At 38.5% G+C, this 138825-nt stretch overlaps 15 protein-coding genes, 1 non-coding gene and 1 pseudogene across 22 annotated transcripts; 12 read left to right on the forward strand and 5 right to left on the reverse strand.

Annotated features, from left to right (window-relative positions):
- Positions 1 to 977: 977 nt before the first annotated feature.
- LOC137941205 (polygalacturonase 1 beta-like protein 3) lies at positions 978 to 3261 on the reverse strand. The gene is made up of 2 exons (XM_068786520.1): positions 3089 to 3261; positions 978 to 3000 (listed from the first exon to the last, which is right to left on the reverse strand). The coding sequence occupies exons 1-2, from the start codon at positions 3194 to 3196 to the stop codon at positions 1171 to 1173; spliced, it is 1938 nt and encodes a 645-aa protein (XP_068642621.1). The 5' UTR covers positions 3197 to 3261; the 3' UTR covers positions 978 to 1170.
- A 2861-nt stretch (positions 3262 to 6122) lies between these two features.
- Positions 6123 to 13367, reverse strand: LOC137940305 (uncharacterized protein At4g28440-like). Its single transcript, XM_068785286.1, has 3 exons — positions 13260 to 13367; positions 11313 to 11541; positions 6123 to 6817 (listed from the first exon to the last, which is right to left on the reverse strand). The coding sequence occupies exons 2-3, from the start codon at positions 11533 to 11535 to the stop codon at positions 6627 to 6629; spliced, it is 414 nt and encodes a 137-aa protein (XP_068641387.1). The 5' UTR covers positions 11536 to 11541; positions 13260 to 13367; the 3' UTR covers positions 6123 to 6626.
- Positions 13368 to 14573: 1206 nt separating this feature from the next.
- On the forward strand, positions 14574 to 20331 carry LOC137940306 (diphthamide biosynthesis protein 3-like). Its single transcript, XM_068785287.1, has 4 exons — positions 14574 to 14975; positions 18581 to 18633; positions 18968 to 19020; positions 19649 to 20331. The coding sequence occupies exon 4, from the start codon at positions 19663 to 19665 to the stop codon at positions 19912 to 19914; it is 252 nt and encodes an 83-aa protein (XP_068641388.1). The 5' UTR covers positions 14574 to 14975; positions 18581 to 18633; positions 18968 to 19020; positions 19649 to 19662; the 3' UTR covers positions 19915 to 20331.
- A 1025-nt stretch (positions 20332 to 21356) lies between these two features.
- LOC137942025 (uncharacterized) lies at positions 21357 to 23259 on the forward strand. Its single transcript, XM_068787696.1, has 5 exons — positions 21357 to 21778; positions 21868 to 22113; positions 22417 to 22498; positions 22713 to 22927; positions 23032 to 23259. The coding sequence occupies exons 1-5, from the start codon at positions 21528 to 21530 to the stop codon at positions 23150 to 23152; spliced, it is 915 nt and encodes a 304-aa protein (XP_068643797.1). The 5' UTR covers positions 21357 to 21527; the 3' UTR covers positions 23153 to 23259.
- Positions 23260 to 24491: 1232 nt separating this feature from the next.
- Positions 24492 to 56301, reverse strand: LOC137940531 (uncharacterized). Of its 4 annotated transcripts, none has more exons than XM_068785645.1 (21): positions 55872 to 56301; positions 54966 to 55028; positions 51593 to 51939; positions 51385 to 51484; positions 51215 to 51292; positions 51056 to 51115; positions 50867 to 50971; positions 49905 to 50015; positions 48852 to 48893; positions 35755 to 35874; positions 35447 to 35646; positions 33734 to 34005; positions 33499 to 33620; positions 33324 to 33366; positions 33144 to 33235; positions 26845 to 26893; positions 25599 to 25669; positions 25391 to 25510; positions 25127 to 25215; positions 24887 to 24932; positions 24492 to 24755 (listed from the first exon to the last, which is right to left on the reverse strand). In XM_068785645.1, the coding sequence occupies exons 1-21, from the start codon at positions 56073 to 56075 to the stop codon at positions 24705 to 24707; spliced, it is 2385 nt and encodes a 794-aa protein (XP_068641746.1). In that variant the 5' UTR covers positions 56076 to 56301; the 3' UTR covers positions 24492 to 24704. The 4 variants fall into 4 exon arrangements, with proteins under 4 accessions (XP_068641746.1, XP_068641747.1, XP_068641745.1 ...); XM_068785646.1 differs by having other exon boundaries at positions 33499 to 33614; positions 33734 to 34008; XM_068785644.1 differs by having other exon boundaries at positions 33734 to 34008.
- A 1666-nt stretch (positions 56302 to 57967) lies between these two features.
- LOC137941610 (E3 ubiquitin-protein ligase SIS3-like) lies at positions 57968 to 73426 on the forward strand. Its single transcript, XM_068787096.1, has 10 exons — positions 57968 to 58193; positions 58340 to 58378; positions 64616 to 64682; positions 64771 to 64844; positions 67864 to 68002; positions 68129 to 68221; positions 69118 to 69183; positions 71405 to 71521; positions 72174 to 72287; positions 72832 to 73426. Exons 1-10 carry the CDS (start codon positions 58165 to 58167, stop codon positions 73258 to 73260), a joined length of 1167 nt encoding a protein of 388 aa, XP_068643197.1. The 5' UTR covers positions 57968 to 58164; the 3' UTR covers positions 73261 to 73426.
- Positions 73427 to 73766: 340 nt separating this feature from the next.
- On the forward strand, positions 73767 to 80191 carry LOC137941607 (protein EXECUTER 2, chloroplastic). Its single transcript, XM_068787092.1, has 11 exons — positions 73767 to 74189; positions 75400 to 75516; positions 75602 to 75667; positions 76765 to 76871; positions 77066 to 77147; positions 77581 to 78261; positions 78454 to 78580; positions 78713 to 78882; positions 78961 to 79035; positions 79397 to 79489; positions 79686 to 80191. The coding sequence occupies exons 1-11, from the start codon at positions 73932 to 73934 to the stop codon at positions 79785 to 79787; spliced, it is 1878 nt and encodes a 625-aa protein (XP_068643193.1). The 5' UTR covers positions 73767 to 73931; the 3' UTR covers positions 79788 to 80191.
- Positions 80192 to 80827: 636 nt separating this feature from the next.
- LOC137941617 (CASP-like protein 4A3) lies at positions 80828 to 82726 on the forward strand. Its single transcript, XM_068787104.1, has 3 exons — positions 80828 to 81401; positions 81813 to 81948; positions 82447 to 82726. The coding sequence occupies exons 1-3, from the start codon at positions 81271 to 81273 to the stop codon at positions 82636 to 82638; spliced, it is 459 nt and encodes a 152-aa protein (XP_068643205.1). The 5' UTR covers positions 80828 to 81270; the 3' UTR covers positions 82639 to 82726.
- Positions 82667 to 89024, forward strand: LOC137940884 (2-methylene-furan-3-one reductase-like; annotated as a pseudogene).
- Positions 89025 to 89545: 521 nt separating this feature from the next.
- LOC137941614 (uncharacterized) lies at positions 89546 to 90745 on the forward strand. Its single transcript, XM_068787102.1, has 2 exons — positions 89546 to 90109; positions 90237 to 90745. Exons 1-2 carry the CDS (start codon positions 89569 to 89571, stop codon positions 90536 to 90538), a joined length of 843 nt encoding a protein of 280 aa, XP_068643203.1. The 5' UTR covers positions 89546 to 89568; the 3' UTR covers positions 90539 to 90745.
- A 4902-nt stretch (positions 90746 to 95647) lies between these two features.
- LOC137941611 (serine/threonine/tyrosine-protein kinase HT1-like) lies at positions 95648 to 100037 on the forward strand. Its single transcript, XM_068787097.1, has 3 exons — positions 95648 to 97442; positions 98248 to 98703; positions 99533 to 100037. Exons 1-3 carry the CDS (start codon positions 97083 to 97085, stop codon positions 99758 to 99760), a joined length of 1044 nt encoding a protein of 347 aa, XP_068643198.1. The 5' UTR covers positions 95648 to 97082; the 3' UTR covers positions 99761 to 100037.
- A 5387-nt stretch (positions 100038 to 105424) lies between these two features.
- On the forward strand, positions 105425 to 105504 carry TRNAL-UAG (transfer RNA leucine (anticodon UAG)). The gene has a single exon. It is a non-coding gene; the product is annotated as a tRNA-Leu (tRNA).
- A 350-nt stretch (positions 105505 to 105854) lies between these two features.
- LOC137941605 (coatomer subunit alpha-2-like) lies at positions 105855 to 111996 on the forward strand. Of its 2 annotated transcripts, none has more exons than XM_068787090.1 (4): positions 105855 to 106166; positions 106263 to 106510; positions 107685 to 108179; positions 108636 to 111996. In XM_068787090.1, exons 2-4 carry the CDS (start codon positions 106303 to 106305, stop codon positions 111590 to 111592), a joined length of 3660 nt encoding a protein of 1219 aa, XP_068643191.1. In that variant the 5' UTR covers positions 105855 to 106166; positions 106263 to 106302; the 3' UTR covers positions 111593 to 111996. The 2 variants fall into 2 exon arrangements, with proteins under 2 accessions (XP_068643191.1, XP_068643190.1); XM_068787089.1 differs by having other exon boundaries at positions 105856 to 106152.
- Positions 111997 to 113774: 1778 nt separating this feature from the next.
- Positions 113775 to 117768, forward strand: LOC137941606 (protein KINESIN LIGHT CHAIN-RELATED 3-like). Its single transcript, XM_068787091.1, has 3 exons — positions 113775 to 113995; positions 115016 to 117067; positions 117409 to 117768. Exons 2-3 carry the CDS (start codon positions 115074 to 115076, stop codon positions 117629 to 117631), a joined length of 2217 nt encoding a protein of 738 aa, XP_068643192.1. The 5' UTR covers positions 113775 to 113995; positions 115016 to 115073; the 3' UTR covers positions 117632 to 117768.
- Positions 117769 to 120915: 3147 nt separating this feature from the next.
- Positions 120916 to 131188, reverse strand: LOC137941613 (peroxidase P7-like). Of its 2 annotated transcripts, XM_068787101.1 has the most exons (4): positions 131155 to 131188; positions 121849 to 122015; positions 121566 to 121757; positions 120916 to 121473 (listed from the first exon to the last, which is right to left on the reverse strand). In XM_068787101.1, the coding sequence occupies exons 1-4, from the start codon at positions 131186 to 131188 to the stop codon at positions 120916 to 120918; spliced, it is 951 nt and encodes a 316-aa protein (XP_068643202.1). The 2 variants fall into 2 exon arrangements, with proteins under 2 accessions (XP_068643202.1, XP_068643201.1); XM_068787100.1 differs by lacking the exon at positions 131155 to 131188 and having other exon boundaries at positions 121849 to 122070.
- Positions 125986 to 132023, forward strand: LOC137941616 (uncharacterized). Its single transcript, XM_068787103.1, has 10 exons — positions 125986 to 126085; positions 126705 to 126842; positions 126934 to 127008; positions 127315 to 127401; positions 127714 to 127770; positions 129150 to 129242; positions 130364 to 130436; positions 130829 to 130904; positions 131025 to 131115; positions 131546 to 132023. Exons 2-10 carry the CDS (start codon positions 126798 to 126800, stop codon positions 131660 to 131662), a joined length of 714 nt encoding a protein of 237 aa, XP_068643204.1. The 5' UTR covers positions 125986 to 126085; positions 126705 to 126797; the 3' UTR covers positions 131663 to 132023.
- Positions 132024 to 132387: 364 nt separating this feature from the next.
- Positions 132388 to 137711, reverse strand: LOC137941612 (carbonic anhydrase 2-like). 2 transcript variants are annotated; one of them, XM_068787098.1, is made up of 9 exons: positions 137505 to 137711; positions 135721 to 135779; positions 135471 to 135617; positions 135089 to 135137; positions 134127 to 134243; positions 133918 to 133971; positions 133616 to 133701; positions 132966 to 133071; positions 132388 to 132783 (listed from the first exon to the last, which is right to left on the reverse strand). In XM_068787098.1, exons 1-9 carry the CDS (start codon positions 137709 to 137711, stop codon positions 132616 to 132618), a joined length of 993 nt encoding a protein of 330 aa, XP_068643199.1. In that variant the 3' UTR covers positions 132388 to 132615. The 2 variants fall into 2 exon arrangements, with proteins under 2 accessions (XP_068643199.1, XP_068643200.1); XM_068787099.1 differs by lacking the exon at positions 137505 to 137711 and adding an exon at positions 136504 to 136604.
- Between the last annotated feature and the right edge of the window lie 1114 nt (positions 137712 to 138825).

Below are 138825 nucleotides of genomic sequence, written 5' to 3' on the forward strand. Positions count from 1 at the left end.
TTATGGCACTTAATTTTTGTTTAGATTAAGTTCATATAATGGTATGATTATACTTAATTAAGATTAAGAATTTTAATTAGTATAAGTTATTGTTAATGCCTTAACCAAGTTGGAGGCTTTGGATAGTGGTCTCAAATTTTGACCTGGCCCTGCAACCAACCGGATTTAAACTTGAACCACTATAATTGGTCTAGTTTTAGGTTTTTTTCAATTGACCCAAACAATAAACGGGGAGGTTTGAGGTTGGACACAAAGACCCGCTTCTCCCCATTTAATAAACGGCTGGGTTTTGGGTCAGCTCTTTCCACATTTGGTCTAAGTTGATTCAATACGGACCCGAACCCAACCCCCCTCGCACCCTTCTCGAAAAAAATAAAAAATAAATAGGAGGATTTTTATTTGGAGGGACCGAGTCAGGCTTCCTTGCAGAGAAATAGAAGCCTCTCAAACTCCTCAGTCTAACCTGCTCCTGCTCTAAGCATTGGTTCATCGGAGCAGACTCCAGTACCCTGCACGGCTTCTTCCATTCCAACCACTCAGGAAGTCGAATCGACACGACGACCCAATCCCCTCTTTACTCTCCTCTGTATATCCGCCGACACAACGTCCTCCACTCTTTCACTCGCCGGGTCTCCCGCAAATTGAGACGGGTTAAGATCCGAATTTTCCATGTAATCTATAAATTATGAACCGGGATTGTACTCCGTTTTCATCCAGATCCTATCAATTATGGCAGAAAGAAATTTTGACTGGCCTTCCATTATCGTTATTCAGATCCCTTCCATTTATGGATTGTTAAATCCCATCTCCGAGCAGAAAAAATTAATGCTCTGAAACAGGAGCTGCACTTCATTCAAAGATGTTTGAAGTTCTGTTTCTCACTAAAATTATTGCGAGATTACTACATTAAGCAACGGCTTTTATAATGTAAAACATTAAGAATGCCAGACCCTTTTTTTTGTTGATGAGAAGAAGAGTTTCACAGAAGAGGTACGACGGAGCCTTTTATTTCTCCAATCAATCCCACTGATCGGTTTTACCGTGGAGAGAGAAATAGAGGAGTTACAAACACTTATTAACTACCACTCTATCACGCGACATGACCACTCAACGACTACTTAGATTCAAATTCTAACCCGTAAAACAAACAAAAAACTAAAGCTTTTCTGGTTAATGATCGGCGACCACCCAGGTCATGTCATTCTGGAATATCCAGTGGCAAACTTCAATCTTCCCGGGCTCACCGCCGAGAGACATGAAAGCACCATGACCAGGGCCCCAGGCCGAGGTGTCTATGTGGCAGATTGCCACGCCTTGATTTATCTTCTGCTTCTTCACCACGTCCAAGATTTCGGCTTCGTAGACGCGAACCGTGGGCACCGAGTGACAGAAATACACCAAATACGGGAACAGACTCTGGTGACATGAGACGCTCTTCGTCACTTTTCCTCCGTTCAGTCCCACCACGCGTCCGATCTCCACCGTCCCTTTTGACCCTCCTAGACTCTCCGTGCTCTTCACCGTTACATCGTTGCCCAAGACCTGAACCGCGAAATCGACCATGTCCTCCGCCGATGCCACGCACCGCTTCGTCTCGCCGCGGCTCGGCTCCCGCTCGCACTGCTTCAGCGTCTTTCCCACGATGCTCGCTAGCGTGGAATTCTCGTCCGAGTTGAAGATCTTTACAAGTTCCCTCATCCGGGCTGACGAAAACGGAAGCTTCTTAGCCAGTGATCGCGGCAGGAATGACCGCGGCGGCATCTTGTCGGCGATGTCCGGCATCTTCATCACCGTTCCCTGCTTCAATTTCGATTCCCTGAAGAATTTTCCTTCTTCCACCACCCACCTGTTCGTCGTAATGCCTCTGCCGGTTTTAGACGAAGACCTCTTCTCGTATTCGGCGAAAGAAATTGTGTTCTTCTTCTCGTAGTCTTTGAAGGTGGTGTTGTCGTTACCGTACGTCTTGAATCCGATCAACTGGTTGTTCGCTCCCTTCCCGTACTGCTTGAACGCGTCGGATCCGGGGTTCGCTGAATGCCCATAATTTGTAAAAGTAGCTTTCGCGTAGTTGGAGTTTTTGGCGTAAGACGAGAAGGAGTCGTCTCCGACGTTGGATTGATTGCGGTAGCTGTTGAAGGACTCCGAGCCGAAATTCCCCCTGTCGCCGTAGCTTTTGAAGGTGTTCGTTGGCACGTTGCCGTTCGTGCCATAAGAAGAGAACGTGTCATTAGCGGCAACCGCCGATTCACCGTACCCGGAGAAAGTGGATCCCAACACGTTAGAGTCCTTCGCGTAGCTGGTGAAACTGGTGGGTATACCGGTGCCTTTTCTTCCGTAACTGGAAAAGGACTGATCGCCGGCGTTCGTCTCGTCGGAGTAGGAGGCGAAAGTTCGAGTACCGGTCCCGTCCGTGTCATAGGCTTTGAATCCGAGATTGGGTGCGTTGCCATTCCGCCCATAGTTGGTGAACTCCCCGGAATTGCCGAGTCCAGAGACGGAATAGCTGGAGAATTGGTCGGAGAGGACGTTGACATCGGGGCCGTAATTTACAAAAGTGTCCCTGTGTCCGAGAGACTCGCGACTGTACCTCTTGAAGGAGTCAGCAACCACGTTTTCCCCGTCAGAGTAGTTCTTGAACGAGTTTCCATCCCCAAGGGCACGGGTGCCGTAGTTTGTGAAATTCTGATTAACGTAGTTGGTGAATTCAGAATAGCCGTTATGTTTGGCTAGAGAAGGAGACGACTGAGGAAAGCAAAAGAGGTTAGCCCAGGCGCAGAAGGAAGGGAGTTGGGTAGATAGCGCATTTCGGTCGGCAAGGCTCTGCAGAATAGCAGAGTTCTGGGGAGTGAGAGGGGAAAGCTTGGAAAGGAGAAATGTCGGTTTGCGGAGTCTGTTGGGGATCTTCTGTGCCCAGTAACGAAGAAACGAAGCCTTGGGAGTGAAAGGGTTGTTGGCAGTTGTGGTGTGCGCAGTGGTGGTGGCTACCGCATCGATTGACACCTGCAAAAGTGGACAAAGGAAATCAGGAAAAATTTAAACAACGGAAACAAATACTCTTTTTAGGAAAGAAAGAAAACTCAGAACTCACCGTTGAGAGGAGGAGAAGGAGGAGGAGGAAGGGACGCTCCATTTTTGTTCCGGTGAGAGGTGCAGTGGAGAGTGTAGTCAGGGAGTTTAAATAGACGAGTTGTTTCATTGCACGGTTGAGTCTTGATGGGAATGGATGTTTGGAGGAGAATCGAGGGTGAGATAAAGAGTGAGCCAAAGCGAAAATGAAGGGGGTCACTCGTTTTGAACATCAACCTGTTGTCGCCAGACGAGACGAGAAGCAACTATTCGTAACAACAAAATGTCAAACCTTCATTAACGTTACAATATGCATCATTGAATGCGAAACATTGAATACTTGGATTGGAGGATTGGACGCTAATAATGCGAAAACGGACAATTGGACTGCACGACCTTTTGAGAAATTATAGGCTAACGCATCACAATGACGAGTTCGAATTCCACTTCAAACGGCATTCTCCCTTTCTTTGTCCACTTTTTTTAATCCTCTAAAACGTCCATTCAAACATTAATATGCTCCATTGCAAAGTGTAATCCTCTGGTTTTTCGACTTGTGAAGGCGCGGAGGACTTTTCAATTCATTATCACAGTTGTTGAAGTCTAAACATCAATTTTCTAGCTTTTGATCTGTCCACAATGATGCCACTTCTCTTTCTCTCGTCCGGAAAAAGAAAAGAATCATCTAATCTATCTGTTTCCAGTTCGAATGCCGCATATAGATTTGTTTTCACTTTTCACTTGGATTAAGTAAGATATCAACTGTTTCACAAAAACCAAAATTTTTAAACGTCTCCGTTCTGGTACTGGAAAGCAAAGTGCGTCACTAGAAAAGCTGATTCTTTACCCTCTATATCCAAACACGATGCCGCTCGACTTACCGTTCCTAAACTGATTCTGGGGAAGAGGGTCCCGATCACTACAAAGACTGGACTAGTGCTAAAAAAACAAGCACTGGACGAAGATCTGGTTGCTATATCTTTCTCTTTCCAGGAAAATGGTGATTGACGACATTGAAATGTTCATCAATGCAAAATATGCTTCTAGTTTGGTCTATGAAAGGGCTACTTTTCAATTTACGTCCCCAAGTCCCCTTGGCTAGCATTTGGAAATTGCAAACTCTGAGATTCGACCAAGATGTGCCCTTCGCTGGAACTGATCCGCTGAATGCAACATATCATCCCCAACCTGGGGAGGCTCAAGTTTCCAGTTTCACCTCTTTGTTCGATTGAAAACGGGAGCTTCTTCGCGATTGTCATCCGAAGAGATAAACATCTTACGTAACCAGTTATCAAGCATGGTCTTCAAAATTAATAACTCCCCCTGCTCTGAAGTAGTAGTAGAACGACGTGACTGAATGCATTCTGTTTGTGATAGCAGATACACGAACTGATAAAAATAAATGTGATAACGTGCCTGATTCAGAAAATCCATGACGGAAGTTTGCCATTTGAAGGATCTTTTTCTAGCTAAAAGAACAGAAAGAAAAAATGAGAATTTTTTTTAAGGAGGCTATAACATGTTCTCTTTTCTCAACTTCTTCCAGTCAAGCCGAGTTTATGAAAGATTTAACATGCTTCGAGTTCCAGGACAGGATCGACCACTGCAGCTCCTTCTTTTCTTGGGAACAGTTTCCTAACAGTGTTCCGTCCACAACTGCCACCATTGTTTCGCAAACAAGGAGTCAATTGAATTAACAAAACCATAGTTGAGTCCAGGTTGGTCGAGAAGCTAGCACTACGAAAAGCAATTTTCAGTAGGGTTCAGTAATCAGTGCATGTCGGTAGCAGATGCTCTGCAATTATATAGTGGCTCATCTTCTAGTTTCACGCACTGCTTCACTGTGGGTTGCAATGAGTATCAGCGTGCTTAAAGAGAGACATGAGTTGGGCTGCTTTATTCTTGCCCAGAAGGAGAGACATGGGTGAAGACGTTCAGAGGGAATAATCTCTAATAATAACCAAGAACGACTTAGGGAGATGTCTGTGGTTTTTCTCTATGTTTATCACTTGGAACGAGACTCAGATACATAAAGAGAACAAAATGATAGGGTAGGACCCTAGAATCGTAGCGAAAACAGCTCATCCCTGACCAATTCAGATTGATCCCTTCATCAGTTGCTCTTATATAAATTTTAGATGATGTTCGCAAGATAAACAGGGCATCTTCTTAAGCAACAAATCAATCTGGAGAGGCTGATTTTGATATTCGATCCAAGTGTCCAAAGAGTTGATGGAATTGAAAAGGGACGCAGCGAGGCTCATGACTTATGAAATGATGAGTCGAGGTGGAGAAGTTTTCTCATTCCTCCTCTGTCAATATTTATGTTTCTGGAGTGTCTGAATTAATGGATTCAAATGATTCTTTTGCAGACTCCCTATTCATTCTTTAGGATTTGCATAACTTACTGTTATATTCAACTAAGATTTCTCCCATTTTGTTGGTGAGAGAGATCCTCGTGCTTGTACGGTGATCTTCAAGAATCACACGATTCATGACGCACAATAGGGTTGTTCCTAAGGCAGTAAGAGATGGCCAGAAGGGAAACAACAAGAAGCGGGAGAGATCGTTTTGATGCCCTGATTTCTGAATTGTTAGACGGTACTCATGTCTTTTCACCCTTCTCTTCTTCGTCCCTCTACTTTTCTTGGTGATGCCCCCAACGTTATCGGCAAAATCTCTAAAGCTTCATTTACGTCCGGATTTGCAGCTGCCTACGGTGATTCTGACTGACTAAATTGATTAATCAGACACTTCTAGTCTAGTCGAAGAGATCTTGAAGCTGCATTTCTATTGATATAGATTGCTTGAACATGGCTGGGCTGGCAGTTCTCGTGTTATTCGCTGTTTTCAGCTTTTTCCTGCTTTGAGAAGGACCGAGCTCGAGCAGAATGTCACGGGCTCCGTGACAAGAAGCTTATGGTTCTAGCTGAGCCATGGTTCAAACTCGGGTGGGCTAGTTTGCCACCCCCCAAGTTCTCAACGGTGGATTACGCGCCTAAAGCACCACACAAACAATAACATTCCTCGGCAATATGAATAAAGCCACTCACAAATTCCACCAACCAAATGAAAATTTGCATCCAGACAAGCAAAAAGCATGGGTAAAATGAGAACTAGATTGGAATAACATCGTACCTCATGTACCAAAGCAACCATCAGGTACATACCAATAATTAAACTTTCATAAGCATCTGATATAGCAACCAAATTACTCAAGTATGAGTTCTAACAGGTAGGACTTGCAAATTCTTTAATCCGGTGCAAGAGCAATCATCGTTACCAAGTGAACCTTTGGACCGATCAGAATTTTGTCCACACGTTGCATTGAGCTTTGCAAGGTACGATCGGACTCCTACTCAGGGTAGCTTCTCATGATTGTAACCTGTTGGTTCTTTTTTTTTTTTTTTTTTTTCTTTTTCTTAAAGAGAACTTTTCCAGGGTAACTAGGTAACACTAGCAGACCAGGAATAAAACAGAAATACTACTTACAAACCTTATAAAACCGCTTTCGCTTTCTGTGCAGAAGTAGTAATAGTGGGATGTCATTTGTTCACTGGTTATTCTTCCACGACATTCACCAACTCATATTCCACTAGTGACAAGTTATTGTCTTCCTTTACCGTGAAATCAGCAGGATCAGTAACTTCAACACGGCCCCACTTGTCCACAGCAAGCCTCATGGATCCCTTGAACATATCAATCTTTGCATTTCGCAGGGTGACAGTGGTATCGGTCTTCATCTTGTCCACTGCACACAAACACACAGAACAAGTACAACTTTATTTGGCCATCAGTTTAGAAGAGATCAATCAAATTGAATAAAACAAAACTAACAAAAAACTTAGCAGCATAAGAAACATTCCTGTTATATGCAGGAGTAAAAGGTGTAGCCCAAATTATACCTTAGCCAGTATTAACAAGATCAAGAATCACTTCCACTATCCCAAAATTATAAAGAAAATAAAAAGAAAAGAGAAACAAAAGGTGGGCCATCAAGATGAAAAATCATTTCCACAAGGCCATCTATTCCATTCATATAAGACAGCTTACAGAAGGAGAAAGGTAACTGCAAACTATCAACAAAACACAAAGCACCCTAAAGTCGTTTTAAAGAATATATGTGAATAATCAAAATAAACCAAGAGGAACGACTTCAAATCACATGCTTCACCAAAAGGTTACGCCAAGACTAGTGGACAACCTCACTTTTTGGTTCAAAGTCTAATGGGCCTATCCCAATTCTTTCACAAGGCATTCTTGCAAAGAGTCGAGCCTAAGCAGTTCAAGCCTATGTGACCAATGCTAGCATAGCCCTTTCAACCTTAGGGGATTTAGCTCTAGCAATTCCGATTGAAAAAAGAGAGACAATCTATTCATCTGATCACTGTCACAACCCAATAGCAGATATGTGGCCATTGGGACTGTTTTGCTCCTTCTCTGTGCACATTCGATACATCCACCGACACTTCTTAGACCATTCATGCCCCATAGCCAACCTATGGATGAACACCAGACATTCGGACCTAATTGGCAAGCTGTGTGCTCCAGCATAAAATAAACCCAATAGCAGATATGTGGCCATTGGGACTGTTTTGCTCCTCTGTCACATTCGATACATCCACCGTCACTTCTTCTTAGACCATTCATGCCCCATAGCCAACCTATTGATGAACACCAGACATTCGGACCTAATTGGCAAGCTGTGTGCTCCAGCATAAAATAAAGCCAACAGCATTTACTAAAATTTGAAATAACCAGGCAAACACTCTTTTCCTGCTACTGACCATCCAATGGCTGTTACCACTCTTTTGGGTTTCAGCAAATGGATAAGCACCAGCCATTTGGACCTATCCGGAGAGTTGTGGTCAGCATCAGATAAAAACCAACAACCTTTTCTAAGATCTGAAGTAACTCAGTCAAAGCCCCCTCCTTTCCTACCACTGACAATCCAATGGTTAGGCACCCTAAAATAGGAAGCCATGTCTCAGTCACTTGCTCAGCCTGACTAAGGAATACAAGTAGACCAAAATAAAATAATCACGGGCCTGTCTGGGCCAAGATTAAAGTTTGTAACTGAATGAGGCTGATCTCAATCAACATCTCTAACAGAATGATATAGCAACTCTAGAAAAAAACATAAAGCAACACGTTCAAATAAAAAAAGCATAAATCATCCAAGATCAGAACGGACATAAAGGTGAAGGAACATTTTCTTAAAATGCAAAAAGGTGTAAGAACATTTTCTTAAAATGCAAAAAGGTGTAGGAACATTTTCTTAAAATGCAAAAAAGTGTAGGTACTTCAACACCCATTTTTTTCAGAAAGAATACTTTAACAACTGTTAGATACTCCAATGACGGAGAGAAACATTAATAGGAACACTTCCCACTTCATAATTTAACTTTTCCTTCAAAATAACCAGGAGCATGATCCAGAAAATTAGGGTCAGGGACGCATTGTTACCAGAAAAGATGAGACAATTAGTACAAAAAATAAAGCAGACCAATTAACACAACCCTTCTTCATTTACTTTCATATAATTTTCTCTTTTTTTTACAACCCTTCTTCATTTACTTTCATATAATTTTCTCTTTTTTTTAGTTCTTTTTCTTTCACTTTAGGCTATTTGATGGCTCCTTTCTGGTCATTATGTCCCTTGGGAGTGTCTCCTAATAGTATCTTTCTGTCATCTTCAGTGTGCACCATGTTCAGTTTCAGCATCTTCATATTCCTTCGGATAAGGCAGGATCTGTTCGGCTGCTGCTTGCAGCTATAGGATCACTGCTGCTTGTTCTGACTCGTATTCCTTCAACTACACTCAGGAACAAGAGAAAAAAGGATTTTTTTAAGCTGCACCAGCACAACAGAGCTCTGGAGACGACAACTCTCAAGCAAATTTTGATAGATAATATCTTCTTTTTTTTAATAATAGACTATCTTTGACTTGAATAATTACATAGAAAACATTTATTCTCATCATTTTTTATGTTGACTAGAAATCTTAAGGATCTCACAGCACTCATACTATTCCATGCATGCAATGAGTAGCCCATGTAGACATTTCAGTTAAAGATATCTTTTTCAGCTTCAGTGACATCTAAAATCACAATCCAAAAGAGGCATGATGTGAAGTGCAAGACCTGAACAAAACCAGCACCAAGAATCGGTTCTAACTATTGGCTTTCAACTGATGAACAACAGAGTCCAACAATACCCTACTAGGCTCAGTTGAGAGGTCTGCAGAACACACTTTTTCTTAAAGATGTGTTTATTGCGAACAACGTTTCAAGAAGATGCAACAACCACTTTTACTTCTTAATTGAACATGACATGTTCCGAACAGAGAAGCAGTTACATGAGTACAGAAAAGATATACAAAATAAAATTACTGAACCAGTTTCACAAGTATAGATAAGTAATGATGATTCTCGGAAACTCTTAAACAGAAGCATGTCAGCTTGCCTCGCGAGTAAGAACTTAGCACATTAGAGTATTCACCTTAGTTTTAAACACCTAGTCACTGATTTAATCAAAAATAAAAATAAAAATCAACCACCCCAACTCAGGGCAGTGAACTCAGCCATAACTATGACTGAACAAGGGACTGCTACAAATATGATGCGAACCACATTGGCCACAAATACAGCAGCTAATAACATTGATGATTGCAATTAATTAAAGCTGTTCAGCGGCTTTTCATTAGAAGTCTGAATGGAATTACAGGTCACAACGGCAAAGCCTGAAAGAGATCAATGTTTAGATCACATAACTCCAATGTACAATGATCACCACTCAAATTAATTAGATGAAACCCCAACAAACAGCTAATTTAGAGATATTAACACAGATAGTGGAAAAAACTTTTTTGAATTATGTGAGTAGGAGAACCCTGACATTGAACTAAACAAAGTCAGATACAAAAAATTGCAATGGAAATAATACTAAACTCAGATTTATCTACAATTTCAAAAATCTTATTTCCCAATGAGTATTTTAAGTTTGCCTAATTAAGGCTGACAGACAGATTGAATCAGAGGCAAAGTGCTTGCTGACATTGCATGCAGTAATCACCACATATCCATAAACCAATACTTTAAGAGATAAATTAAGAGAAAATACAATCATAGTACAAGGAAGTCTTTTCTTAAATTCCCTTCTAAGAAAATTCCTTTTTTTCCGAAAATATCCATTCTAAGAAATATCTAGGCATCAGCAAGTTGGAATTTCCTTGTGATCACGCACAAGCCTACTGCTTCGACCAAAGACAATGGTCTGATCACTTTGTGTCAACAGTACATCCTTGAACCAATTATCTAATTGCATAACGCAAATGCACAATGAACCTACAAGTAAACCTTAGATATGGAAAAGGACAAGTGTTCACAATTCAAGCACAAATGCAAGATCTCAATGAGGCAGGGTTAGTTGCACCTCTATGAGCATAACAAACTACAAAGTACAGAAATCATAATTGAAAATTGTAATCCCCTTCACTACACCTATTTAGACTAATCTGCAAAGACTCCACAAGGAATACAGAAGCTTCAAGTAATTGGAGTTTTGAAACACATATAGAACATAATCAATCATAAACAAAACAAGCATTAGGAATCATACAATAAGAAACAATTCCATAAAAGTCAAATTGTATCCAGTGCAAACCATGGTTGATTGACAAACAGTCATCCATTTCCCACTCAGTATTGTCAGAACTTTCTAACAAATGTTAAACCGTAATTCATAAAATAAAATATTTATTGGTACATTATGATACTAAATTTAGTGAAATAATCACATCTAAAAGAGAATATGATCTATGGGAAAAAAATTACAAAAGCTGCAGAACAATGTCACTGTGATCTTATTTTCTAATTCAAATGCGGTAAGAAAGAGTTTGGTAGGTACAGCAACAAACAACAAATGACCCAAATATCATAGAAAATCTCTAAATAAAGCAAAGTGCAATTCTACATAAAATTTTGTTGATATTTTCAATATAATTAAATCCTTGATGAACCAGACTACCATCCTTGTTGATATTTACCATTGAACCAGACTACCAAAATATGAGTTATCTATGTTAGCAAAGACATTTTGGTGTCTAAAGCTGTTTTAGCATTTTTTTTCCCAACGAATGCCCAGCATCCTAATCCACCCCCCACACCTTCACCTGTAGATACATATAAAGCAAATTTGGCACTTTTCAGAGAATGCTTCACCTCCCCAAGAAATAAGAATTATACCTTGCTCATTTCTAGCTGTAAAGACAATCACCCCAGTTTCATCTCCAACCAGACACTCGGCAATACGCATTTGACGAACTTGAGGTCCATCAGGGCGGCCCTTCTGCAAAACCATTTTTGAACTTACCACCTTCACAGTCAGGGTGTGGCCACTAGTTCCAGGTCGGAGTTGTTCCACCTTAGTAAATACTGGTTTCCTCATTCCAGGCTTAGCCTCAGCCATTTGTAACTATCCATTAATAGCAAAGCAGATCAATCATTTGTTTGAGAAGGATGAAACAAGAATAAAATGTCTTACAACATTCTGATGAGATAAGTATGCCAGAGTTAAACAACATTTCCTTTGCAGGAAGAAAATATCAATACATGCATACACCTTCAGTTCAGTTCTTTCAGAAGAAGAAGAATCGAGAACAAAATCTTTATCATAGGTTAAAGAACAAAGTTTAGAATCATAAATCAAAATAATTCCACAATAAATACATTTACTGGAGGTTTAGAAGGTTCAAAAACTAATAAAGAGGATGAAATACATCATTTGTTAGATAACATAATCACTGGTCTCCACAGTGACTGGATGCAGATAGCAAAAAGAAAATTAATGCACGGTTTCTAGCAGTCTGTGATGCTAACTAGAATCATCAAAGCATAAATAGGGATCCTAAGATGGATTAAGTAAGAGATAAGAGGTGGCAATGGAAACTAGGGTCACTGAAGTCTTTACCATGTTGAAGACGGAGGTATATAACTACGACAGAGATTCTTTGAGAAGTCAACCTCTCTTTTGGGTTCAATGAGAAGGTAAGCATCAGCTTTTGGAATCTAACTGGGAAGTCATAAGCGCCAGCATAAAAGAAAGCCAACAACCTTTCCTACAATATGAAATAACCAGGAAAAGATCCTCGTTTCCCAAGATTGAAGGGCTATTGGTTGTCAAAAACAATCTCTCTTTTGAGTTCAACCACTAAATAAATACTTGGACCTAACTGGGAAGCCATAGCCTCCAGCATTAAATAAAGCCAACAAGCTTTTCCGGGATTTGAATAAACCAAGGCAAAAGCATCTTTTTCTGCAATCGATGGGGCATTGAGTGTGAAAGGCAGTCTCTCTTTTGGGTTCAACCAGTTAATAAGCACCCACATTTGGACCTAACTGAGAAGCCATAGCTTACAGCATAAAATACAGACAAGAAGCGTTTCTAGGATTTGAAAAAAGACAGGGCAAGACCCTTCTTTCCTGCCATGGGACATCCAATGGTTAAGCAGCGTACTATGAGATGACCCTAAATACTAAACTATAGGATTATGAGACGATCAGATCCGAAGCAATGTTTCTTTTACCTGTTGAAGCGAACTTGTGAGTCCAAGATGGCCAGAATAACAAAATAATGAGCATGGTGGGGCCAAGATTAATGTTTTTCAAAAAAGTCTGAATCAACATCTACGACAGAAATATAAAGCAACTTCAGCGAAAGCATAAAATAACACACTCCACAATACCACCAAGTTTGGGCAAAGAAACCCAACCAGCTGGATGGTACTACTGAAATCCAGATAATAGAAACATAAGATGAACTCAACGTGCTGCGCAGCACCTTTTTGTAATAGTAAAGCAAAAATCTAATTTTACACATACAGTAATAACAGAGATAACATCAACAGCAAATGTAGACAGAGTACACCCAAGATCAGAATGGATAAAAAGGTGTAGGCACATCAACAATTATTCCATGCTCTAGTGATGGAGATGAACATTAATAGGAACATTTGCAACTTCTTAATTTTAACATTTCCTTCAAAAAAAAAAAAAAAAGCACCGGAAGTATGACCGGCCGATTAGGGCGAGCGAGGAGTGCGTCGCCGGCAAAAGGGATTCCGAAGACCTCAGATGGACCAAATGAGAGATCAGAAATGGCGATGAAAAGACTAGAATTAATGAAGTCTTTACCTTGTCGAAGACGCAGCGAGAGGAAAAATCAACACAGTGGTTCGGATTAAGAGATCAACCTCGGTAGCCTCAGACGGCGAGCATGGACTTGGCATTTTGAAGGACAAGGAATGTGGGGCGTAGCCGTTCGATCTGAGGCATTTTTCTTTCGTCAATCTGAACCGTACAACAGGATTCCTTGGGCCTGGGCACTAGAGAGCGGTGACTCAGACCCGTTCAGAGTCTGCGACATGCACGAGTAAAAGAGGCCCGCATCTAGCCATCTATTGTCATGTGGGTCCGGGAGGTGGGACCCAGCTCTGGCAATAGACGATTCAGAAATCAGAACACGCTACTGGCAGACAAGCTTCACGTAGAGCGTCTAAGCGAATGATAAATGGAATGGATGAGGACGAACCGAGTTCTCTTATTTGGGATTTCATCGTTTATTCTTTCGTTTGACCGTTATAACCCATGGTTTAAACTCAAAAGACAAGAATATCCTCCAGAACTATGAGAGTTTCTATTTGTAAAAAGAGGTCACTTTTGGAAGATAAAAATGGCTTCCAAAACCCCCTCTTTTTCTTCTCCCCAACTTCTTATCTCTCATTAAACTAATTCAATTGGATTTTAATCATATCACTTTATTAATAAAATATTTAACTTATTTAATTATATTAATGACTTTTAATATTATATTAAATTATTAATTTAAGAGTGATAATTAAGATATCGTAAAATAAGAATTTGATCATGTATCTAGACTAAATATTTTTGTTTAAGTATTCTATTTTTATATAGTTAATTTAATTAATGTTTTTATTCTATTTTTATTAATTTAAACAAAAAATTATCTCAATTTTTAATAAAATACCTATTTATCTATTTGTTATATTCATAGATTTCTATAGTATATTAAATTAGTAATTTAAGAGTGACAATTTAAACATTATAAAAGTAACCATGGTTGTTTAGGTGTATTTTATATATATATATAATATTTTATTTAAAAATTTTAATTATTTTCCTTTTTTGTTAATTAAAAAGTAAAATAAAAATATATTAATAAAGTTAAATCTATGAGAGTATTTTAAGCACATTGACAAAAAAAGTATTTTATTTTTATTTTCACTAATTATCTAATGGAAAATAAAAAAATTATGAATTTGATTATTATTATTCCAAAAAATAGTTAGTGAAAATAAGAATGTGATCATTATCTATTTTCACTGATTTTAGGAATAATAATGATAAAAATTTTATTTATCTATTTTATTCTAGGGGTTAAAGTTTAAACCCTAAGTACTTTATTTTGCTTCCCCGAATCGCCATCTTTACCCATTTTCTACTGATTTTGCCGTTTATTCTCTCTTACACCCTCATAATCTTCCATTGCGAAACAAAATCCCCTCGACACTTGCGAGAATCTCGACGTCTTCTTTCCCTATTTTTTTCTTATTCCCCAATATCATCTCTGTAGCCGCCAAAAACGTCGGAAACCCTAAGAGCACCCTATTTTACTTCCTCAAATTGCCATCTCTACCCATTTTCTACTGACTTTTCCGTTTCTTCTCTCTTACAACCTCATATCCTTCTATTGCGAAACAAATTCCCCTCTGTCCTTGCCAGAATCTCGTCATTTTCTTTCCCTCTTTCGTTCGTTCTGTTATCCCCGCCGATTCCGAGCTGATAATCTCGCTTGGCTTCGACTTTCGCCGATGAATCCCCCAAGGGAAGGTTAGTTAGCTTCTTTCCTTTTTTTTTTTTTTCTCTATTTTTTGTTCTCTTTACTTGTTCTATGTCCTTGCCATGTCTATTTGTTGGACCATTTCAGATTGTTCTTTTATTGTAATTTTTTTTTTACAATTTTTTGCCATTATTTTTTTTTACAAATTTTTAGATTACTGAATGGGCGGGGACGGGCGGCGGCGCCGTTCCTTTATCAACCCCGTCCCCTTTTTTTTTTTTTTTTCGTGTTCACGTTTCGAAATCGAGGTTCGGGCTCGACCTCAACCTCAACCTCAACCCGACCCTCGTCCACCCTTACCAATCTCTAAATGTGAAAAGAAAACCCAAACAACAATACGATCTATTTCTTTTAGAAGCATTTATCTGTTCAAGTATTCTTGAAACATAAAACAGCCAGCATATGCAATGTGAATACCATTGAGAACATGAATTTAAAAGCCAGAGGCAGAGAACAGCACTGTGAAGGGACCTTTGTTACAATAAGAGATGGTAGAGAGACCCTTACTAAGCAAGAGAATCAACAAGCTGATTAGCTTATCGCCGAACAGATTTGGTGATAAACAATAGAAGTTGGTAACATGTCTAAAATGAATTGACTATGAAGGCATTTACATTGACGTACTGTTAAAGGACATGCTTTTTACTTTTTCAAAAGGTATAAAGGCTTTAAAGTGAACATCAAGTTTCTGTACTTCATTTCTAAATGTAATCTCCATATTGAGAACAATAGACTGATTTGATGGAAGGCAGATCACTCAAGGATACTAGAGAAAAAAATGACAGTCCTAGTGAGCCATAAGTTCTGTCTGATCTTCCAACCATAAATTGTCATTGGAATTAAAAAAATACATATGAAATTGTTCCCTTAAGAAGTTCTTCTCATACTTCCATTATATCTTAAATGCTGTTGACAAGAGAGGATATTCTTCCAACCAGCCCAGAAAGCCAAGGATGTTCTGAGAAAGCAACAGAATGAAAGGAAGGCAAATGAACCCAATGATCACAGATGCAGCAAGCATAGAGGAGAACCTTCTGTTGCTTGTCCTTTTTGGATGCAGAATTTTATTGTTGAAAATAAAATGGAAACAGTCCATGTAGATAGCATCAATTTACTTATCAACTTAAGCAGATGGCCAAAATTACACGATGGGGAATGTAAAAAACAATTCATAACAGAACTTTATGGTACTGATTGCTGCTGTCGAGCTAAGGTTGATAAACTTTTTGAAGTGCTTGTTGGTCTGCCCTGGAAGTGATAGTGGGAAGGACTTGCAGAACAACTGTTGCCTGGCCTAATCAACAGAGAATCTCAAATCTGCTCAGAGTATGTAACAAGCCATCTACCTAATAGGGATTATATACATTGAAGCGAATACCCACAATTCCCTCTCTAATTAGCTAAGAACATCCAGAACCATGTGGGAAAATAATGCAAGTTCCTAGACAAAAGGAGCAGATTTTTTAGTGAATTTGTACGACTGAAATCTCCAAAACAGTTTCTAGCCTTCCTCACCAGAAGAGAATGGGGAGAGAAAGAAGAACAAGTTACTGTTGACAAATAGAAAAAGAATTAGAACACTAAAAAATGTTACCTTGTAGAGTTTTACTGCTGAAAGGAGACATTAAATGAAGAGAAAGGATAGATAAGACAAAGTGGTTACCTGTAGGGTGTCGTCATTGAGAGGAAGAACTAAAAGCATCTGGCAAGGGCATTCCAACAAAAAATAACGTTTTTGATGCGAAAAGAAGTTCCAAAACGACAATGCAAGAGTTGAAACTTTGGTGGCATTATCCAACTGATCAATCTCAGAGTTAAGTGCAAGAGTGAAGCTAAAAGGATCGACCAAAGAAGCATGTATGAAACTACCATGGATTATGAATGAGGTTGTCCTAACCACACTAAACTAAGAAATGAGATTTTAGAAAGCAAAAATAAGGAGAGATCACATTTGAATGGTGAGAGCTGAAGCTTCCTAGTCCTAGAAGAATGTTTTCTAAGCATTTTAGATAACAGAAAGAAAATGACAACCATGAAACTGTGATACAAAACAAGGCCTGGAAAATGTCTTAAGGAGAGGTGTCTGTATGTTGATACATCTTGGATTTGAGAAAATTGATTATAATAACTTTTAATCGCTCTTGGCAGTGAACATTTAGCAGAATCAGCAAATTGAAAAGTAGGTGTCAGTGCAAGGAGTCAACAAATCCCATTCCTAAGCAATGACATGCCAGCTGGTCTTGATAGACTTGGGACTGTCATTGGTGAAGGTTATCATGTTATTGGGAATATAATTGGTTAGTCATTTTAGGATAAGACTTTGGACCCAACTTCATATGGTATTAGGGTAATTGCATATACCAAACTGTCCTCGTGTAGAAACCACAAAAGAGGGCCTACGCATAAGGGAGAGTGTTACAAAAATAGTCGCATATGGATTAGTGAGTAAAAAGATCTTAGGTTTATTAGTTGGCAAGAACCTTCCTATCTTGACTAGTCATTTTGGGATGAGCCTTGGACCCAACTTCACATAAGGATGAGATGACTTATGATTTATGAATAAGTTAACCAAGTCATTATTATAGCAAAAAAAAGGATTGACAAGAATACAACTTGTCTATGCCGATTGGCCATACTTGAAAATCCTCAATCAATCTCTTGTTTTAGCAGAGGGTGTACAGATTTGTACAACAAATGGTTGACCCATTTTGTTAATGACTTCTATATATCATAATAGCTTCAAAGAAGATCTACTACCTAGGGTCCATTTCAAAATGACTCAAGTGCAAGGAAATGAATATGGACCATGACTGGTACAAAAACTAAGAAATAAGTAGAGCAAGTTCAGCAGCTTTAACCTAAGGTTGTTTGGTCTAGTGGTATTCTCTTTACATCAGGTGCGTCAGGTCGCAAGTTCGAATCGCGCCACGCCCCTCTCAAAAAAAAAAAAAAGTTCAGCAGCTTAAGAAATTTACTACTTCAAAGGATGCTCTAAGTGTAGAAGAAACTCAAATGCTGGTAAAGTTTATCTATGTGGAGATCTTCCTAACCCCTTTCTAATTATCAAGGTCTTCATTGACACTATAGTGAAGCTGCTCTATTATTTATATTATTCAAATTACTTGAAGAAAACGATGGGATGGTACCCCTAGCAAAAACAGGTTTAGTTATTGTGAAAATGTATCCTAACTTATAGTATTATCACTTGTGACAGTTGAAACAACATACGCTGTGAATTGTTTTACCTCTTCTGATTGAAAGAGCACAAGAGTATCCAATTGCAACTGTGTAAATATAGACATAGCAGTAGTTTTGCTTTTATCAAATCCTCCAAAGACATCAAATTAAGGTTGTATGTGGTGATGGAAGTGGTGCAGGTTTTATAAACCTGACTCTGCCCCGCAACCTTACCCACCATCCCATCCCAAATATTGGAGGATTTGAAAAAAAGGACATTGAAGGTTCCTCACACCCCCCCCCCCCCCCCCCCCCCCCCCCCCCCTTTTTTTTTTTTTAAATATTGGCTTTGTACACTATTACATTTAATTTTTTGTCGATTACTTATGACTTTTTTTTTTTTTTTTAATTTTAACAGGACTGAAGTTTATTACATAACTGGGACTTAAGTTTATTAGTCAAGCAATAAAGGTATGCTTTTAACTCTGTAGGGATATGGGTTACATTTAAAGATTTTGTTTGTTCAATATTTTTATTAATATGTTATAGAATTTTTTTGTTCTATCGTCATTCTCATTTGCTCTTCTATTTCTGTATCAATGATAAAGATAGTCACATTTTATTATTTACATGGTTAAGGTCATTGTCGACATTTACCTTTGAGTCTTGTTATGTTGATTTCTTCTCAGATTTCTTCGTTTCTTTCATTTTTTTTAAAAAGAAAGTACTTCCACACAAAATTTACACTCTTCAATTTTTGTCGATTACTTGGGACTTTTTTTTAATTTTTTTTTGCTTTGAACAGGATTGAAGTTTATTAAGTAAGCAGGACTGAAGATTATTAGCCAAACAATAAAGGTTAGTTTTGAACTTTTAGAAATGTTTATTATTTTTTATTTATTTTTTAGTAAGATTTTTTTTTTGTTCAATCTAATATCTTTTTTATTACTGGTACAAATGTGTTTGTCTATAGATATGATGAGTAAGAGGGGTTTATTTTAATCTAAATAGGATTATCATCTCTTTGAGCTATGCCAATTGATCTCTAATATGCTCTTGAAAGGATGCTTATATTTATTTCTTTGCTGATTGGTATTTAATTTTTTCATTATTCTTTTTTAGTCAAATGGCATTTCCTTTGTTCCTTTATGTATCTTTTATTTTATTTTTTTGGTTTTTTGGATTAATGGATTTTGTGGATTTGGCACGGATCTGGTAATAATATGAGAGAGTAATGGTTTGATTTTTATTCTTCTGTGGATTAACGTCTCTGCTTTTGCTTTGCTTATATAGTGTTGAGGTTTGTTATTTATAAAAGTCTCATTTACAAGTCTTCAACTTTTTACTAAAGATAATATTACTCACTGATAGAGGTAATGTTTTTAACTAAATCTGTGTTTGATCTTGTAGCAAACAACTAGATATGAAGGGACCTTCGATTTTATCTATATGTTTACTCAAAAAAAAAAGTTTTGTTATCATGTAGCATAATCAGACATAATGTCATACGATGATGTGGAGATTGAAGACATGGACTGGAACGAAGAGTTACTGGCTTTCACATACCCTTGCCCATGCGGAGATCTTTTCCAAATAACAAAAGCAGAGCTAAAAATAGGGGAAGAGATTGCTCGATGCCCTAGCTGCTCGCTTTATATAACAGTCATCTACAACCAGGAAGATTTTATGGATTCTGATCAGAACAAGAGCGTAGAACCTGCAAGGCAGCAAAGGGTGGTAACTGTTGCATAAGAAATAGGATAAAAAATTGGCTGTCTGATTTTTGTAGCATTGTAAATCAACGAGTTCTTATTTCTCTTATCCTAGTCTGAGTATTGATAAAAAAAGATGTTAGTGAATCATGTATTGCTATTGAGCATTTACGCATAGTTTGAATTTGATGGTTTGAAAATGTGAGTTTTCTCAGAGGTTACACATTTTGGTATTGTACTTAAATAGTAGATGGATGCTGCACTGAATAGCAAGCGTTTCCTGGGGCTCAAGATGTTAAGACTTGTTTGGATGGTCGAGGAATCGGATTTTCTTTCTGTGGCTTTTCTTGCTAGGAACATGGTGCAATTATTGAATTATACAGGAACTTCTGGTTTTGGATGCCAATTGGATTAATGGCTGAGAAAAGCTATGCTGTCTTTTATTATATTACCTTAAAACAGGAATTATCATTGTTGATTGAGAGTTGAGACTGCTCATCATTTCTGTTGTAAGTTGTAATTCTTGAGTGATAAAATTGTCTTAATGTTACGTTTCGTGGATGTTATCTCAAGGATCTTCGTGTTACCAAAAGATCTTTGATTCTAACTTGTTCCAGTGAATATAGGAAAAATAAAAATATTTGCTTTGTCGTGCGATAGAGGGGAAAATTTGGCTGTGCAGTTGGGTTGGAATTGTAAAAAAATTCCCCTGTACGATGTAGTGGGGTTCCTTGCTGTTAGAGATTGCTTGAGAACTTGAGAGAGGAAAGGGTAGAAAAAGAGAGGGAAGAAGACTACGAAGAGATGGTAGAACTGAAATGGATATAGAAGATAAAAGAGCAGTGGCCGTCATGTACCGGAAACTCTTGCCCCAGGGTTACTTTGTGAATCCCTACAGGCGCCAGTTGATACTCAACATGACCCACACGAAAGCTTATTTTCTCTTAACAGGTTATTAGCTTGTGACTGAGAGAGTTTAGACAGAATTTAAAGGTATTGGCTGGCCAATTTCCCTTCCTTCACGATGCAATTTTGAGGAGGGAAATCTTCTCCCTTGTCGTACTGCACGGCATCATTTTACAACCCATCAAGATTCTATCAGCAGTCGCCTACAGGACCATCAAGAGAGAAAATTTAACTAGTCTGTGCATCAATGGTTGTGCCAGAGATGTGAGGCGTCATTGCATGGTTTGGCATGTATCTCCTCCATACATCCCCACTGTAACCTGCAAATTTTGGAAGATATAAAAGGCGTTGGATCTGTTTAAGAAAACTTTCTATAGCCTATGAAACAGGATATTGTGATCCATGTCTCTATTGGAGATTAGTATCTCCTATCTCCTACTTATCATAGAATGTTTTGTTCCAGCAAATCCCAGCAAATTTTAAGGTACTAAAAAAGAGTAATCTTCCCCAACTCAGATTTGCTAGCAAGGGGCTAGTCCTCTCCAATTACATGAAGAGAATGAATGGAGGCCATTTATAGAGAAGAATGAGTCTTATCTGTTGTCCCTATGTGAATCATGGGTGCTGATTTGTATCATGGGCCAATCGACTGGCCTGAATTACACCTTCGTCCCTTTCCCTCCATACGCTTGAAATTCAGTTACCAACAGTTGTGATTGTGGTCAGCGTTCCCTGGTAAACACACAAATGCCAATGTCAATCTCCTCTATTCCTTTTGTCCCTCCGAAAAGCCCTAGAATTCCAATACAGACACCCCTGTTAATTTCTTCTTCCCCTTGCTCTGCATCTTCCCAGAACCCTAAAAACACCCCATTCCTCTCCAAAACGATAGCTCGACGTCATCTTCTCGTCGCTCTCACTCCCTCCGTTTTCTTCCCTCTCTCTACCGCCCATGGCCGAGGCCTCCTCCAGATGCCCCCCGTTCGCCTCAACAATAGGTAAAATACTTCACCCCGTCTTTTCCCTCACTACCACCCCCAACTATTGAGCTCTGACTCGGTAACAACCCCTTGTTCGGTCTTCAAAGGTATTTTTTGGTTCGCGCCGGGGAGTCTGAATTTGAGAAGTTGGGTATAATTAACACGAACCCCGTGGCAAAGACTTCGGTGGATAGTGGGTTGTCGGAGGAAGGGAAAATACAGACAGCAAAAGCAGCGCTGGAATTGAAGAAGGTGGGAGCATGCGAGGGGGATTGTTGGATCTGGCCTTCTATCACACAGAGATCCTATCAAGCGGCAGAGATTATAGCTGCGGTGAATGAGGTTAGCCGGAGGTAAATCCGTTACCATTTGGTTGTTTTGGAAGAGCTAATTAAGGTGTCTACTCGTTTTCCTGTCAAAGTAGAATTAAAATGTCAGAACGTCTGTCTATCAAAATTTGAGAAATCCATATTAAACATCGGTCTAGGTATCCCTGTAGCTTGTACGAGTTAAATCGTCATATACGTCTTCTGTGACGAAACGGCGGTAGGAAGAAGATACCACGCTTCCATTCTGTAATTGACAAATGTGATTCCAGATGATCTCATTGCGTCCTGAGACGATATAATGTTTGTTATTCTCTGCTTGTATCACAGCCGCATCGTTCCTGAGTATAGCTTTCTGGATGCTCGTGGGCTAGGATCATATGAAGGAAAGAGCTTGGAAGCTGTGATGGAGGTAATGAGATTTTACAAGTATTTCTGGGTCGATAGACGTTGATGATAACAAGCAGCTATTTTAAAAAAATATGGATTCCTGAACTCTTCGAGGATCATTTTACAAATGCTCTGGTCAGAAATAGATTTCACTCCGTAGGTTTTTCATTCAGGCGGAGCTTGAAGTTCCAAATCCACGACTTGTTTTTATCTTTTTCGATTTTTTTAATCTGCAGGTCTACGCATCAGACAGTGTTTCTCCTAACAACAAGCCGCCTCCCATTGACGATGGAACCCCGAACGAGAGCATCTCAGATGTCTTTGTTCGTGTGATACAGCTAATGTCCATTCTTGAAACCCAGTACTCCGGGGACACTGTAATTATTGTCTCTCCAGATTCAGACAACTTAACAGTTCTACAAGCTGGTTTACTCGGACTTGATCTTCGCAGGTAAATACCATATTTATCTTCTTCCACTTTCGCAGAGAAACCTGCACAGCTTTGAGATGCATTTGCACAGTATTGAATCATGTCTACAAATGATGTATGGACAGGCATAGGGATCTCTCTTTCGGCCCGGGAGAAGTTAGACTGGTTGATGCAAAGAGCATTCCAGCATCCAAGACGCCTGCCTCTGCTGTTTTTAAATGCTTCAATCCACCAAGTTGTCGGTGAAACATCACCCCTTTAATGTATTCATGCCTCTTGGATCGATATGATCATGTCTGCAGAGATGGTTTACAATTAAGATCAGACGCTCACCTTCAAAATTAAGAAACACGAAGCGTGCTTCTTCAAAAGACAACTAAGAAAAATAGAAACTCTAAAAAATATAGAGACAACCTTGTGGAAGTTTAGGGTTCAATCCCACTGTCTTTTGGGTTTGTTCTTTATATAGCTGAGGAGATTAAAGTAAAGTCATATTTTGATTCTTGAACGAACATAGGGGTATGTCTTTAATGACTCAAATACATGTGTTTTAAGGATCTAACTAGCAAAAATCTGCAAAAAAACTGAAAAAGTGGGCTTCTCACTTTCACAAGGCCATGGGATTCACTTGTTATTCTAATTCTGCATGTAAACGTGCATAATTGCATAGAAGACATCTTTGTGGACAACACAAATTAAGTAACCAGATCACAAAAGGAGATCCAAATCTCTATATCGTCATAGGCTAAAATAAACACAAGTACAAAACAAAGGAGATCAACTAAAATGGATATGAAGACCAAATGACATTACAATTTACAAGCATTAAACACTATATGTAAGTATTAAACAGTAAACACCTACTGATTTGTAAGTATTACATAGTAAACACCTACTGATTTGTAAGTATTAAACACGAAGAGCGACGTCAATTTATGAAGAGCTCACAGAAATGGCCTTTCTTCACAGCTCACAGAAAGGGAGAAATGGCAAATGGAGAATATGCATGGAGAAATTTTTGAATAGAGAGTTATATCTCCCTTTCGCCATTTCTCCCCAGTATCAAAAACATCGTTTCAGTTTCGCTAGTAATATGGCGAAATTGCGTTTTTGAATAGCTCACGGAACTTCTAAAATTTCATAATTTGCAGCGTCCAGTTCCTTTATTAACATATTTCATAATTTCAAATGTTGACACCAACAGAACCGCCGCTCATCCGAGTTTTGCTCATTTGCTTAAACCAGAAACCAATTTTGAATTCGATTCGAGATAGGGTTTATTCAAACCGAACTGAGCCAGCTCCTAGCCAAGTTCGAACTATTAAAAAACCCAGTTCTTATACCACCCCTAATAGTGATACACAGCGAATTAAAATCTTTATAGAATTTTTTTAAAGGTAAATCCAGAAAAATGACACGAAACTGCTTTAGCCGTCCATGTTATTCTGTGGTATTCATGATCTTCTGAATCCAGTTCCAACGTCAGGCAACCGTGGGGAAGAGATAGGAAGAAAGGATGCAACTTTGTTGAACCATACTGCTGTTGGCAAATCAAGGTAACGAACAGGAAATCGAAAAAGCTCGCTATTGGACTTAAGAAGGCAGAAAGTGTACTTGAGATGAATGTAAGTCATTATGGAATCAAACTTACAAGTAGATGTTCGTCAACAGCAAGAGCTCTTGCTGTACGAGGCCATACAAAAGGTTAATTACATGGGTTGTCAGAAAATACACGATTTGCACAACTAAGTACTCACACACTATACACAAAAAAATTCTGGCCACCAAAAATAGGCTGCTACTTCGTAAAGAACAAGCCCTTCTTCTTTCCTCTCCTCTTCTCCACAGCCTGAAAAGGAAAACAAAGAAAAAAGAGCAAATGTGTGTTAGCATGCCCTATAGACATGCATCAAACCTACAAAACCATTCAAACTATAGTCAAAACTGAAAATAGAACAAACGGTCCAATCTGAGTTGTACCCTCATAATAAATAATCTCAATGTAAGCACAATGGCATCTCTCAACCTGTCAAAATGGAAAAGTAAAACATATAAGAAAGAGAGAATTTTATACTTCAGAGAAACAGTATATTTCCATCGAGATACTATTACACATCTGAAGCATATGAAGAATCACAATATAAGAAGAAGAATCATTTAAAAAAAAAGAAGAATCACAATATAAGACCAGTACAGTCAGCGAGGAGTGTTGGCACTTACGAGTTACTGTATGCTGTCCTCAAAAGATATTCTACTCCACTAGAACTATGTATGGAAAATTCAGTTGCATGTCCAAAAGGGATTGTAACCTGCAAATATGAAAGATTAGATGCTACATGCCGGCTTTCTTTTCCTTTGAAAATGGAAATGGTTTTATATGATGGCTGTTTCAAGCCAAGACCCAATTGTCCCAAAAGTATACAGGAGCAGAATAGCATAATTCAGATTAAGAAACAAATTTTGAATGTATTAACGTCCACATACTGATGTAGTTTGCAAGAACTTCTCTGCCACAACAACACCACGAGGTCCATTACACTTGATACTGTAACCTTCCTTCTTAATAGCCAAAATGGCAGGCTCCCAGATATCCAGGCATCCAGCCTGCAGATCATAAACAAGAAATTGACATTCAAGATACACATATAGGAAACAATGAATCCTCACAAAACATGTTCAGTAATAGCCATACCGACAATGACACTTCATATGATGCATGTCCAGCAAAGAATGTTTTCTCTATTTGCCCTTGCATCTCTGAATCTGCAATCAACATAAAGTATTACTAAGAGAAATTTTAAAAGTTCTCACTAATTTGCGGTTTCAATTTAAAATTCTCACCCAAAAATGACAACATTAACACCTAACACATGTATACACTAAACTGCTTGTAACAGCTGTGTATGCCACACAACACTTCACCTTTAACTTAAAAAGTCAAAGAATGAATAAGTAGCAATGCTATATGGCACATGTATGTACTGCTTTTTTGGAATAAAATGCAGTTTCATACAATGATACTTGAATAAATATTCTTTTTTAACTGAGTTGTTCGAGAGATATAACTTGAGCCGTTTTTCAGGTATTCTAGATTTTATGAAGAAGATAATCTTAATTTCTATCATGTACAAGGATTACTAATGTGTCTGAATTATATAAATACAGTTCTTTCATACAACAAGTTGTTTAATTGATTGCTATAAAAGCAGACAAACAGTTTAACAATCTGATCAGTAATTTTCAACAAATAAATAGTCAAAGAGACACAGAGAAGTTTTAGGAACCCCAGAATCCGTACAGCATAACTAACAAGACTCCTAAGGCATACCTAACTAGTGCCTATTAAATACTATGAAAATAAAGAATGATAAAGGGTTTACTCATGCAGACATAAGTATTAGATCCCTGGACAGTGCTGCAGATATCATGTCGTGAGTAGATCTAAATAAATTAAGACAACTTCTATGGATTAAGTTGAGAGGCTTGAGGAAAACAAAGTAACTCAAACTGCTCAGTGTAAGGCATTGAAGTTTTTACATGTATATAATTTTTTATGAAATGCCAGAGATATTATATGTCCAGATTCTTTTGAATACCTTTCTTTAGCTGATTTGAATAGTGATTATATTAAGAAACCAACCAAAAAGGAAACGCATATGTCCAAACTTATTGAATCATTTTCATAAATAAGAAAGTTTCTCACCCCTATGCGGGCAACAAACTAACTGTTAATTATCCTAGTAATTATACCTATAATAAAATCGATCCATTACATTTCTATTTTCTTTACTGATAGTTCGTCCTACTTAAAAAATTAACTGTCAAACACAAATGAATTTAGTCTTGTCACATGGAACTGTAAAAATTTTAACACAGATAAAACCACATGAGTACTGCAATTGCATTTGTTTTTTTCTAACAAGGGATAAGCAGCTCACCACAAGTTATCTTTCTTTGATCATTTGCAAAGACCTTAACAAGTTCCCCCTGCATTATATGTTAACATATTATTCCAATTATTTAAAAGAAAATATGTAGGACACCACAATCAAGAAAAAAAAAGCCCACTAAAATATCTGAAAAAAAACCCTTCTACACGGATAATGATGCTACGAGATCTGATAAAGATCCTGTCAAATGTAGTGTAAGGGGCAGTTTGGTAATTTTACATGATCTGAACATTTCAGCGTGGATCCTACCATGTTCAGTATGTTTAGGTATGTCTAAGTTCCAGTTTTTACTTTGTTTGGAAGTGTAGTTATAGAGTTATAAGGAGTTATATTTAAGAGGGCAAATATGTCACTCTCATCTCACTTAAGTGAATAAGAAGAAAGGGGGTTGAGTTCTGATCCCCATCAAGAGCAACCTCAACGCTACCTTCCAGCCCTTCTTCTTCTCTCTTCTTCTTCCTCTCTTCCTCTTACCTCTATTTCTTATACAAGTCTAACCAACCAATATGTGCTCACTTTTTGAATGTCCTAGGACATACTACGTCAAAGAACACCATTTTTCCATCCGGGCATCATGGCAAAACAGCTTACCAAAATTTTTACTTGAGCCGAAAGAGATAATTGAAAAAGTAACTTTTGATACTATTACAGCCATGATTTGCATATCAGCTCAATGCCTTCTGCTGCATGAATCCTCCTCTATTCTTGTTACCTCCCGGGAGGGAACATAAGCCAACATCAAGAAGCAACTAGTATCAACACCTCTCATGCAGCAATTCAAAAATATATATCATTTGATGGCCTTGCATATATCAAAATAAAATAGTAGAACAGTCCTCAGACTAAAAGGTAAATATCTTTCTGAAAGTGTGACACAGTGTTAAAAGACACCTATGTGAGTAGGGGTGGCATGGGTAGTAAATAAGAAGAACTTTTATAGAGATGGCATAGAATTGTAATTATGCATGCTAGTGTATATCCTCTTATGTCCTTTTCCTTTTGAAGCATGTAGCCCTAAGGGCATTGTAGTAATTATAAACACCTTTATATGACTATAAATACAGCCTCATAGCATGGGGTAGAGAATTCAAGCCTCTTCCTCTTGGCTCAAATTCGTCCTTAAACCTCTCTCTTTCCATCTTATTTCTCTCCCTTGGTTTCTTCTCTCCTCTCTTCCAAGAGCTAGAGTTCCTCTCTTCTCTCTTTTCCTTGAGATCTTTTGTGTTTATGTACTGGCTCTAAAAATCAACATGGTATTAGAGCGGTCAAAGATTTAATATGGAAAAGGAGAAAAAGATGGAGAAGAAATGGAGGAAGAGGGAAAAAAAAAAGGGGGGAGTTCCTCGTTTTTCCCATTAGTCTTCTTTCCCAATTCCAGTTTTCATTGGATTTCTCACGCTATATCGTTGGAAAATCTTTAAGTCTAGTTTCCAACTCAAAAAGAATTGTTACAATTAGATTTTTCTAGAAAGAGAAATCGATATCTGAAACAGAAAAGGTCAAGCAGCAGAATTTTTTTTAGTAGCAGTAGAAATCCTCAACTTTATAAACGGTTTGTACCGACGGTACTTAGTAATTTATACTGAAAATTTGATCTCAAAGGAAAGCTTATGTGAATCTACTTTCTATCCCAATAATTTTTTTCTCAATTTGATCTTTCTAGAGAGAGATATCCATATTAGAAGAATCAAAGGTCATGCTAGTATCCTGTTGCATGTGAAAATCCGAATTTAAGCTGAATTTTTTGCTTCACTTTTTGAGTTGCTAATGTTGGTTAAGTTTCCTATTTGTTTTCAAACTCTAGTTAATATTTTACCAACTTCAGTGTCTTTCCTATTTAAAAGTTTCCTTTCTTTGATCTCATATTACATTAGTTTCCATAAGAGAAGTCTTTCCCTATGAGTTTTTTTTTTAATTAATGGTGCATATATTGATAAGAAAAAGAAAGAAAATTACAAACCTAATGCCGGGGGCCTGACTCCATCTTTCCCTATGAGTTTAGTTTCTTTTTTAACAAAGTCTGAAATTTTTGAATCAGAAGTTATGTTTTCTCATTCTAAATTCCAAATATTAGTGCCCTAAACTTCCTTATTCCAGAATTTATCTCTTGAATATTTTCTTTCCAAATTGGTCAAGGTGTGTTAAAAAGTAATTGCCTTATATGAGAAGTCTATTTTTAGGAAGTTTCCATTATTATATTCTATCTCGAAACTTTCTTATTGGAGATTTTTTTTAAGTTTCCTCAATCATCATGTTCATGGAGGAATTTTTTTTATCTCCCTCTTGGGTCATACTTGGTCAAATTTTTTAAATTATTTCAATACTACCGTTACAATCTCCTTCTTATTATGGTTGTGATTATTTTATTTTCCTTAAATCCCCTATTTCCCTTTTAATCGATTATCTTTCTCCTACCATCCTTTTTTTACTCTCGTTTACTTTCCTAGGCTAACCATTTGATGCGTTGCTTTGGTTTGTCGTCTTTTTATATATGGGTATTTTAAGTCCATTGAGATTTTGAGTGACAGACATTACCCTCTTTAGTGATTATTATCATTATTTTGTTCGAAATCTTTTGAGGTTGGTTTCGACTTTTACTTTATCACCCATGTTTTTTCTTTTTGAGAGTTTGTGTCCGATTGAGTATTTATCCTTAAGATACCATGATGGAGGAGATAATTACAACAACTATTGTGTTTTTTGCTTCAAGTTGGGATCATTGCCATTACCTCCTAGCATGAGGGGGAGAATAGAAGGAGAAGTATGAGGATGAGATTGGAAGTTGAGCGCTGCAATGGTTGCACCTCCTTCCAAATTCCACATTTGAGAAGAAAAAGAAGAAGTATAATCTACAATAAAGAATTTTATGTGTTGTGGCAATCAAATTTGATGTGACTAAAATATGCAAGGGGAGAACAAGATGAAGATTACAAACAAAATATGAACAAGAACAAGATGAATCAAAACAAGGCAATCAAATTTCTTTTTTAAGCCACACAAGACTAGAATTTCTTTTCAAGCACAGAAGTTTCTTGACCAAGATTATTTGCAAAGTGAAGTTACAAACACCAGCTTGAGGAGGAATGTTAAAAGACAATCACGTCTGTAGGAGTAGCATGACTAGTAAATAAAGAGAACATCCATAAAGATGACATAGAGTTGTAATTATGCAAGCTAATGTATGTCCTCTTATGTCTTTTTCCTTTTGAAACATGTAGCGCCCTAAGGGCATTGTAATCATTGTAAACACCTTCATACTATAAATACAACTTCAAGGCATGGGGTACAGAATTCAAGCCTCTTCCTCTTGGCTCAAATTTGTCCTTAAACCTCTCTTTTCCTCTTATTTCTCTCCCTTGGTTTCTTCTTTCATCTCTTCCAAGAGCTAGAGTTCCTCTCCTCTCTCATTCCCTTGAGATCTTTTGTGACTCTAAAAATCAACAATGTATTTTTGGGTGGACATCCATAACTATCAGTTCCAAAAGATGAACCAAATCAAAGGCTAACCAACACAAAATTCTTTCATGCTATTGCCACGGTCCGTTGGAGGACTAACCAACTCACTTATTTGTCTATTCACAATGAAGTTACCTCGAATAGGGCCTCTATTACCGATGCCCTTCTCAGTTTTTTCACAGATCTATATAGGGAAGATTGCCACCACCGCCCCCGGCTTCTTCACCTTCACTTCACCTCAATCTCTCCTGCCTTGGCGGCCTTCATTGAGCTCCCTTCTCGGACCTTGAGGTTGAGGATGTGGTTATGGGCCTACCCCATGATAGGGCCGCGGGCCCCGATGGCTATAATGGTGAATTCTACAGACTTTGTTGGCCTACTTTGAGGACGGGTATTCTCTCCATGGTTCGTAGCTTCTATGATCGGGACATCACTTTTATAAGTGTCGGCGCCTCCCTTGTTGCACTTATGCCTAAGAAAGCCAACATTGAACATCCACGCTATTTCAGGCCAATAAGTCTTGTCTTTAGCCCATACAAGATCATTGCTCGCATCTTGGCTCACCATCATCCACAAAGGTCAAAAGTCCTTTTATCTGCGGCTGAGACATTCTCTACTTCGCCATGGCTGCCCATGAGATTATTGATCACCTCATCATGCTGAGTCTCCCGCATTTCATCCTCAAGCTTGAACTCGAAAAAACCTTTGACCGCGTGCGTTGGTCCCTCCTCGACAATGTCTTGCAGCACATGGGTTTTGATGACCGATGGAGGTTTTGGATTCGTAGCTGCATCTCGTTGGCCTCATGCTCTCTGCTTCTCAATGGCACTGTCTATGGCTTCTTTCATGGCTCCCGTAGCTTCCGGCAAGGGGACCCCCTCTCCCTACTGCTCTTTAATATTATCGCTGAGTACTTGTCCTCCATGTTCCACTCTGCCCATAACCTTGGGTGGCTTGATGCTGTCTTGGACCAAAGCAATTTCTATATTCCACTATTCTAGTTTGCATACGACACTATTTGCTTTGGTACTGGCACACTTGATCAAATCCAAAATATTAAGGCTCTTCTTGGCCTCTTTGAAATCAGTTTTGGTTAGAAGATTAACCGGAGGAAGACGCTCTTTTAGGCATCCATATTGATCCCCCTCTTCTCCAGCTTATGGCAAACACCCTGGGTTGCTTGATCATGACTCTCCCTTCCTCCTACCTCGACCTCCCTCTTATTGACTGCAAGCCACGAATGGGGCTTTGGGCCCCGGTGATTGAGAGGCTCAAGCGGCGGCTGTCTACTTGGAAGGGTAGGCTTCTCTCCAAAGTTGGCAGATTGACTCTCCTCAACTCTTGTCTGGCTGGTATACCCAACTACTTGCTCTCGTTTCTTCCTTGCCCCGCCTCTGATTGTTGGCGCATTGACATGATCAAGAGGCAATTCTTGTGGCGTGGTACCAGTGGTGAGTTCCACTATCACCTCGTTAGTTGGGAAGATGTTTGTATGTCGAAGTCCTTGGGTGGTCTGGGGATCAAACGCACTAAGGTGATGGGATCTGCTCTCCTTCTCAAGTGGTTCTGGAAGCTCAAGTCTAGCTCGGAGGCCTCCTAGGAACCAATGGTGACCTCCAAGCTCCGGCTTATCAGGGGCTAGATGGGTTACTAATGGCAGCAGGTGTCATCTCTCCCCCATTTGGAAAGCGATGTTCCACTTAACTTTGTTGGGGATGGTTCCAGCCTTAACTTTTGGACTGACAATGCCCGCCCCCCCACCCGCTTCTCCAGCTCACCACCACTTGTCATGATCTCTCTGTAGTCAATGCTTGGGGGAATGACTCTTGGGATCTTCGCTTGAGGCGTGATCTCACTGATGAGGAAGCCGTTACTATTTGTAATTTGATTGATGGCCTTGGTAAAGTTAAGTTTTGCGCTCATGTGGCTAACCGGATGATATGGCTCCCCAATGACAGTGGTCGTTTCTCGGTTTCCTCGGCCTGCAAGCTCCTCATGGGCTGGACTAGGCCCCCTATCACTCGGTCGGCCACCATTGCTTGGCATCTCATGGCCCCCCCCTCCGGTGAGATTCTTCCTGTGGAGTGCTTGCCGCAATAGAGTCCTCACTGTTGACAATCTCCTTCAGTGCGACAACTCCTCCCCGGACCCCCTTTGCCCCTTTTGTGGATTAGAGGAAGAAACTACTTGTCACATTCTTCTGCATTGCTCCTTTACCTGGCAGGTTTGGGCATCTCTCCTTAGCAGTATGGGCCTCCAGCTTGGCCTCCCTCATGACTTGAGCACCATGTGCCACTACCCACCCTGGGTAAGCTCCTCTTATTAGCCTTTGTTACCCACATCCCTTGGTGCCTTTGGAAGGAGAGGAACTCTCGATGATTTGATTGTGTCTTTGTGCGGCTTTTAAAATCACTTGCACTGCCACGGGCCTCATCTCTGGCTGGATCTGCACCAGAAACCAGAGAATGATAAAACCCAGCTGATTTGACAGTTCAACCGACAAACCGGCCGTCACCGTGAATCAACCAAGTCACTATTGCATGGGGAAAAATCGCCACACACACAACAACAAAAAATAAAAAAATAAAAATGCAGCAAATGGAGAATAGGGGCAGCGACCCTCCTCCCCCTCCCACTCTTTGTAAACTTTATAAACACAATTTAGAGAGATTAGAGGTGGGAGGAAGGCCACGGCTACCACTTCTTGTTCTCCTTCAAATGAAGGGGAGAGATCCCCCTGCATAGAAGCTTGACAAAGGAAGGGAGCAGAACCCTACCCTTCTCCCCTCAAGATTGGGGAAGAAACATTATCCAACAAAACATTAGAGTACCTTTCTTTTCCTGTTATCCAGGGGTTGGACTTCAATTGCAAGATAAGAGTCTACATCATCAGCTGTCACCAGGTAGTTGGGTTGCTTTGCTCCTGTAGTCAATAAGATGTTCAGGAATCAGACTATGAGAAAGATGCCAAAGAGTAAACAAAAGGCTAGGATTAATTAAAGAAGGATTACCGACTATATAATGAACTGACCCATCCTCCATATATCTCACCCACTGATCGTGAAAACAATTAGTTAGAAAGCAAAACAAACCAAAATGACTACAGTCGACTTTTTTTGCAAATTAAGCTACTCAAGGTGTCTACTAGCCCAAGGATCAACACATAACCTTTGAACAAAAGTGTACCTCAAAATTGCAACTCGTAGTTCCATTAATAGAATAACCACAGGCTTGAAGTTCTTGTCCAGGAAATGCTTCTCCAGCAATTTGAAGGCCCTCTATGGCTGGAAGAGGATCTTCATCTGCAGCTGGGACATTCAGGGTCCTCAATGACCAATAAAAACAAATGAAGCTACTATTTCAAAAAAAAAAAGAAAAAAACAAATGAAGCTAAACAACACTACCTAGTTGAAATAATTACCTTCAGAAAATGAGGAACTAGGCTCCTCTAAGACTGGAGGCAGATAAGGAGAATATGATGAACCCGGGTCTTCTTGTGTAGGTGTCATATATGTACCATTACCAGCAGCCCAATGGACGGAAGAGGACTCTCTCTTTGCGGGGGCCCCGGATACATCAGTATCACCCACCTCATTCCTACTAAGTGATAAAGGTCTATTAGAGTGATCATCATTAAGACGACCTGCATCACCTTGAGGGGTATGGCGAGCTGGAGCATCTTGTGCAGCTGGACTTCTAGGAGCAGTTGTGAAAGAGTTAGAATGAACTCTCCCAAGAAGAGCTCTTTAAAAGAAAAAGTAAACTAGAAAGAACAAGATATTAACTCAGAACGTCATTTAAATAAAGAGGTTAATAGTTTTTATAGTAAAACTAGGTGACCATGACCAGAATGAGAAAGATATACATCGATTTGTTGTCTCATGAGATCCTGCAACAAAGGTTGACAAATAAATTTGTTCTGGGTTCTTCACATGAACAACTATTGGGCAAATTAACAACTCCTATGGAGCTAAAGCTGATGAACATCTTTGAATAAAAAATTAAAAAAACAATAGAGCCAGGAATGTGTTCAGGTTACCTTCCCTGGTGACCAATAACCATGGGAGGTTTATTGTAATGACTACCAAGTAAAAAATGGCTGTTCTCTTGGAAAACCATATGAATTTGTCAAGCCATTTTCTCATTTCCTTTAACAAGGGAATTCTGACACTGAGGCATCCTTAAACTCGAAAAAGAATTTTTTCAACTACAGATGAGTAAAATGTGATAAAGATTTTGACAGATATTACAATAAATCTTATACAAAGAAGAAGGAAAATAATTAAGTTCTTAAATTTTAGGAGCAGACAAAGAGTGGAAAGGAGTTAGTCTGAGAAGACCCAAGGCTGTTCAATTGAACCAGGTCATTCCTGCAAAATTGATCAACAAGAGTATTGCTGCAATTTCTGATTCACAAGTGGAAAGAGTTTGCGTGGAGATTCAGTGAGCTTTGTCAGAATTTTGCCCTTTTTTATTAAAAAAAAAAAACAAATCTAATTATGTTATGACTGATATATAGAATCTTTCAAACATAAAAGACCCACAGTTTTTAACTCCGAAATTGAAGATCTTAAGTTATTAAGTTCAAGTTGTATTTAGTTTCTAGTCAATTATTATCTTTAGACTTAGCAGGAGGCCTTTTCTGGGTATTTCATGTGCCTAGTATGAAGCACCAGAAAGAGTTATTAATTCGTTATTCAAGGAAATTAAGGCAACTTGTCTGCACCATGTGGAAGATTCCTACTTACAATTTTATACAGAAGTTTCAGTAGCTTCTCAAGTTATGGAATAAATTTCATGATTCTATTCATCTAGATAATGCTTTGTGAGATTTCTATCCCTTCTCTTTTAAACTTTTCTCTATTTTTCCTATTAAGGTTAGTTCCTGCACTCTTTTTTAGAAAGGTACAATTTTTCTCTACTGGCTACACTAAAGCTGCAGACTGAATGAACTATAACCATTTATAGTTTGTCACAAACATGTACCAACAACATAGACTTAAAACCCCAAGGAAAAGCTTCCCAGAAATGAGTGAAGATACAATATACAGAACAGATATATTGCAGTACATCTAAAGGGTCACATGTTTATTATAAGTTTCCCTCAAAAAGCAGTCAACTTGATAAGGCTCACCTGTTAGCAGGAGAAAACCTTCCCAGATTATCGTGCTCCATATCTTTCATTAAAACACCACCAGCAGGAGGGAGATTATTATGGTGCCCAAATGTGTCCCATTCAACTGCTCTTGTTGTCTGAGCATTTAAAGGAGACGATGATGGTGTTTGTGAATGAGAATATGTTTGCTGAGGTACAATCTCCAAGCCATTTTTATTCTGACACCAAAAAATAAATTCAAATACACTTATCAAATACACTTATACTTTCCGGTCGTAAAGGTATCTTTTGAAATTAAAAGAACATAATAGAGGACATTGTCATACTGTGGTGGTCAAAGCTACTCCGAAGGAGTGAGTTGGTGATTGTGGAGTAAAACTAGTGTTGTTGTTCAATGCATCAGATTGCCAAGGGGCTACCTGATACTGTGATTCCTTCAACTTTGCCTGTAGATCAAACATGAAATAGATCAAAACAAAAATTCAAGATGGTGTATTTTTCTACTAATTGCTTATACAGACACTCAAAAATGAGTCAGGCTTGGACCAGGTAACTATTAAGAATGACCAGATGTGGCACTGAACCTTGCGTTCGGTCGCTAAATACAGCTGTCGCACCAGCCATACTTTATGCAGCTAACTAGTTGGTAATAAGGATGCAGCACCTTCTGCAGATGGCCATAACAGAGAGAAGACTATTGAGGTAGACATAGGGTAACATTATGCAAGACATAAAAAATTAACATATCTGTGAACATCTTGGGGTAACACAAATAGACAACAAAATGAGAGAGCAACTGGAGATGGTGTAAGCATGTTTGAATGAGTTCGAATGGTGCACCAGAGAGAAGGCATTCAGTCACTATTGGCTGAACTGTCAAGAAATTGAAGAAGGTTAACATGGATGGAAACTGTGAGAAAAAATTTGAACAAGGTCGAAGAAGAATCCATAACCATACCCATGTCCCAGCATCGAAACGATGCTACACTCATCAAGAACAACCTAATGATAGAATAAGCAATTGACAGAGCAGAATGAAGGAGGACAATCCAAATAGTGAACCATAATTATCTTCTTCAAGACAGACTAATATAGTTGGAGGGAGGCTTTGACGGTGACAACCAAATTTAGGCCGTGTTCTCAGAAAAAGAGTGTCCGCAGCCATCTTATACCAAGAAACAGTTTTCCACATATTTGTCTGCCTCTTAAAATGTATCAGTAGATTTGCTTATTCAATTTATTCTGTCAAAGGTCAAAATTTTGTCCAAAATAATGAAAAATATCAAATGAAAAGGATCCAGATATCCAAGAGAAGCAGAGCGTTGAAGTTGTAATTGTCAGGGGCGTTTTAGTCATTTGACATTCATGTATTGTCCCACTAGGACTACGAGACTAGTTACCAAGTTGTGTTAAGTGACACTTTCAATTTTCAGGTTCATAAGGGTCAAGAGGGGCATTTCTGGAATTGTACCTATCTGCCAGTTAAGTGACTTATTTAATTAAAAGAGGAAATCTAATTCCTCCTTGTGAACAGTACCACACAGAGTAGCTCTCTCTCTCTCTCTCTCTCTCTCTCTCTCTCTCTCTCTCTCTCTCTATTTCTCTCAACTTCTCTCTCTCTCCTTTTATCATTTCGACATGGTAATGCTAGATCCATCTGAGGTGACGCTGTAAGTGCTTTTTTTTTCTTCTCCTAAATCTGCTACACTCTTGGAAGAGTTTTTTTCTACAATTTTCTGGTGATTAAGGTTCAAGGTTAAGTCTTTTCACTTATTTTGTGCCATAACCCTAGGGTTGTATGGTTTTTGCTGCCTATTGAGCAGTTATCCTTGATTTATGTGCCCTTAGACGGTTGCTGGAGACTAGTCCCCTGTTCCTATGCCTGCACAGACTCCCAGATCTGTGCTTGGCTCTGCTTCATCTTTTGATTTGGTATTATCTACGGTGATATTGTACTGCTATGATAGATTGTGAGCTCTATAGCTGGTGACAAATAGATGCCCTAAACTTTTCATTTTGTGTGGGGCCCACATCATCTGCCCAGGTCTGTTGGGTGTATTTGAGTGTAGGTTTTTTGAGTTTTGCTGCTGGATTGTAGTATTTTCTGCTTGCTTGGGGCCATCTAGTAGTCAATGTCATTTGGGTGAAGTTGTCTCTTTTATAAAAGAGGGGGGATTTTGAAGGAAAGGACACGACCGTGATTACAAAAAAAAATGACTGGTTTGAATTACTTGAGTTGGCCCACATCTGTGAAAATATACTTGACCGCTAAGCGGGAAGCCATATATCTTATGGATCATCCTCCACATCCTCTTACAGATAATTGGGAAGGTGTGGATAATCAGGTTATGAAAGCTGCTTAATACTATGGATATCATGTTCAAACAGAGAGGTCATGAATTGTGTAACTTCAAAACAGATTTGGATAATCCTGGAGTCTTTATATGCTCAAGAGAGCAATCTATCAGTTATACACTCAATTGTTTGCCTTGAAGAGGGAGAAAGGTCGGTTTTAGACTATTTCATTGAGCTGCAAGAAATTTTACAAGAAATTGAGATATTGCATCTCATTACGACGAACGAAATTGATCTTCGGAAGCAACGAGGTGAATTGTCTGTGGCTAAATTTCTAGATGGTTTGGGATCTGAGTATGATGCAATTAGGGTCCAAATTCTTGCAGCAACAGATGTTCCATCTCTCACCAGGGTATTTAATTGAGTTATACAAGCTAAAGTAGCAAGGAAAGTAAAGATTCTGAGGCTGCTGTTCTTCTTAATCAGCAACCCCAGCAAGACTTATAAACCACCAATAAGTGTGGTCCTGGTGGTCGTTGCCGAAGCAGAGATGTCTTTGGTTGTGGGAGACAACACGGAGAAGGTAGTAGTTATAGCCAGTGTGTTCATTGTGGATGTACTAATCGCTACTCAGACAAATGTTGGGACAAGTTTGGTAAACCTGCCTGGGCTAATTCTAGTGTCACAGAAAGTGGGCCAGTCTCTCCTGCTTGTACTATTGATATTCTTCTTAGTGCACCTGACAAACTTCAGCAAGTAGCACAGCACGTGGCCCAGTTGATTATTTCCTACTCATCCATGAGGCAAAATGCTCCTACTATGACAACTACTTTGGCTAGTTCACGTAAGTCTGCATACCTTGGCTCATTTGTGTTCCATGTGAATCCAATATCCCCATGGTTTATTGTATTGGGCTTCTACGCACATGTCAGGTATGCCCTTATTGTTTTCTTCTCTTAATCAATCTTCCCAGTTTAAAAAAGTTACATAAGCAGATGGTTATCTTTCCTCTGTTGATGTATAGGACGGTTCAACCAATTTCCTCAACCCTAGAATCTATTTTACTTGTCCCCAAGTTTCCAATTAACTTGTTGTCTGTGAGTCAACTTACAAAGACCTTACAACTTTCAGCAACATGTTTTTCCTACTCATTGTGTCTTTTAAGACATTCAAACGAGGAAGACATTGGTTCTGAGAGTGAGAGTGGAGGCAATACTTGAAGAGTTCCAAAACATCATTCCATTTAGCACTTCAGACAGTTGACTCATCGTTTCAGTGCCATTTGCGGCTTGGAGATCCAGCTCCAGAGAAACTCAGATAGCTCTTTTCAGAGTTACCTTCCACCTTATCATTTCAGTGCAATTCATATCAGTTGAGGAAGCATCATAGAGCTAGTTTTCCTTCTCGTCCACATCATAATAATAGTTTATTTGAGATTGTTCATTAAGATGTATGGGGACAATATCGGGTTCTAAGTCTTTTCGGTTACAAGTATTTTGCTTCTTTTATTGATGATTATAGTAGGTCTATGTGGGTGTATCTCCCTTCGGACAAATCAAAAGTTTTTTTTGCATTCCTCAACTTTTATAATGAATTAAAGAATCAAATTAGCGCTTCCATTCATGTGTTACGTACGGATAATGGGCTTGAAATCATGAACAACAAATTTGATTCTTTTTGTACTTACCATGGTATTATTCACTAGTCTTCATGTGCGTACGCTCCACAACAAAGTGGGGTGATTGAAAGAAAGAATCCCCATCTGCAAGAGGTGGCATGCACCATGATGATCTATATGAAATTACTAAAATTATTGGGTGGTGTTGCTTTTACACTATGCTTCTTGATTGATAGGATGCTTCCTCTATACTTGGTAGGCAAATACCACTCAAAGTTCTCGAGTCCAACAACGAGTATTTTCCTATCCACCCACATGTATATGAGTTTATCATTGATAAATTGTCTCTCAAAGCAGTTAAGTTTGTATTTCTTGGATATTCACGTTCTCAAAAGGGGTATAAGTGCTACTATCTATCTACAAAGAAGACATATGTCTAAGAAGATGTTACCTTTTTCAAAAAATGTTTCATTCTTTTCATAATTAGTCAAATTAGATGGTGTTCCTGAGAATGTTGATCTTGTTGTTCTACTTCCTGTGGAGGATTTTCCTAGCATTGTGTAAGTTCCTATAATGGTTCTAGAGTCGCCCAAGTTTGCAAGTTTACAAGCAACAAATACCTTCCAAGGCTACAGCTCCAAGGCCCACACCTGTGCCAATGCCTCCCTCATCTACTACTCCTAAAGTAAGTAATTTACATCTTCCAATGTGCTGTCACAAAGGGATGTATGTCTCAGAAGATGTTACCTTTTCTGAAAACGTTTCGTTCTTTTCACAATTAGTCAAATCTGATAGTGTTCTTGAGAATGTTGATGTTGGTGTTCCACTTTGTTGAAAAACAAGTAAAGGGGTATTTTTGTCATTTTACTATATTTATATTTATATGTTTTGATGTAATCTTGTTATGTATGTCCAATTATGTCTATGGTCCAAGTTTTATGTAAAGAGGCTATGTAGAATGGGAGATATAAGGAGATTGTGGTTTCACTTAAGAAAGGATATATCGGTAATTGTAATCGATCAGCATTACAAATAGAGGTTGGGGGATGTGCACATCCCCCAATGCAGCTCTTTCTCTTGAGCTTTTGTCCCTCCTCCTTCACTCTCTCTCATTCTCTCTCTTCAACTCTCTCTCCTCTTACAATTTTCCTGGTATCGAAGTAGTAGATCACGAAGGTTCTTTGTCATTTTTTCATCCTTTTGAAGCAGACATCTACATAAAGGAAGGATCTTAATCAAGTTTTTCGGCTATTGGTTGGCAAAAATTCAATTTTTTTCTCCTTTTATTTTTGCCATAACCCTAAGTTTACAGATTCTACTCTTCTTAGAACAGATCTTGACGTTTTAAACTGCCCAAAAGAGGGTTTTTATGTTGATCTCGGGATGTGTGCCAACTCCCAAACCTATATGTGCTGATGTCAGCCCTATTATTGCTCTTTTTACACTGTTTGATCTGGAATTTAATTCTTGTGCTGGATTTCTGGATTTTCTGACTTGCGCACATCACCTAATTGCCCTAACCCTAATCCTACATGGTGGGGCCCACCTAGGCCGATTAATTTGAAGTGTTGGAAGGCTTATTTGATCTGTTTGGTGCTTCTATATATCTATTATGGCTGATTCCGGAGAAGTTTACACTCCATCTAAAGAATCTTACAATTCTGATGGGAAAGAAATTATCACCATCACCTTTGAAAAATTGAATGACGATAATTATCTTACTTGGTCCAAATCTATTAGAAAATATTTAAAGGGCCAAAAGAAACTGAAATTTATTAGGGATGATCCTCCTATCCCTCAGGGTGATGATTGGGAAGCGGAGGACAACCAAATAATGACTTAGATTGTCAACAACAAGGAATCTACTATTTTTTTTTTTTTAAATGATGCTGAATTTTATTATGAGAGCTCAAACGAGCAGCAGCAAGGAATCTACTATTAGAACTCAGGTTATGAAGTTTGAAACTGCCAAAGCTATGTGGTTATCTTTAGAAGCTTTATATGGTCAAGAGAGTAATCTTTCCCAAGTATATGAGTTATATACAGATTTTTTTGGGCTTGAAACAAGGTAACAGGACTGACAGAATATTATTGTTCCTTTCTGAGTAATTGGCAGAAAATTAATGTTTTTTATCCATTTACTATGGATGAATGGGAACGCAGGAAAAAACAAAGTCAACTCCTAGTGGAAAAATTCCTCGATGGTTTGGGTGCTGAATTTGATAGCATGAAGACGCAAGGCCTAGCCTTTGATGAAATACCTATCTCTACTACTTTTAATAGGGTAATGACAACTTCAAAGATTATTGTGCCTAGTAATGACACTAAAGGGGTGAAGCTACTAGCCCTAATACATTAGCTGCAGCACCTGGTTCCGCTGAATCATCTAGAGGACACACAGGGACTGCCAAAGGCAGAGGTAGAGACAGTTCAAGCCAAGGACTAGACCGAGGGACTCTCAAACTAAGTCATCTATCACTTGCAAAGCTGATTCAAATAGTTCCAGTCTTCCAGAGCTTCCTTCAAGCATTATTCAAGCGAGTCATGTCAACTAGGCAAGCATCATCGAAGTTCCCTTCCAGCTTCATTTCATCAGACAAGCAAACTATTTGAGCTTGCCCACTCAGATATCTGGGGTCTTTGTCCTATGACTAGTCAGTTTGGTCATAGATACATTATTTCCTTCATTGATGACTTCAATAGATGTACTTGGATTTATCTCCTTCGAAAAAAATCTAAAGATTTCGATGTATTTCAACTCTTTGATAATGAAATAAAGAATTAGTTTGTCATTTCTATCAATATCTTGTGTACAGACAATGGCCTTGAATTTATGAATCGAAAGTTTAACTCTTTTTGTCAGTCTCAAGGGATTATTCATCAAACTTATTGTATGTTCACTCCACAACAAAATGGAGTTGTTGAACGCAAGAATCGCCACTTACTTGAGGTGGCTAGAACTAAGTTACTTTGTATAAATGTCATTAAGTCATATAAGGGTGATGTTGTTTCCACTGCATGTTTTCTGATAAATAGAATGTCGTTCTCTGTTCTTGATAGTAAAATTCCTATTCAAATTGTACTGCTCACTACATCTCTTTTTCCTATACTACCCCATTTTTTGGGTACTTATTTTTGCACATATTTTTTATCCATCTAGGGATAAATCATCTTCTCGTGTTGTTAAATGTATATTTTTGGGCTATTCTCAGACACAAAAAGGGTACAAATGTTTCAGTCCATCTATGAGAAAAACATTTGTATCTGTTGATGTTACTTTCTTTAAGGATGTTCCATTCTTTGAGTCTTCAAGGTCTGAGTCAGTTTCTACTATTCCCTTGGTACCCAGTCTTGTAATTCCTATTCCAATTGATGACTGCATTCATACTTACATGATGCTTCTACTGAGAAACCACTACAGGTATATCGGCGCCAACAACAACCATCTCTTCCCGCTCCAGACCCCTCTCTCTCGTCGGACCATGATTCTGCATTATCCCTTGATCCTGAGGTAAGTGACTTTCACCTTCCTATTGCTCTTCAGAAAGGTGTTTGTAACGGTACTCATCCTCTACCTCACTATGTCTCTTTTGATTCCTTATCTGATAATTACCATAAGTTTGCTTTGTCCATCTCTACGTGCACTATTCTTTCTTCAATGTAGGGTGCTCTATTGACTCCTCATTAGAAGAAAGTCATGGATTTTGAGATGGAAGCACTAGTTGATAGAGGGACTTGGGAGCTGTGTGATTTACCTCTAGGGGTTGCAATAGTTGGTTGTTAGTGGGTGTATACATAAATATAATTCTGATGGATTTGTTGAAAGATATAAGGCTCGCCCCGTTGCTAAAGGATATACGCAAACCTTTGGAGTAGATGTATTTGAGATTTTTCTCTAGTTGCCCGCTTGTCTTTTGTCAAAATATTGGTCTCTATTGTGGTACATCAAGGCTGGTCTCTGTTTCAGCTGAATATTAAAAATACATTCTTATATGGTGATCTTGAAGGGGAGATGCATAAGGTATGTCGACTCAAGAATGCTCTTCATGGCTTAAAACAAAGTCCACAAACATGGTTTGAAAATTTTGATCAAGTGGTTATATCCATGGGGTTTCGTAGAAGTCACTGTGATCACTCATTGTTTATTCTGAAGAGATCATCTAGAATTATTATCTTATAGATGTAGGTAGATGATACCATCTTATTAGGGAGTGACTTATCAGGCATTGAAGAAGTTAAATCCCACTTGGCGAGTCACTTTCAGACTAAAGATCCGGGTCACCTAAAATATTTTCTAGGTATTGAAGTTGTAAGAAGCAAGGAGGGAACGACTTTGACTCAGAGGAAGTATGTCACTAACATGCTTCAAAAATATGGACTTTGGGAGCTAAACCAGCTGAATCACCTATGGAGGTAGGACATGATCTTGATGATGATCAAAGTCTAAAATTGAAAGATAAAACAAAGTATTAGAGGTTAGTAGGCAAACTCATTTATGCTACATTTATTAGACTAGATATCTCATTTGCAATCAGTGTGATGAGTTAGTTCATGAAGCATCCACGTAAGATTCATCTAGAGGTTGCTCAAAGAATCTTACGATATCTTGAAGAAACACCAGGAAAAGGTCTTCTCTTTAGACCTAATGATCACTTGAGAATTGAGGCTTTCACTGACGCAGATTATGACAGTTCCAAGAGCGACCGAAAATCATCCAATGGGTAATGTGTATTTCTAGGAGGAAACCTTGTCAACTGGAAGAGTAAGAAACATAATGTGGTTGCCCTGTGCAAAATATGAATACAGATAAATGGCCTACACCGTCAATGAGCTAATGTCGGTGAAATCTGTTACCCAGGAGTTAGGCCTCTATCAGGAGGATCCTATGACTATGTATTGTGATAACCAAGAAGCAATCTTCACTACTAGCAACATGGTGTTTCATGAGAGAATGAAGCACATAGAGGTAGAATGTCATTTCATTTGAGATGCAGTGATGAAAAAAGAGGTGCAACCCCATATGCTCGATCTGGTGATTAACTCAGCAATGTCTTCACTAAAGCGTTGGGAAAGCGTGAATTTCTAAAATTTTGTACATATACGCTCTAGCTTGAAGGGGAGTGTTGAAAAATGAGTACAGGGGCATTTTGGTCATTTTACTATATCTATATTTATATGTCTTGATGTAATCTTGTTTTGTATGTCCATTACTGTCTATGGTTTAAGTTTCATGTAAGAGGACATGTAGAATGGGACTATAAGGAGATTAGGGTTTTACTTAGGTAAAGGTATATCTATAATTGTACTTGATCAGCATTATAAATAGAGGTTGGGGGGCGTGCACGTCCCCCAACACAGCTCTTTCTCTTTGTCGAAAGATGCCCCCCTCCCCCCCCTCAAGCTGAGAGTAGGGGTGCCATTGAACCAAGCCGGTTCGCGAGTGGCTCAAGCTCGACATCAAATCGAGATCCAGATACGACTCGTTTGAGTTAACGAGCCAAACTCGACCGAATCATGATTCGGTTCGAAAGCTCACGAGTCGGCTTGTTAACGGGCTCGTGAGTCGCAGGATCGGGAGATGGAGATGGGGGGAACGCCAAGCCCCCCGTCCGCCTCTGTCGCCGTCGGTAGCTCCTCGCTGGCCGCTACATCCCCTTCCCTCCAATTTCTTTGCCTCTGTTTCCGTCGCCGCCGTGCCTTCGTTCCATGTCGATGGGCTAGAAAACCTTATAGAAAATTTTTGAATAAGTATTTGACAGTTGATGCTATAATACTTTTAGTATGAGGCAATTTTCATAGTAATTTTGTGTTTGACATTTTATTTGATTAAAAATTTATCGATAAGTATAGTAATATATTAGATTGATTATTAATTTTTATTTATTTCCCTATAAGAGGCAATAAGAGGTCCATTTAACTTTTCTAAGAAAATTTTAAAGTATTTCTTGTAATTTTCTAGTAAGTCTCTAATAGTAATAGGATTTTATTTAAAGGTTTTTTTGGAAATATGTATCCTAGGAAAAACATTTTTAGTTTTTCCTAGAATATAAATTTTCAATCAGGGGCACTAAGGAGGCCATAGTAAATTTATGGCCAGATTCAAAAATTACAAAATAAGCTAGACAACATTTGGGTAAAAAAGATTAATATTGGTGGGCTTTAATCCATTATCGAGATTCAATCTTGAACCTCCACCATCAATCTTTTTTTTTAAAATGTATGCATAATTTTATAGATAATTTATTTGACATATATTTTATGTAGAGTATTAAATGTAGGTTAACCTTGAACTCAGCTAGAGCTCGAGCTCGAACTCATTTAAAATTATTAGGCTCGAGCTCGATTACAATTTTAGGCTCGAGGCTAGGTCGGCTCGAGCTCGAGTTCAAAATCTTTAAATCAAGCTCGGCTCAAACGTAGGAAGGTTTAGACTCAACTGGATTCGATGCCACCCTTATGCCCAATTTCAAGTAGAGGTCATGCTCAATTTTATGTAGAGGTCATGCCCAATTTGATGTAAAATGTATGTATAATTTTATATACAATTTATTTGACATGTATTTTTTGAAAAGTTTTAAATGTATGTTGGAACTCGAACTCGAGACATGTAATTTTTGAAAAGTTTTAAATGAATGTTGAAGCTCGAGCTCGGCTTGAACTCGGTTAAAATTATGGGCTCGAGATCCATAACAATTTTAGGCTCGAGGCTAGGCTCGGCTCGAACATAGGCAGGTTCGGACTCGGCTCAGCTCGATGCCACCCCTAGCTGGGGGTGAGAGAACATCATAAACGTCCAGCTTACTACAAATGGTGTATAAGATCTGTTATGTTATGAAGCCTAATTAATGCCTTATGCTGAGTCGGTTTGCGGATCGGGTAGTTTGGGGATTTCACACTTGTATTTCGGTTGCCCTAGTTTTTTCTTTATATTTGGGGGCGTTGCTATTAGGGTTTATCACCCAGAGGAGGATTATCAGTTGCGGCTGAGAAAGGTTGAAGAAAAACATGTGTGTGTGCGATTTCTCTTGTAACCTACTTCATCATCATAGTGAAATATTACAACAGCGGAAGACAAGATGTAGTCTCACCTTGAGGCGAACCTGTATAAATCTTATATTCTTTCGTACTTGTTTTTTCTTGTTCTGAGATCATAATTTTTCTCATTAGTTTTGAATTAGGGCATTTAATTCCTTACAAGATCTTCCAGTATAGAATGGCAGTCCACCATATCTTCCAACACTCTTGAGCTTTTGCCTCTCCACCTTCTCTCCTTCTCTTCGACTCTCTCTCTCTCTTCTTACTTTTTTCACACTTCTTGTGGAGGATGTTCCAAGCATGGCTCAAGTTACTGTAACAGCTCTAGAGTCGCCCAAGCCTTTGAAAGTTTACAAACAATGGACACCTTCCAATGCTATAGCTCTAGGACCCACTCTCCCACCTATGCCAAGCCCTCCCTCGTCTATTGCTCCTAAGGTAAATAATTTACATCTTCAAGTGTCCCTTCACAAAAGTGCTTGTGCATGTAACTAGAAGGGTACTAGGCCTCCGATTTCCAAGTATGTGTCCTTTGATCACTTGTCTAACTCTTTTCAGTCCTTTGCATTATCATTGTCCTCTTGTTGTGTTTCTTCTTCTTTGCAGAAAGCCTTGTTATCACCTCTTTGGAAACAAGCCCTAGATGTTGAGATGGTGGTAGCGTTGACTGATAGAGGCACATGGACTTTGTGTGAGCCTCCACCAGATGCCACCAAGTAGGGTGTTGATGGGTGCACACAATGAAGCATAAGACAAATGAAGTATAAGGCTAGACTTGTGGCTAGAGGATATACACAAACTTATGGGGTGAATGTGTTTGAGACCTTATTGCTTATTGCCCTGTTGGCTTTTGTTTGAGTGTTGATCTCAATTATTGTGAATCAGGGTTTGCCATTATGAAACTAAACGCCAAAAATGTCTTCTTATATGGTGATCTCGCAAAAGAAATGTATATGGAGCAACCGCTAGGGTATATTGCTCAGGGAGAGACTAGAAAAGTATGTAGAATGCATAAGGCTATCTATGGTCTTAAACAAAATTCTAGAGCTTAGCAGCCAACTAGTGATGTCATTGGGTTTTAAAAGGAGTCATTGTGATTACTCCTTATTTGTTCTGAAGTGGTACTATGGAATTGTGGTTTTGATCGTATACGTGGATGACATAGTGTTGTCTGGAAGTGATAAAGATGGCATTGAAGAGGTGAAGAGACATCTGGTGAGCCATTTTTAGACCAAGGATCTAGAAACACTTAAATATTTCCTTGGGATTGAAGTAGCAAAAAGTAAAGCAGCTAAGGTTTTAACCCAAAGAAAATATGTGACTAATATGCTACATGAATATGGGTTGTTAGGAGCTAAACCTGTGGAGACTCCTATAGATGTTAATCATAATCTTCATGAGAAGGACAGTAATAAGTTTAGAGATAAGATCTTATATAAGAGGTTGGTAGGCAAGCTTATATATGCTACAATAACCAGATCGGATCTAACCTTTGTAGCAAGTATGGTCAGTCAGTTCAGGGAGCGTCCACAGAAAACTCATTTAGAAGCCGCCTTGAGAATATTAAGGTACTTGAAGGTACACTAGGGAAAGGATTGTTGTATAAGCTACATGGACATTGAAAATTATAGGATATGTTGATGCTGACTATGTTGGATACAAATTGGATCGGAAATCTACTTTTGGATATTGTGTGTATGTTGGAGGTAATCTAGTGAGTTGGAAAAACAAAAAACAAAATGCAATTGTCTGCTCAAGTGTAGTAATTGAGTACAAAACTATGGCTTATACAATTAGTGAACTGTTGTGGGTGAGATCTATAGTGCAAGAGCTACATTTTCCTACTACAAAGGCTATGACAATGTACTGTGACAATTAAGTCACTATCTTTATTGCTAGTAATTCTGTCTTTCACGAAAGAACTAAACATATGGAGGTCGATTGTCATTTTATCAGAGGTGTTGTGATGAGTGGAGCAGTACTCACTCCCTATGTGAGATCTACAGATCAGCCTGGTGATCTTCTAAACAAAGCTTTGGGAAAATGAGGTTACGGGAAATTTTTACCAAGCTGGGGTTTCTAAATATATATGCTCCGGCTTGAAGGGAAGCGTTACAGTGTTAATGTCAGAGGCATTTTAGTCATTTTATATTCATGTATTGTCCCTCTAGGACTAGGATAGTTACCAAGTTATGTTAAGTGTCACTTTAAATTTTCAGGTTCGTATAGTTGTTATTCTAGGAGATACAAGTTATTGGATCTAAAAAGGCATTTCTGGAACTGTGCGTATCTGTCACTTAAGTAACTTATTTGATTAAAGGAGGATGTCTAATTCCTCCGTGTGGTGTGACAGTGCAGCACGCTTGTCTCTCTCTCTCTTTCTTCGATTTCTCTCATCTTCCTCCTTTATTCTCTCCTTTTATCTTTTCTACACAGAGGAATTCAGTCATTTTTCTGTTCAGCTGACCATAGTACCTCAGTTATAATGAGCTTTTCTTGTAGATGTTTGAACAAAACCTGCAAGAAAAATTGAAAGATAACATAGAACATCTTTAATAGAAATACAATATAGTTATATTATTCAAATCATTAAATCATCAAAAAATAAAACCAAAACATTTTTCAAACCCATGCAAAAGCTAGTCAGATTACCAAGCAGATATAAAAGACAACAAAAATAATAATGATAATAAATGTATAGACTAAATTATTTATATTTACCAAGAAATTTCTTAAAATTTAACTTGCTAAAACATAAAAATGTTCATAATTGTCAATAAATATTTCAAGAGAATGAACACAGAAATCTTCCTCAGAGACTCCAGCTTTCTGCTCATGCTTCTAAAGAGCTGAATGGATAAACTATTTCGAGCAGTTGGAGTTTGATTACTGCTCTCTCGGCCCACAGGAAGAGCCCAGTGCAAGAATGGATGTCTCCCTGTCACGGGATCAGTTAATTAAATTTTGGTGGATACTCCCTTGGCATCCCAGGCCCGTCGGCAGGTTGACTAGCAGTGCCATTCTTTCCTCTTTTGCTGGCCTCCTTGGCATGGCTGATTTAACCATTATGAGCTGGAGGTGTCAAGGCATGGCCTTAGGATCTTCAAGACAAAAAATTGGAGGCTTGCCCCATGTTGAAGGATCTCAAAGTGCCATTAGCAGGTGTCTATAGAAGCATGACCCCTCGTTGCATCACTGGTTCATTTTTATAATATCCTAGATTTAGCTGCTGATCTTGTTTGTAATTGGAATCAGTTCCGAGAACAGCCAATGGCTTGGCCAACTCTCTTGTTAAGGAGGGGGTTGTTGTTAGCTGTCCCCTTTCCTAAGTTTGTTGTGCCGTTGTCAGTGGGCTTGCAATAAAAAAGCGCCTTTTTCAACCAAAAAGAAAAAGATTCATTAAGAAATGTTTACAACCCACATGGAAGTTAGAGACAGGGTAAAAATATCGAACGAACCATCAGCACTAATAGTAGAGCAAATGTCATAAAATTTCAAAAATTCATTTACAACCAAGCAATTGCCAACCTTGAGATTGTAGACGATTGATTGAGCATCAGCCACAGGAGGTTGAAAACCATACTCTTGCAGAAGAGGCAGCAAAGATGAAATGAAGGTATTTCTTTCTTGATGTGTGGCCTGAAGAACCAAAAGGTACACGTGAGGATTTATTTCTCACCCCACAAAGCAAATTAGTTGAATGAAAGTTTAAAGCAAAACAGACATTGAAAAGTGAGATATTTTTCTACCAAGTAAAGGAAAGAAATTAGTATCTTAATCTTTTAAAACTAAAAAAAACATAATTGTTAATTGTTTCTGATTCACTAGCTCTTATCTCATTAAGAAAACTCAAATATGGGTAAATAAAAGTACATGATATAATAGGAAAATTCAACTTGATCTTGTTGTCAAGATTAAGTTAAAAAAAGAATTAAGAATGTTCTTAAAATTTGAAAAAAAAAAGAAAATAAAATAGTCTTCAAAAAGTATGCATTTTAAATACAGATTCGGAAAGTGTTGTTTGTACTTTTCGGTAGCAATTTAAGCATATGGTCACAAAAAAATTAAAGCATATACTCATGAAGCTTCAAAATAACTGACATCTAGATAAAGAAAGAATCTAAAGTGTTGCTAAAAAATTATTCAGAGAAAGTTCTTAACTTGTCTAAAATAAATAAACTTTTGTAGGTCATAAATACAGCGAAGCAAAAGTAATCCTGCCCCATAATCAGATTACTTTCTCTAGCCTCTATGCAGGAAAGTTATCATGAAAAAACAAAGAAGAGGGCTTAAAGTACCAACTGCCAACACAATTTTAAACAAATTAATCTGTCACTATGACAACATAATCTGAGAAGATAGATAATCTACGTAAAATTTGAATTTTTAAGTTCCCATTGTCCTGAAAAGAAATATTAATACTTGTTTAAGTATAGATGAAAAAGCAATGCATTTATCAATCAAGTAACCAGTCAACAAGGTTATCATACCTGGAGTGCATAGGTGAGACGTATGTTTTCCTCAATTATATCTTGTCTATATGATAAAGCCTTTGATGCAGCATCAACCAGGTCTTGCTGCTGCTGATCAAACGCCTGTTTGAAACATGTATATAAAACTCTGAGCATAACTTATTGCTTTCCACTTGTTAAAAAGTGCATCTTAGCACTTATTCTTACCAATCGCATATAAGCAATGCGTTTTTCTAGAACATACTTCTCGTTACATATTTGAGCTTCCTAATAAAAAATCACAGGACCAAAGATAATTTAAATTAGAAATTAAAAATAGAAGAAAAATAAGTTAAACCACTCATTCAATGAAAGGATTCTCCCTGCCTTCATAGAATAGTCAGCCAGATGCTTTCTAAGTTGCACAATTTCCTCTTCATGTTCTCTAACCTTGAGAACAAGTTCCTAAATTATCAAAGCAGCAATATGTCAAGCAAAGAGAGTGGCAAATTACAGGGCAAACCGATGATAAAAGGATGACACTGATAATATTATACCTGCTTCAGCTGACTGGTTGGGTTATTCATATCAGAAACGGGTATCAAACCTTGCCCAGATAAACTAAACTTAGGATCATTTTCCCGGTCCTTTGGATACCTACAGCAAAACCAACAAGAAAATTACATTTTTTTCTCTTTAAAGAGATTGCTGCAGAATATATCCACTATTTTCTCAAATCTGATATGAGGGGAGAAAAATGCTCACCCACTAGAAGAAAAGGATCTTGAAGATGGAGATGAAAACTGAGAGAAGCCAACGTTATCTAAACCCAACTTCCCGCCAGAATGGACCTCCAAAATCCCGTTCACCTTACTATTATCGTAGTGCTGGTTTTCATAGTAAGGTTGTGAAGCAGGGTTCTCATTTTTCGGTACAATATTGTTGTGGACAACAAGTGTACCTTGAGGATTTGACGTAATATTGTTAGTCCATCTGAATCTATCTCCATTCTCAGTAGGAGGAACAGGTAGATGTGCCTTATTAGCTCCCGTCTCATGTTCATTTGCAAGACCATCTGCAGATAGTTGCAGGGCTGTTGAAGGATCTGATTTCTGCCAAAAACAGAAATTCCAATGTAACTGCAATACACCTCCTCCTTGGGGATTTGAACAACAAACTAATCTTTCATATTCCAGTTTCAGTGTTTGGTTAGAAATGACTTCTCTTTTCATCTTTCTGCCAAGTATAGACAAAGGTAATAACAGAAACCAACAAACTAATCTTTCATATTTCAGTTTCTCTCTTAAGTTAGAAATGATTTTTTTCATATCACTCAACCGGGTAGAGACAACGAAAACAATAGAGTTCACTATTAAGGCTCCAGAATTTACTGTGGGATGTTCTGTGTAAGTATGAACTCCATAAATGCATACACATGATCATGAGCTTTTGGTCTTGTTTCCTTTTACCTTTTTAAAATGCTTTCTCCACTAAATTTTGTTTTTGTTGTATACCGCTGATTTTATCTTCTTTTTAGAGTTAATTTCCAAATATAATATTTAGTTTGGCTTAATTCCAAAAGCATCCACAAGTTTGCCATATTTACAAATATGTAAATATGGCCCAATTATGAAGTATAGAGTGTGAATAAGAGACCACAGGAAAAAAGCAGAGATGGAAGCATGTCCATTTCGTTACAAAAAATTTCTAGCTTTGTGCTGGTTTTAAGAAATGGAAAATTTTCATTTCAATTCCTTTTCTCCCATACAAAGTTAGAAGGATGGGAAAATGAGTTCTTACTGCTCCAATATGAAAGAATGAGAAAAACAAACTCAGAAGGCATGAACAAAAAAAAAAAACAGCAAAAGGGCATTTATTTTCCCACACCAAATTTTTTTCAACTGTAAGATTAGTCAAAGGGAAATTCCTGTCATTTTTTTGTCTTGTGATGACAAAAATCATCCCATAGTGGACAAACATGGTCATGCCATTAGTATGTAGTGACATAATAAACTAAGGGCATTAGACATAAAAATGATAATTTTTCCCACTTATTTAAAGTTTTTTAATGCCTTCTATTTTAAGTTTTTAATTAAAGAAAAGAGGATATGGGGTGATAATTTTGCCCCTTCATTTAAAGTTTTTAATTTAATGTAAAGAGTAAGAGATATGGGAATCCCCATTCTGCTCCAACATTAAATGTAACTTGAGCACAATTTTTGCTCCTTTGCTAAAAGGTTTAATTCAATATGTTGGATTGAACATGGTTCCATCCCAAAATGACTAGCCACTTATGAGGCTTATTGCTCAACCTTATAATTAAACCAATTTTCTTAACACTTTTCAATGTGGGGCGTTTTCCTACTCAACAACAACACCCCCCCCCCCCCCCCCCCCAACCCCACCATCTAAGCTTACACATAACAAGGCTGAGACATGTCCACAATGCACAAACAACCTAACTCTCACCTCATAGAGCCCACAACACAAATAACCTAGGGAGCATACACTGGGTCTTGGCCTATACATACAATTTGCTCTGTTGAATTGAGCCTAGTTCCATCTCAAAATGATTAGCCACTAAAGAAGCCTATTACTCCAACTTTATAATCAAATAATTTTTTTCTTAACACTTCTCCATGTAGACTTTTCCCCACAAAACACAATTTAAAGCATACAAAAAGCACATGTCCACTTCTTCCGTGAGAAGAGGAAGATGGACCTCACATCTTCCCCCTCTTCCTCGAAGCAAATAGGACAAAGGCATGTCCCCCCTCCCACCCTCTAAACAAACAAGCGAGAGAGGAGGTACCCCTTCCCCGTTTTGCACAAAATGACAAAGAAGGTAGGAGGGGACTTCACAATTCCCTTCTTTGCTCATATACAAAGAGAGAAGAGGTACAAAGAGAGCTCTCTGTATATAGATATGCAAGAAGAAAGTGAGAGGGAGAAGGCTCCTCTCCTCTCCTCTCCTCTCCTCTCCTCTCTATTTATGACCAAGAGGAGAATAGAAGGAAGCTCTCCTCCACACAAACTAAGAAAACAGTGCATGGAGTCCCACCTCAACCTTTTCACTATTTGTGAGGTGAGAAAGATAGGATCCCTCCTCTCACTCCTCTAGATGAACTTGAAGAGGAAGGGGTGGTTTGACTCTCAACCAGGAGAGAAAGAAAGCAAAGGGAGGAAAGAGATGGTTCCTTCCCCTCCTCTCTTCACAATGGAGAGAAGGCATGGCGATATGGCCCCAGTCCATCCCACATCTTTTTTTATAACTTTAAATTAAACAAATAAATATAGATAACAAAAAAATTAGAATTAAATAATTTAAAAAAACAATAGCACCCTCAAATAAGAGACTCAATTAAGATTTCAGTAATTAATGTGGATTGGCCCATACTTGAAAATACAGCAAACTTGCAGCCATATTTGAAAACTAGGAAATTATGCTTATTTTCAAATATTAATTGTTAGAGGTTGAATTTTGTGCATTGAGTACAGAAACATCCTACATTATCATATCACAACACTTGAAACCTGCTCATCTACTAGAAAGTTTTCTTTACTTTTCGAGGAAAGGCACCTTCTATTTCAATTGGCATTTTGACAAAGGGAACTTGGACATACATTTAAAAAAGCTTTCAACAACCAAAACTATTATTTTGCTTGTTGAAGAAATGAGAAAAACCAGCCCACATTTGGAAGAGGTCAAGCAGCATTTCCATTGGAAAAACAAAGTTGGCACACCATTTTTAAACAGAATGTCATATGTCACAAACTGCTTGAATCTAACCATCTCCTAATCAACCAATAACCCCTAAAAAACAAACATGGCCTTCACCAGAAGAATACACCAAAAACTGACACATGACTCCTTGTTCAAAATGGATATGTGTGATTGTGGGTTGCTGATAATCTTAATTGAAAAGAACAATGACCAAAAGTATTAGAGAACATGGCTCATTTTCGCGTGTTTATGGTTTCTTTGGAGTGTCAAGAAAGAAGATACGAGTGAGTGAGGAAAAAGGATGATTTGCTCTCCCTCGCATGTGACAAAGCAAAATATGCAAATGCTGGAGTTAATCATAACCAGTCAGATAACAGCCTAGTTGTAAAATACAAGAGTAACTAAAGCACTTACATATCTTTCCAGTTCCTTGTCTTTTCTCTGAAGCTTGGTTCTTAAATGATTATTCTCTTCCAACTGTAATATGAAAATTTAAGGAAAATTATGAGTTCCACCACACAAGCATACAAAATGTAAAATATATTCGATTACCAAACACAATGGCTTATTGCATGTGCCATATCAGAAAACCCTTGTTATCAGGTTGAAAAATCTTCTGAAGCTGCTCAAGGCAGCAAGAAAATGAGTTTGAAGAAGTATAGCCAGCATATCTACCCTCAGCAGTAGCAAAAAAACTCTTGTCCTGTAGCTTGGATTACACAAGCATTCCTGGCATTAGATATATGATCGTGTTATTTTTGTTTATATTATAGGAAGTTACATACAAATTGGTTCATTCATTACATGATTCTTAAGACAGTCGCAACAAGCAGGATAGAACCCGAGCTGCAGGCCACCATTAATCTCGTAAAGCACAAAGACACTGTACTCGAAAGCCAAGCCAAGTCAACATCAAATGCAAACACTTAAGGTATATCTCCTGAAAAAACTATGCTCATCATAGCTTAAGTGGGTGCAATCTTCAAATTGCTGCCAGAGAAATTTCCCAATCAAAAAGAAAAAAAAAAAAAAAAACAGCATAATGACTAACCATTTCCCGAACATAACGGGGACCTACAATAGAATTGACAGACAAGGTGATGCATCACTCATATTTCACAGATTATTATAAATCTCTCCGTAACGGGCCAAATGGACAAACGGTATCTTGATAGCACGTGTTATCCGTCATAGCAAGCCATTCTCCAAACTAATTAAATTTAATTCAGTGAACGAAATAGCTTAAAGTAAAATATAGATATGACGAGAAACGTTTGCAGAGAGTGTCCGTGTCCTCCGACAAGAGTCGATAACCCTAACCTGTTGTTTAATTGTACTCTCGGCAGCTTCGACCGCCTTCATAACCTGAAGCAAACTCTCTTTAGAAGAAGGATCATCAATTCCCAGTCCCGATAACCGCTCGACCAGATTTGCCGTGCCGTTATCCACAGACGAATTCCACTGAGATCGAGTGTTTTGCATGTACGAAGTTTCGTGTCTACTATTTCCATCGTAAGCTCCCATTACGAAAATCAACTACAAAAAGTTCTTCTCCAAATATTCAGGATTCGAGCTTCATTGCTGCGAAGATTCCTAAAGAAATGGATAACAGTGAGAAAAAAGAGTAGCGAGTGGATATTTCGTACAATCGGAGATACAGAGGAAACTTCAAGAACCAAATAAACCCTGGAATTGCGATGAAAGGAAAAATAAATTCAGGCAAAGTTCAATAGAGCAGCAACAGGCTCTTTGTGTGTGATCAGAGGTGCACAAACGTGACTCCCTGCGCTCTCTTTCCATTTCGCGAGCAGAGAGACCAGTAAGCGTATGACCTCAAACTTTGGAAATTTTACTCTATCTTGCCACTTCAGACAGAAACAACATGGAGTAGAGCAAGCATGCTTCGCCAGGGCAAGTGCCACGAGGATCGCGCCCTTCGGGGCTTCTCATGTCATTAAACCGAACCCACTCTCACAATGCTTCGGTTGCATGATGTCAATTGTCAATGACGTCCGTGTCGTGACTCGTGAGTCGTGACACTCCAAAGTGGGCCCGGTTGCTGTGGACCCGTTAAGACGGAGAACGAGAACGAGAACTGCGATGAAGGAAAAGGAACGAAGGCCGGCCTTGCGCGCGTTTGGGCGACTCGTGTGGATGCAAAAGCATCCTAAACCGCAGGATGCAGCAAGTAGGCTCAGATATTTAATCAACGTGGGTCCGTAATTGGCGCAGGCCCGAAGCACGATCGGTTTCACCAACGCCAACGGGACAGAGGCGGCGTAGTGAATATCCAGAGGCACGTAATCTCATGATACGACATTATTAATGAAGAGTCGTGATGATGCCCTATCATAACACTTCCCGTGCAAGTCTTGCTTTCTTGCGATAAAAGATACGTTCATTTGTCATCTCCTATTTTCTTCTTCCATAAAGTATTAGTGAGGAAAATAAAAAAATTAAATTAATAATATTTTAAAAATAGGATGATTTAAATTATTTCTCGAGTTTTATTTATATTATTTTCTCCCTAAATTCCATATTTTTTAGAGAAATTTTATTTACTAAGAGATAACTTGATATCCTCTCTCATTTTATTTTTTCAATGATTTTTAGTTACCAAACAATAAAAATTATATTTTTTATTTTATTTCGTTTATGTGGGTTCCAAAGAGCCCCTTAGGGCATGTTTGGAAACCACATTAAATATAATAAAAAAGAAAGGGGGAGAAAAATCATTTTCCAAAAATTTGATAAATAAAAGTCTATCAATAATATTTTAATAGTTAAAGATATTTTAGTTGTATATATTTTAATCAATAAAAAAATATTAAAATATTTTTTTCCTTTTTAATTTTTTTATTTTATATGAACATCAAAACAAAATAAAAGAAACTTATTTTTTCTTCACTTTATATGTTTCAAATATAAACTTAAAAAAAAAGGAGAAAAAACTGGCGCACCCTCTATACTCTCTCTCGAGAACGCCAAGAGAGTCGAGACATCTTAAGGCCAACCCTTCCGCAAAGTCATTTACTCGTGTATAATGTTTTTAAATTCAAATCATTTTAATATAACAAATGCAAAAGTATTGTCTTAAAATTAAATTTATAGAAATATTATTTCATAGTTTATTTATTTATAATAAATTTGTAAAGAAAAGTCTATTGATAATATTGACTTTAATTGATAAATAAAAGTCATTCAATAATATTTTAATAGTTAAATATATTTTAGTTCATAGGTTTGTGTATATATTTTAATCAATCAAAATTTTAAATTATTAAAATATTATTTTCCATTTTAATTTTTTATTCTTTTATTTTCTCGTCACTTTCTATGTTTCAAATATAAACTTAAAAAAGGTGAAAAAACTGTCTCCCTCTGTTCTCTCTCTCGACTACGCCGATAGAGTCGAGACATCCGCAGTGTAAACTCCGAAGGCCAACACTTCAGCAAGGTCATTTAAAGTGATGTCATGCAAAAAGTAATTTCGTCAAATAACGGCGTAATGGGTCCCACGAACAGTGGCTAAATCGATCACCTTTTTGTTGCGAATTCTAGAACGTGATTGTGCTTGGAGTGGATTTAGGGTTTTAGATGCAGGAGCTATATCATGGCAATTAGATGCGTTGATTTTAAGTGGTAAGTCCTATTTCTCTTTGCCTATCGTTTATATTTATATTTTGCAACTCGTTGCGTAGTTTAAGTACGCCATTTATATAACATACTGCTTTAATTTACCTTTGTTTTTTTCCTTTATAACTTAGTAATATTTCTTTTCCTTACAGGTATGATGGTTTCTTTTTGTCGATGCTGGCGAAGAGTGTGTATCCTTGCACTGTTTTTTTTTAATTCTCTTGTCTCACCTTTTTTCGCGTTTTCTTCTAGTCTTCCCTTGTACCAAGAACATTATCGATTTTCTAATTTCTCAATTATGTGAACAATTTGTGCCGAGACTCCTAGCATGTGCTAACATTGTAGCTAAGATTGGACAAAATTAAGCTAGGAAACTGTTCTATTTGACATGAAGTTCGGACAGACAGAAATTCAAAACTTTAATTACATAGTTTCTTGATTTGCAGTTAAATAATTCGGTTGAGGTATACTTTTTCAGTTTATTGATTACTCCTTACACTTTTAGGACCTGTCCAGCAATAGTAGATTGGTCATCTTCATGTTTTGTTGCTAAAAAGTCTCCTTTTTCATCTGTTCTACATTTATAACATCATTTTGTTGGATGAGAGGCGGAAGCATATCAAACAAGAGCAAGGTGTACAACAGGGGAATATACGAGACACAACATGTTAGACTACATAAGAGAGATACAATATTATATCTTACAATAAAATATCTTCATCCATAGGATACTAAAGTATTCATTACATATCCCCGAAATTTACCACGAGAGGGGGGTTTAAAAACATAATTTTGGAAGTTGCAGAAGCATAGGCTACCCTCATTCTCTTTCCAATAGTATAATTTGCTCCTCGGCCACTGTTGAAGTTGGAACTTGACAAAATGAAATCCTATTAGTTTTAAATTATTGGAACGTCAAGCTAACGACAACTTCTCTTTAGTAGAATAGGAGTAGATGGGCTGTCCCCTATGTTAAACCCAGTCCAAGCAACCTCCTCATGGAGGAATAATTGATTTTTAACAATGAGTCATGAGAGAAAGATTGGCTTTTGATATATAGTGCTAAATAGGAACAACAAAAAGTTGTTTAAGTGAATCCCAAGTGACACAGACCAATTATATGTTTTTCAATCATGAGCTCGAGGAAGAAAATGGAAAACTTTAGTTATGTAAACGTGTACCCCCCACATAAAGGTGGACATGGCTAGAGGATCACTGGTCACTTGTTGGGTGGTTCAAATTCTGTAGCACCTATTTGGATGTGGAAGCTGTTCATATTGTTGTGACACCCAGAAATTGACAGTTGTCTCGGAGGTTTAGATCAACCCTATAGTCAGAGCCCCCCTGGCAATGCTGATCGATTCTATAGTCAGAGATCCACTTAGAAATTGAACTTTGTTTGTCATTGGTGTTAAAGTTAGTTTAATGTTGATTTGAAAATGCCTAGCAAATGTGAGGAGGTTTTTTCCAACTAATAAATAACCTCAGGATATTACCCGACCTTAACCCTTGTGGGGATTGTTCTCACTAACTAATTCAACTAGCTAATGGGATATCTCTGACCTATTTAGTTTTTGCTTCTGGGTAACCAATCTATAGAAGGTGTTTGTTCAATAACCTCCTCGGTGTTTCTCATATGCAGAGCATCTTGACATCTGATGATTGAGTCGTTGATAGAACCACAAAAGGGAGGCCTATTGTGATAGCAAAACTATAACCCCTTTGCACATGGCAGTGCTGCATGTTTCACTTTATGCAAAATCTGAACAATTGCTCCCATCATTAGATAACCTAAATCATAATAGCTCCTTTGTCACACTAATTCATCTTAAAAAAAAACTCGTAGTCTAATATCCAAAATTATGCACCGAATCTGATTTATCAATATCACCCAGCCCTGTGTCCTAGGCCAAGACTAAAGGCCTCACAGTGACTTCATGAAGAGGGTGGAGGGAGATGCATTTGCCTCCCTCTTCAATGCTTGTGTCAAAGGGGTCTTGCCTTCATTTCCCTTAGAACCTAAGGTGGAGAAAACATCGTGGGCTTATGTTTTATGACATGTCCTGGGCTGTACAAGTGGTTTCATCAAGTTATGGGGTGACAAGGAGAGGGAGATTTCATTGAGGTTGTTTTAGTTTTTTTTTTTAATTTTTTTATTGGTTTTTGGTGAATTAGTGTGAATAGTGGAGATAAATTGACAGATTCAGGGACAAGTGCTCAATAGTTATAATATCTGACCATGAAAGAGAGTGACGAAGCTATGAAAAATGCCTAGTTTGCTAAGTTTGCATGACCTCAATTTCAATCATCCTATTTTTGAGGTTGAACATGCTTATCATGAAGTCATGACTTCAACGTTGGGCGTAGGAAAATCAACAACCTTCAGAAATGGAGTAGTTGACCAAAAATGCTTTGTGAGTAAGAGGCTGTTAGGTACCTTGCCAACATGTTAATAGCTAGTTGATGAAATATGGAAATGTAGGCCTTTCTACTTATCTATTACTACACTAGCCCAACTTGATAGCTATACCCTGGGTTGGGCTACAAAGACTTACTTCTCATGTAGAATGGTAGCATAAATTCTATTAATAAACAGGTGGGAGACAAATTGCTAGAGGGATGTCCATGATTGTGGTGATTGGTGTGTGGAAAATGCTATTGAGTTGACTAAATCAATGTATGATGCAAAATTCGGGTGCAAAGGTAGTGCCATTTGACCAAAATCGAAGCATGTAACATTTTGGACTCCCTAACATGTGATCGAGGATCCTCCACTCATGTCATCTATACTCCATACAATGACATATTTTTTTTTTTTTTGAGAAAAGGTGTGAATATATTACTGAGAGAGAAAAAAATACAAACCTCACTAAATAGGACCTTCCTCCACAACAAGATATTGAAGAAAAACTCCCGATTTAGCCTGACATATTGATGTGCATTTTATATGTCTATAGTTTGATTTTCTTCTTTGTTGTCATTGTAAAAGGTGTGGGGTTTGGAAAAAGTAAGGAGAGAGAGAGAGAGAGAATGTGAGAAAGAGAGAAAATGGAGGAAAAGCTCAAAGGAATGAGCTGCGTTGGGGGTTGTGCATGATCATTAACCTGTTTATTTAATAGGTTTGATCAAAATTACAAATATATCCCTCACTTGAGTGAAACCCTAATTTTTTTATATCTCCCATTATACATGTCCTATTTACATGAAAATTGGACTATAGACATAAGTCAACAGAAGGAACGAGATTACATCAAGATGTAGGAATGAGGATAAAGCGAAATGACCAAAACGCCCATTGTACTTTTTTTTTTCAATATTCCCCCTCAAGCTGGAGCATATAGGTAAAAAAATCCTACTTGTCACAGAAGTTCATAAATTCACGCTTCCCCAATGCTTTAGTCAAGACTTCACCAAGTTGATCACTCGATCGAACATATGGGGTTGTCACCTCCTTCTTTATAGTGGCATCCCGAATGAAATGACAATCTACCTTTGTGTGTTTCGTTCTCTCATGAAATACTGAATTGCTAGCAATGAAGATCGCTGCTTGGTTATCACAATACATGGTCATAGGATCCTTTTGATAGAAGCCTAACCTTGGGCAACAGATTTCACCCGCATTAACTCACGTACAATGTGGGCCATCGCTCTGTATTCAGCTTCTGCACTAGATCGAGTAACAATATTCTGTTTCTTACTCTTCCAACTGATTAAGTTTCCTCCCAAATATTCACAATACTTCGTAGTTGATTTTCTGTCAAGCTTGGAGCCTGCATAATTAGCGTCAGAGAAAGCCTCAATGTTGAGTGATCATTGGGTCTAAAAAGAATACCTTTTCCTGGTGTTCTTTTTAGATATCTTTGTTAAAATATTTTCAATATTACATTTTTCTCTTATAGTATGGCTATTAGATAGAGAATGTCTTATTTTATCTCTAGTTAAATTTTCATTCAATTTAGACATGTATTTTAGGAGATATGTGATTTTGAGTATTGAGGGGCATTTGTGTCCTATTGTAAAATTTCACTTAAACCTTGATTATAAAGAAGCAGGAAGGGGCTTTCTGGCTTGGATTCCAAGGCAGCAAAGCTGCCTCTCTTCCAGAAAAAAAAATATTAAGGAATAGTCCCACATTGATTAGTGAGATCAAAGATTTTGAGTTTATTAGTTGGGAAAGGGGTTTCCTAAGATGACTAGTCATTTTGAGATAGGCCTTGGACCTAACTTCACAATCTTAAGATTATCTGTGCAACCTCTAGATGAATCTTACATGGATGCTATATGAACTGAGTCACTACACTAATTGCAAATGAGATATTTGGTCTAGTAATTGTAGCATATATGAGTTTGCCTATTAATCTCTGATACATTGTTTTATCTTTCAATTCTAAATTCTGATCATCTTGAAGACTATGTCCTACATCCATAGGTGTATCAACTAGTTTAGCTCCCAAAAGGCCATACGCTTGAAGCATGTCAATTACATACTTCCTCTGAGTCAAAGCAGTTCTCTCCGTGCTTTTTGCAACTTTGATACCTAGAAAATAACTATAATATTCTGTCTTTGTCCTGTTGCCTCTCTTCAAGCCAAAAAAATCTGTATATAACTCATACACCTTGGAAAGATTGCTCTTTTGAGCATATAAAGCTTCTAGAGATAACCACATAGCTTTGGCAGTCTCAAAATTCATAACCTGATTCCGAAGAGAAGAGTCTATGTTGTTGACTATCTAAGTTATAACTTGGCTGTCTTCCGCTTCCCAATCATTATCTTGAGGGATAGGGAGATCATGCCTAATAAATTTCAGCTTCTTTCTACTTTTTAAAAACATTCGAACAAATTTAGCCTCATTGAGAAAATTGTCACCATTCAATTTTTTTTATGTGATAGTGATAATATCTTTCCCATAAGAATTGGAAGTTTCTTTAGATGGAGTATATACTTCACTAGAATCAACCATAATGTGTATATATAAACACCAATCAGATCAAATAAACTTTCCAAAAAATTCTGTATGACTAGCCTAAGTGGGCCTCACCATGCAGAATTAGGGTTAGGGCAATTACTGTGATGCGCATAAACTTCAAATTAAATAACCCAAATTGTCATCAACCAGGGCTGACATCAGCATGAACTGAGGATGACATCAGCAAGGGCAGACTGTAGATTGGGAGTTGGTGCACATCCCAGGAACAACATAAAAATCCCCTTTTGGGCAGTTTAAGACATAAAGATCTGTTATTGAAACAACAAAACCAGTAAGCTTAGGGTTATGGCAGAGAAAAAAGAAGAAAAAATTGGATTTTTACCAACCGGTAACCGGAAAACCTGAGAAGATTTTTCCTCTATGTAGACGTCAGCTTCAAAGAATGAAAAAGATTGACAAAAAGCCTTCCTAGATGCGATCTACTACTTTGATACTATGAAAAAAGTAAGGAGAGAGAGAGAGATGGGGGAGAAAGCTGCGTTGGGGGTTGTGCATGATCGTCAACCTATTTATTTAATAGGTTTGATCAAAATTACAAATATGTCCCTTACTTAAGTGAAATCCTAATCTTCTTATATCTCCCATTCTACATGTCCTATTTACATGAAAATTGGACTATAGACATAATTCAACATAAAGAACAAGTTTACATCAAGATATATGAGTGAGGATAAATTAAAATGACCAAAATGCCATTGTACTTATTTTTCAATAGGGTTCATAATATTTTCCTGTTGGTTTGTTTTCCTAGGAGTCATTTAACCAATCTGATGTTGTTCCTATATCAAATCTTCTCAGGGATCTCTATATTCGTTGTTGAAAATCCATTGTTCCCCTCTATGACAGTGTGTTTGGACTTGGTCTGAGGATCAACCCACCTACGCCTACTTTCTATGTTTTTTGAAATGCACCTGGCCTTACTTTTACGGTGAGAAGATGTTACTTAAGTTTCATCATGAGAAGTTTCAAACTAGTAACATTTTAGTTATAAATTTCCAACTTTTTCTATGACATGGAAGCCAATTAGACTCTTGGAAAGTAAAAGAGGTATTTGTCTTGTTTAATACAGGATGCATCTTTTTGCCAAACGGAAAAAAGGTTTTGCTGTCTCTGGTAGGGCTAGGCTCTGTATGTAAAGTTTATGTGACCTAGATGTGTAAGACCTGAAGGATGAAATACGATAAAGAATTAGGATCTGAATGAAAAGATGAGTCCTGATGTGAAAGGACTATTTGGTCTTGAAAAGAATTAATACATTAGATCTTGTGACCTGAACTAGGTGCTTACCCTTGTTTCAGTTTATCCATAAACTTTACAAGTTAGCATTTCTTTAGCGAGTTTACAGTATGAATTTTGTCCATTCCTTGAACTTCGTGAATAACTTGTTGAACTTTGAAGTTAACTTTGAGTCTTTGTAGTCTTTAACAAGTCGACTATCAGAACAATTGTTGCAATCAATTGGAAGCATTACCATCTTTGTACATATCCTTTGCACATATGGATTGTAGTGAGTTTCCTGAACCCTATATACATATTGGTGATTTCAATAACGTATACTATTTTTCACTCAGCATCATGCTTCTGTTTTGCAACAGGTTGATTATACTGCTGTCTTTGTTTTTCGTATGGTACTGTTTGTAGACAATGGTCTTGCTGTTGGAATGCGCTTGTAAGGTCCCTTTTGGTTTTCTTCTTTGTAATTTTTCTTTTTTCTTTACAATTTATCATAAATAATATACTTGGCAAGAAAATAATGTATTCATTGCACCTTATTAACATATGGAAATTTACTATTTCTGCCTAGTGGTGCATGGGCTGGCTGGACGTCTTTCTTGTTACGTTTTGCTCATTTGTTAAAAACTTTTGTCCTGAGCAACTTTTTGAAACATGACTAAGGCCTCAGGCTGGCAGGGTGATGGGGTTGGATCAAACTGGTTCAATTCTCGAGGGCCACCATTTCAACAGACGATTTCATCATAAAAGGAGTTTTCTAATAACAAGATCTGATAGAGAAGTAGAAGGTTGTTTCTCTTCTTCTTCCTCCCTTTCATTCTATGAAGTAAAAAATTGTTCTCCTGACTTGCCTGGTTCAATGCTTCATGTTCAAACATATTACTTCAACTGGGTTTTTATTCTTTGAATCTGAGTTGTTCAGCTGTGATGTGCCCTGTCTTGCAATGGGTTGTGTCAACCTAGGTCCAAAACAGAAAAGTAAAAAAAAAAAAAAAAAAAAAAACTACAACCAATTAATAGGAATTAAATTCGCAACAAGCTGTTACAGTTCTCTGCCCTCCTTAGCTAGCTGATCTGTCATTGTATTTGCTGCGTGGGATGTGTTCCCATGAGCAATGTTTTTCAATAATGAGATCAGTGCTTTGAGGAATATCTGGTTGAACCTCCAGGTGGCTTGGTTTTTCCCATCTACAGAATTTCTGGTAATCTACAAAAGATGAGCTTGTCACAGGAGAGAATATCATGGTACACATATGGTAAGAGTAGGAAAGGCAATTTTTTTATTAATATATAAATGAATATTTAAGATTGGCACTGATAGCTGAGAGGATAGGAGAGAGTTGTTTGAGATTGGTCATGCATGTTTCTGCATAATGAAGGGTTTTGCCAATGTTGATTGATGAACCGGCAAGAGAAAATTAGTAAAAAAGGCCCAATACGACATGGATGGAAGAAGTGAAAAAGATTTGATGAAGTTTCACCAATCAAATGGGAGGAGCAAGTTCTAGAGCAAAATGGTTGAGGGGATTCATGTACCGAACCCATGCTTGGTGGGAACAAGGCTGTGATGATGCTGATATGTGCTAGGGGTTGTGGATGATTGAGAAAAAAGAGGTTCCTTTGCTACCACTGTCACTGCTGCTTGAGTGTCTTGGTCATCACAAGTCCTTGCTGCGGTAGGATCTCTCTTCCTTATCTTGGCACACTCTGGAGCAATCTGATTTAATCCCTGGATTCATTTGGTTTTCCCAAAAACAAGTGGCGTCTCTTTTGGTCAGACCAGGTTTTACTAGGTTGAACCAGGACATATTGTTAAATTATGAGCAGCCAGAACATGTCCTGGTGTGTTACTGGGAATCCTGGTCATTTCCACAACATGGCCCATTTCAATTTCCAATTACAAGAGCTGTTGGGCTACCGGTATAATAAATTTGGGGCATCTACCTAAATTACCATGGTCGATATGGAGGGGCAAATGGGGAAAACAATCCTGAAATTGTATAGGGAGGTGAGTCTTTTTTTTGTTGAAAATGATGTATATATATTAATAGAGAAAAAATTACAAAGGAAGAGGGAGCAAATCCCTAACAACAAAATATTGAAGGGTTGCTCTTTGTTTGGCAAGCACATCTGCTGCCGAATTTGCAGATCTTGGAATGTGAGACCAAATACAAGAGAAGATAAGCAATTTCTAGAATCTCTCGAAAAAATGTCCCAATGGCTCCACGGGGGAGAGGATGCACAATCACACCAACCAATACCACCTTCGAATTCCCTTCAATGTGGAGCGGGCCACTGTAATTGTCTCTGAAAATGCGAAGCTCGTTGAGGAGGCCATGGAACTCAGCCGACATTGAGTCAGGAATGCCTAATGGGTCAGCATACGAGAAACAGTGATTACCAGAGGGATCCGAGATAACTCTCCCAAAGCCAGCAATCCCGGGATTATCAAGAGAAGAACCATCAAAATTCAACTTTAGGAAACCAGATTGTGGAGGAGTCCATTCTTGCATGACTTGGACCTTGGTTCCAATCAGCATCTTAGCCATGATGCTCCAAGTATCTCTGATAGAGGAGCCCACAAAGGAGAAAAAAGGGCTTCTTAGTAAAAAGCCAAGCACAGATTTGGCCCGATACACGGTCAACAACTCTTACCATGGATTCACATTTAGCATCAAAATGCCTGCGGTTGTGTTCATTCCAAAGTCCCCACGGAATAAAACCAGCACATGCAAAGATCATCAACTTTCCAAGACCAGGAAGGGGAGTACCAATGAGCGACTTGATAAAGGAGATCAAATCTGCCGACATACAAAATTGTAGCCCTATCTTGCAAAGAATGGAAGTCCACACATTTCACAAGAAAAAACACTGTAGCAGGATGTGACCGGTGGTTTCGACCTCTGCGTTATAAAGAGGGCAGAGGGGGTCGATAGATGGGTGGCCTCTTCGTCTAAGCACATCTGTCGTGAGAATCTTTCTTTGGCAGGTGCTCCACACGAAATAGGTGACAAAGTCTTGAGTAGATTAAAATGTTTAATCATGCATGATTTCAGATTCATGTACCGGTAAGTTTGTGCAAATATGTTCTGGAAAAGCTGAAGTGTCGCAAATTTATTGTTTCTAGGTCTATCAGGCATCGAGTCACTATGAAAGAATTGTCTCCAGTATCTCACTCCTAAATGAGCGAAAATTGCCATTTTCTAAACTATAAAATGGTATGAAACTGTTTCCAGTATCATTGATTGCTGATTATGAGTGCCGTTAACAACTTTCAGAGAGTAATTATCATCTAGTTTTTCTATTAAAGAATATCGGATAATTTTCTTATAATTGGTTATTGCTAAACTTATGTGGAATCAAGCATGTCTAATTAGTTCTGTTACTTGTGTTCTCATCTCCTTTGGTGGAAGTTAAACGTTGTTGTTTTGTTTTGCACTTGTACATGATTATAGGGATTTAGGATGGCAGCAACAATATGCTCGTTTCTATGGCAGAATCGTGGTTCTGTCAGCCCTTTCTTTGCTCCTGTATCCCTTTTTATGGGCTTGGACTGTGATTGGTACACTGTGGTTCTCCAGTGCAAGGGGCTGCGTAAGTTTTGATTTTTGATTTTCTTAAGTTGTCCTTATTGTTTTTGACATCCTAATTAACAAAATTTGAATGCTCATATTTAAAATGGTTGCAGTTGCTTATGTTTATCTAATTAAATGCTTGCAGTTGCCTGAGGAAGGTCAAAAATGGGGTTTCCTTGTATGGCTGCTTTTCAGTTATTGTGGACTTGTTGGAGTTTCTTGCATCTCTATGGGAAAGGTATGTATCGCTTTTTTAAAGATCAAGTGGAATTTTGTCATTGTGTAAATTTAATACAGCTCTGATATCATGGTATGATTGTGTCATAGAATCTTTAAAGCTTTGCTCTGTGTTTAATATGTTGAAGTAAATATTTCACATAATTGAAATAAATTTTTGTCTAAAATTGTTAAAGGATGAGGTGGTGGATCATTGGAAAATAGAAGAAAAGTTAAATTACAACATAAATGGACAATGGTGGGTAACAGAGATATTATTGAAAATCTCCTCGTGAAAATTAAATATTCACCAGCTTGAGGAGGAGTGTTGGGGCTTGGCAAACAAGGGAGTGTTTCTTGTACAGCCTGCAAAAATTTGAATTTTTCCTCTGCTGTTAGTTAGATCCTAATTTCTATAGGTCGTTTCCTGATTTTATATAGAATTAGTTTCCTAGATATACGGCCTTTGTACTCTATATATTGTGTAGTTCTCCCATCAGTTAATAAGAAGGAGAAATATCTCTCAATAATCCCAATGACAAAATTTCAAACACCTGGCTTCATTCATAAGCCTATTTTAGCATGATCAGAATCCTCAAAACCCATTTTTTGGATAAGGTCATTATATTAATCTGTATCATTTCTCATGTTTCACGTTGAACAAGGACATGCTTGGTATGGTGCATGTTTTTTTTATATAATATCATCTCTGAATGTTTTCTTCTACACACTTAATATCTGTTTTCTGTATGTACATCTAAAGATAACAATGCTTATTTGTGCTTTACTGCACTTTTCTGTCCCCTGAGTTTTCTTCCCTGTATTTTTTTTTCGAGATATCATTTACTTGGAGCCTCAAACAGTCTACATTCTGCCATACCTATTTTTGTAGGCCTCTAATTGTCTTTTCTTCTGTAGTGGCGGGTTCGGAGGAATGCACTCCTGCAACGTTTCCAACAAGGGATTCCTATTTCAGAGTATGGGGTGAGCTCTACCTTTTCATGGCTTGGGTTCTTATCTGTTGTTAGAATGATTTACTTTTTATCTTACATAAAAAATTCTGTTATAATAAGTAGAGGTATTTGATAGTGGACAGGATTTCTAATAAGGTTATTGAGTCTGATAAAATAGATTTTAAGTTCTTAGTCATTACTTGCATGATTAACTTCAGTATTTTCTAGAGATGTCCCCATTCTTCATATCAGTTGATGCTGGATGTATGGGTATCTACAGTTTCACTAAATTCCCTTTTCTGCACATACGAAGTATTTATGAGGCTAAGGTTTGAAGTCATGCACATAAAACAGAGCTATGATTCTTAATTGACTCATTCTATGACCACGGCGTTGAAGTCGTGCGCATGAAATAGAGCTTTGATTTGTAATGATTTGTTCTATATGACAATTTCCTGACAGATTGTTGATTAAAAACAGAAAAAAACAGCTAATTATGTGCCAGAAAGAAGTAAGAACAACTAAAACAGTCTATATGTGCTTTGAGTCTGTGGTTCAATAGCTACATGGGGGTTTGGATTCTTGAGTTCATGTCTTGTGGGTATATTGGGTATTTGTGTGTGTGAAAGTGAATATTCATGAAAAGCTCTTGACAGTTGCTACCATTATTGCATGTAATTTCTCATCACAACTTCTATTATATCAATGTAAGTTGTTGTTCTTGTGTTGCTTCCTTAGTATTGGATGTCATTGCCTGATGATCGGTGTGTGTAAAAAGTGTGGATTATTGCCTTACTTGATTTTTATAATGTTTATTATTTTAATTTGTAAAGAGATGGTACAATCTTCTGTGATATTTCACTTTGGTTCACTACTAGCTGGAGAAGTTCTTCTCTTTCTCTCTCTTTCTCTCTCTCTCTCTCTCTCTGTTTTATGTGTTAATATACGTTCGTTTGTATCTTTCTTGTTAGGGAGGAAGGTCACCCTTAAGTTTCGTACTTTTGACTTCTATGTATTAAAATCACTTTTGACAGTGTGAAGCTTGCATAACTGAGATTAGTAGGATCCATGAACACTCGTTCAAAGTGGCTTGTCTTCACATAGTTTACTGTTGGCTATGCCATAGTGAAGCACTACATTTGTTCATTTGGTTTTAACAGCGTTGGCTTGTGATTAATTGAAGGTCCTCAACTGTTCCATGACATATGACTTGATAGTGAACCTATGTACTGAAGACAATCTCATGGAGCTACACTCCTCAATCAACCACTCACCTGTTACTTGATCAGGAGTGAGTTACCCAAGACCAGCTTGTTGTGGGCTCTTCTGTATAATAAGATCTCTATACGGTTTTATTTGATTTCTTGGTGCTATGTAGCTTATTTTCTCTATCACTTCCCTTCTGCATGGTCTGCTCCATTTGGAGCTCCTTGTTCTGCCCTCTTTGTAATTGAATTTTTATTTCAAATAGCGAGAAATTTACCTTTCAAGACGAAATGGTGAGAGTTTTATTGAGAAAGAAGGGATACACAGGGCTTCATGTGTGGGAAAAGACTTCTTAATAAAATTTTGTTCTCATTGTTTTAAAAAAATTAAAACAGAAACAGAGTCCTGTGCGAGGGTTGCCAAACAAAAAAACTCTGTTTTGATCTATGAATGATCCTCTCATTCTACACTAGCCTAGTTGATCTTCTTTAATTTATATGTAATCCTCACAGGTGGATAAAGACACGGGCCCTAGTCTGCTAGATACTTGTTTGAATGAAATGAACTCTAGTTGATGTCGGTGTGCATCTGGTCTGTGAGGAAAGAGACCAAGCTGACAAAGTGACAAAGTTCAGCGACAGTGAAGTGACAAAGTTGATGTTCAAGTTGGACTTTTATAAAAGTGATTATGGATGGAGGTCATGGTTGATGTTAAAGGTTGTGGCTCTGCTGATTATTTGGTTCATAAGAATGAGATTTTGATGTTTGACTTCCAGAAATTTTGTTTTGATCCTCTAATTAGGCTTTCAAGTGATCAACGCTGGCATTCTGCCTTGGTCCTCTAAATCCTTTAGGATTGAAGTTAACCTCATTTTTTATGAACTGCAGAACCTAGACCTGCAGCATTTATTAATTGATGTATGAATGGATATCCAGATATGCTTTTTCCTTTTTAAGGCTTGTGAAAATCATGTACTACACTTGACAGTGTAATCTAGAAGCCCTCTAAAAGGACAGGAAAGTGAGTTATGTTCTTTCTGTTGCAGGTTTTGGTTGACATGGTTCGGGTGCCTGACTGGGCATTTGAAGCTGCTGGCCAGGAGATGAGAGGAATTGGGCAAGACACTGCATACCATCCTGGTCTCTACCTTACTGCAACTCAGGTGAAGTGTCATGGAGGGCTATGTACAATACTTAAATGTATCCTTCACTATTATAATCTCATGCCTTGGGAATCTAAAGCTGTAAATGCATGCCTAGGGATTCTATTGCTGTACGTGGTTTACAAGTTGTAGCTTTAACGGTATGATGCATCTTACACCTTTAGCATAATTGTAATTATTTGCCCTCCCATCTTCAAGCTGGTTATTTTGACCTAAGTTGTTGGGATCTTTGATATCTATCAATTAAAGGGCTCGATAGATTTTCAAGAGCCTTTTTGGAAAACCTAATTGGTTTCTTATCTGTTGAGTTGGTTCTGTCTGGCTCCTAATAAAACCAGTAGATCCTTTGATTTTGTGGTATTGGATGTCTATAAAAATTATTATTTATGGTTTTGATGCTAAAGTTTATTCTTTTGAGTGTGATATTTGTTATGCATGTTCCTGTGGTTGAAGCATACTGTGTACTGTTCAATATTGTTCAACTGTTTTTATCATTTTTTGTGATCAAAATCTACTGTGCTGGCTCCAGATCTTGGCTGGTGACAAAGTAACATGAACAAATACTGATTTTGTCTTGTATTTCTGATCATGCTTACTGCTTTCATCATTCCCATCGACAGATAGTTTTTATTTTCTTATCTTATCTGTACAGAGGGAAGCAGTGGAAGCACTTATTCAGGAACTTTCGAAGTTCAGCTTGAAGTCTGTTCCAACTGATTGCAGTGAATGCCCAATCTGTCTTGAGGAGTTTCGCGTAGGGAACGAGGTAAGTAGAATCAGGCATTAGCTGTTTATTCTTTTCTTTGATAACATGTCAGCTGTTTTTGAATGTCATTGATACGGTTTTTGTTAATATTATGACTTGATAGTGTTCCTGCACTTGGTTTTTGTTAATATTATGACTTGATAGTGTTCCTGCACTTTTAAGGGACTTGGAATCTTGAAATTGTAATTGTACCTGCTGGTTTGCTTCGCAGCAGACAGTGAAAGTGAGAAAGTGCCCATTTTGATAACGCCGTCTAGCATTGAGGCATTAGCTAAGACGATGATATTCTTAAATTATTTGGGTTCCTTTTTCTCTTTTTTTTTTTTAAAGCAAATATTTGGGTAGGAGTTCCATGTCCAGTACCATTGAATTGATGACTTGCGCAATCATGCGATCTTATTTATCGATTGGACGGTTTCATGTGAGTGTGGGAGTACTTTGCTGAAACAATGTATTCCAGACTAGGAGGGAAATTTAATTTCTCCTTTGTGGGGATCTTTTAATTGTTCTTTCTTTAATCAGTCCTTTGAAATTTTGGTGTCAGGTTCGGGGCCTCCCTTGTGCTCACAATTTCCATGTGGAATGCATAGATAAGTGGCTTCGGCTGAATGTGAAGTGCCCCCGTTGCCGTTGCTCTGTCTTTCCTAACCTTGACCTTAGCGCTCTTTCCAATCTAAGAGAAGATTCGGGGCGAGCATCTGCCAGTGTTGTAGCAACAAGTCGCTACATGCGACAGGCGCAGCCTTCTGGGCATGGCTATCTATTGCGGATGCAGGGATTACTTCGTACTATTGGATCAGAGAATGGTGTTGTCGCGGTGGAGGCTGATTTAGGGCTGGAAGCTGCGGACAACGGGAGAACGCGAATTGTGATAACCGAGGGCCCCGCAAGCGCCGCAGCATCAGGAACGATGGCATGTGTGGTTATTGATCAATCCTCTCAACTAGATCAAAGAGCGTACCATCAACGGTAACATTAGGGTTCAGCTTCGAGCACTTGGACCCAAAGTAGGAATAATCCCTCGGTTCCCTTGTAATTTTTATTACTTGTAATAATTTTTGTTACTAGAAGTAATTTTTGTTACTCTCACTCCCTTGTAATTTTTATTACTTAGTCATTGGGCTTTTAAGATATGAATACTGGATACAAGTTCTTTGCATATTGAATGATGTTTATCATATTCTGTAAAAAAAGTGGAATTAAAAGAAATAAGTTGATTATTTAGTAAGCTTTATTTGAACCAAAATTAATCAATAGGCTTTTCAAAATAAAATTTTATGGACCTTGCAGGATTAATTTGGGCTGACGATTTCAATCACATTTCCAACAGTTCATAGTCTCTCTTGTTATTGTTTTTAAAGACTGTACATACCGCATAATCTCTTTTTTCTTAAGCCAATAAAATGTGCAGCCGTAAAAGCAAATTCACGGGTGTTTTGTCATCTCCGGGTAATCGTCTGGTTACCCCACTTCCGCTATTTCCTGGTCTGTTTATTCGTCGCATAATTTATTTTTCTTCGACGATATTGCTGGCGGGTGGTCGTCGTATTGTGCATCACTCCAATTCTATCGGCTTGCGGCCTGAGGGATAGGAAAATACACGGATATCATTGGGAAAGAGGAAAGGAAAAACTTGAAGGGGAGATGGTGCTCGCAAACACTTGGAGTGTGCGAAACGCGCATCCGTTTCATTTTATCAGACATCCGGATCCTGACTTCTCAACCAAGAAGGAGAGCAGTCTAAGCTTCACGGGTTCAATTCTACAGAAACCCATTTCAAGAAATGGCGGAAGTTCACAAGTTTCTTGCAGGTGCACCTCCAATTCTGATGGGGACTGGAACAGATGGAGCCAGCACTTCTCGGAAGTCGATAGAGCCGAGAGGCTTACGTCAGTTCTTAAGGTACCATTTCGCCAGCTGAAATATTGGATAAAAGAGATCTGTTAACCTCCGACGTCAGTTCTTAACGTGGCTGTTTTTCTGGCTTTTACTTTGTTCTACTTATTTCGTGCACGAATTCGTAAATGATGAAATCCGGTACGGACTTCGTATTGTACTTTGTCTTATTTTGAAAATGGTACAATCCATAAATTTATCAAAAAACTACTTAACTATGTGTGTTGGCTTTCTATTTTAGCAGAATTATGGTTAGGCTTCTCTGTCCCATGTAAATTTTGGTGTCAGAATTACTACTAGTATTTCAAGATGTTCGGTCAATGATGATTATTAATTTGTGACTTACTGCTTACACATATCCTTTTACCTAATGTGTATGCTGAACAAATGAGCTAATGTGTATGCTGAACAAATGAGCTTATAGAGGAAAAGTTTTTATGAGGAAGTAGAATAAAGATCTAGCTTGATTGTGATGATTCAGATATAACTCAGGAACTGAACTCCTGCACCCAGCACGGGTTTTAATAAAAGAGTATCTTTGGCTGGTGTTTGATGATAGGCATCCTATGAGTTCACCAAAGAATAAGTTTTGGGCTTTTTTCTTGTGTGGAAAAAGATATTGCTTAAGTTTGAAGTTTCCAGATTCTCTTATTTCAGTTTTATGTAAAATAGATCTTTAATATTGCTGTAAACTGCTTCGAATCCTCCCTCTATCAAAAATGTTTTCCCTTCCAGAAAAAAAAGGTTCCTCTTTATTACTCTGAGAATCACCTCAACAAAAAATGTTGTAAAACTATTCTGAAGCAATTTGAGTATATGGGCTGGGACTTGAATAATTCTCCTTCACTAAGATGGCAATGGTTCACATTCAGCAATCTTACCTGAAAGTTAGCTAGAACATTAGCTAGAATGTTTGCTCTGGCTCTATAGGCTCCAAAATGCACTAGATGATATTCCTGTGGGATTGGCCTCTGACTTCCTGTCAACCATGCACGAGTAAAGTTTCTGACTTGCAAGATATTAAAATTTGAGACTTAATGATATAGCTTGGAATTTAAATTGGTTTAGCATGTCAGTAGTACACGTGTTTCACTGACTCAAAATGAAACATGGGTACGAAGGGTTAGCCTGCAATAAAAGCAAACCTGTAAGCTCATAATGCTTAATATTTTTCTAAATCGATGATTTTCTCACATTTATATAATAACTTTTACAGCTACAACTTGAAGATGCTGTTGAGGAGGAAGATTTTCAGGAAGCTGTTAGGCTGAAAAATGCCATTGCAGAAGCTGCATCCAAAGACACTGTGGCTGAAGTCATGTCCCAATTGAAGGTTGAAATAATTCGCTAGATTAGCCAAGAGGTTGACCTTGCGAGAAAGACTGGATTTTTAATCTTCCTTACTCTTTTCTTGGCAGAATGCAATTGATGAAGAGCGTTATACTGATGCTTCAATACTCTCCAGATGTACTGGAACTGGGCTGGTAAGTTTCACCAAATTAATTCTTTGTACTTGGTCCATCCTAGACAATCCATTTACACTTCTTTCATTTTCCTGGATGAATGGCACAACAATCTTCACTGTATCTAATACCTGTGTCTTCAAGTATAGTGACTGTGCTCACGCTAATAGTTGCCAGTTAGGAGGATTCACCAGTTCCAAAATTCTTTGTCAGTTAGTGATTCTCCACAAAATGGTATTGAAACTGTAAAAAGGCCATATCTAAAGGTAGGCGTAGACTAGCAAGTTAAGAGGGAAACCCACTGCACACCAACCACCTTCACATGCGGTGGAATGGGTTTCAGCAAAAAACCTGTGCAGAGTCAGGCAGGGGACAGGTTATTCATGCCCCCATCTGAGGGGCCTTTGAGACTATTTGCACCTGTCTTTATGAAATGATATAGTTTTATAGGATAAGAAAAAGTTTTTTTCAGACAAGTGAGGGTAGTTACTGAAGGAAACTTTCCACTATTTATTTTTATGGAAATGACTCTTTTCAAAAGAGACTTGAAGTGGCTGTTTATTGAACGTAAATTTCAACTAGTAAAAGAAAAAATATTTTTATATCCTTTTTTTGAACAAAAGGATTCCTTATTTTAAAAAGATTGTTTGGGTGGGCCCAGGGCACGAGGATATGTAGGGTAGGATGGGATTGGAAATTCAACCCCATCTAGGGGTAGGTGGGGATGGGTTTGGGGGTTGGGTTATTGGAAACCCAACCTCCAACCTGGTTCCATTCCTTTCTAGTGAGTAATGATTCATGCATCAGATAGCTAGGATCATGAAATCAGTGGTGTCTGTTTTTTTTTTTTTTTTTGGCATAGCCTTTTAAAGTCAAGCATTCAAAAGGTTATCCATTCCATACTATTCTCGTAGTGTCATATGTTTTGCATTTCAACAATACATCAACTTAACCAGTTAAGCACTCCATCGCATTAGTTGGTTATCTCGTACATTATCAGTTAGTCAGTTTACTTTAAGGAGGAACTTTGTTGATTTTTGTTTTTCCTGTTGTTGTTTTTCTGTAATTTCATTTTTATTTTCTCTCTTTTTGACTTCTTATTTATTTGCCGCTTTCAGGTAGGTTGGTGGATAGGTCTTTCGAAAGATTCAGATGATCCTTTTGGTAGAGTTGTTCGTATAACGCCTGGTCTCGGTAGATTTGTCGCAAGGATTTACAGCCCGAGGTGATATATCATACTCTTTTTAAATTTGATTACACACAAATTACATTGCCAACAAAAAATCCTGCACATTATAAAAAAATCAAACCCAGGTGCAACTTGATCTCAAGATCTCCACTCATTGATGTTGCACTTAAACATTATTCCTAGAGCAATTTTTTTGGTGATTATATATGTGACAAACTTTTTATTTTCAGACAGCTGATGAGTGGCTCTCCTGGCACTCCATTGTTTGAAATATTTCTTGTCAAAGATGCAGATGCTTCATACGTTATGAAGGTGAGATTATTAAGATTTTGTGAAAGGCAACTGATATTTTAGCTTTCGAGAAATATTTTTCAAGGCTATGAGAGAATTCACTAAAGTGGATTTTCAGCCTAAGCTTCTTTATGAATGAAATGAATCAAAAGTGCTTTGTCAAATTTAGAGGTGGCACCTGTCTGATTTAGCCATCCTTACTGTTAATGTTTTAATGGTGTCAGTGAAAGTCAATATGGATTAACAGAATTTCATATCAGTTGATGTCCTGCAATTTGGACTATGATCTCTCCTTAGTGGCTAACCTCCTATTGGCGCCCATGCTATGAAAACTAATTCTACTTGTATGTGAGGCCCAGTATTAGATTACTGTATTCAAGAGTCTAGTCAAGAAGACGTTGTTGTTTTTTCTTATCCCCAATTTTCAAAGTTGTTCTGGTAATTCAATGGGCAGGTAGTATATATGCAGCCGGCAAAAGCTACATCAGTTCAGAACCCATCATCACCATCAAAATCCATTGATGATACATCTAAATCTGGAAATTCTTCTACAGAAGATAATCCAGATCATGAAGATGAGAATCAATCTGACAGTGTTGCTGACAAGAATGTTTCTTCAAAGGAAGCAACTGAAGAAGTGTTGAAAGGGGTCATAGACTTCCTCAAAGATAGAATTCCAGGTCTTAAAGTTAAGGTCATGAATGTTAGTAAACCAGAGGAAGTGAAAGGAGATAATGAATCTCAGTTGATACAGGAGGAAGATGATAAAGAAATCCATTCTTCTGAAAATCGTGAAGATGAGATCAGTAATGTAGATGGTGAAGGAGTGACACTTGAAGGAGGTACCAGTATCAAGGAAGGGGAGAAAGATAATGTCAAGCTCTTTATTGGTGGAATATTAAATAATAAGGACAAAAGCTTTTCAAAGACTTATTTGCGTGTTCCAGCAGAATTAAAGAGTATGGAAAGAGATTCCTTTGTTCTTCACATACCTAAGAGGGATGAAAATCCAGTTGTCGGAGAAAGTAAAATATCTGGCCTCAAATTGGCAGCTATTGCAGCTGAGGGGGTCTCAGAACTTATGCCAAGTGATGTTGCCAAGGCCTTTTGGAGTGTTGATAAGGTTCCTTCAAAGGTGAGAACAAGATAAGCTACACTCTTTTTCCCTGCATTTTGGGAAAAGCTATGACTTGGAAGTAGTCCCCTTTTCTATTCAAATAACAAGTGCCGACGTTATTTCTGACTGAGAGTTTCAAAGTATTTGGATATGTACTAACTCTCCTTTAGGTTTCATTATTCTTAAAAAAAAAAAAAAATTATTGTTTAGGTTTCTAGAGATGTTCGTGAGGCTGTCAAGCTTGCACTTAGTCAGGCACAGAGACGAAACAGATTATCAACTGAAACGATTTTTAATCGAATCAATAATGCACATGATAGTCTAGATCCTTTTGATGGTGAGTTATCTGTTTTTATTTTATTTATTTTTTTGTTTTGGAAATAATTTAGTTATTTATTATTTATTGAACACCTGCGTAAAGGTTAATGGTTGTTGTTACAACTGAAAATGGAATGGTATTTGGAAGCAGGTTTATATGTTGGAGCATTTGGTCCCTATGGTACTGAGGTAGTACAGCTAAGACGTAAAGTTGGCGACTGGCATGACTTTGGTAATGTGGACAATGGTTCTAGTATGGAGTTTTTTGAGTATGTGGAAGCAATAAAGCTTACTGGCGATCTCAATGTTCCTGCTGGCGAGGTTTGTTGCTAGCTGGTTTGTTGGTTCTTGCTGCTATGTATAAAACAACTTAAAATTTTGGTTCTAACTTTATTGTAGGTCACTTTTCGTGCAAAAATTGGCAAAGAGAATCGCCTGCCAAACCGGGGGCTCTATCCGGAAGAATTGGGAGTGGTATGATTCTCTCACTTTATAAATGTTGACTGCAGTCAACATATTGAGTTACTGATGATTGCTGCTTATGTACACTGGGAGTTACTTGTGCTTTCAATTCCTTGTAAAATGGCCAAATATACCCTCTTCACTACAGTTGGTAACATTTTACCAGTCCCATATGTAGTTCACAAATCTAATATCTGGAGACCAAATGGGTGATCGATGGAAATCACCAGCAGGATTGTCTGGCTCCTGCCAGCGTTTGCTGTACAGTAGTCTAGTTGGGGGAGAGATACTTGCCAGATTTTTTTACTGCTAGATGATGATTTTGATTACACAATTTTATCGCTCATTGCACATAGTGATTTCATTGTTTTAGATTGCAAGTTACAAGGGTCAGGGAAGAATAGCAGAAGCGGGATTTCGGAATCCTCAGTGGGTTGATGGTGAACTACTTCAACTCAATGGCAAGGTAATTAGAGATATAAATTCTCCATTTTCATGGTTGAGTTAACAACTAGGCAAATAATCAGACATATTTGTTTCTTATTGCTTACATTTGACTAGCCTACGGGTCGGGCTCAGTACACGTAGGAGCCTCTTGGACATGCTGGATGGGGTATATACATAGTCCGTTTTGTATCTAATATACTTGTGTTCAATTTCAGGGCCTAGGGCAGCATGTTAGAGGCGCTGAACTAGGGTTTCTTTACGTTGTTCCAGAGCAAAGCTTCCTTGTATTGTTTGATCGGTTGAAACTCCCAGGGTGACCAGTACTTGTTTCCTGCAAGATAATCAGTCAGTCACAGAAATATGAAAGATCAAATGCTTGAACTGGGAAAGATGTGAATTGGACATGTGATAGCTGGAGCTTAGGAGTGAGAAGCTGCCTAAGTGTTGAACTTTTGGCCTTTAATTTGGAAGAGGGGGGTTCCTTTAACCTGAAGGCGCTTGGGCCTGAGTTCAGTTTATTCTCTTTCTGTTCTAACTATCTTTCCTCTCTCATGTTGTATTAATATCAACGTATGGATCTCTCTCATGTTTTCTCAGTGAATAACACGTGAAAATTTTAGTGAGAATAATTGATTTTTGTTGTTAATACTAATTTGATGTTATTTCTTGTTAAGAACATGTAAACACAGCCCAAGAAGGTCCGAGTTCCTCTCTCTCTCTCTCTCTCTCTCTCTTATGTGTTCTATATTTATACATTTACAGATTAGTTGAATTTTATGGAACTGTAATATAAAGCTTCTCATAGCTTTATCGTAAAATCTGGGGTGCATCAGTCAGTTGAACAGATTCAACCTGTCCAAGGCTCTCGTTCAAGTTAATGACACCAGAGACTTGGGAATGGGAGAAAACTAGGTTGACCGGCTGGATCAGCCTGGTTCAACTGGTGAAACGGATCTCTCATTCTGTATCAGCAAGGGAGAAAGCCTCTGTCTCCACTGTCAGCTCCTCCCTTTGGGAGATCCGGAGAAGGGGGAGATGGGTTGTGGCCTCCTTCCACTTCGCCGCCGATAACGAAGGATGGCTTCATTGCCCTCTTTTTATTGCCATCTGTGAGTGTTTCTCGGTTACCCGAAAAGAAAAATTACAGTCAAGGCTAAACCGGGAAGTTCCGGTGACCCGGAGACCCGGTTCGGGTTGGACAACTTATTCCTAGGCTTAGGGGGTCTACCACTTATAAATTACAGTCGCTTGCTTTCTGTTTCCAGTTTTCCACGTGTCTATGAAAGCTTAGAGGAAAGAAAAGTAACTAAAGATATTTGCGTGGCACCGTTGATCCGAACCTTCACTCCACAGTGCAATTTGTTCTCTACCCATGTGTGGACCCCTTTTTCGTCCATGAAATAGATGCCTCTGCAATCGATTCGACCATCCAGCTCTTGCTAACACCGCCGGCGCGACATGGATGGCATTCTCTGATCGCCTCGGGTGTCAAAAAGGCCCTCCCCGCCGCCGGAGAACCCTCTATTATGGATCCGTCACCGAGGGGATCTCCTGAAAAGCCTCTCTCTCCGGCGATTCAGAAAATAACTGTCCAGGAAGTTCTTGTTTTGCCTCCTCCTTCACCGTCGACCTCCAATCGGACGGTGAGGGGCGAGCTGGGCCTTCCTACCCTCTCCTGCATCTGTTGTGAATCGGGCCAACCGAGACGATCCGCCGATCGCGACCAAAGTGGAAGCACCGTCTGGCCACCGTAACTCAAAGGTCGTGTTGGGGATTTTGCGTCGATCAAAGAGAGACTCAATGTTGAAGAGGGCGGAGCTAGGCTTTAGAATCTGTAGTCTTATTTTCTGTTTGATCTCCTTCTCGGTGATGGCAGCGGATAAGACTCAGGGATGGGCTGGAGATTCTTTCGAAAGATACAAGGAGTACAGGTATTTCAGACTCCTACTAGCTTTTTATTTTTTATTTCCGCTCGGGAGTGGATTGTCTAATTTCATGTGCTTCTGGTTTCGATAAGAAGTCCAAGCGTGAAATTCTGCACTCGGTACCTAATCAGCGAAAAGAGATTGAGAGAACATATAATCATTACTTAATCTCATCCTGCAAATGTTCTCTGTTTTCTTACTATTATATTGAGAAAATGCATTTCGAGTCGTCATTTTTTACTTTCCAGTATGTTATGCCTTCTCTTTTCCTTTTTAGTTAGAATCTCTTAGGTTTAATTCTTTTATCTTTTCTCTTCGTTTGCATTCGTGAAACTTTTCCTTTACTTTCATTTATGCTTGTTAGTTTTATTACAGCTTCTTTACACAGTGAGCAAATTGTGAATGGTCTATGGTCAGGTATTGTATATCGGTGACCGTAATTGGATTCGTGTACGCCGGCTTCCAAGCGTACGCGATCGTTCACCATTTGATGACGGGGAAGTACCTGACTCAGCATCCCTTCCGTCAATACTTGGATTTCTCGTTGGATCAGGCAAGTATCTTTCGATTTCGGGGGGGAGGGGTTGCGGTTTCCATTAGAGCTCACTGGTGGAGTCCTTTTTCCTGCTGCTTTTCCTGTTTTCCTTATCAGAAGGCGGTGCTTGGGTCCCCCACCACCTGGAACTTAGTGGTGTCTTCATTGGATTAAAGATCATAAGAGTTAGTGGGCTTTTATTACGATAATGATTGAAGATTGAAGCCTTCCAGTCGAAGGATTCCCAAATGGGTATGATTGCAAAGTTTTACCAGCGGCTGAGAAGCAAATCATCGAATTCCTGGAAAAACAGCTGGTTCAATCGATTGATCTTTTTTCTTTTCATTTCTTTTGACAAAAGTTCGATCGATTGGTACTGAAGGCTTTTGAGGATCAACCTGTTATATAATTTAAACACCCGTGAAATCTTCCTAGTTCCCGGTAAACCGAACTTGATGGTTTAGAACAAACGGATTATCATGATTGGTGTTTGATGTCTCCCGTTAATCAATGCAGATACTGGCGTATCTGCTGATATCATCTTCTTCGTCAGCTGCTACTCGGACTGACGACTGGGTCTCGAACTGGGGTGAGGATGAATTCACGAAGATGGCCGGTGCCTCCATCGGCATGTCGTTTATGGCGTTCGTATCCTTTGCTCTGAGTTCGCTAATGTCGGGTTATAGTCTCTGTAACGGAACTATATAATTAAGAATCTAAGACTTCTCCGTAAGGAATGTATAGTGAGGTCAGAAATATGGGCTTGGTTTAATAGGAAATTGTGATTCCTTGTTAATGGTTAGACAAATGAAACACAGCCAATCTACCTTTGAATTGGGAGAATTGAGCAATTGTTAATGGTTATTTAGGTATAATTATGTGGTACGAGAAAAACCCTTGAAATTAATAAAAAACAACAGAGCTAGTTATTAACCTTGTCATAGAATTAGATGTAATAATTCAAAAATAACAATAATAATAATAATAATAGAAAGAATACAAGATTTATCTTTGGACGTCTAAGATAATCATAATATGATAATAAAATCTCCAAATTATCATTAATGAAACAATAATCAATATATCGTGGACGTGGTAGGGGTTCTACTTTCGGACATCATTTGGAATGTTCACTCCCGAGTGCTCTCCAGGCTAGCATTGTGCCATTGTCAAGCCGCCCACATGTAAGCCATGACAGCAATTTGACTATGGGCAAGAAATTGAAAACGGAGATCACCCATGTGTCATCACTTCAGGGGGGAAAGCAGCAGATTACGCACTCTACCTGTTCGTTCCGTTCACAGTTAACCCCTACGAACAGAAACATAGATAAGCAGTTATAAATGATAATGGAAGCAATTCCCAGCATCACCATATCTGCGCAATTCAACCCTTTGCACCGCTCGGCCGCCTCCAGGAGTACATCTTTCGGCTCCTCATTTCTCTCTCCAACACCCCTTAAACAGCATTCTAGAGAGAGCTCGGTTTCCTTGGCAACCAGCTTTCCATTCATCCCTTTAGGATCTCTACGGCGAGTATGGAGGTTGTTAACCGGGTGTCTTGAATCCGATTACCTGCGACTCAATTAAGTCATTTCAAATCCACGTTATGACCCGACGAATGACTTAATTGGGAGCTCTCGGTTCGGGCCTCTAGAGTTCGGAACATTCAGACATTTTAGGGCTTCTTTGGAAATAAGGGTTTTGACGATTTAGGAGAAATTGATTTTTGATTTGTATATGCTTGGAGCTGCAAAACTTCTCTTCCGTTTAGTGGAATCGTCGTGGATGTAAGTTATTGCCGAACCGCATAAACTCCATGCCACATTTTTCGTATGAGCATTTCGTTATACATCACTCTGACTATCACAGTGAACAACTGTAACACCTTGTGGCAAACCAAGCTTACCAAGTAAACCTCTCAATCAGATAGCTTATTTCACTGCCTCAGTCATAGCCATGTACTCGACCTCTGTAGTGGATAAGGCAATTGTAGTCTGTAATGTTGCCTTCCAACTAACAACACAACTCGAGAGAGTGAAAACATAACCTGTCAGAGATCTCCTCTTATCATGATCATCAGCATAATCAGAATCAACATAGCCAACAACACCATCATCGCTGCAACCCCCAAATACCAACCCGGTACTAGTAGTACTCTTCACAGCCTGCCAGGGTGTGCCATATATCTACTCACAACACTAACCGCATGTGAAATATCTGGACGAGTGCAACTCATGGCATACATAAGGCTCCCAACTGTACTAGCATAGGGAACATGAGTCATGTGCTCCTCCTCCTCCTCGGTCTGCGGTGATAACTCTGCTGAAAGTTTGAAATGAGCAGCATTACTACCCGTGACAGGTTCACAGTAGTTCGAGGGCTCTAGAACCTTAACGGTCTCTGCCACAATCAATGCATAAGCAACCATGTCTGCATAGTCGTACTTTTGAGGCGGCCTTTTCTGCCTCCTCTCTCGATCTCGAGCCAAATTGCAGTCTTGCTTTTGTGAGGCATCTTCTACCTCACTAGAATCTTATACCCTTTCCTCAATAGATTGAATTGGAGTGTTTTCTATGTCTCTCCTAGAAGTGTCACACTCTAGCTCCACCTGTTCACTGACACCACGATTTCTGCCTTCATCAACAGACTCCTTTCTTAAGTGAAGCATATAAGTTTCATCAAAAGTAACATCTCTACTAATAAGAAACTTGGGTGACTTAGGATCAGTACACCATAATCTATACCCTTTTACCCAGATGCATAGCCCAAAAATATACATTTTTTAACACAAGGTTCTAATTTTTCCTTATTAACACGAGCATAAGCTGGACAACCAAAAAATTTTAAATTAGAATAATCTGCAGGAGTACCAGACCAGACCTCAACAGGAGTCTTACATTCAATAGCAGTCAATGGAGATCGATTCACCAAGTAACATGCTGTGGAAACTGCCTCAACCCAAAAATCTTTCCCCAAACTCGCATTAGAGAGCATACACCTAGCCCTCTCTAAAAGTGTCATGTTCATGTGTTCTACGATACCATTTTGCTGAGGAGTGTGCCTAATTGTGCGATGCCAAGTGATTCCCACATTCTTGCAGAAATCATTGAACTCCCCTGCATAGAACTCCAAACCATTACTAGTCTTCAATAGTTTGATCTTTTTTTCAGTTTGGTTCTCAATCATGGCCTTAAACTAGTTGAAAGTAACAAACGCTTCATCCTTTGTCTTCAACGGATAAAACCAAACCTTCCTAGAGTAGTCATCAATGAAGGTAATGAAATACCGAGCACCACCCTTTGAAGGAACACGAGAGGGACCCACATGTCAGAATGAATGTAATCCACTGTACCCTTGGTTCTATGGATTGCCGTACTGAATTTAAGACACCTCTGCTTCCCAAGAACGCAATGTTCACAGAAGTCTAAATTTTCTGTTTTCTGACCACCAAGCAGACCCTACTTGCTCAAAACTGTCAGACCCCTCTCATTTATATGCCCTAAGCGCATATGCCACAATCGAGTAGTGTCTGAATTTGAATCTGCAGATGAGGAAACTGCTGCAGCGCCTATAACTGTACTGCCCTAAAGCACATAAAGGTTACTAACCTTTGTCTCTTTCATCACAACCAATGCACCTTTGCAGACTTTCATAACTCCACCTTCAGCAGTATATCTGCAGCCAAGAGAATCAAGAGAACCCAGAGAAATAAGATTTTTCTTCAAATCTGGTACATGCCGAACTTCTGACAAAGTCCTCACTATACCGTCATGCATCTTGATTTGAACCGTTTCAATCCCGACAGTTTTACAGGGCATTTTGTTCCCCATCAAAATTGTACCACAATTCGTCAGCTGATATGTTGCGAAGTAATCTTTGGTAGGACACATGTGGTAGGAGCAACCTGAATCAAGTATCCACTCATCTTGTGAGTGTACAGCACAAGCATCAACTGAGAGAACATATTCTGAACCATCAGAATGATCTTTAACAATCCCAACAACATCTTTCTTTCCTTCTCTTTTCTCCTTCTCTTTGAGTTTTAGACAGTCTCGTAAAAAGTGACCCGGTTGACAACAATAATTGCACTTGCCTTGTTTCCCTTTTGACTGCGACCTAGAATGGCCACTGCCTTCAGAATTCACTAAATAGACCATCTGCTTGTTCCTCTCCCCCACTGGTAAACACCTTCTTCCTCAACTCCTTAGAGTATAAGGATACCTTAACGTCTTCCATAGAGATGGTATCGTGCCCATGGAGCATAGTCGTAACGAAGTGCTCAAAAGACAAGGGTAAAGAGCACATTACAATCAGTGTTTGATCCTCATTTTCAATGGTAACATCTATATTCTTCAAATCCATAACAATCTTATTGAATTCATTAAGATGTTCTTGAATTGATGTACATTCTTTCATCCGAAGAGTGTAGAGGCGTTGTTTCAAGTACAGTCTGTTCGTGAGAGATTTAGTCATATAAATACTCTCCAACTTGAGCCACAAACCAGCCGTGGCAATCTCATCCGCAACCTCCCTTGGAACCTTATCCGTCAAGCACAATTGAATTGAACGCAGTGCTTTGATGTCTAGTTCCTCTTTGTTTTCCTCTGATATCATTGTTGGAAGTTTATCCTTCCCATTCAACGCTTTATAGAAGCCCTGTTGTACCAACAAGGCACGCATTTTCACTCGTCACAGACTAAAACTCATCTGCCCATCGAACTTTTCTACTGTATACTTCGCAGCTATTATACCAAAATTAATCTCAATCACAAAAGGGAAAAATTGAGTTTCTCTTGCTCAGTTGAGTAAGCCTTCTCTCCCTCGGGACTGTGAAAACAAAGTCCTCTCTCGGCACTTACATAAACCAAAAAATGAGCTTCTCTCTCTATGATAGTCAGAGTGTTATATATTTGACTAAAAATCGGATGTATCATGAGATAACTAAGCACATTGATGTCAGATATCATTTTGTGAGAGATATTGTCTCTCAGGGCCAAATTGAGGTAAAGAAGATTGGTATCGCAGAGAATACAGCAGATATGATGACCAAACCAGTTCCTACACTCAAGTTCAAACACTGCTTGGACTTGATTGGTGTTCACAATATTTGATGAGGAGGCCCTAAGGGGCAAGGTAGAAATGGCGATAGATAATTTCATTTTTTTCAGAGGCGAGTGATTCAATTCAAGCCAAGGTAGAGATTTGTTAACCGGGTGTCTTGAATCCGATTACCCGCGACCCGGTTAAGTCATTTCAGATCCACGTTATGTCCATACGAATGACTTAATCGGGAGCTCTCGGTTCGGGCCTCTATAGTTCGGAACATTCAGACATTTTGGGGCTTCTTCGGAAGTAAGGGTTTCGTCGATTTGGGAGAAATCGATTTTCGATTTGTATATGCTTAGAGCCGCAAAGCTTTTCTTCTGTTTAGTGGAATTGTCTTCTCCTCCAGTGGATGTAGGTCGTTGCCGAACAACGTAAACTCTGTGCCTCCTCTTTTGTTTGAGATTGATTTATGTTTCTGCATATTTCGTTTTCTCATTTGTTTATATACTTCGTAGTTTGATAATCTCAAGATCTATGCTCGGTTTATACCTTTAGTTCTAACAGAGGTGTGGATGTGTTGAAATTCAATTAGAATGTTTTGGTGCCAGAAGTTAAGGAGGACCAGGTCTTGATTAAGGTTGTTGCGGTAGCACTTAATCCAGTTGATGCGAAGAGGAGGCAGGGGATGTTCAAGGCCATCGATTCACCCTTACCCGTACGTTGTCTGGCTCTTTCTCCCTCTTGGGTTTAGTTTAATCTTTTTTCTTTAATCCCGTCGAACTTCTGCGGCATTTTTGGTTACTCTAGCAAAATTTTCTGATGCTCCTACAATTTGCACTATTCTTGTTCAGTCACTCAAAAACATTCGATAGACGTTCACGAGCAGACGATTTGTGATGACTAGGTTCTTGTATGTGGATTTCTGTAGACTGTTCCTGGCTACGATGTTGCGGGCGTGGTTGTCAAAGTAGGAAGCCAAGTGAAGTCTCTAAAGCAAGGTGACGAAGTATACGGGGACATAAATGAGAAGGCCTTGGACAATCCAAAACGGTTCGGATCTCTCGGTGAGTATACTGCAGTTGAGGAGAGACTGCTGGCTCTGAAGCCAAAAAATCTTGATTTTGCACAGGCAGCTGGCCTTCCGCTAGCCATTGAGACCGCCTATGAAGGTCTCGAAACAGCTGGATTTTCTGCTGGTAAATCACTTCTTGTTCTGGGTGGGGCTGGTGGTGTCGGATCTCTAGTAATCGAGGTAAATTTAACGTACGGAAGCCACAATTTTGCTCTCTCTAGTTAATTTATGCTCATGACTTGTTTTCTCCATTGAAACAGAAAAGTAATTAACCTCCCGATAGTACAGACTTGTGTAGAATTCATCATAAGTGTAAATTTCGAACACTGGGTACATTGATAGCTCTCTGCTTCATTTTGGTCAGCTCGCAAAGCAGGTATTTGGCGCCTCTAGAGTTGCAGCTACTGCCAGTACAGGAAAATTGGAGCTGTTGAGGAGCTTGGGAGCAGATGTGGCCATTGACCATACCAAGGAGAATTTTGAGGATCTATCAGAGAAATTTGATGTGGTATACGATGCAGTTGGTAAGCTGCCTTCTCAAAATAAGACTAACATCATCGAGTTTCGTTATACCCAGGACAAGTTTGCAAATCCACGAGCTAAAATTAATGAATTATATGATTCAGTTGAATTTTTTTGAGCACAAGAGAGAGAAAGAACCTGCAGGCTGCAGCTGAATCAGTTACTTAATGGAACTATGCAGGACAGAGAGAGCGAGCAGTAAAAGCCGTGAAGGAAGGTGGTAGCGTGGTGGTTCTGACGGGGGGCGCCACTTCCCCAGCCCCAGGCTTCAGATTCGTGGTCACTTCCGACGGGTCTGTTTTATCAAAGTTGAATCCTTATATAGAGAGTGGAAAGGTAAAGCCGGTTCTGGATCCGGCGGGCCCTTTCCCATTTCAGCAGGTGGCGGAAGCTTTTCCTATGTTAAGAAGTGGCATGCAACGGGAAAGGTTGTCATCTATCCTATTCCATGAAGTGTCTGAGACCATTAGTTTCTGGGAAACCATCTTTCTACAGTTTACATGTATAAAACCTCTTTTGAAAAGTAGAAGTGCCACTACCATGTTGCTTGTACAGTCGCAGAGCTTTCTACTAAAAAATAATGAATAAAATAGTTGGGAGTGTTTTTGTCGGTCGAGTGTGCAAAATCTCTGTTTTGCACCGTCTAGTAGAGGAATTGGCTATGGATTTTTTACTTTCCTGGGCTCCTCAAGAGGGTAATGCATCTGAGAATTCTGAGCGTTTTCCCTGTTTAATTACTTGCTTTAATGAATAATAAGAATATATTGACTAAATATATTCAGTCCCGTTTTGAGGAAAGTCTTCAGCTTTAATATTATGATAATGGGAAGCCATGAACAGAATCTCTGTCACGTGGACAAAGAAAAACACTTTTGTGGACCATTCAAGAAGAAGAATTCTTCAGGAAGACAAGACGAAAACAAGCAACGAACCTCCTGCGTCCTGCCATTCCATTTCATTAGTTCTTGTCCCATTCTTTAGTACTGAAATCTCCAAATGAATCCGCCCATTTCTCTCCCTCTCCTCTTCAAGTTCTCAGCAGCTTCTGTCTCCGGCGCGAGTTTCTTCTTCGCATGGCGGAATAGCCGACGCTGCGACATTCTCTCCTCGCAGCAGGCGGAGATCCGACACGCTCTTCAAAACCTCAGGCGGCCGCCAGAGATCTTCGTCATCGGGTTCAGGGGCCACGGCAAGAGCTCCTTCATCAACACGGCCTGTCGTGTCCTGGCGGAGGAAGACGGGCCTCTCGTCTTCCGGACGGAGACTGCACCGGTGGGTCCGACCAGGACGACGCTGGTCCCGCGACTAGTCCAGGCGGCGGGAAGAATGGTGACATTAGTTGACACGCCGGGGTTGCCTACAGAGAGGCTCAGCCGGGCTCAGACGGAGAGCGTCTTAGGCCGGCTCGCGGGTGGCGATAACGGCGTGGTGCCGGAGTGCGTGGTGGTTGTGCTCAGGTGCTCGTATATGCGCTATTCCGAGAGGCAAGTCTTGATGAAAAAGGTGATGGAGATCAGCACAGTTCTGCGAGCAAAAGGTGCTTCTTGTGGCCAAAACTCAACCATGACAATACTGGGATAATCCCTTTGAAGCTCAAATCGATAGTTGTTTCAAAATTGAAAGATTTAACCTTGTTTGTTTTGTATCAAATGGTTGGTCTTCAGGCTTGCCTTTTGTGGTGCTACTAACGCATAAGAAGGCACTGAAAAGGGCAAAGGAAGCAGACGAACTAAGGAAGGAGTTGGCGCTGAGGGCGAAGACGGACTGCATTTACTTCTTAGAGAACTACACTCCAGGCACTGCAACGACGAAGAGTGGCAACCGTTCCATGTCAGTTAAAAACAACTTTGACACACACAACGTAACGCTAGCGGTAATGAGGCAGTGTGTGGAATTCGTCTCCACCAGCAGAACTGATCTGTGCTCACCATCCTCTTCCTTGTCCATGGAGCGTCGAATTCAGTAGCTGAATTAGATCAGTGGGAAATGCCGTCATGGTTGCCTTTTTGTTAGCAAAAAAGAAATCTATTCAAGTCCAGATTTGTATACTGGTGATTTTCTTAGTTGCAGAACGCTAGAACTTCGTTTTCTTTCTTTCTTTTCATTTTTAATGTCTGTGTTGGCTAGTGACCACGAGTGTAATGCACAAGTTTTAAGCATGGTTTTCTTGTTACTTCCCTTCGATCGTTAAGCGTTATGGTTTAAGATTAAGTATTGGCTGATCTCGTTTCGAGTACGTTATGCCAAATCGGAGCACTTCAATATCGTATACGAGTTTATGATAACACATTTATACATAAATTAAGAAAAGGAGAGAGGTTTCACATCTTTCAACCTTTTAATTCTCAATGGAAGTGGAGAGGAGTTCACCTCCTTTCCACTCAAATAATGCCCTTCAGGAAGGCCCCCTCTCCTCCTACCAAACAAGCAGAGAGAGAGAGAGAGAGAGAGAGAGAACAAAGGAGATGTGACCTTCCCATTTCCTTCCCCGTCAAGGACCAACAAGAAGATGAAGGGAAAGAGTCATCCTCCTTTTGAACAAACAAAGCCTCCGTTGGGAACAAGTAGGAGACTCCTCCCTCTTTCTCCTATATCTTTCACTTCTCTCTTGCTTGTGAGAGAGGCAAGAGGGAATGGAAGTGGACCCCTCTCTCTCTCTCTCTCTCTCTCTCTCTTCCCCATTTGCTCCATGCAAAAGAAGATAGCTTTAACTCTTTCATAACTTTTTCTTCCTAATACTTAGGGTTTAGGGTTTAGAAAATTAACTCTTTGAAGGGACAACCACTACAAGAAAATATGTTATTAACAACGATATTAAATGATGTACTTAAATTACTTTGTAGCTTAATGATACATATAGATAGAGCCATCATAGAGTGAAAATATGATATTAACTTTTCCTTATAGAGATGAGCCCTCGACCCACAATAGATAGAGGAGGATTTATTCAATCTCATAGTTTGGGCTCCTAGGATATGACACCCTTGTGGAAATCTATTTCAATTGAGTCGAGTGGCCCAATGAATTAGGATTTCCCTATTGGTAGACCAGGTCATTTCGGGGTAAGCGGATCATATAGCATGAAGAAGATGGCTTCAAGAAAATGATTCAGAGTTCTTGCAGACACGAAATAGATCTTCCAAAGAACAAGTCTTTTTTCGAATAAGTCATTTGGGACAGTGCAAATCCATTTTTTTTCCTATAATATGAATTATTTGGTATAAGGAATCGTGATTAGTAGTAGTTTCATCTCAAAATAATTAGCTAATAGCAAAGATATTTTGAGATATGGGACTTTTTAACACTCCAACACAACATGTCAAGTACATCAAGTTGTTTAACTACATTTATTTCATAGTAAGATACACAGATCATATTGTCTAAATAGTAGACTAAGACACACAAACATACTCATATTAGTACAAAGTGTTATGAATTAGATACCCTAATTTAATATTATCGTGCATTAATAATTGTAGAAGAAGAAATAATCAAACACGAACTCACAATATTTATACAGGTCGATTCATGTGTTAATTCTGCGTAAGGTGTTAATTAGATTCTATAACTTAACACAGAGGCCTAAAATCGACGCCATGGGAGCCTATGTCAGCGACACTACCATCTTCTTGAACAAATTTCTATACTTCCATACTGAAAATGACTGAAGCTCATGTTCAGACCTCCAGAATGTTGGGTAAATGATAGAACAAGCACCAACAGAAGTAATCCGATCTGGAGATCTCGAGTAACTGCTCAGCTGACATCTTCTCCAGATCCTTTTGCCTCCAGTTCGCATAAAGAGTCATGTCTTGTGCTTCAGTAAGGATAATCCTCAACCGGATGAACTTGATTGCCCATTCTCAAGTAAAAGTCTCATTCCAGCCACACAATCCTCGCAAGGGTCTTCAATTCCTGTCTGAATATCGTAGCTGTCAAGAGAAGTTTTGCATCTGTTTAGCTAATTTCTTCGACAGTGTTCCATACAATCATCTTGGATAAGTAGGGCTTAAGGTGTTACTTACCATTTAAAGGAGAGTTTGTATAGACTCAAACAAGCACCAAGCTATATAGGAATACAAGAAATTTGATTCTTTCATGGGTGATTATGGGCGCGACTAGGCTACTTCATTGTTGCGTATGTGGATGATATATTGATTATTGGTCGTGACACTAGGAATCTCAACGAACAAGCTCAAATGAAAGCTTGATCGATCGAGGTGGATGTCTCTATCTCTCCATACCTGTAATGGAAGTTTTGATTCTCCGATGGTGAGAAGACTCTCACAGAAGAACATGCACAAATTTTATCCTTCCGTTTATTATATACCCACGACGTGAAGGCTAGACGTCTTTCTTCTCCAACATGGCTTCTGATCTCACCATCTCTTTTCCAGATGACTCCAGTCTTCGCTTGGAGAACTATACAAAAACATGAGGGGCCAATGAATCCCTTGTTACAGTAAGAAAGTCGAGACAGAAATCTTATCATGATAAGTGTCCTCAAAGTAGGCGGCCGAGGTAAAGAGTATGAGTTGGCTAACTTTTGAACCTCGCAGAAGAAAGAGAAATGCGTCTCTTCAGAGTGTAAGGAGACAAAACAGTTTCCCTGGTGATCATGCAGAGGAGTTTTTTTTCTTTTCTTTTTTGACTGTTGGAACGACATTGATCATTTATTACATGTTTGCGTAGATCTGCATTAAATTGATTTGATGAAAGGCCACCTGTTTTCTCATATTAAGATCCAAGACCAACTGATGGTAAGAGACAGCAGTCATAAATGATGTCGAACCTAACATCAGCTACAGACTCAAGAAACACCGAAAAAAAGAAGAGGCTGGCAGGAGTGGATGTCAAATATGGGTTAGGTCTAATTCAAAATGATTAGCCATAGTTATGATAAAACAAACGTTATGAGATGTATTTTCAACTAATAATCATCTAATGTAGGTTCGAGTTAGAACTCGAGCTCGACTAATTTTAAGTTCGAGATTGAACTCGAGATCAAACCCAACTCAAACATATACAGGGTTTACCTCGACTCTAGTCTACCGCTATTCACCTATTTTGTCTCGGACATCAGGGGAGGTGAAAATCATTTTTTTTCAAAACTATGTCTGCTCTCGTCTGGCCCTCTAGGACCCTCTTTTTCTGCAAAAGATACTAGTGTTTAATTTCGCTCGTTCGAGGTCGCCAGTTTTTCTTCTTTCTAAAAGAGTGTTACAAGCTTCACTGAAAATTTTAGCCATAAGGTCGTCTCACAAACATCTTCCGCTGCTGGTTTTCATAGAGAAAAGAAGCTGTTTATGACCATTCTGTGATACCCTTCATACATTGCCTTGGAAGCTGTTGTTGCACAATATATCTTCAGATAGATCTTTTATAAGACCAGTGATTCGTGGCTAGCTCAAATCTTCGACGAAGAAAAAGCAATCTGCAGGGCAGTGCCGTTAGTGCTCTCCGTCGGCGACATTAGAATTCAGAGGATCTTGCTTTTTCACCTTTCTTCACCTATTCTTCTTTCACGGACCTCTAAGTTTATACCAGTGTTTTGATACTACTCGTTTCATTATCCATCCAGATGTCGGATATTTGAGGTGATGCTCCTTTCTGGCATCGCTCATCAATCATGTCCGGTTTCTCTCATAGTTTGAATAAAAAAAACGCAGAGAACTTCCCCGATCTTCAAACTGAACCGCAGACCGGCGGAATTCGATGCTCGATTGGATTATAAATCTCGATTTCCTTCGTCAATCTCCTGATTGCTCCGGGAATCATTCTCGACTCTCTCCCTCACACGGTTCTGATGCTTCTGAATTCTGTCTTTAAACAAAGAGATGAACCTAACGATAAGTTGATCCTAAAATTGAATTTCGGTGCACGTGAAAGCCAATACACGAGTGGGCCCGTGCAGTTTCCCCTACCGATCCTCCACATGGGTTGCATCCATTCGTCAATAATTGCTCTTTTTTAATTACTCCAATTTTTCACCTCGGGTAAAAAAAAGGTGAAAAGCTTTAAAAATTAGCTAATTTAGGAAAAGAATGAGACGAAGACAAGCGAAGTGTAACTCATGTAACATACCGATTACCGAGTCAAGCGAGGGAGCGACGGATTCGTAGGGTGACGTTGGGGCCCACGGCAACCAACCTCTCGAATCATTAGGCTCTCATGTGACGATCCAGCCATCACCCACGTTCTTCCTCGCCGACTAGAAGACAAAATATTCTGCTTTCCGCGTTTCAGCCGTTACGGATTCCTCGAGCCATACGTAACTGACCACGATCCGTGTTTTTTTTTTTCATAAACAAAATTCAATTGTTTCTCGCTTTTAGCTACGATGGTAGGTATTTTTGCCGTTACGGTGTTATTATCTCTGAAAATATCAATTAATAACTTGATCCGAAGCTTTTAAAAAGCGGGAAAAAAGGAGGAATCAACCGATTATAGTAAGGCGTCCGTATACGGAAGAAGCATACGGCTGTCCGACATGCCCACGGACGGCTCATGTGTGTAGTGGGTCCCGCTTCTTCTCTCTTCCTACGTGCTCACTTTCGGTTGAAAATAGAAAGCGCCACAAAAAATACCTCTTTAAATTAATTACCTGCCCCTCTGCTCCATCCGTCAGCCACCGGTCAATCCTGCCAATGAAATGACGCAGTTGCCCCCTTCAAATCTGACCCACACGTAGTTATATTAATTACCTAATTAATTATTGAAGTTGTTAAAGTATTTAATAATTAATAATAATAACTATTAAATTGATCGGATCTGAGATCCAACGTGTATCCGGTCCAATCAGGAGAGGAAGTAAATTTAAGGGGGTCCACCGTCTAACGCTAGTTACGTGAAAACTGATCCAGGGAGTTGAAGGTAATAAAACTGGAAGGAAAGGATAGCTTCGGTCATTTTGAAATCAAAGGAGAATGTCGAGGGTCACTTTCCGTAACGCCGTCAAAGTGGCTTTTTTGAAGTTTCTATTGCATTATGAGACGTCTCCATCTACGATGCCCCGTTTGTCTCCTGATACGCGGATGCTCTCATGTTCGCCTCCGAAACCGTCGTTGCACCTCTGTGTGTGTGTGTCTCTCTCTGTATTACAGAAACCTAGAAAATTTGCCTTCATTATTTCTCGGAAGCAATACTGGAACTAGACTCTGTGCAAGGTTTCTGAGGGTTTCAATCGTCGGCAGAAGCCTGCGGCTGAGCTCCAGTTCGAGGAATACCGGTTTTCTTTTCTCTTTTGTTTAAGCTCACCTTGATGAATTTGTCGATTTTTATTTGAAGCAAACTGCCAAAAACAATAGCGGATTTTGAGGCGTGCAGCTTTTGAGATAATAAATGTGAGAATTTTTTAGCTTTTAGAAGAAAAACAGACATTCCGAAAAAATAAAGGAGCTTTCGGTATTTTCGACTCGGGAAACGTCTTATTTATTTATTTTTCTCTTTAGTTTTCAGCAAAAGAATAACTTGGAAGCTGTGGTTTTGCATTTGAAGCAAATTTCTGAAACATGGAAGCTGCTTTCGAGTTTTGAGCTTTTATTTATTTCAGCGAAGCATCGCGAGGGATCTCTGCTGTTTCAGTTGAAACAAGTTTCTGAAAAACAGAAGGAGCTTTGAAGTAATACCGTTTCATGTTTTTCATCTTCTGTCATATATAGTGCGGAATCTGTGGCTTTGTGCTTAAGCAAATTTCTGAAAGATGAGGGTGGCTTGAGTTTCTCGTAGCTGCCTTTGGAGACGGAAGCCTGAACGTCGCTGTCATTCGATAAGCTGTCTTCTTTTCTTTTCTTAATATTAGGCGTAAAATGAAGAGAAGCTTCCATCAGGGAGTTCAAGCTTTTTCTGAAATAGTGGCGATTGGTTTTACAGAATTCTAGTTGAAATTTGAAACAGTGTTTCGGAGGTTCTCATTTCAGGTGGTCGGAGCGGTTCTTGGTCTCAAGAAGCCTGCTTTTCTGAATGTTTTGCTTATTTTCTGGATAAAGGACAGAGGATCTCGGTGATGTATAGTTCAGCCTCTCAATCCTTATTCTCTAGCAGTATATTTAGACGTTTCTCCTCTTCTTTCTAGTTTCGCTAGACTAGGAAGTGGGCTGGTTTTGGAGTGATGGTGTTCCTAAATGAAGCATTAGAGGCGGAAAGATAGATCTGGACTTTCTCTGTTGTTGTGGAGTCATGATAGCGGATTTCCTTCAAAAAGCTCTTGGTTTTGTCAATGTGATTGGAGAAATGGGGAGATGTAGGGGAAGCCTTTGATCCTTCAAAGGGAAGTTTTTGTCGGTAGTATATAGCGTTTAGTTAAACCACTTGGAATTGTATTTTGGTCACGCAAAATGTAGGCGAAAATGAATATTCCCCAACATTGATTGTGATAAATTGGACTGGAGGATTCTTCATAGCTTTGGTGCTTAGAACCTCCAATTTGGTAGTCCCCAAAATATTGTTGTGTTTCTGCAGCAAAAGGTTTACCCATATTTGATGTTTTTGGTGAATAGAGGATTAGATTGATGAAGACATTCCATTGCTTTAAGCAAATTGTGCATCCCAGACGCAGAGGAAGGAGACTTTCCCTTGGAGAGTATAATCGAGCAATCTCATGGTCCAAGTACTTAATATCTTCTGGTGGAGAGATCAAAGGGGAAGGAGAGGAAGAATGGAGTGCTGATATGTCTCAGCTCTTGATAGGGAGAAAGTTTGCATCTGGACGCCATAGCAGGATTTACAGGGGAATTTACAAGCAGATAGATGTAGCAATTAAGCTGATTAGTCAGCCTGAGGAGGATGAGGACTTGGCTGTTGCACTGGAAAGACAGTTTACTTCAGAGGTTGCTTTGCTCTTGCGCCTAAAGCACCCAAATATAATAACTGTAAGTTCTGTTTCCTGGTCAAATAATTACCTTCCATGGCACAAAGAGAATGTGGCTTACTTGTTACTAATATTTTCTACACTTTCCTGGGATGTTCGTTACGTGAGACACGGTTGGCCTTGGAATGCAATTTAGTTTAAGGGTGTAGTAGAATTTCAGTAATCAGGTCTGAGAAAAACTCTTTGCAGAATTTGATGCAACACTTAGTTTTACAGTTTTATGGTTTCTAAATGAAATGCAAACATATGAAAGGCATAGAGGTTGAAGTCTCTTAGGAGCATTATTCCAGTCATCCAACCCCCAGTTGTCCGTGTAAACATTGGCCTTTGAGTGGACAAATTGGTTGTCTTCTTGAGAAGTATAACACATTAGGTCCTGGGTCAATGATCTTCATCTTGCATAAAAAGTATAATGTGGTTTCTCTATTCATTTGACCAAATCAATATTACTCCTTTTGACATTCACTGGATGCTGTACCTTCCTTGCTCTACGTAGTATGTATGCATCTTGGCAGATAGGTTTACCACTAAAATTAAATGACATAACCTTCCATTATATGCATGCATCTGCACATGCTTATGTTTGAAAAGCTAACTGCAAGTAAATTCTGGCATACCAGCAGAGAAAGAAGAGTGTTGTGAACTTTGTGAAAGTTATCAATCAAATTACATGCATATAATTGGTTATTCCTGGCACCTACTATTGCTCAAAACTTGGCAGTAGTGTTTTTCTTTTCTAAAATTTTCTTTAGGCCAGAGAAAAATGTAATGTAACACTGAAATGCAAAACTACCTTTGTCTTGTAGTTTATTGCAGCATGCAAGAAGCCTCCAGTCTTCTGTATCATCACAGAGTACTTGGCTGGGGGTTCTTTAAGACAATATCTTCACATGCAAGAACCTTACTCACTTCCACACAAAGTGATCTTGAAATTGGCCCTTGATATTGCACAAGGAATGCATTATCTTCATTCACAGGGAATACTCCATAGGGATCTGAAGTCAGAGAACCTGCTCATTGGAGAAGATATGTGTGTAAAGGTGGCAGACTTTGGAATATCATGCTTAGAATCTCAGTGTGGGAGTGGGAAGGGATTCACAGGGACTTATCGCTGGATGGCACCAGAAATGATCAAGGAGAAGCATCACACTAGAAAAGTTGATGTATATAGTTTTGGTATTGTACTTTGGGAGCTTCTGACTGCTTTGACACCATTTCAGGACATGACTCCAGAGCAGGCTGCATTTGCAGTCTCTCAGAAGGTAAATACTACTGGTTTGGGGTTTTGAAAGAGTTTTGAAATTGTGCTAAATCAGCCTAAGTTTATAGCCTGACACTTTAGACTTCCATATGTTTGTGTGGGAGTTTCCAAGTTACAAAAAAAAAAGGTACGCTTTTCCATGTTTTAACAGTGTTAAATTTTAAATTTGGCATTAATAAGATGTTCTATCACTCCTTAATAGTCTTTCCTCCTTCCAGGACATCATTAGAGCAACCATTTTCTTGAGCAAGTTTATGAGGACTAGAGATATTTTCTGCATTTTGTGCTCTGACATTAGTTTTTTGTCCCTAACTAATAATTTTGGTATAATTTATGGGCTAGTGGACTTGATTTTTAAATTTACAGCATTTTCTGTTTCTCTTTTTTTTTTTAATTTTGATTTTAAATTTTATTTCTTGATTGTTAATTACACTGCACAGTATGAACTCAAGACCTCTTACAAGAAGCTTCCCATGTAGTCAAAGGCCAATACTTCTGTCCCCGTAAACAAAAGTAGTGGCTTTTTCTGGGGAGACAATCATACAGCAGTATAAGGATAATGGCAAAGGCTTATGTTATTGTACATGTTTTATATTATTTAAATGTCTCCATGAAATGTGAAGCTTTTCCCACGAAAGACACTTTTTCATATGTAATAGCTTTTCCCGCAGAAAAAGAAACAGGATTTTTGTGAAAATCAAAAGCTTCTTGCGATTGAAAGCTATTGACTACTTGAACACAGACGAATAGCTTCTTATATCTGTACAAGCTCAATTCTTGGGCTACATTTCCCCCCTTGTATCTTATTTGTTACATTTGTGTTGATGCAGAATGCTAGACCACCATTGCCGGCCACTTGCCCCCTTGCATTCAGCCACCTAATCAATAAATGTTGGTCCACTAACCCAGATAAGAGGCCTCAATTTGAGGAAATTGTTTCAATTCTTGAAAGCTATACTGAATCACTTGAGAAGGATCCAACGTATTTCTCATCCTACAGGCCCACTCAGGGCCAGACTATTAGCAATTGTTTTCCGAAGTTTCACTGCTTCACTTAGGTCTGTGTCATTAAAGCCTAAAGCTCTTTCTCTTAAATCCAGTGCTTAATATGTACCATATATTAGGTGTATATGCATAGTTAAACAGTTGTCGAAATTTCTTTATGCTATGTCTTCATTGAAGTAAGGGATTCAATCGGGATGTGAAAAAGTCCACTCCCAAGTTGCCATATCCCACTTCTGACTTTCAGCTTCATGTGGTTGAATGATGCTTGCTGTAAAATAACCTATTTGTTTCTTGGCGATAAATTCCGGTATATCAGTTCTTTTCTTGTTTGCTGGATTTGTCTCTGACCATCATACCCAAATTGTGATGTAATATTAGTTCTGCTTTAGTTATTGATCTTTCTCTTTCTCTATCCGATGGCTCTCATTCCTCTCGTTTCTGATTTTTTTATCAACTCCATAAAGGCGAGTCAAGTAAAGCTTTAATGGGTAGCAAAATTCTGATGCTCTGCTGTCTGAAAGTAGTGTGAAAGGCCTATTGCTGTTAGATTAGCATGTGGCTGCAGTTCACTGGAGAAAGAGGCAGTTGCACATGAGTTTCACGCGGGTTGGCATGAATGAGGATCGGTGTAGAAAGCAGATTAGCATGTGGCTGCAGTTCACTGGAGAAAGAGGCAGTTGCACATGAGTTTCACGCGGGTTGGCATGAATGAGGATCGGTGTAGAAAGCAGATTAGAACACGAAAGGCAGGCAAGGATCGGGGTGGTGGTTGGTTCATCAAATCAAATGTGGTCGTCGGTCGACGGAGATGGAGCCACAGGACAATAAATTAAACACATCGGCGGGGGCCATCCCCCTTCCTGTCGAGAATATGTTCTCGGTACTTCTCACTGGCTACTTTCACAGGCACACAATCACATGGACTGTGACTACTTCCAGGACCAAGCCAACTCTGACCTCATGCCGTGTTATGTTGTACTTAGACCTGGGGCCACCCTTGTCCCCGAGCCATGGTGGTCCATCTTGCTGGTTGCAACTCTCAAGCAGCCGCGCTTGTCCAGTAACAAAGGCACTAGCCATCTATAATACATATAATACTGGTGGGTGAGTGTTGGTTGGTTCAGCAGCAGACCAAAGAAGACTATCTATGACTGAGATTTTCTATTCAATTCCATGACTATGGAATCGTCAAAAAGGAAAGCGAGTCTTATGTCCGACGCATGGGTTTTGGTAAGACAAAACTAACGCTTCTCAGTGAAAAATGCCTGGTTTGTGGTTGATCGAGTATGTGATTCCGATAGTAAGCAATTATACGAGTCTTATATTGACACAAACTAAAGTATAAAATCTTATTCAAATTAATTTTGTTATCAACCCAGTACAAGAAAGCTCCAAGTAAACTAGAAAATCACTAAGAGAATCCTAATATTGGTAGTCTTAGTTGACAATTTCCATTAAACCCCTTTAGTTACTACCATCACACTAAAAGAAAATTTCTACCTGAGCTGGTAATCACTATTGCACTTAGTTCAAGACTATTTTTAGCCTCCCATGATTGAAGTCTCCAAATTAGATTGGAATTTAAAATCCTAGCTTTTTAGGTTATGACTTTAACAACATTTGATCTTGTGGTGCCTTTGTTTTCTTCCTTTGTTTCATAGGAACACTGATTCTTCCTATCTCTCCAACTAATTATAGTAGTAATCATCGACTTTCCCTTTAGTTTTTATCCTATGGTAAAATCAAACACAAATCCTATTGTTTATTCCTCCATCATCAAGCTAACAATGCCTCTCTTTCTTGAGAATATCATCAACAAAATCTTAAAAAGCCTTATAACTTATGGCATAGGGTCCATCAATGATCATAATAAAGTGTTGAAGATTAGAACACACACTATGAACTCGAAAATATAAATGCTTACTACATATCATGAGACTTGGTTTTTTTTGAATTTGACATATACAAGTATATGTAGATTATTTGTTGGAATTGTAAAGAGCGTGTTAATTATATCAAATATTTGTTACAAAACTGCCCAAGACTTAGATTAGATTTATGTTATTGTTGGATCTCCACATCCAATGTGAAGAAGTGGATTGTGCATCCAAATTAAGGATGAGCTGTGAAGCTTTCTTCACCAATTTTTTTTTCTTCTCTACTCTTGTTTGTTTGCCTATTGTTGTTTAATAATTGTTGCTACCACATTTATAGATTTTTTTTAAATTTAATTAGTCACTACAAGAAACACTTTTAGTAGTGGACATTTTTCAAACAAAATTAAATTTGTTGGCAAAATACCACTTTTGTTGGCAGAAATTTCAAATTGTGATACCCGGGAATTTCTTTCCAAGCGAAAAAATCAACTTTTAATTGGAATACTTGCAAGACTTTCCTAATGAAAATAAATTTTTGCTATGAACATAAATCTTCTCCCAAATAAATTTGAATTTGTCGAGAAAATGTTTCATAGTTTGTTGGGAGAAGTCTTCTATGTGTGAAAGACTTTCTTTTCCCAGCAAACACTATTTTTGCTTGAAAAAATAGTTCTTACTGTGAAAATAAGGTTACACTAGGAAACATTTTCCAATTGAAATACTATTTTCGCTAGGAAAAGTGATTCTCCAAGCAAAATTTGAAATTTCTTTGGGAAGACATTCCAAAAATAATTTTCTTGTTTTTGGGTAAAGTTGTCCCAAAAAAATTCTATTTTATTTGGGAGAAATGGTTCTCTTAGCAAATTTATGAAAATGTTTCGAGAGGAAATTTCTTGCTTTTGGTAACTTTTTTCCACTAAAACTGAAATTTCAAGAAAGAAAAGGTTTTTTTTTCACCAAATTTTGAAATTTCCTGGCTTAAAATACCTCTAGCTATGAATTTCAAAATTCCTTGTTACAAATTTTAAATTGTTGCAGTGAAATTTGGAATTTGTTGTTGGAGGTCTATTAGGCTTCTATACTCGTACCTTCCTCCCACCCACCCATGTCCACCATTTTTTCTTCATGCCACTACTCTACTAGTTGTAAGTCATTTTTAATTTAGTTTTATTAAATATTAAAATTTTATGTAAGGAAGCATGTTAGAAGTTAGGGGAGGAGGGTGCCTAGATCTAGTTTAGTATCCAGATCCTATTCTAGTTTCAGTTCCAAATTTGGAACTAGTTATGGTTTTGTATCTAATTTTGAATTTGGATATAGATCAATTCTGGCAAAGATGAGGATCTAGATGATGTTTGGGAATCAAACCAAATAACAAAGCAATGCCACTAAATGATACAGGAGTGAACAAAAGAAATCGATGTCGTACTAGAACCCAAAAACAATTCCACTCAACACTAACCCTTCACCCAAACCCTAACCCTAAACCGTAAAATCCTAACTGAAACCTTAAGTCCTAACCCTAACCCTAACACTAAACTTAAACCCAAACCCTAAACTCGAAACCAAAAATCCTGACCTTAACCCTAATACTAAACCCAACCCTAACCTTAAAACCAAATCTTAACATCTAATTCTAACCTTAACACTAAAAGCCTAGCCCTAACCCTAATGGTTGGTTTATCTTTTTTCTATTGATATTGATATATTTTTATGTATATTTATGTTGATATCATATTCTATGTTCATGATAAATAATCTTTGTTTTATTTTGAAAAGTTGAAGTGCTATGGAATAGTGTCCATACAACCATGAGCTAAATGGGACCACTCCATAGTTTTTATTTTTTTATTTTTGTGTTACATGATAATTTTGTCAGTTTCCTCCTTTCCTTTTAGTTTTTAGGTTGATAATGAAGAGCGATAGGAATCTAAGTTTGGTTGAGGTTGATTTTAATGATAATACGAACTTAATTGAAACCAAAATTTGGCATAATAAAAGCATAATGTGAACCTAAATGAACATATGTAAACATAATATAAACATCATAGAAACACAATTTGAGCATAACTTAAGCATAATTTGAAACTAATAGTATAATATGTAACTAATGAATAACATAATACCCAACTAATTAGTTTGTAGCATAATATAAAAAAATATACATAAAAAATAAAATAAGGTCAAATATAGTGTGAAACAAATGATGTCCATAATATAAACATAAAATTTAACAAAAGTATAATTACAAATTAATGCCAGAACTCGATAGAAATATGATGTTTTTGATCAATAAGCTCGTATACCAAATGCTGAAAATGGGAAGAGCAAGATACAATAAGGAGAAATGAGAGAGACACCTAGAGAAGCTCTTTTAAGAGAAAATTGCACAATTGTTCTCTTGTTTGTTTGATTGAGCTTGAAAATAAATTACAAATAAATAAGTCGGTACCTTACAAGTGTAAGAATCTAACTCAAACTAAGATTCTAGATACGTCATACGAGCTCGTTGGAATTTGGTTATCCTTACTTTTGTTTAAGTAGTCTCACTTGGATACTTGGGTATATATGTATCTTGGGTTTGTTAATTGGAAACAAGATTTTCTAAGGCTAGTCATCTTGGAATGGAGTCAGGTTCAAACTTAACATGGTATTATACGACGAATGTTGGACTTTTTTTCAATTGCCTCATAGTGTTTGTATACTATCCCTGTTGTGCATATTTGATTAGGCCCATTGTTCATATGCGTAACCCTGGACATGAGGTGGAGAATCGGTAAAACTAGTCCTACATAAATAAATATTAAGTAAAATTGTAAGGTTAATCAGAAGGTCTCTTAAGTGGCTAATCATTTGTGATGGATCTAAATTTAATCTTAGCATGATATCAAAGCAAATACTGGGCATCCACCCTAACTATCCTTGTGTAGGAGCTACAAAGACAGTCAACACACGAAGAGAAGTGTTTGAAGAGAAGTGTTCAAGAATAGTTTCACATATATACTAAGCTGAAAGATCTTGGGTTTATTAGTTTGAAAAAAAGTCTGATTAACTTGACTAGTCATTTTGGGTTGGAAAGAGACTCGAATTTAATAATTTTTACATTGCTGCTTCCCTCCCTTATTTCAACAAGTTAAAAATGGCCATAGCTCATGCTACTAGAAATGTATTATACTATCAATACTTAATCTTTCTCCTATTCTTCTATAATTGTCATGTATTTATCTCATATTTACAACTCATATTTGGACCCACTTTGTAGGAGATGACATTTCTTTTTATTTCTTTTTTCCTTATGTAAGTTATATTTTTTCTTAATTTTTCAATCATTTTGCATGGTTTTCTCTTACTATCTACTAGAGAATCATGTAAATTTTTACAAAGAAAAATGGTTTAATTTTCCTCAACTATGTGGATTATTATTATGTTTGTTTTCTTCTTTTTCTTATCTTCATTAAGCTAATCCTTCGATCATATGGGCGAATTGTTTTTAACAAAGAGTTTTCTCTCTCACGTCGATCGGATGGTTGGATTCACTCCATCCAAACAGTTGCTAATTAAAAGATCTTTCTCTCCTATATAATCGAGTTGGTGTTGCTAGCACATTTAGATGATGTGAGACTTGATCTGCTTATTCCTTTTTCAATGGTAACAATATTACTGGTTTAACCGGTCAGAGGGTGAGGATTTGAATTACTTGATCTTTGTCATTTTCAAATAATTCTTAAATATTTTTCTATTTTTATTTGTGAATAAAATATTGGGCATTTGAATTTTAAGTTTCTAAATATAACATCTTTAAGATCAAATTATTAAAAGGGAAATTATAGAATAACAAGTGACAGTTTGGCCGAGTGGTCTAAGGCGCCAGATTTAGGCTCTGGTCCGAAAGGGCGTGGGTTCAAATCCCACAGCTGTCATTTTAATTTTTCTCTCTGATACAATTGAGCGTTGGACCTTATTTGACTTTTCTCATGGCTGGTTTTGATCAAATCAAGTTAGATCCGGTTCAACCCTAGATTAGACCAATGTGATGCTATCATTAGATTTATTATATTTTTTATATTCATTAACTTTACCCAATTCAATTGGTTCGATTTATGGTCGAACTTCTAGCAATGTATATGGACAAGTTTGAAAGGCTTAAATTCAAACAAGAGGAAACGTTATCAGGTGAATAACCTACTCATGTACCCTTAGAAGAACAAATGGGCCATTGAATACTAGGTTTTTAACGGTGGAGTGGATCAGGTATTGGAGTCGGATTTGGTCACAAATCTGATTGAGCTGTACTTCTTCTCTAGACTCTCTACCCCGCTTCTCTTGGGCACCCTCTGCCACACTGGGCCTCATGTAGTGTAACTCCCTAAACCAGATCTGCGACACGCATGAAACCTCCGTCTACCTCTCCCAAAACCAGATCCGGGACAAAATTCTTCTCTTTACTCCTTTCACCCTCTTCTCATTCCCACGGCGGGGATCGGCGTCACGCCGACAATTTTGACAGTAATCATTTCTCCGTCATAGGAGCGCGATTCTCACTTCCGGATCCAATCATCCAGATCCAGGTTCTGAGAGTCAGGTTTTTTTTTTTTTTATCACTCAATTGAGCTGTTGATTGGTCCTCTTGTACTTCCTTTGATGCTGCTACCACTTATTCCTCCTGTTATCTCTCTAGGCTTTTCGGAAATTCTGCGATTTGATCCGCGGCAGTGAAGATGCTGACGAAATTCGAGACCAAGAGTAATAGAGTTAAAGGACTGAGTTTTCACACTAAGAGACCATGGATCCTGGCCAGTCTCCACAGCGGCGTGATCCAGCTCTGGGATTATCGGATGGGGACCTTAATTGATCGATTCGATGAGCACGACGGGCCTGTTCGCGGTGTCCATTTCCACAAATCCCAGCCGCTCTTTGTATCCGGAGGTAAAGAATCGCTTTCCCATTTCTTTCTGCTGATTTTTTTCTGATGTTCTGATACTGGTGCGGTAACTTTTGATCACTACGTTTGAAGGTATTTTTACTGTTGATCTGTGTCGAAATTTAGGTCTAGTCACTCGTGAAATAGTTTGTGCAGATTTCTCAGCTATTTCTGAAGGCAGAATGTTTATAGTTTGCAAGTGAGAAAAATATGCTATCTATCCATGTCAATTTTCATCTCCAATAGCTTCCTTCTGCATCTTTCCTTCTCGCAAAGGTAATCTAGATCAATGTCTTTCCCCTATGTGCTGCCAGAATAACTTCGTGAGATGGTTCTGGCTCATATTCAATTTAATGCATAACCATTTACTCTATATTACTTCAAAGCCTGCTTTGAAGTGTCCATTTGGGATTCTCCCTTTTGGATATGCCTTGCTCAGATATGGGGAAAGTTGATGGCTCATTTTGGCTGGCAATATGCTAGACCTAGATTAACAATTTTGGCAGCGTTAATACTCTTTGAGTTACATGCTTCTAGACACTTTGTTTACTTTGTACATTTCTATGTTGGTTGATTAGATCTATATCAATCATACAGTAGATCTGCAGTTTTTTCTTTTGCCTCTTGAAATTGCTTTTCACGCTTATTCCAATACATTATTATCAGAAAGTACCAAACGTAATTAATTTTCTGTAACTCGAGGATGATATTTACTTCTATCATGGTTGAGAAGTGTTCTCTAAGAATGCGCTATGAAATTGATCTTGCAGTCTAATGCTGTTTCATGGCATTTGAGGAATACGTTTGCATTGACTAATCCACTTGAGATTGTCATGGAAGTGGGGGATTTATGTTGGCTCGCCCATACTGGACATTGTCTGCTTTGTGATTAATTACAGATGAGAATTGAACACCAAAAGTTGCATGCTACTGATTTTTCTGCATGATCTCTCTATGAATGCAAATTACAAAATAAAAATCTATCAGTTAAAGCTCCATGAATCACACACACTTCTGGAGAAATTCTGGTGGAATACACATAAAGTTATACCAACTACTAGTATATATTCTCTCAAAAAAAGCCACTAATTTACATTATGAACATTAAATGCTAGGAATCGACTGGACCTTTTTCGTGTAAAAGTATTATTTCTAATATTGATATATTGGCTTTTGCAGGAGATGATTACAAGATCAAAGTCTGGAATTATAAGATGCACCGTTGTCTCTTCACTCTTCTTGGACACTTGGATTACATTCGTACAGTTCAATTTCATAATGAGTACCCTTGGATTGTTAGTGCAAGTGATGATCAAACAATCAGAATATGGAACTGGCAATCACGCACTTGCATATCTGTTTTAACTGGTCACAACCACTATGTCATGTGTGCTTCTTTTCATCCAAAAGAGGATCTTGTTGTATCTGCTTCACTGGATCAGACTGTTCGTGTTTGGGACATAGGTGCTCTTAGGAAGAAGACGGTATCTCCTGCAGATGACATTCTACGTTTGAGTCAGATGAATTCAGATTTGTTTGGAGGAGTTGATGCTGTAGTGAAATATGTGCTGGAAGGTCATGATCGTGGAGTCAACTGGGCTGCATTTCATCCTAATTTGCCTCTTATTGTGTCCGGTGCAGACGATCGTCAAGTGAAGCTGTGGCGAATGAATGGTAGTACTTTTATTTTTTCCATTCTTATTCTTTTTTTTTTAATATAAAGATGGTCTGGTTATTCATTTGGTTTTAGTTATTTTTACCAAAAAAAAACTGCTATTTTAGCAACTGTAACATTTTTCCACACAGGGTTCACTAAAATAGAGAAGTTGGGAAAGGACCACAAAAGCAACTACTAGTGTTAACGGCTGAATTTCAAAATATTATCATATTTCATTTTCATCATTTATGGTTATTTTTAATTCTATGGAAAAGAATAATCAATATGAAATTTGACAAAAAAGTGTTGCTATCTCTTAAAAACGAAATAACATCTAGGAACTGGAAATTTTTTGGAGACACTGAGATTTACATATTTACTATTACTTACTGTTTTTCCTAGTAACATTTATTTGAGGAAAATGTTTTGAAAAGGATATCTTTCAGTTGGTTATTACTGTCATTTTTTTTCAGATACAAAGGCTTGGGAAGTGGATACATTGAGAGGGCACATGAATAATGTCTCTTGTGTAATGTTCCATGCGAGGCAGGACATTATTGTATCCAACTCAGAGGATAAAAGCATCCGAGTGTGGGATGTCACAAAACGAACAGGTGTTCAGACATTTCGGAGGGAGCATGATAGGTTCTGGATTCTAGCTGCCCATCCTGAGATGAACCTTCTGGCTGCTGGTCATGATAGTGGAATGATTGTCTTCAAGTTGGAAAGAGAAAGGCCTGCCTTTTCTCTCAGTGGTGATTCATTATACTATGTCAAAGATCGGTTTCTTCGATTTTTCGAGTTCTCATCTCAAAAAGACAACCAAGTTATCTCAATAAGACGACCTGGGTCAACCAGCTTGAACCAGGGGCCGAGAGCACTATCTTACAGCCCCACTGAGAATGCTGTTTTGATCTGTTCAGATGTGGATGGTGGATCCTATGAACTGTATATTGTACCACGAGATAGTGCTGGCAGAGGAGATAATATGCAAGAGGCTAAGAGAGGACTTGGGGGTTCTGCTGTGTTTGTGGCACGCAACAGGTTTGCAGTGCTTGACAAGAGTAGCAACCAAGTGTTGGTGAAGAATCTAAAGAATGAAACTGTCAAGAAAAGCACTCTTCCTGTTGCAGCAGATGCTATTTTCTATGCTGGCACTGGCAATTTGCTCTGTAGGGCTGAGGACCGGGTGGTCATCTTTGATCTCCAGCAGAGAACTGTTCTTGGAGATCTTCAGACACCATTTGTTAAGTATGTTGTTTGGTCCAATGACATGGAAAGCGTAGCCTTATTAAGCAAACATGCCATCATAATTGCAAGTAAGAAGCTCGTCCATCGTTGTACTCTGCATGAGACTATTAGGGTCAAGAGTGGAGCATGGGATGATAATGGTGTATTCATCTACACCACATTAAACCACATCAAGTATTGCCTTCCAAACGGGGACAGTGGAATAATCAGAACCCTTGATGTTCCAATTTACATTACAAAGGTTTCAGGAAACACTATCTATTGTTTGGATCGCGATGGACGGAACCGTGTCATAGCAGTTGATGCAACAGAATATGTCTTCAAGCTTGCTTTGATAAAGGAGAAATATCACCATGTTATGAATATGATTAAAAACTCCCAGCTCTGTGGCCAGGCTATGATTGCCTATCTTCAGCAAAAAGGTTTTCCGGAAGTGGCCCTTCATTTTGTTAGAGATGAGAGAACTCGCTTCAACTTAGCACTAGAAAGTGGTAATATACAGATAGCTGTAGCTTCAGCTAAGGAAATTGATGAGAAAGATCACTGGTACAGGTTGGGTGTTGAGGCCCTTCGGCAGGGTAATGCTAGCATTGTTGAATATGCTTACCAGAGGACCAAGAATTTTGATAGGCTTTCATTTCTTTATCTTGTCACAGGGAACATCGAGAAGCTTTCCAAAATGCTGAGAATAGCTGAGATTAAGAATGATGTGATGGGTCAGTTCCATAATGCCCTATATCTTGGTGATGTTCGTGAGAGGGTGAAGATTTTGGAGAATGTGGGTCACTTGCCACTGGCTTATGTTACTGCTGCTGTCCATGGGCTGACCGAGGATGCTGAAAGAATTGCAGCTGAACTGGGGGACAATGTTCCATCTATTCCTGAAGGGAAGGTTCCTTCACTTCTCGTGCCACCTCAACCTATTCTGTGTGGTGGAGATTGGCCCTTATTAAGGGTTTCAAGAGGTATTTTTGAAGGTGGTCTTGACAATTTTGGCAAGGCTGAACCAGAGGAAGAAGAAGAGGATGCCAGGGCTGACTGGGGTGATGACTTGGACCTTGTTGGTGTGGATGGCTTGCAAAATGGAGATGCTAGTGTAGTAGTTGAAGATGGGGAGGTCAATGAAGAAGGTGATGAAGAAGGGGGATGGGATCTTGAAGATCTTGAGCTACCACCTGAAGTTGATACCCCCAAAACTACTCTTGTATCCCGCTCCACAGCTTTTGTTGCCCCTACCCCAGGTATGCCTGTTAGCCAAATCTGGATTCAGAAGTCATCTCTTGCAGGTGAACATGCAGCAGCAGGCAATTTTGATACTGCAATGCGTTTATTGAGTCGACAATTGGGCATAAAGAACTTTGCTCCATTGAAGTCAGTCTTCCTGGATCTTCACACTGGGAGTCATTCATTTCTGCGTGCTTTCACTTCAGCACCTGTGATCCCCTTGGCTGTTGAGAAAGGATGGACTGAAAATTCAAGTCCTAATGTGCGAAACCCTCCCACACTTGTTTACAATTTTTCACAGTTAGATGACAAGCTCAAAAGTGCCTACAAGCTCACCACAGAGGGTAAGTTTGGTGAAGCCCTGAAGGTTTTTCTTAATATTTTGCACAACATCCCTGTAGTTGTTGTTGAGTCAAGGAGAGAAGTGGATGAAATTAAGGAGTTGATCACAATAGCGAAAGAGTATGTTTTGGGCTTAAGGATGGAGCTTAAAAGAAAGGAAATTAAAGATGACCCTGTCCGTCAGCAGGAGTTGGCAGCTTACTTCACTCACTGCAACCTCCAGAGGATTCATCTGAGGCTTGTGCTTGTCAGTGCCATGAGCGTTTGCTTTAAGGGTGGGAACTACAACACTGCAGCCAATTTTGCACGTAGGCTTTTGGAGACAGACCCGACTAATGAAGCCCAGGTTAAGCGGGCTCGACAAGTCCTACAGGCTTGCACTGAGAGAAATATGAAGGATGCTAATCAGTTGAACTATGACTTCAGAAACCCGTTTGTAATTTGTGGGTCCACTTTCGTGCCACTATATAGGGGGCAGAAAGACATCGCATGCCCTTATTGTGGGTCAAGGTTTGTGCCATCAATTGAAGGTCAAATCTGCTCTGTTTGTGATCTTGCTGTAGTTGGAGCAGATGCTTCAGGTCTGCTCTGTTCACCTTCCCAAATGAGATAAAAAAAAAAAAAAAAGGGAAAGAGAGAATTCTAGATGAGTTTCTTGACCAAAAGAGTAAAGCTGTCTTCGACGACGACTTGGAGCTTTTTGCTCCTGATTGTGGAATCGCCAATGCGAAAGAAGGTAGGAAATATTTCGGGTTGGTTGTTATATCTTGTCATCCATCATCTAATATTGATTGTCATTTTCTGGTGTTGTTTATTGTAATAAACTTCTTTTCTCACAGAGAATTTTTGCTTCCTGCTCCTGTCGTATTAGTTTCTATCATTATCATATTAAGAGGATGTCTTCTATTTGATTCATTATTAACAAAAAAGACTAAACTGTATGAATTTGTGGATGCGGATAAAGTGGTGTTGGTAGTGGAATTAGAGGAAGAGCTTTAGTTCTTTCTTTTGCACGAACAGGTTGCTCGAAATTTTTCTGATATAGTTAATTTCATGTCCTTGCTTTCATATGGGCGGCTTGTCGGTTTACTGTGCACTTGACTCTTGCCTATCGTATCAGACTTCCGTGTGTCCTCTTCAGGCTTAGAGAGTTAAGAATACTTTTCTTTTATTTAATCATTTGAATACTTATCAGTTATGTCGTTGATAACTCTGTTGTTATTTCAACTCTTTTGTTTTTGTGTTTGGTTTGTATCACTTGGATGCCTCTCCGGTGTGTTTGAGAGGGAACGGGCTTTGTAGCAGGCTTCTTCACATTCTCTTTCCATGATTTTTTATATCTTTCTTTGCTGGAAAACTTCTTGTTAAGATTCTTCTCTTTCCATAATAATGCTACTTTGTAATATTCTACAAGAACCAACCAGAAATATAAATCAAGAAGCACTACGATAATACTTGATACTTGAAAAACTCACTTCTCTTACCTCCATTTTTTTATTTAGTTGTTTTAAAATTTTAAATTATTTGTGGTCATTTCCTGTGTCCACATAAACACACCGAAATCAATTAAAGGGATAATTTTCCAGAGTATTAAAAAAATTTAAAAAATCATTATCTTTTTTCCTGAAGGACTTTTTTTAGTTCCTTTCTTCCGTTTTGTCTTCCGTGAATGAGAATAAGCAAGTATTTTCTGTCTACTATTAAGAAATTTAATCTCCAAAAGCAACTGCCAAAGGGAGAAGGGGTAAACTATTTGACCAGCTCTCAGTGGTTACATAAAGAAGGGCCCAGGCAAAACAAATTTAAATACTAAAATCAAAGTAGCGGTCCCATCTACCATCAAATCAAAGCACCGAATCAGGCTTTTCTCGTGAAGGGAGGAGACCTTTTGACCGAATGACGCGGTGATGGCGCAAATAAGAACTATTCCCATGTGCCCTTTCTGGCCTGCGAGGCGATAACACAGGGAGTCGTTGGTTGAGACGTCTAAAAATCCTCTATGCCTCTCATCTCTAAGGTTGCCTTTCCTTTTCCCTCTAATGCTTCGAATGGACGAAAAAAGTTTGAACCTCCGAATCTGTGTCTTAAGACGAAAAAAGGTTGTCATTAATTATTAAAACTTGTCAATCCATAAATAAATTGGTTTTGCTCCTGGGCTCTCAATTCTGAAGTCAATTTATTGACAGACATGATATTAAGAAATTTAGAATTAATAAGACTGCGGTTTTCTTTGCCGTTAAAATTTTTTTAGGCCTCGGAATTATGTTGTTTCCGAAAAAGCGCAGGGAAAGCCGCAGATAATCACTCAAGAGGGGAAAAAGGTCAAAAATGAGTCCGTTTATTATGAAATGACGAATTTACCCCTATTTGGTGATGAGAGCTTTTCGTTGTCTGATTCTTCTCTTTCCGCGCGTTTCTGCCATATGGAAGTTGGTAATGGTGGTATGACTATTTATGTCCCAGGTCTAGCCAAATCATCAGAAGGTTATATCTGTCTTTCTTGAAAATATGCGTTCGATTTTGTGACTTTCCGCCGGAAATTGAACTCTCAATCATTGACGGTCCCACCTTGGAGCTTTCTTCTTCCGTTGATTTTTTGGCTAGGGCGACGAGTTGAACGGCTGGATCACTGTTTGTGGGACCCCTAACAGTTGGCAGTGTCTGACTGGAAAACGCTTGGAGCAACCGCGTTTATTCGCAACTACCGAGGGTAGATCCGGCATTTCGCTCGTAGAAGACAAATGCGGAGCGAGCGGCGGTTGCAGGCGGTGGAGGAGAAGTCGCCGTCTCTCGCTTCGACCTTCCACCTCTGCATCACCATTAACCTATTCGTCATTAATTATTTAATCACTTCGAATTATTGTTTTGCCCTCGCGTTTTTGTCATTTCGCTCCTTTCTCCTTCTCCTGCTTCTCGTATATAGCATCTCTCTCTCTCACTCTCTCGTTGCTCTGTCCGTGTGTAACCATAGAGATGGAAATCTTCGGAAACCCAAAGATGGAGATCTATTTCTGAGGTATGCAATCGGATTGTCAAATTGATTGTCTAACGATATGATGCTCTGTTCTTTCGACAAGTTTCTGTTGTTTTCTTTTTCTTCTGGTTGTTGTTGCGGTTGGATAAGCTGGGTCAGTAATTGTAAGCACTGTGGTCTTTGGTTTTCTAGGATTGTTGTTGTTGTTTGGAATTTTTTTTTCTTTGTTTCGAAACGGCAGTTGTTGTCCGGTTTTTTGACAAGATCTGACTGGTTGCAGTGGCGAAAAATGTTTGAGTTTCGTGCTTTATCTTGTTGTCTGATTGTTTCTGAAGTGGAACTGTTTCTCAGTTAGCCGTTCCCTAAGTGGAATTGGGTGGCATATTGAATAGAGTGGATTTTTCAGTCCCCAAAATCATCTTAAGAGAGGAGAATCTTTTGACTATGTTTTTTATTGTGCGAGATGTAAGAGTTTCACTACTTGCATAATTTTACTCAAGTCTTTGAGATCTGATCGTCTACTCGAGAAAGTTAAACCTTGTCGCGGTTGAGACTGCATCATTAACAATTATGGTTTTGACTGCGGCAAGTAGCATTGTGATGCACACAGTTATTACTTTACATTGAGATTCCCCTCAGTTCAGTCAATGAAAGATGAATTCTCAGTATTATGAAGGTTTTCTCCTTAATTGGTGAAGGTTTTATCTTTTATGCGATGTTAATGCACTTCTAAAATTGGTGGCTTTTACTGAATTCCTTGCGATGTCATGTACAGTAGAAATGCCAAACTTGTCTCAATTGTGGAGCTTATTACTGTGTAATCTGGATCTGAAAATGGAGGTAAAGCAATTAATTGTATCATTGGTTGTTGAAGTGATCTGCACTGAAACCTTGAAGTTGCTGTTGTGTCATATTGGTCTTGTCTGGAAACAAACTAGCATACTTGGTCTTTATCACATTGTTGAGGTTTCATAGATATAGTCCATTCTTGTAAAATTGAATATGTAGTTTCCATTATCCTCTGACTGAAGGTTTTCTTATTGTCCTTGCAATGATGTGCAGATTATGCTTCTATAAATTTATTGACAAGTGAAGAGTCGTTGGTTGATTACTCTGTAAAATGCCTGGAATTTTCATGGATGGTGTAAATGAAGATGGGGCCATAAATGGAGTGGACCCCACACTCAAGGAAAATTCTTCTGTAAATAAGTTGACAAAGAGTACTCTTAGTCCTCACAGCCCTCGAAGCGAGGCTATTAATCCTCCTGAAGGAACTTGTGTGGATACCTCAATTGAACAATTGTATGATAATGTCTGTGAAATGCAAAGCTCTGCTGATGGGTCCCCATCAAGGCCAAGTTTTGGATCTGAGGGTGATGAATCAAGGATTGATTCTGAGTTATGCCATCTTGTTGGTGGAGATATGAGGGCATTAGAGATAATGGAAGAGGAATCAGAGAAAGAGGAGCCCATTGAAACGAATCCAACTTCTAAAAAGGAAAATGGGTCTCCAAGTGCAAAGTTAGAGAAGACCCATTCTTCTGGACGTAAATCAGTTTCTTCTGGACACTCAAGAAAACCGTCTCAGTTGCAGTTGGATGCTGAGCCATCAGTAAAATCTGGTATGAAGAGTAAAGGGTCTAATATAAAGCCTCCTACAGAGGTAAAGACAGAGAAAAATGTAAGAAAATTGAGTTCTAGTTCTGCTTCCAATAAAAAAGAAAAGATTTTTACCTCGGTAGCATCAAAACTACCCAATGGAACTGAAGATCCAGCTGGAGTAGCACTAGACAACCCCGATCTTGGACCTTTCCTACTCAAGAATGCGAGAGATTTGATCTCTTCGGGGGATAATCCCCAGAAGGCCTTGGATTTTGCTCTTCGAGCGGCAAAATCTTTTGAAATATGTGCTGATGGGAAACCACGCTTAGAGCTGGTGATGAGTTTGCATGTTGTTGCAGCAATATACTGTAGCTTGGGACAGTACAGTCAGGCTATCCCCTTTCTTGAGCACTCAATTGAAATTCCAAACTTGGAAGAAGGTCAGGAGCATGCTCTTGCCAAATTTGCTGGGTATATGCAATTGGGTGATACTCATGCAATGGTTGGCCAACTTGAAAACTCCACACAGTGTTACAAAATGGGCCTGGAGATCCAGAAGCAAGTTTTGGGAGAAAAGGACCCAAGGGTGGGGGAGACTTGCCGTTATGTAGCCGAGGCACATGTCCAAGCACTTCAGTTTGATGAGGCCCAGAATCTGTGCCAGATGGCTCTTGATATCCATAGAGATAATGGTACACCTGCTTCTCTTGAAGAGGCTGCAGATAGGAGACTAATGGGTCTGATCTGTGATACAAAGGGAGATTATGAGGATGCTCTTGAGCATCTTGTTCTTGCCAGCATGGCCATGGTCTCCCATGGCCAGGAAGCAGAGGTGGCTTCAGTGGACTGTAGCATTGGGGACACCTATCTAGCTTTGGCTCGATATGATGAGGCTGTTTTTGCCTATCAGAAAGCCCTTACAGCTTTCAAGTCCACCAAAGGAGAAAACCATCCGACTGTGGCTTCAGTCTTTGTTCGTTTAGCAGATTTATATAACAAGACTGGTAAAATAAGGGAGTCAAAATCTTACTGTGAGAATGCTCTCCGCATCTTTAATAAGCCTGCCCCTGGGATCCCTGGTGAGGAGATTGCAAGTGGTCTAACTGATGTTTCTGCCATCTATGAGTCTATGAATGAGCCTGAACAGGCACTCAAGTTGCTTGAAAAGGCTTTAAAGATATACAACAATGCCCCAGGCCAGCAAAGTACAATAGCTGGGATTGAAGCGCAGATGGGGGTGATGTATTACATGATTGGGAATTATTCAGATTCTTATTTGTCCTTTAAGAATGCTATTGAAAAGCTTCGCACTAGTGGAGAGAAAAAATCTGCTTTCTTTGGCATTGCCCTTAACCAAATGGGGTTAGTATGTGTTCAGAGATATGCAATAAATGAGGCTGCAGATCTTTTCGAAGAAGCCAGGAGCATTTTGGAACAAGAATATGGACCATATCACCCAGACACACTTGGAATTTATAGCAATCTTGCTGGTACTTACGATGCAATGGGAAGGTATACTAATTATTTAGTTTCCTATAGGCACTTTAGTTTTCCTGTTGCATGCATGGTTTTTTCCATGACCTCTTTTTCTGCCACTCACCTTCTAAAGGATCCATTTTTTTTAGAACTATTTTGCAAGGAACATGAAGTAAAAATTGAAGGCGCAAGATAGGCCTTCTCTGAAGTAGTGCCTAGAAGAAGAAAAAACGAAAAGAAAAAGAAATTGCTAAGAATGCAAACTGACCTATGTTAAATACATGGAACCCTTATAAGAGGACAATATGTAGCTTTTAAATTTCTTTTCCTTGATATAGTTGTTCTTGCAAGAGTTGATGTGTCCTACTTTGGTACAGATTGGATGATGCGATCGAGATATTGGAATACGTGGTGGGGATAAGGGAGGAGAAGCTGGGAACAGCAAACCCTGATGTCGACGATGAGAAGAGGAGGTTGGCAGAGCTACTGAGAGAAGCAGGTAGAGTCAGGAGCCGAAAAGCCAAATCACTAGAGACTCTTCTTGACACGACCACTTCGACCAATACACATCTCATCGGGGAACAAGCTATTAAGGTATAAAGATGATCCACGGATGCAGCATAATATGTATATTATTATTCTTTTAAAGAAATGGTTGGGGTGGGGCATTTGATTGGTATTCTATTTGTTGCCCATCCTTGAAGGGTTTAATGAAATTCCCCAGCCAGATTGCTGTATTATGATTTGTTAGAAGGGAGGGATCTGAAGGGACGACGGATTGACTATGCTGAAAGAAAGAATTATTATAATAAAGACATATGGTATTCCTCAATTCTTAAAAAGCTACAACTTTAAAGAATGGTATGAAGTTTAAGATAAGAGGGAGAATTGGACATGGTAATGAAAACCAAAAAGATATTGCCATAACAAAAACAAAGAAAAAACTGCTTAATTAGAATTGAATCTAGTCTTGCTCATCTGAGCTAGCTATAAAATGGAGGAAGTCCACCACCCACCATGGCTTATCTTGACAGCTAGCAAATGACTCTGCCAGCGAACATTAGTTGTGAGCTTTCTGTCCATCCTCACCCATCAATCATCATCTTGTCGTGTTAACTTACTCATATATTTGTCTTTCAGTGGACGATTTTCTTTTGCATATAACGTGAAGAGTCTCTACTGTCAAACTACAAGGTACCTCGTTCTAACGACGAGAAGATAGATTGAACTTTTTCAAATTCCTTTTTCATATATTTCTGTTCTTTCTCATATATAAGGAACATAGGTTTTGTTGATACCGAAATAAGGAACTCATTTCGTAGCCTACTCACTTTACAGTTTACTCGAAACATAAGAATTTTTTTAAAAAAATTTAAACAAAACATAACAATGTAGCTCACCTCTGTTCTTGATTCTCAAGAACGTTATCAGAATTTAATGACTTTTTTGAGATATTGAAATGGTCCTAGTAGTCACTTTTGAATGTAAATTAAGCACTTATCTCTTTCTTGTTAGATTCTAGGGTTTAGTTCCATTAGGAGAAGTAGAAAGCCTATTAGAAGAGAGGACAAGTTGGGAGTGAAAGACGAAAAAGAAGAAGAGACAAGTTTGAACACTCACTTTAAAGAGGCCTTGCTGCTATTGCCTTCAATATCTTTACAAGTTGATTTTTTTAAGGAACGTAGTGCATACAAATTATTCAGACTTGAGAAGGCTAACCTAGTATATGATAGACTTAAAAGTCTTACCTTTTTACTTGCATCAACTCTGAAGTTTTTGGCATATTAATTAGGTATCTAATGTTAGTATCAAAGCCGACACCATATCATGTATTTAAATCTCAATTAAGGCAATTTAGTGAAGAAGACTTCTCTGATGCCAGAATGATAAAAACAAAGGGTTTTTTACCAAATTGCCCAATTTCAAAAACATATTTCGCTAAATGAAGATACTATGAATTTATTTTGAAAAATACTCAACTTTGACCGGTCAATTACACATGTGTACAATCAAAGGTGACAAGTAAACATTAACTGATTACGTGTCGCTTGTCATCAGCACTGTGTGAGTAGATAGACACATCAACTGCCACATCACAATTCTGACCCGTCCACAGCCAAATAAGATGCCACGTCATTAAATGATAAAAATTTGAATAATTTTTTTTATTTTTAAAAACAAATTTATTAATACACTTTTTATTACCTTATATCTAAAATAATAAACTATTAAAAATATAATAAATAATTAAAAATTAACTCTTACTTATTTAACACCATTTATTATCGATTAAAATATTTGTTTATTAAAATAAATTTTAACTTTACACTTTTTATTACTTTATATTTTTAAAAATAAAAAATAAAATAAGTATACTAATTAATTAAAAATTTTACTAACAATTATCTATTTAAAATATTTATAAATAGAAAAAATCTTACTCTTACCCATTTATTATGGATTTAAAATATTTATAAATTGAAAAAATCTTACTCTTAAGTCTTACCCATTTATTATCGATTTAAAATATGTATAAATTGAAAAAATTATATAAAAAAGTTATTTTAGAGTTTAAAAATACAATTTATTTGTATACTATTTATCACCTTATTTAAAAAATAATAAATTATTAAAAAAATATTAGTTAATTAAAAATCTTACAACACCTTTTATTATAGATTTAAAATATTTATTAACTGAAAAAATATGAAAATTTTTATTTGAGTTTAAAAATAAATGTATCGGTACACTTTTTATTACCTTATATTTAAAATAATAAGTTATAAAAAAACTTACTCTTACCTATTTAACACCTTTTTATTATCTATTTAAAAAATATTTTAATTAAAATTTTTGAAAATTTTAGTTTTGAGTTTAAAAACCAAATTTATCAATACATTTTTTTCAAATTTATCGAAACACTTTTTATTACCTTATATTTAAAATAATTAAAAATAAAATCAATATTCTAATTAATTAAAAAATCTTACTCTTACTTATATAACACATTTTATTATCGATTTAAAATATTTTTTAATTTTTTAATTGAGAGGGGGGCGTCGAGGGCAAGGGCGAGGCTGAGCGGCGGCAACAGGCACTGCGAGAGGGCGAGAGGGCGAGAGGAGAGGAGGTCGAGCCGAGCGGCGGCAGCAGGGGAGCAATGGGGAGAGGCAGCAGCAGGTACTACAAGAGAGCGAGAGGAGAGGAGGCCGAGGCCGAGCGGTGGCAGTAGGGGAGCAGTGGTAGCGGTGGAGTAGGGAGCAGCGGCAGCAGGCACTACGAGAGGGAGAGAGGAGAGGAGAAGAGAAAGATTGAGCGAAGAGAGATAGAACGAAAAACATAAGAAGTGAGGGCTTACGTGGTGCAAGATGACATGGCAAAGAGAGGGTTAATAGATAATGACATGACATCTTACCTGGTAGATAACATATCGGGATAGTGATGTGGCAGTCGATGTGTCTATCTATTTACATTGTATTGATGATGTAACGACACGTAATCAGTCAAAACTTATGTGTCACCTTTGACTGTACACATGTACCGTGGACCGGTCAAAGTTTGGTATTTTTCAAAATAAATTCAAAGTGTCGTCATTCAAAATATGTTTTTGAAATTGGGTAATTTGATATAAAACCCTAAAAAAATATAGTGAATTGTTGTGATCCAATGGGGCTTAAATATGTCTCCACAATCAGCTCCTCTTTCAAGCTCCCCTTCTCCGTGTGGATATTTCAGATGGATATGTGATATCAATTAATCCACAAGAGCAACATTTGGAGAAAATTTGATTTTTTATTATTTAATTCATAGAGAGGACAGATTGTGTCCTGAACATAGTTTACAGCAAGTCTTCTTACAATTGTCAATTTATAGAAAGCAAAAACTTAGTTAAACCTACGACAATTGGCACGAATTTCTCCTTGGGTGCCCGTCAGTGGATTCAAATTCCCCATCTTCGCCATGGCATTCGCTAAATCCGTGGAGAAAGCGCCGGCGTTGTTACTGTACGAGGTGACGATGGAATCAGTCGACCCGCCATTGAACAACACCTGATCAGAGTGAAGCAGACCTCTCCTGTTGATCAAAGCCTGGAAATAATTGTTTCCGAAACGGTTAGGGCTCTGAGGATCCAAGGGAGCCAAGTTGTCGTCACCACTTCCTCTGGCACGAGGACAATTCGCCTGCAGAGAAGTTGCAAAAGCTGGGTCGATGTTGGTTTCGTTGTAAATCCGGTCCCTGAAGTTCACACACCTTGCTTGACCGACTGTGTGAGTACCGGACAACGCGACCATCTCCCTTTCACTGAATCCCTTTCTACCAAACTTTTGGATGATCGAGTCGAGGTTTTCATTTGGGGCCGGGAGGTCGCTGTTCGCTGTATCTATGCTTGCGGTTCTTGCGTCCCTCCTCCCTAATGGCACCGAGTAAGATGGTCCGCCGAGCTGCAGTAATCGAGAACGTGGATATTCATCAGCATAAACTACTAGATTTTCTGGAGCGAATGCTTATTGCGAAGATATTTACGTGTACTTACTTCAACGACAGAATCACGGGCTGCAATGGCTAGAATATCTGCACAAGACACCACACTTCGCCCGCATGCTCGATCGACTTGGGTTTTGATGTTAGCTACTGCATCAACTCCACGAATGCCTCTGTTAGGGAAGGCAGTCTGCTCTCCAACAAACGAGCCAGTATCATCTAACAGGACGCTTCCGTCACAACCCTGCGGGAAATACAGTGAAAACAGCCGTTATATATATGCACCCATGAGAAACGCTTCCGATACAGTATCAGAAACGCAAAAGCTAACTTACATTGACGAAGCAGTCATGGAAGAAGAGACGAATGATGGATGCACCCATGCGAGTTTCCCGGTTGATGGCTGACCGAACCGCGGCCCTCACACTGTCGAAGACTGAGGGACACGTACTGCCGTAGAAAGACACTGAGAGCTGAGCGGAGGCCGGAGAGAAGATTGTGACTAGCATGATAGCTAATCCTAAAGTACAGATGTTCGAACGAGAAACGATGGCCATGGTTGACAGTCAACAACAAAAACCCAGAATTTGATACAAACTACTTTTTTCTACTTCTCTATACTTTCTCGAACTTTTCTGTTTTCTTCTTGGCTTCACGACTTGGGAAAGATGATGACCAGAGAGGTGTTTATATAGGTCCATCAGTAACGGAGCTTCGCGAGGAAGAAGACTTCAAACTTGAAAGAGCGCGTAATAACGTATGAAAAAGTATGAGCCGTTGAATAGAGGGCACTGACGTTTGACAAATGATCACAGCATTCAATGAGATCCAGACTGGGTTTTTTGTTGCCATACGGAAGAACTAAGCAGGGAATCAAACTAAGACCCCTCCTTCAGTGAGAAATTTCAACGTTATCACTGCACACTGCGAATTCATAGATTCGAGCGGACGAGGGATTCCTGCAAGTAATTTCTGCAGCATGAACGGGTATTTTAATTCATGCAGAGAGAGAATTGACTTTTTGGATTGCGTCCAAGCAGTGAGTGCAAACCGGATCATGATTTGCTCGCGCAGCCAGCCCAAAAGCCCCCAGCCTCCAATCAAGAATTTTTCTTTGTTTATGAATGAGCCAACCTTTTGTCTCAGTCTATTTGAGTAGTCAACTTTCCGACATCCAAAAATGGAAATCCTGCTCGCGCAAGTGTACTACGACTATTGACGCTCAGCTCTATCATCCAACGGCCGGCGGCGTTCTTGCGTTCGCATGAAGGAGCCTCGGCTGTCTTCTTCCTCGTAACACAACTAACCATTAAATCCCATGCACAACACAAGAGACGAAATTAACTCAAACTCTGGTTGATAATAAGTAAAAATATAAATGAAAGAAGCTGGAAAACCAATGCACTGCTAGACATTTGGCTAAGATGGGTTCGTACCAGGGCCATAGTTCAAGCTTTTCCTTGAGCCGGAACTAGGATGGCTGTGAAATTTTCGGGAGGTTCCGATGGGAGAAAGCTATTAATTACACGGCGAAATTTGTAGCCTTTTATGGGATCTCAAGATCTCAAAGTTTCCTCTTCCGCTTGATAAGGATAATTTGTCTGATAATTTGCAAGGGCCTGGAGGAGGAAAAGATCCGATCACGAACTGGGTATAGACGAATACATTGAACACTGATGCGCATTTATTTTTTCACTGCCTTCTTTCTCACGGTTTGACTTTATTACTCGTAGTTATCCTCTAATTGAGATTCATTTAGACGAATCTTCGATTCTCCTAGATGGAGAAGAAACATGATCAAACCTCACGGTTTCGTGTGATGTCACTCTTCAACTCCATATCTCTTTCTCACTCGTGACCTTCCTTGGACTTGTTCCGTTATTTGAAGAGAAAAAAAAAAAAATTCGAAACAGTTGAAATGATTTCCTTCTTTCTTTACTATCTCCTAGTAAGAAAATTAACCTGCAGGAAACAGTACCGAGTTTCGAGTTGTAAGATCCAAAAGCTTTTCACAAACGGACAGCCACTGCTAGCTGACATCCAGCATTCATCAACCCAAAGTTTGACTGGTTGATTCTGATCCAAACGGCCAAATGGGTATTTTGGAGGCTCCTCAGTTTGGACGGAGTTGATGAAGGAAGCAGGCAGTTGCCGATAAGACTTTTGCCTTTCTCAAGCTGTATACTATAAATTTTTGTCGATTAGTTTTTCTAGATTTTTGTTTCTTCCCCAACCAATTCGCGTACAGGATTCGTCTCTTCTGCTGTACAGAGAAGACTGATCTTTGAATAAATCTTCGTAAAACGGTGGAGGAAGCTTCCGAGTCACCTCTCTGTATTTGGCATTAATGTCAACACTAAGAGTAGAGCAATCTGATACGTTTCTTCGTCATCTACTCATCTTGGCCAATCGATATTAGTCTTACCAATCAAATTAAGCTACAAACAAAGAAAGAACCAATTTCTGTAGTTGAGAGTCAACTACTTTTCACCCTCCAATCATACTCTGAAATGCTTCCGATCCAACCCCTCAGTCCTATCATCAAGTTTAAGCTTTTTTATGTATTCATTGGTGTATTCGTCACCTTACAAATTCTCCATGTTTAACTTCTTAGGAAGATCAAAAGCAAACTTCTCTAGAAAAATAAAAGTTTCTGATTTTGTCTATTTAATTGCTGAGTTCAAAAAATAATGAATAAATCTCATATCAACCATTTCGAACTCATGCAACATCTCTTCTTTAAACTCTCTAATCAACCTTTATCTTCCTTTCCATGCATGTAATTACTAATTGAGAATTGTTGAATTTATGAAAAACTGTAATTACTAATTGAGAATTGTTGAATTCATAATAGAGGAAGGTAATCGAGTCCAATTACAATAAAATTACATTTGTCCCAATTACACCCAAATTTTAATACTTAAATAAGTCATAGCATAATTACATAACTTAATATAGATAAAAGACAAATATAACTCAAACTAAAACTCTTCTAGGACGTGACCATAAGATAAAAATGTCTTTGTGAGTTCTTTTGATCTTCCAACTTATGTGATAAGAATGTCAGCTCGTGGTAATCATGGTGGGTCCTACTTCTTATGGGTTTGGGCCCATCTTTTGGGTATTCCTTGGTCATGTGACCCATCTTATAATACTCTTAGATATGTGGATCTTTCTTGATCGTGTGAGCTGGAGCCCATCTTCCAACAAAATCAAGTTGATCAAAATATTCTTGGGATTCATCTTCCTATCACACCTACATCGAGTTGATCAAATTAAAATAACAAGTCGATTACAAAGGAAGATAAATTATTTTCCTCATTGTAGGTGCACGAAAGATTAATTTTTGGGAGGTAATTTGATCTTTTATCTTCCCCAGTGTTATTTCTCCATCATCTCCTCATGTCTCGTGTCTATCAGCTTTCTCTCCGATATCCTTTTTCTCTCTATGTCACTTCCTTTGTTGTTCCCTCCTTTATCCCAAATTCTTAAGGTTTGAGGACCTAGATCTTGTAACAAGATTAAACAAAGGATCCAAAGTGGATATGTGCCATGGTTGAGGAAATCCCTATTTGTGCATTAGAATTGTACTTGGGATTGGTTTCTAGACCTCTAGATAGAGTATATAGTGATATAAAGCCAGATTAGTTGTACAAGAATATACACAGTAATACAAGTTTGATTACAGATAAACATGTAGTCTGGTTGCCACAATTTGGATAGTGTTATCGTTTGTAACTCATCATGACGGGTCTTACATCAGTTTAATGTCATGAATGTGTTCATAAATTTGACTTTCTAGAAAAGGTTTACAAGGTACAACCCAAAAGGTTTTAAAGAATAAAATGGGGATCTCAAGCTCGAGCTCAAACTCAACCTCGAGCCTAAAATTTGAATTTAACTCAAGCCCAAATATTTTAACCAAGTTTGAGCTCGAGCTCCAACCTACATCTAAAACTATAAAAATAAATTACAAAAATAAATAAAATAATATTGTAATGAACTTAGTACTATTGAACTATAAGCAATCTTAGAGGAATTCAAGACTTTGTAATGGAATATATTAATGTATAATAACAAACTTAATAGACATCAATAATATTTATTTTATTGGCAAATAATAATATTAGATGTTAAGGGATAATCGATGTCTTTGAGGTTTAAGGCAAATAAAAAACAACTAAGAGGGAATTGATGAGAGCAGAGTAAAGAATATTTTAAAAAAAATCTATGATAACGAGTGGGCTCACAAACTAACAAGCCAAGTTTGAACTCGAGCCGAGTTTCAAGTAAAAACTGAACTGAACCGACTTTTATGAGTTGAACTCGAATGGTTTACCAGCAGGTTTGGCTTGGTGCCCATTAATTAGCATTTTTTAATTATATTGCACTCAGCCGGTTTTGTGGTAAAATTGTAAATTTAAAAAAAAACAATAACAGCTTCAAGCATTTCCAAAGCCCTAAACCCTTTGCCCGCTCCTCCTCGTCGCGGCCTTGTCCGGCTCGTTTTGGAAGCATATTCTCAAGACCTCAGTGGGTGAGAACGGTATTCGACGCATTGGAACTGCCAAGGTATTATCTACTGCGGATCATCTCTCTCCCTCTCCCTCTCTCCCTCTCTCCTGTGGTCTCTTCCATTTTTTCGTTTTTTCCTTTGTTCATGATGTAAGAACTTACCCACCACAACTTTGGGCTACTCCGTCCACAGACCTTATTTTTACTATATGGGGTTAAACTTTAAAAGGTCTCATAATAACACGTCGTGAATTCTCATTAATTAGGGCTTCGGTGCCAAAAGTGTGATATTTGGTTCTACGCAGTGTTTCACGTGCACCAAATTTTGTTATTAATGTAATTTGAGCTACATGCCTTTTTCACTTAGCAGTAGGATAAGTGGAAGTGGCGAATATTTGATAGGTTAAATAATTCTATCTGTATTTGAATCTCCTGGAGTAATTCGGATATTTGGATGATCAGAAAAAGTTTAATAGGATGAGAAGTTCCATTATATTCTGAAATTTGGGTTGGTCGATTTTGATATTTCTGATACTTTATCTGTAGTAGTGGCAATGACTTGTACCACTTATAGATTGCATCTCTATCGCTAAATAATATGCCTTGCTGATCTCTGTAACTTCTAATGATGTCTTGAGGCTATAATTTGAGTGACATCTTCCTTTTTCCATTTCAGGTTTTCCAGTGGCAGTTCAAAAGAAAATTCATTTAATAGATTGTTTCCTCTACTGCTTGAACTTTTAAATAATTTTTTTTTCTGTTTGAGAAGATGGATGAAAAGCCCTTGCCAGCAAGCCTGGTTGATCAAATAGTTGTAAGTAGTATCACCTCATTAAGGATTTTGCATTGTGCATATCACAGAGGAAACATTGTTTTGACCCCTTCATTTGGTGATTTTATAAAAGGTTCCAGGTGATGTAATTCTAGACCTTTCTAGCATGGCAAATCAGTCCGTGAAACTCGGTGGAGGTTTGTATCCGGTGAGAAATTTCTCTCCTCTTGTATGTGAGCAACTAGCAAATTTTAACTCTTAATTGTTTTGTTTTGTTAGCTTAACGGTTCACCATTATATTTCCTAGTAGAATTAGTGTTAGTTAGAAGCATATTTTGTGGATTCTATTGTTCTTCCTAACTGTTCTATCACTTCTGTTTGTTTACAATCCGATAAATTGTGCTTTTACTCACCTGTGTTTCTTTAGTTACAGGAATTTAAGGATTTCTTTTTATTTAAACAATATAACTAAGGTGGATTGGATTGAAAAGACTCATTTGCCTAACATTTTCAGGACTGTGATACTATTTTCGCAATGAAGGCCGGGAAATTAAGATTTTCAAAGCCAAATAAGTATTGGGTTGAAAACTCCCAAAAAAGGGTTAGGCCTTTTTCTATACTAATTTGACTTTTTTTATTTTAATTTTTAATTTTTCTTTAATCTTTGTTCAACTTTTTGCATGTTGTCTGGGTTTGATATCAAATTTGGAGATTATTTAGTCTGCAATAGCTCTCTAGTTTCATCTGAAAATGTGAAAAAAAACATTTTACTTCTAATATCTAGTACCTATTAAACTCGATCCACACTATATCAAGAAAGTGAATGTGTTTCATAAATTTTTGTAATTCTTTTAGCTTATGATTTATCTTTCAAAGTCTCATGTTGTCTATTTTGTTTGTTGTATCTCTGCAGTATGTACCATGTGTGGAGGATACAGTTCTTGGTATTGTGGTTGACAGTAAGCCAGATGTAAGCATCATCTATTTTTCAAGTATGAGACATGTTTGAGATAAAAAAATTATGTGGCAACAGAAAATCAAACATCCTTACAGGACTGTCATCTTAAAACTTGAGTCTGTCACTTGGGGGTTGTTTATCAAGAACTGCACCTTCATGTTTTTTCTTTGTGAATCTGACATCCAGGCTACTAGGCCTATTTTTGTCTTTTTTTGTTGCAATCAATCACGACCAAAACACATTTATAACAAAAGAACACGAGTATTTATGTTAAAACCCCTAATTTATGAAAGCCAAAACCACGAGACTAGCATTCAGGGGGAAAAAAGGAACTATGTTTGATGGAAATCTACTATGAAGTAGTATGCGTTTCGATGTTCCTACTGGACTGTATCATGTAGAAAAAAATTAAAAAGGATTGTGCACAATGGAAATCTACTGTAAAGTAGTAACAGTTTGGTGTTTTTTCTCACATTTAAGTGAATCTTGATCGAGGGATAAAAAATGCAACAAAAATCAAAAAGGAACATCTTGATTAAGTGTTTGGAGCTCTCAACTGAGGGTTTTGAGTGCTTAGTAATGCTTAGTGGCACTTCAAGTTGTCTCTAAAGAAACTTGTGTAAGAGTTCTTCTCCTTCATCTTACCTCTTCTTCTTCATCATCTTGTCCTCTCTTCTAGTACTTTTTCTCTATTAGTGTTCTTTGTCTCCAAAACCCAAAGGGAGATTAAGAAATAAGTGTCCGTTATTTTAGCTAGTAGAGAAAGCCAATAAAAGTAAGTCTTTCCTTAAGAGTCATTAATGCATGTCAAACCATGCTTGATGTGGAATCCCAGCATGTAGAATTAAATGTTTGCTATCAAATTCCATATCTATCTGTGCTGAAAAAGCCAAATAATGGTGTCCCATATCTACTTGCTGATACGTGATAAGTATTGGCCTTCATATTGAAGTCTGTCTTACTTCATATGAGTATTCTCTGGTTATGTACACATCCATGCTGTTCTATCATCATGTTATTGTACAGTTAGGAGAAAATGGAATACAAAAAATTAATCATGTTATCGTATTCAGGCCTTGAAATATGATGGATTATAAACCCTAGGTGATTCAGATATGCAAACCATGGTCAATTACCCTGGTTGTGTATATTCCACTACTAGTGATCTTTTTGGATTGTACCTAAAATATGTTCACAGAAAAAACTTTCTAGGCTGCTTGAGGAAGGTGGCACACCTGAGCAATTCAGTCATAGTTGCAGACCCAGCAATGACCAGCTTTATCCATCTTTGCTTGAATGTTTTGTGCTACTTCAGTTATTTATGATTTGGCAACATCTGTGATTGCATTCAGAAATTTTGATTTGATTGTCGTTGCTTTTTCTACATCCAGAACTTTCTGGTGGATATTAAAGGACCTGCATTGGCTTTTCTACCTGTACTTGCTTTTGAAGGAGGAACTAGGAGGAACATACCAAAGTTTGAGGTATGATTTGCTTGTTATTGTTATGTTTGTCTATTATTTCTGTAGCACACCTAGTTGTGTTTCTGTAGGGTCGGCATCTATTTAGATGTTTTATTGAGATTAACTTGATAATTGAACTGCTGTATAATTGAGGGTCCTCGAGAAATATATGAAGCCAGTGTACAGACACTTAAACAAGAGGATAGTCCGCCCCCCTCTCTTTTACCTTCCCAAAAGCAATTTACTCTTCACCGTTATAGACTGAATATTTTGTTATCATATGTATTGAACTCACTACTGGCAAAGTTTGTTGTCTTTATTAGGGATGGGCCCACTTGTAAATCAGAGTGAAACTTTGTTCCAAAAGTTGCAGTTTCTTGTTCAAATCCAACCTACCTTTCAGAGCGGCAAAATTGTGGTGGTATTCCTGCATCATTACATTGAAACATGTTGAGATAAGATACTCGATAAGGGGTGGGAATCTCACTGAAGCAAACAAACAGCTGTACCCATCACCCATCTGATGGACGAGATACAATGTATAAAATTTTGCTTTAAAATTTAGAAAGTTGACACAGTAGAGTGCCATGGCTAAAAAAACTACTGGTTTTAGGTAGTTTTAAACAAATGTTTATTATGTCAGCCTCATACAAGTTAAGAAAAAGGAGCTCCATAACTTTACAATGGCATCATTAGGAGAATTTTGGAATTTATATTATACTGGACTTAAGAATTAGAGAAAGATTAATAAAAACCAGAAAAAAAAATCCGAGTAAAGTTTGGAAGTGAGGGGAGGATTATTATTTATTTTGATTGATTTTAGCTTATTCACAATAATATTAGAGTTTTGACTTTTAAATAGTGGTACTTGAGTGGTTCCAACAGCACAACCGAAAATTATCAGTACTTTCTCTTTTCGGAATTTGTGTATGAGTTACTTGCTTGAAATGATTTCCTGATCACATGTTGAACATAGTTATATATATATATATATATATATATAGTGAACTTAACCTTGTTTAATGGATTTTATTCTAGTGATATTTATTATATTTTCTTAGTTGTTTTTACGAGTTGTCTGCTCTCGTGGTCATGCTTTGGTCTTTTCTTCATGTTTACCCAAGTTGCTACTTTGGTTGCAGATTGGTACTCTTCTCTATCTCCGAGTGGTTAAAGCAAATAGTGGAATGAATCCGGAAGTGTCGTGTATTGATGGTATAAGTGTTTTTTTACTCTTTTTTTAATACAATTGACACTGATGAAAGATACTAACCAAGTCAATAGATCTAAGGGAAGTAAAAAATAAGGCTTCAGTTCAGGGGTTTGGGGATCTTTCAAGACTTGACCTTCTCTTTTAACTATTTCTCGTCCATAGGGGTGACTATGGATTAAAATTTTGTCGCGTGCCCCTGAAGCATGGCTAAATGATATTCGTAGTTTTTGCATTCCTGATATTCCATTATTATTTTTTTTATTTTTTTTTATTTTTTTAGAATGATGAGAAATTATATTAAGAGAAAGCATTTACAAGATATAAGCAGAAAAAGCCACTTTGCTTTCCATTACGTTAACTGGCTATTTTCTGTTTTTTTCCCTTGTTTGAACAGCCAGTGGAAAGGCTGCGGACTTTGGTCCTCTCAAAGAGGGATATTCGTTTGAGACATCGACAGGCCTATCACGAATGTGAGCACACCACTTTTAATTTAAGGAACCTATTGAAGGAAAGAATGTAAGTTCAAATTTCCAAAAAATGTACGTTTTCAGTACTTGTGGTGGTGATTGTTTCTTTGTGCTGTTGATTAGGTTAAGGAGCTCCCCAACTTGCCCAGTTTTGGAGGCTCTTGGCAAAAAACTATCATTTGAGATAGCAGTTGGGATGAACGGTCGTGTGTGGGTATGCTTCTTTCCTTTATTTATGTCACCTAAATAGAGCCTAGGCTCAAAGTGATATGAGATGGATACTCCATGACTTTTCATCTTTTTAGGGTTTATGAAATTTGGTTTCCAGCCAATGTCAAGTTTGGGTGGATCCAATATTATTGAAATGAATGGTTATACCTATAGACCACAAGACCTTCCGAAGTTTACAGACACTTGATTTAGTACTTCAGCATGTGATTGTGCACTTTCTTAGCAGATTAGAATTTGAAATTCTAAGGCTCTGCCCACATGAAATTTGGATGAGATAGGACTGGTTCGAATTTGGAAAGATTCAAAATTTGTGAAGTCTTGATCGACTTCTCAGTTGTTAGCTATATTCCTTATCTGGATGTACGATTTAATGCTGCTGTTTGAACTTCGTCTATATGTTTTTGTAATGACAGGTGAATGCACCTGACCCAGGCACTGTCATTCTTGTTGCAAATGCTATCATGAATTCAGAGTCTCTGTCTGGAGTGCAGCAAAGAATTATGGTGGAGAAGCTCATGCAGAAAATATAGTAACAACTGCCAAAGACTAGTATTCTCCAAGTCCTAACAATTTGGTTTTACGTTTTTCTTCTTTTCGGTTGATTGTCCGCTTCCATATTTGAGAAGTGAAAACTGTGCTTCTCATGAAGATGAAAAGATGCAGCATATGTCCTGTATTAAAAAAGGTAAATAGAAGGTATAACCACTCATTAAATTGTAGATCGTGAAGCTCAAATATCACTCGAGTGCCTTTTGGCTCAACGATCATTTGCTTCCAATGAAGGCTAGCAAACGAGTCGTCGTGACGTTTCTCTGAACCTATACTTGCTGTAACATGTTCTTTCATTTTCTTATTATGCTGCTTCATGTGGACGGACAGAGGTCAGCTGCATTGATTTCTTGTATATGGATGTTCATTCTTGTTGTCAACCAAAGCAAGGGGAAGCTTATTCCTCATAGTAAGCATAAAGGCTTCCCAACATGCTTTAGCCAAACAATCATCTCCAAGGATTCTCAATGCTCCCTGCTCGAGTAACCGTGTCCCCAAGATTGACAAGGTTATTGGCCATTAGTTAATAGAATTCTTTTTCCTTTTTATAGTTTTGCAGACATCGATTCAAGAATTAAAAAACCGGTCCAATTAGCCGTTCCATTTTGGACTTGGGATGATGGGTAGGAACCCACCAGATGATCTTGCGATATGATTGTTGGCATTTGTCAAGAGTGTGCTCAACGGTGGGGCTCAGATCATAGGATGAAATCACGAAAACCACAAAGTTACTACAATAAGCACAGAAAGGAGCTTTTGAAACTTTATTTATAGTACTAACACAAGCCATGGAATTCCCTTCCATGTAAGGGGTGAAAATAGAAGAGACACGGAGCCGTGGACCCTAGTACGATCTTATTACAATTAGATAAGATAATTATTCAGGAACATATATGTTATATGGTTGACAAGACACAAGGGCCTAGACCAAAACTCACTGCACTTTAAGAGGGGAGGAATGCCCGTAGTCAAGGCTCCACGCCTCAAAAGACCCAGAGACAAAATCGTAGTAACCACCGTGTATGGCTAATGTTTTCTTGACCAGTCCATCTCTAACAAATGGGTATGTCAGTAGGTTACTTAGCGAAACGTTTACTGCTTCCTGTACACAAATTGAACAATACACCGTCAACCATCTTGGATAATTAACAAATAACAAAGAGCACACATGGTTTAAGCTCTAAAAAATGGTTTTTGAGTGTTAGTCCGTATTCCAAAAGTTTTCCGAAGGTTACTTCGCTTTACCATTAATTGAACAAAGTCTGAACAACATTTGGGGCCTACCTTTTCACATACTGTGCACAGGTCGGGAAAATCCAGGTTGCCGTTCTCCGTTTTCACTTTGCTTCTAGCTGGGAGACATATCTTCACCCAGTCCTCAATGAAGTCGCTGCAATTTATACAATTAGGTTACACAGCTTGAAAGATCACAACAGAAAACTGTAGATAACGATATCCTTTATTCTTGTCCTTTTCTCTCTAAAACAAAGAGGATTGCCATTTAAAGAGAATTGACAGCCAACATCAACAGTCGTTTTAAAAAATGAAATTCCGAATGAAATGCGAATGAAGACGCTATTTTTTTACACTAAATTAATAAGAAAACATCAGTAGTTATCTATTCAAAAACAAGTTTAGTGACTGAGAAGAAGCTATCACGTTCGATATCCGTATAAGCTTTAACAGATGCTAAGGGCCAAAAAAGGGCTCTGTTTAGAGGACAGGTTCCGTAGACTTTCAGTAGTTCCAGCTTTGCATGTGAAATCGAAGTCCCCTCCAACTCTGACCGCACTTTGGAGGGAACGACACTTGGAAGTTGGAACCACTTGCAGCAAAACTGTCCTCACCTCGTCCTTCAGTATATGGTATATCCCATATACTAGTAAAAAAGCTTGAAGTCCGTATAAAATAGAGGGAACAAAAGTGGTGCTTACGTGCTTGTGGAGCCGTCTTCCGGGATAGACATGAGCCCCTTTATCCCACCACAACAGCTGTGTCCAATGACTATAATATTCTCCACCTGTCGAATATGTTCTTAATTAACCAAACATCAAACTGAAGATACCATTTTAGTTGTATATCCAAAGCCGGTGTATAGAAAATTCTAGTGGATCCTTCGACTTTGTACAAGGCCACCGTCAAGTGCCCGGCTTTACCACTAGATCAGACTGGGTTACCATTTCCTACGATAGGAGGTGGAACCGTGGACTGATAACTGATGAAAAAGTTGGGTTACCTTGAGATGAAGGACAGCATATTCAATGGCAGCTCCAACTCCAGAATATCTAGTCTGCAAACACCAAACACCAAACAACACCACGATAGTGCAATGTGTAGAGCATAAATAAAATGAGTGGTTTCAATGCAGACACTTCATCTCCTTTTAGTGCGACTTTCAGACATTGCCTTCAAAAAGAGATTCCATCAATAGTAAATAACAATTACCAGGTCGTAAGCAGGGACCATGTTAGCTATGTTTCGGACCACGAAAGCCTCTCCCGGTTGGAATCCAAGAATATGAGAGGGGCACACACGTGAATCCGAGCAGGCAAACACCATGAACTGCAAATAAGTTACATACACGAAGTCAGTAAGGGAAATGGAAGGCGTTGAAGGAAGGCAATCTTACAGTACTCGTGAAGATTTAACAATTGACTAGGCCCTGTTATTTCCCTGGCAAAGGGTACAATCGGCTCCAACTAGCGCGTTAGTGTGTGAACGACTTGAGAATCATTCCCTAACTAGGGGGAAATTAGACTCGACCACCACTATTGATGCGCTGAGAAGGCACTATTCCAAAGTAAATGACAGATCACCAGATCAGGAATTCATAATATTGTTTTATATATTATAGGTGAACCCCTAAAGACACGTCACCGGTGTTACCTTTTGTAATAAAAGTAAAAAGAAAGTGGGAAGAGTCCCAACAAGCAGGAGTCTGGATTTGCGAGAAGGCTTATATATTATCATGAGACAAAAGCCAAAAGCGAGGGGAAGGAAGAACCCAACAACCAAGCAGTTCCAAAAGTTCATAGTTTTCTTATTTTATCTACCAAATGAGAATCAGCCCATTGTGAAGGCAGACGCTACAGGAAGTAGGAAGTCAAACAGGAATCTATATTTAAACTAGACTGCACCAATGATGGAAATTTGACTGTGTAGGGATAATGGACAGAAAAGGTTAAGAGTACAAAGGGAAGGAATATGCTATATTATTTTATGATGTAGTACACCATAAATTCAAAAACATTTCCTTACACGAGTAAGACCAAACTCGTTCAAATAAAATCAATTTTTTAAAATAATTTTAACCTAAGTTGTCGATTGAAAAAGGCCTATGCAAACAGTTATTTCCATCTATTGATCCGCAGATGATATATACAAGTAATGGTGTAACATGGATATACCTTTGGACTCTGTCCTTTCGAAAGTTCACCAAAGAGGCCAGGATTCGTCCTGAAAAAATGCAAAACAAATAGCAGGTAGGTCAGGTCTAGTGAAATCCAATGGAGACTTATTTGTTGTTTCCGCTATTCTCTTTCCGGTCCGTTTTAATGAATTTACTTTCTAATAGAATATGACTTACGACTGACGACTTGTTTAATGCACCAGATATCCATAATCTACATAATTAATTGTGACAACGTATGCGTCTTAATAAATGCGCGAAGGTCCAGGACTCCTATTCAGGTAGAAGTGCTGACCGGTTCAGCGCAAAATGAATGATTACAAATACGCGGAACGGATCAAGTATCATTGCAATAATTGAGACGAGCAGTAAAAACTTACAGGTATTTCTCCCTTTTGAAACCCTCAAATCCTACTTTCACTCTCTCTATCGGATTAAATGGCTTGGTATCGGCCGCTTGCATTTTCAAGTCGCTTGTTATCTGCTCGATTTTCTGGGCAGCGACGGTTTCCAATCCTTCCTTCTCGCTGCAATTTGCATAGTTGAAGAATAGTGTGAACATAATAGCTGATGGAGATAAATAGTAAAAGTAAAACAATAAAGTAAGAGAAACGGTACAGATCGTCTTACCTGAGGAGGTTCTTCAGCGCTTCAATTGCTTGTTCGTACTCTTTACCCATTTCTTCTTTCTGCAGTTTGCGCATTGAAAAGTCAGCAAAAAAAAAATCAAGTATGATCTTCTAATTACGGAAATCGATAATTATCCATACTAAATTAACTGAAACTTAATGATCTATACGACTACGGAAATTGAAACTCGAAACGGACATGCTATAAAGACAAGTCGACTGTTTCCAGCATCACGTGTAATTTTCGTACTAGCGAATATTCCATTACCAGGATACCTCTTCTTTTAATTTCTTTTTTTGAAGATTCCAAAAATTAATGAAGAAACCATCATCTTTGTTCCGGAGAAGAGAAATGAGCCTAGCAGAAGAAACCAAAGAAAAGAAAACTAGCGATGAAAATCAATCTCCTGAGCGACAGAAATTCGAGAGACGGCAGGAATTGAGCAGAAATTGAACCGAAAGAGCAGGATCAAATAAACCAGAAAATCTAAAACTTTTAACAGAACGAACAAATATGAAAGGGAGCTTGCAGGGGCCTCGTTCACCCGGCAGTCTAACCAAACGTCATCTAAAATTTTGTACGGCAATCCAAGTGATCTGTATGACATCAAGCTGCAGCAGGGAGGACAAAAGGATAGAAGACGAAAGGACGAATGAATTGCAGAAACTTCAGAAGATTCGTCCATTCGAAGAGGAAAGAAATTTCACATTGGACGAATGAATTGCAGAAACTTCAGAAGATTCGTCCATTCGAAGAGGAAAGAAATTTCACATTGGAACAAACCTTTTCCCTTGAAGTTATCGCCTGGACGCGATGGGCTGCGAGGTTCCCAACGTGTGAACTGTGACAGAAAGTACGTCTCTGGTAGATGGCAGGGGAGTATCCACAGTCACAGGTACAAACAGGAAGGGAGCCCTCATTTATAGGCTTTTCCCCTATTTTTAATTATTTTTCATTTTCTCTTTCTTTAATTAAATATCGAGGTCTTTAAAGCACGCGTCAAGTAGTTAACCAGAGTTAACTAACCAACCAGAGGGCGACTGGATCCTCTTTTTCTATTTCTGGCGGAATATTATAATTATGCCTATCAGGACACCAAAGCAACAATTGGCTCGCCGTTACGCAGGGAGGGCCGAACCGTGCGAACATTTCATGGAGATGTTGACCAACACGTGGCGACTTACAGCCTTCCTTAGACGAAGAAGGGCCCACAGTGGTTAAATAGGTCATTTGAAAGCGAAAATTGCCTAATAAATTAGTGGAGCAGTATTTATTTTCGATACATTTTGAGGGCGTAACGGGAAATTGGCAGAATGTCCCGAATCGGTGTGGTTTCCCCTCGAAATCTCCTTTGTTCTTGGCAATGCCCGGTGAGTAGAATTCACCTTTTCACAACACAGCCAATCAGTGACAACACCAAAACACCGTGCACAACCTCCCTCACTCGACATTTTAGCCCTACTCCTACATTCAAAAAGCAATGTCACTTTTTCAAAAGATTTCCACTTTGCAAAAAAAAAAAAAAAAATTAAAAAAATCACTTTTTATCGATTACATTTTCTTATTAATAAGCAAATTTGCTCCAATTAGGGTGGTACACCTCAGCATCGGGGCACTATACCGAGACATAAAAAATCCTATTTGATATGCCACCGGCCTCTCGTGGGTCAATGGCATTTCTCAAATTCACCACAGCATTGAAAGCTTCGATGGCTTCCAATTAACCAACCGAGAGTTAATATTCATCTCAGAAATGAAGAGAGAGTGAGTGAGAGGGGATTTACCGGAGCAGTGGGGGAGAGGAATTGGGCGGGCGCGGCAAAGACAGGGGCGTTCCTGATGAGACGAGGAGGGTTGTTGGGGGAAGAAGAACCGAGTTGAGAGAAGATACAAGGAGTGCGTCTAGTATTGGCCTTTTGTACGGGGAGTTTGATGGATGAGGAAAGGCACCACCCGTGCACGGAAGCTGTCGACATTGTGCAACTAACCATGATCCTGCCCCCGCTTATACACCCACCCAGCAGATAACGAAAGCGATCGCCTGATCATTCTCAGCTTCAACCACGGAGATGAGGATTGAACGTTGGAGAAGCAGCAAACCGCCTGTCAAATCTGTTTTTGTTTTTATTTTTCCGTTGCTGCTGTTTTCCTGTTTTTAACTTGCCTATTGCTCGCCGTCGATGTAACCAAATTTTTTGTACATATTCAACTCGTCCTTGCGTTACGGCGGGCATTTCCAGAAGCCGGTATTACAGTTACGTGGATGAAGCATATTACAAGTACTGGCATTTAAATTTTTTACAAAAAAATTGTTTTGGCAGACAATGGTGAATGTGATATGGTGGCTGCGACTGACCCATGATCGTCAATGGATAAAAGGAGATAAGGAAAGTGAGCATTTTCTGGCAGACATTCTCAGCTGCGATTTATCATATCCTCTCCTCTGAGGTGGCATTGCTGCATTGGCCAGGAGGGTGCAACCTTGAAATAAGGGATATGTGTGGGGACCCACTTTGTCTATCCGATTTTTACAGGTGAAGAGAGCCTTGGAGAACGAGTCTGAACCTCTCAAATATTCTTATAGAACAGTAATTAACCCAAGACATGCAACGTTGACCTCCAATGGCCACTATGTAAATATAAAAATATCAAATTCATGCCATCTGTTGCTCAGTGGCTAGTGCCTCTGTTCCCAAAGCAAAAAGTCGAAGGATGGATTAGCAGCCGATACACCTCAATTTTTACTTGTGAATCGTTATATTTTGTTAGTTAAAATTTTTTGGCCCTCATTGCTGAGGCCTGAGAGAAACCATTTCCAATAATGTAATTTCTAGTTGTTACTAATCTCTCCTGGTCATATTTATGTTGTTTAACTAATTTATATTTCACTTGTTTAAGAGCTCTAGTAAATTGGAATAACTCTAACAAGGAATTGTTGGTTGAGCCTTTTGGTTCAACCGGTAGCCACACAATAGATATAGATATAGTGTGGGATGAGTTTAATTGTAGCTATATCGTAAATATGACATGATTATTTGCATAATTTTGAATTTTTAAACTTATGCCTACTGATCAATGGTAGAAATACTTATAAAAAATAAGTCT

Source organism: Aristolochia californica, unplaced genomic scaffold, assembly GCF_029961685.1.
Source record: "Aristolochia californica isolate CCGP_79_NKW_82.1479 unplaced genomic scaffold, dmAriCali1.0.hap1 SCAF_9, whole genome shotgun sequence".
In the NCBI taxonomy this organism is placed as follows: Eukaryota; Viridiplantae; Streptophyta; class Magnoliopsida; order Piperales; family Aristolochiaceae; genus Aristolochia; species Aristolochia californica.

Bases quoted from the DNA above. Each gene is read 5' to 3' on its own strand.
- LOC137941205 (XM_068786520.1), bottom strand. From the start codon at position 3,196: ATGAAACAACTCGTCTATTTAAACTCCCTGACTACACTCTCCACTGCA. The intron at 3,001-3,088 runs GTGAGTTCTGAG...CCACTTTTGCAG, and splicing joins TCCTTCTCCTCCTCTCAACG to GTGTCAATCGATGCGGTAGC.
- LOC137940305 (XM_068785286.1), bottom strand. From the start codon at position 11,535: ATGGCTGAGGCTAAGCCTGGAATGAGGAAACCAGTATTTACTAAGGTG. The intron at 6,818-11,312 runs GTATAATTCTTA...GTTTGTGTGCAG, and splicing joins TACAGCTAGAAATGAGCAAG to TGGACAAGATGAAGACCGAT.
- LOC137940306 (XM_068785287.1), top strand. From the start codon at position 19,663: ATGTCATACGATGATGTGGAGATTGAAGACATGGACTGGAACGAAGAG.
- LOC137942025 (XM_068787696.1), top strand. From the start codon at position 21,528: ATGCCAATGTCAATCTCCTCTATTCCTTTTGTCCCTCCGAAAAGCCCT. The intron at 21,779-21,867 runs GTAAAATACTTC...CGGTCTTCAAAG, and splicing joins CCCGTTCGCCTCAACAATAG to GTATTTTTTGGTTCGCGCCG. The intron at 22,928-23,031 runs GTAAATACCATA...ATGTATGGACAG, and splicing joins CTCGGACTTGATCTTCGCAG to GCATAGGGATCTCTCTTTCG.
- LOC137940531 (XM_068785644.1), bottom strand. From the start codon at position 56,075: ATGGGAGCTTACGATGGAAATAGTAGACACGAAACTTCGTACATGCAA. The intron at 51,485-51,592 runs GTGAGCATTTTT...GTTTTGCTGTAG, and splicing joins AGATCCTTTTCTTCTAGTGG to GTATCCAAAGGACCGGGAAA. The intron at 25,670-26,844 runs GTGAGCTGCTTA...TGTTGATTGCAG, and splicing joins TCAAAGAAAGATAACTTGTG to ATTCAGAGATGCAAGGGCAA.
- LOC137941610 (XM_068787096.1), top strand. From the start codon at position 58,165: ATGGCAATTAGATGCGTTGATTTTAAGTG. The intron at 68,222-69,117 runs GTATGTATCGCT...TTTCTTCTGTAG, and splicing joins CTTGCATCTCTATGGGAAAG to TGGCGGGTTCGGAGGAATGC. The intron at 72,288-72,831 runs GTAAGTAGAATC...TTTTGGTGTCAG, and splicing joins AGTTTCGCGTAGGGAACGAG to GTTCGGGGCCTCCCTTGTGC.
- LOC137941607 (XM_068787092.1), top strand. From the start codon at position 73,932: ATGGTGCTCGCAAACACTTGGAGTGTGCGAAACGCGCATCCGTTTCAT. The intron at 77,148-77,580 runs GTGAGATTATTA...TTCAATGGGCAG, and splicing joins ATGCTTCATACGTTATGAAG to GTAGTATATATGCAGCCGGC. The intron at 79,490-79,685 runs GTAATTAGAGAT...GTTCAATTTCAG, and splicing joins TACTTCAACTCAATGGCAAG to GGCCTAGGGCAGCATGTTAG.
- LOC137941617 (XM_068787104.1), top strand. From the start codon at position 81,271: ATGTTGAAGAGGGCGGAGCTAGGCTTTAGAATCTGTAGTCTTATTTTC. The intron at 81,402-81,812 runs GTATTTCAGACT...GTCTATGGTCAG, and splicing joins GAAAGATACAAGGAGTACAG to GTATTGTATATCGGTGACCG. The intron at 81,949-82,446 runs GCAAGTATCTTT...TAATCAATGCAG, and splicing joins TGGATTTCTCGTTGGATCAG to ATACTGGCGTATCTGCTGAT.
- LOC137941614 (XM_068787102.1), top strand. From the start codon at position 89,569: ATGAATCCGCCCATTTCTCTCCCTCTCCTCTTCAAGTTCTCAGCAGCT. The intron at 90,110-90,236 runs GTGCTTCTTGTG...GTTGGTCTTCAG, and splicing joins CACAGTTCTGCGAGCAAAAG to GCTTGCCTTTTGTGGTGCTA.
- LOC137941611 (XM_068787097.1), top strand. From the start codon at position 97,083: ATGAAGACATTCCATTGCTTTAAGCAAATTGTGCATCCCAGACGCAGA. The intron at 97,443-98,247 runs GTAAGTTCTGTT...TTTGTCTTGTAG, and splicing joins AGCACCCAAATATAATAACT to TTTATTGCAGCATGCAAGAA. The intron at 98,704-99,532 runs GTAAATACTACT...GTGTTGATGCAG, and splicing joins CATTTGCAGTCTCTCAGAAG to AATGCTAGACCACCATTGCC.
- LOC137941605 (XM_068787090.1), top strand. From the start codon at position 106,303: ATGCTGACGAAATTCGAGACCAAGAGTAATAGAGTTAAAGGACTGAGT. The intron at 106,511-107,684 runs GTAAAGAATCGC...TGGCTTTTGCAG, and splicing joins GCCGCTCTTTGTATCCGGAG to GAGATGATTACAAGATCAAA. The intron at 108,180-108,635 runs GTAGTACTTTTA...ATTTTTTTTCAG, and splicing joins GAAGCTGTGGCGAATGAATG to ATACAAAGGCTTGGGAAGTG.
- LOC137941606 (XM_068787091.1), top strand. From the start codon at position 115,074: ATGCCTGGAATTTTCATGGATGGTGTAAATGAAGATGGGGCCATAAAT. The intron at 117,068-117,408 runs GTATACTAATTA...ACTTTGGTACAG, and splicing joins ACTTACGATGCAATGGGAAG to ATTGGATGATGCGATCGAGA.
- LOC137941613 (XM_068787100.1), bottom strand. From the start codon at position 122,070: ATGGCCATCGTTTCTCGTTCGAACATCTGTACTTTAGGATTAGCTATC. The intron at 121,758-121,848 runs GTAAGTTAGCTT...TATTTCCCGCAG, and splicing joins TCCATGACTGCTTCGTCAAT to GGTTGTGACGGAAGCGTCCT. The intron at 121,474-121,565 runs GTAAGTACACGT...CGATTACTGCAG, and splicing joins CCCGTGATTCTGTCGTTGAA to CTCGGCGGACCATCTTACTC.
- LOC137941616 (XM_068787103.1), top strand. From the start codon at position 126,798: ATGGATGAAAAGCCCTTGCCAGCAAGCCTGGTTGATCAAATAGTT. The intron at 127,009-127,314 runs GTGAGAAATTTC...TAACATTTTCAG, and splicing joins TCGGTGGAGGTTTGTATCCG to GACTGTGATACTATTTTCGC. The intron at 129,243-130,363 runs GTATGATTTGCT...CTTTGGTTGCAG, and splicing joins GGAACATACCAAAGTTTGAG to ATTGGTACTCTTCTCTATCT.
- LOC137941612 (XM_068787098.1), bottom strand. From the start codon at position 137,711: ATGGTTAGTTGCACAATGTCGACAGCTTCCGTGCACGGGTGGTGCCTT. The intron at 133,702-133,917 runs GTAACCCAACTT...CATATTCGACAG, and splicing joins ATGCTGTCCTTCATCTCAAG to GTGGAGAATATTATAGTCAT. The intron at 133,072-133,615 runs GTAAGCACCACT...TATAAATTGCAG, and splicing joins GAAGACGGCTCCACAAGCAC to CGACTTCATTGAGGACTGGG.